Source organism: Oryzias latipes, chromosome 8 (genome assembly GCF_053564925.1).
Source record: "Oryzias latipes strain Hd-rR chromosome 8, Olatipes_Hd-rR_3.1".
NCBI lineage: Eukaryota > Metazoa > Chordata > Actinopteri > Beloniformes > Adrianichthyidae > Oryzias > Oryzias latipes.
In genome coordinates, this window is record NC_136244.1 from 77,632 (window position 1) to 205,782 (window position 128,151).

Here is a 128,151-nt window from a genome sequence, read left to right on the forward strand (position 1 = left end):
GGCAGCCATCCGCCCGGCCCACGGTTGGTCCAGAGAGGAGCAAGGCAGGGGCCCGCTGTGGAGGAACCCCGGGGAAAAAAGAGGGCCCACAAGGGGTGTTATAAATATGGCCCGACCAGGCTCGGCCATGTTGGAAGTTTGGCGGGGCCCAGCGCTCAGGGGCAAGGACCAGGACCCACCCCCCAGGGACACGAACACCCCCGGCTCAGGTGTAATATGAACCCCCCCACCATGCGGAGAGAGCACAGCCGGGCCCAGGGAGCCAGCACCCAAGGGACACGGCCGCCATCGCCAAGGGGCCCACACCCCCCACCAGGGAAGGGGTAGGGGACAGATGGACCCAGGTCCCACCTTCCTTGCAAAATGTGTGTGCGTGTATGTGTGTTTGAAAGGGTGTGTGTGTGCATGTGTGTGTGTTTATGTTGGAATGTATATATTGAAGGGGGAGGGGTGTGTGTACTTAGGGGGGTGCAGTTAAAATTGGCGAGTAGGGCACTAAGGGGACATCTCCTGATTACTCACAGTGATGTCCCCTCACCCTCCCCACCAAGGGGCCCTAAATGTCTAAGGTGCGGTTAAAATTGGCGGGTAGGGTGCTAGGAGGACATCCGCTGCTTGCTGGCAGTGATGTCCAAGCACCCCCCCTACCAAGGACCCTACATGTCTAAGGTGCAAATAAAACCAAAAGAGGGGGGGCCCACTCCATACGGCAACCATAGGAGGGGGGCCACTGCCAAGTAGCCCACCCCCAAGGCGCATCGCAGGCTAGACCCCCCCACCCCCTCACCCTAATATGAGGTTATATGAGGAAGGGGGTAAGTTGGGGACAGCTGGTAGACTGTCCTCCGGTGGTCAAACAGCTGTCCCCCAGCCCCCCCCCCCCCCCCCCCAGCAAAGGGGCCAGGGCCACCCAGCCCAGGGGCCCCACCCCCGGAGGCGCCGACACCCCAGGACCACCAGCACCACCCACCCCACACAGAGAGAGAGGAGCCAAAAAGCGTCGCCCCCCCCCGGAGCCAGCCCAGGCCCCCACCCCCAAACGCCGGCCCTAGAAGAGCTCTGGTCAGGCCTCGACGGGACCGAGGCAGCCAACCGGCCGGGGAAACCGCCGATGGCCTCAGCGGAGACCCCGACCCGTCAACCCCCCCTGCCCCATATACCCCTGACCCGTACCAATAGTGCCCCCCCCCTCCCCCAGAATGCCCCCCCACAGGACAGGGCCGACAAGACCCCCCCCCCACCCCACCCCAGACCCCGCAGCCGAAGCGGATGACACCCAGAGCGACCGGGAGCCCCAAGAGGGCTGTCCCGTCCCGCCCCAGAGCCAGGGAAGGGCCGATCCCAGCCCCAGGTGTAGATGGACAGCCCATCCGGCGCCGCTGGGCCCCCCCCGAGCAGGGCCCCCCGCCAACCCCCCCAGCACAGGCAAAGGGACCACCCCCCCAAGCCAAGCCAGACCACCACCCCACCCCCCCACCACGCACCCCCACACCCAAGCCCAGAGGACAACGCAGCACCCCAGCCCGCCCCACCCAGGCGCCGGACCCGACCCCCCGACCAACAGAGCCCCCACCACCCCCCGCCAGGCACCGGAGGCCCCGACCCCCACCCCAGCCCACGGCAGAAGGGCAAGGAGCAACGACGACCAGGCCCCCCCTCCCCCTAAGTCATGGAGTTAGCTATGGGAGACCAAAGAGACCGAATTCTTTCAAAGTTACTTGAACTTTGGGCTGACATTTTTTCCAAGCTGATATGATCAAGCAGCAGATTTCTGTGTTGACTTATATTTATATTTTTCCTGCTTTTACAATTTATTAAAATAGTTTTTTTTAGCAATGCAAAGAGTTATGAAAATGATAGAGCCTAATCCTCCTTCTACATCGATGGCACTCATGTCACCAAGCACACAAAGTGACGATGAAGCTGTGATTGAAGCCTTAAGCCAGACTGATAGATCGGCACATACCTGCTGCCAGAGAGCCTGGACAGGCGTGCAGAACCATAGTGCATGCATGTAATTGTCGGGCAGATTACCGTCACAGTGCTGACAAATGTCTGTGTTGCTGAGACCCATCTTGTCCAGTGTAGTAAATTCTGTGTAGAGTTTTCAAATGGATTAGCTGCAGATTTGGACTTTTTGTCAGTTTAAAGGTGTTTCGACAAAGTTCTGACCAAAAGCTTTCATCTGTGCTGATGCTCAAATCCGCATCCCATTTTGTTGTCGGAAGTGAAATATTATTATCTAAATTACATAAAAGTTTGTATATTTTGGAGAGAGTTTTATTCATTGAGAAATTGATCAGAGTGGTAACTACATCTGGTAGCTTTAAATCGTTGTCTCTGTATTTAAACTTTTTAGTAATAATTGATTTAAGTTGCTGATATTCCAAGAAGTTATTTATTCCATGTTTGTCTTGAAGTTCCTGGGGAGTTATGAATCTTCTATCAATAATTATGTGCTCTAGTTGTTTTATGCCCCCTGCTTGCCAAGCTGAGAAGTGGATAATTTTTTTGTTTATGAGGATGTCTGGGTTGTTCCAGATGGGTGTCATTTTGCACGGTTGAATTGATAATTTTGATATTTTGAGAAATTCCCACCAGGCTGTTAAAGTGGCATTTATATTAATACTTTTGAAACAATCCTGTTTTTTAACTGTTTGGCTAATAAATGGAAGATCTGACAGGTTGATCTTTCCACATAACGCCTGTTCCAAGTCTAACCATGAGTTGGTTTCTGGATTATTTTTTAACCATTTTAAGATGTATTGTAATCTATTTGCAAGAAAGTAATTGTGGAAGTTAGGTAATTCTAATCCTCCACAGCTTTTTGCAGATTTTAAAGTTTTTAGACTAATTCTTGCAGGTTTATTGTTCCATAAAAAGCTTGATATGGATGAGTCTAATGTTTTGAACCATTTTAATGGCGGTTGTGTGGGAATCATTGAGAAGAGATAATTAACTTTGGGTACGATTTTCATTTTTACCGTGGCTACCTTGCCCATAAGGGACAGAGGCAGGTTGGTCCAGCGTGTTAGATCGTCCTGTATGTTTTTCAGTAATGGGGTGTAGTTTAGCTGCACCAGTTCTGATATTTTGGGGGAAAAATTGATACCTAGATATTTGATATTTCCTGATTTAACTGGTATTGTGAGTCTTTGCTCCGCATTATTGTTCAGTGGTAATAAAACAGACTTATTCCAATTAATGGAATAGTCTGATATAGAGGAGAATTCATTAATGATTGTTGCCGTTTCATTTACAGAATGTAAATTACTTAAAAACAGTAATATGTCATCTGCATAGAGACTAATTTTATGATGGCTGTGTTTGGTTTTAATTCATTTAATGCTCTCATTCTGTCTTATTGCTGCAGCTAGAGGCTCAATAAATATAGCAAAAAGAGAAGGAGAGAGTGGGCAACCCTGTCTGGTTCCTCTTCCAAGAAAAAACCTGTTGGAAGTCTGTTTATTAGTTCTAACTGATGCATTGGGGTTGTGGTATAATATTTTGATCCAATTGATGAATGATTCTCCAAACCCAAACTTATGGAGGGCAGCAATAAGGAACTTCCAATTTACTCTATCAAAGGCTTTTTCAGCATCCAGTGATAGTATAGTCATTTCCTGTTTTTTGATGGTGGCAAAGTCTATTATGTTAACGAGTCTGCGGACATTATCATCCGAGTGTCTGCCTTTGATGAATCCAGTTTGATCAAAGTCAATTATGTGAGGAGTGACTTTTTCTATTCTCTGTGCTAGTGCTTTGCAGATAATTTTTACATCTGCATTAATTAAAGAAATGGGGCGATAGCTTGAAGGACTAGTGGGGTCTTTGTCTGGTTTTAGAAGAAGGATAATGTTGGCGGAGTTCATGTTAGGTGGTAGAGATTGGCTTTCATTGATAAATTTTACCGTTTTATAAAATGTTGGTGCCAGTTGTTCCCAGAATTCCTTATAAAACTCTGCAGGAAAGCCGTCAGGCCCTGGTGCTTTACCATTAGGCATAAGTAACAGAGCTTCATGAAGCTCAGACAACGAGAGCGGAGTGTCTAAATTTGTGATTTGATCTTCGTTTAACCTGGGCAGGCTTACATTGTTGAGAAATGTGTTGATGCTTTGTTCTGATGGATTGATCTGTGGAGTGTATAAGTTTTGATAAAAGTCTTTAAACGCATTATTATTTTTTCCGGGTCATGGGTGACATTCCCTGTTTGGTCCATAATAGAAGTGATTGTTGATTTTTCTTTATTAATTTTAAGCTGATTAGCTAGAAATTTGCCTGATTTATTTGAGTTTTCATATCTTTCCAGTCGAAGCCTTTGTATCTGGAATTGTGTTTGTTTATTGATGATGTCATTTAACTGCAGTAACGCCCAGTATGTGTTCCTGTGCAGAAGTAGCATAAGCAGTCTCCAGGGTTTTGATTTTTTTTTCTAGTTCCAATAAATCTGCTTTCTCTTTGCGTTTTTTATGCGTTGAATAAGAGATGATTTTCCCTCTCATGACTGCTTTTGCTGTTTCCCAAAGAACACTTGGTGATATTTCAGAAGTATTGTTGAATTCTAAGAAGGTTGCCCACTCTTTTTTAAAGAATTCAATAAATTCCTGGTCTTTTAACAGAGATGCATTAAACCTCCAGATTGAATCCGAGGGTGTGGGTACTTCCCTTGAAATAGTAACAGAAACTGGTGCATGGTCACTGATAATAATTGGATGAATGTTGGAACTTTTAATTTCTTTCAAAAGGGAGTTACTGACTAATAAATAATCTAAACGAGAGTGTGAATGGTGAACTGGAGAAAAAAAGGTGAACCCCTTAGCGTTTGGATGACATGAGCGCCAAGCGTCGCAGAGACCCAGATCATTCATGTACTGCTGTAGGATACATGCAGACCGCCATGTACGCTGGTTTGCTGCTGTGCTGAGTCTGTCAAGTTCAGGGTCCAAAACAAGGTTGAAGTCTCCTCCTATAATGATTGTGGAGTCAGAGTGAACTGAGAGTGAGGTGAAGAATCTGTGAAAGAAGGAAGAGTCGTCAACATTCGGGCCATAGATACTGGCTATGCAAAAGTCCTTATTCTGAATGGATATATTAATGATTACAAATCTGCCTTCTGGGTCAGTAACTGTATCCTTATGAGTAAATGTAACATTTTTATTAATCAAAACTGCAACCCCTCTTTGTTTGGAGTTGAAACCGGCAGAATACATAACTGGATACTGGGAACAGCACAGGAGATGACCAGCTGATAAAGATAAATGGGTTTCCTGCAGTAAAGCTATATCTGCTTTAAGATCATCCAGGTGATTTAACACTTTCAATCTCTTTGGCCCAGAACCAAGTCCACGCACATTCCAGCTAACGATGTTAAGACTGTTCATAGCTGTTCTAGCCGGGAGAGTGCAAGGCTAAATAGTGCGTGTGCCCGTCCGTGTGCGCGTGCACGCTGTGCGTTCCTGCTACACTGACAAGCGCTGTGCGTTGTGGGTGAACGTGTCTTGGCTGTGAGTTGCATGTTGCGTGCATCCTGTGTGAGCCCAAGTGAGGTTTTTGCAGTTTATCAACGTATGTGTGCGGGATCGCGTGTGCATGCTCTTATGCGCGCTAGTATGCGCGCTCGTTCCGTGCATAAATAAATACTCACCGTGGTTGCGTTGACTTAACCTGATTCACATATGAGGACATGGGAAGGGGGGGGGACAAGAGAAAAGAGAGAGGAAAAGAGAAAGAAAAAAAAACAAAAACAACGAAACAACAACAGAAACATGAATGTGAGAGAAAGAAAAGACAGTTTTCCTGAGAGGTGTGGATTATTGATGATCTGATTATTTCCTATTCAATTAAAAAAGTTTGCGGGTTTCTTCTGGGCAGCGCAGATGTCAGTGCGCCTCTGAAAGCCTTCAGCACAGCCAGGGTGTTACCTCTGGGTCCCGGAACAGCTTGCCGTTCACAAAAAGTTTATCAACCGCAACCACCGCGCGGGCTCCAGCAGACAGGTGCTTCCTCCTCAGCGGGAAGAGGATTTTCCGCCGGCGGAGGATCTCGCCTGGAAACTGATCATTCACGCTATAATGTGTGCCTTTCAGTTCTCGTCCTCTGCTTTTTACCAGCTCCTTTTCTTTGTAATGTTCAAATTTAGCAACAATAGGACGGGGACGCTGATTGTCCGGCCTTTTTCCTCCGAGCCGGTGAACCCTGTGAAAGGAGATCTTCTGGACCTCTTCCTTGGGGAGCTTCAGGTGGACCTCTATGAAGGACTTAACAATGTTCTCCGGGACTTCTCCTGCCTCTTCTGGAATCCCTGCGATCACAAGATTGTCCCTCATGCTCCTCGCCTGAAGATCCAGGAGGGTTTCTTTGATGGATCGGTTTTCCTCAGAAAGACGGGCGGTGTCGTTACCCAGGGTCTTCACGGTCTCTCTGAGGGCCTGGTTCTCCGCTGCGAGCTCCTGCACCTGATGTTGGCTGAACTCCAGAGACTCTCGCAGACCTTGGAATTCCTTATGGAGGATCTCCAGCAGATTTAAACGACAATCAAGGCTGGAGAGCTTTTTATCAATTGAATCCAGGATATCACTCATGTTGCTGCCTGGGGAGGAGGCAGCCCCCGGGGAGTCTTCGGGACGGTTGCGTTTGGTGGACGGAGTGGCGGTGTTGGATTTCCTCATGAGGCAGGTATTGAAACACTCGTCGATGTAATTCTCCAGATCCTCCAGGTCCTCCAGGTCATCCAGGCTGGCAAATGCTTGACAAACTTTTTCAGATTTTTATTTTTTAACTTTCTGGATTATTTAAATATGGCGGTGTAATGAAATAAATCAAAAATGTTTGTTCACAACTTACGCGCCGCCAAGTAAACTCACCACACTCCTCTCGTCGGCTCTCGCGATACTACAGCATCACGTCCACTACAGCATCACGTCTACTACAGCATCACGTCATTTACTTTTTTCTATTTTATCACGATCATGACAGCTGAGGCTGTGCCTCACTTGCCTTATCTGACCGCACGTCACTGATTGGTACCTAATATGTAAATATAACACAGAACTGATCATTTCCAATACTGGTTAAGCAGTGAGGGGGACAAACAGTTCTACCATCTGGATAGAATTAAAAACGCTGGTGACAGTGTTGAGAGAAGGACAGAGATGCATCTAAATATCTAAGTAGGCCTGCACAATAAATCGCAAATTTATCGTTATCGCAATATCAAGCTGTGCAATATGCATATTGCAAAAGAGGGCAGAATTCGCAATAGATGGTTAGCTTAAATATGCTAAAACAATCTTATGGATGCTTGAAGTATTTCACGAATCAAACAAATCCCTGTATGTATTTGAACAATCGAATGGACTCGGTTATTTCATAGACCAATCGGATGGAGCCCTTTTATGTTAGATGTTTGTCTACTATGTAGATGTCCTTTGGAGTCTAATGTTTAAACTCTTGCATTGAAATGGAAATCATGTCTTTGGTTGTTTTGCTATGTGTTCATATACTACAAGTTATATCGTCATCGCAATATTAATCACTAATAACGCATATCGCAAGTTTTCGTCTTATCGTGCAGCCCTATATCTAAGTAGCAAAAAGTTGTTTGATTGTGAGATATTCATTTTTGTGAAACAATAGCAACCAGCTGTAAAAAATATTAGCAGAACTATTATGACGACTACTGTCGGTTTATGGCAGAGATATAATGCCAGATCGGTACCTCAGCTTTCAGATTGATCAAGAGATTGAGCTGTAACCTCATCTGGTGGAACGTCAATCTCCATCTCCCCATGGCACAAGAAATTGTAGCACCATGTTTTAAGGAAGTTTGGTGCAGGGCCTCCTTGGGCCAAACTCAACTCCACTCAACTCAACTCATTTTTATTTATATAGCACTTTCAATCAACAGCAGCCGATACAAAGTGCTGAACACGAGAAATGAAGAAAACAAACACTAAAACATCTTAAAACAGAAGATTAACAACCCTCTCGGGGCCCCCGGTCGCTCTGGGTGTCACCCGCTTCGGCTGCGGGGTCTGGGGTGGGGTGGGGTGGGGGGCTTGTCGGCCCTGTCCTGTGGGGGGGCGTTCTGGGGGGGAGGGGGGGCCCATTATTAGTACGGGTCGGGGGGGCTAGCGGGTCGGGGTCTCCGCTGAGGCAATCAGTGGTTGCCTCGGCCGGTTGGCCTCCTCGGTCCCGTCGAGGCCTGACCAGAGCTCTTCTAGGGCCGGCGTCTGGGGGTGGGGGCCTGGGCTTGCTCCGGGGGGGGGCGACGCTTTCTGGCTCCTCTCTCTCTGTGTGGGGTGGGTGGTGCCGGGCCTGGGGTGTCGGCGCCTCCGGGGGTGGGCCCCTGGGCTGGGTGGCCCTGGCCCCTTTGCTGGGGGTGGGCTGGGGGACGGCTGTTTGACCACCGGGGGACAGTCTACCAGCTGTCCCCAACTTACCCCCTTCCTTATATAACCTCATATTAGGGTGAGGGGGTGGGGGGTTTAGCCTGCGATGCGCCTTGGGGGGGGGCTACTTGGGAGTGGCCCCCCTCCTATGGTTGCCGTATGGAGTGGGCCCCCCCTCTTTCGGTTTTATTTGCACCTTAGACACGTAGGGTCCTTGGTAGGGGGGGTGCTTGGACATCACTGCCAGCAAGCAGCAGATGTCCTCCTGGCACCCTACCCGCCAATTTTAACCGCACCTTAGACATTTAGGGCCCCTTGGTGTGGAGGGTGAGGGGACATCACTGTGAGTAATCAGGAGATGTCCCCTTAGTGCCCTACTCGCCAATTTTAACTGCACCCCCCTTAGTACACACACCCCTCCCCCTTCAATATATACATTCAAACATAAACACACACACATGCACACAAACACCCTCTCAAACACCCATACACGCACACACAGTTTACAAGGAAGGTGGGACCTGGGTCCATCTGTCCCCTACCCCGTCCCTGGTGGGGGGTGCGGGCCCCTTGGCGATGGCGGCCGTGTCCCTTGGGTGCCGGCTCCCTGGGCCCGGCGGTGCTCTCTCCGCACGGTGGGGGGGTTCATATTACACCTGAGCCGGGGGTGTTCGTGTCCCTGGGGGGTGGGTCCTGGTCCTTGCCCCTGGGCGCTGGGCCCCGCCAAACTTCCAACATGGCCGAGCCTGGTCGGGCCATATTTATAACATCCCTTATGGGCCGCCCTTTTTTCCCCGGGGTTCCCCCCTCCTGGGCGGGGGCGGCGGGCCCCTGCCTTGCTCCTACCTGGACCAACCGTGGGCCGGGTGGGTGGCTGCCTGGAGTGCGGAGCGGGTCTCCCTTGGGGGGTCCTGGCTCGTACCTGGGGTCGGGGCGGGGGGATGCCCGGAACTCCTGGGTGGTGGTGGGGTGCTCGTCTGGGGCTGTGGGCGTCCCTCTCCGGTGGGGCCCTGCGTTGGGCTCTTCCGGCGCGGCGGGGGGCTGCTTTCCTGGCTGGGCTGGGGCGGCGCTCTCTTTCCCTCTGCGCCTCCCTGCTCTCTGGCTCTGGGGGCCTCGCGGCGGTCCTGCTGGCCCTGGCCTGGGTGGCGGTCTTGGTCGCCCGGGGGGCGGTTGTTCCCTGCCTGTTCCCGTGTGGGGCTGGGGGAATTCCGGCTGCCGCTGCTGCTGCGGCGGGGGTATGGGTGTGGGGGTGGCTGGGCGCTCCTCCTCCTTCTTTTCACATTCCACCATCCATTTTAGAAGAACATAAACACTCACCTGAGCACAGGTGTTAGCTCACCTTTGCACTAATAGTTTGCATGATTGAATGAATGAAAGATTTCACACTAGTTGGTTTAAAGGCATAAGTATGCGTTCGTGAACACTATCTGTTTTGTGTGCATGTTGACATGTGGACATTTCTGCGGCTAGCAGGTGTGTTGATAATATTTGAGTGTGTGTGAACAGGCCCCGCCCTTTTTGTACTACATTTGAACCGTACCGTAACGATAAACAACCAGTAAACCTGCCTGCTCTATGCTGCTTCATGGTCTTACCCCCCTTCCCCTCCTATTATCACCCTCCTACCCCCCCCCTCTCTCTAACGTCCCTCTCTCTTGTTCCCCTCTTTCCTTTTCCGTCCGGTCCAACACCAAAGATTTTCAAACATGATTGAAATTAATAAAGTTTGGCCTCAATTACAAAAGGGGTTTATTCAGACATACCTTTGGTTTGTCTGAAGATGAATAACCCCTCTTGTTAGAATAAAATATGTCCAACACAAGAGGCCCTCAGCTCTCATCTGTTTGCCTAGCTGTTGGACAGGACAAGTTAAAAAAAAAAAAAAAAAAAAAAAACAGAAGATTAAATATAGAGAGATAAAAACAATAAAATCAGTACAGCAACACAGCAATAACAGAAGTTTCATGTTGAATTAAAAGCCAGAGCATAAAAATGGGTTTTCAGGCAGGTTTTAAAAATGGGCAGTGATGGAGCTTCTCTTATGGACAGTGGCAGAGAGTTCCAAAGCTTTGGAGCAGCGACAGCAAAAGCTCTGTCCCCTCTGAGCTTCATCTGGACCTCGGTACCTCCAGAAGCAGCTGATCAGCTGATCTGAGGCACCGGGCTGGCGAGTAAGGAGAGAGAAGTTCAGAGAGGTACAGCGGGGCAAGATCATCTAAACATTTAAAAACAAATAAAAGAATCTTAAAGTGAACTCTAAAATGCACAGGCAGCCAGTGGAGCGAAGCTAAAATTGGCGTGATGTGATCTCTCTTACGTCCTTCAACCAGAAGACGGGCAGCAGCACTTTCAACACGTAGACATGAGAGAGACGACTGGCTGAGTCCAACATACAGAGAATTACAGTAATCCAGCCAGGACGTGATGAACACGTGGATCACTGTTTCAAAATGTGCAGCTGTTAAAAAAGGTTTTACCTTAGCAAGTTGGCGAAGATGAAAAAAGCTTGACTTCACCACTGAGCTTATCTGCTGATCCAGTTTAAAATGACTGTCTAGTTTAAAACCCAGATTAGAAAAAAAAATTTTAAAAAGTTAGTCAAGGGACCCAAATCACCTTGGGAAGGTTCACTAAAATCACTTGGTCCAAAAAAATAGAACTTCTGTTTTATTTTCATTAAAACTGAAAAAAGCTAAGGTTAAACCAGTTCTTAATGTCCTGAAGACATGACAGGAGCTGCTTCATGGAGAGATCATCTTTTTTTAACGGCAGATAGATCTGGCTGTCATCTGCGTACAAATAAAAAGAAATGCCGTTACTCAAGATTGACCCTAAGGGTAACAGATACAGAGAGAACAAGAGTGGCCCTAGAACCGATCCTTGTGGAACCCCATAAGAAACCAGAGTTGTGGTAGATTCAAAACCACCCAAGCTGACACACATGGCTCTTTCTGCCAGGTAAGATTTAAACCAGTCCAGTGCTGTACCATGGATCCCCACAGAGTTCTGGAGCCTAGATATTAAAATATTGTGGTCTACAGTGTCAAATGCTGCTGTTAAATCCAGCAGAACCAGGACGACATAGTCTCCATCATCATTTGCCAGTAGAATGTCATTGCTGACTCTTAGTAATGCTGACTCTGTACTGTGCAAGGGCCTAAAATCAGACTGGAAGACTTCAAGAATTTGATGTTGGATTAGGAAGTCCTCTACCTGCGAGTAGACCACTTTCTCCAGGAGTTTAGAGATGTAGGGCATCTTGGAGATGGGTCTAACATTACCCAACACAGTACTATCCAGGCTGGGTTTTTTAAGTAGAGGCTGGACTGTTGCATGTTTAAAAACAGCAGGGACTACACCCGCAGCCAGACTGCTGTTGATGATTGAAAGGACCATCTGTGCTATGGTTGGGAAAACCTCCTTGAAAAAGTTGGGAGAGATGCAATCTAGGGGAGAACCTAATGGTTTTCTTTGACTGACCAACTCATTTAAGAATTGAAGAGACACTGGCTCAAAGTCTTTGAAATAGGCTGAGCAACAAAGATAAGTTGAAGGGTCAGAAGAAGGGAGAATAATGCCAGCCCTTATGTTCGAAACCTTAACATTAAAAAATTCTAGAAACATATTGCACAGGTCGGGTGAAGCTTCAAGAGACTCTGCCTGTGGAACACTCAGAACAGAATCCTTTTTTTTTTTTTTTCATTCATTTTCTGTAATGCTTTGTCCCTTTCGGGGTCACGGGGCTGCCGGAGCCTATCCCGGCTACTTGGGCGTAGGCAGGGGATGCCCTGGACAGGTTGCCAGTCTATCGCAGGGTAGAACATCCACAATCACACACCCATGCACTCTCACACTCACACCTATGGACAATTTAGAGTTGCCAATTAACCTATGAAGCATGTTTTTGGACGGTGGGAGGAAGCCGGAGATCCCGGAGAAAACCCACGCATACACGGGGAGAACATGCAAACTCCACACAGAAAGGTCCCCCATTGATGTATTTTTCATGTCCCCCAGCCGGGACTTGAACCAGGGGCCTTCTTGCTGTGAGGCAAGAGCGCTAACCACTGCGCCACCGTGCAGCCCAGAACAGAATCCATCATTTTAAAAAGCACCTGTGGGTTGTGCTGATTAGAAATAATAATATTGGCCAAGTACCCTTGTTTTAGCCTGTTTTACAGTGTCTTGATAAAAATTCCAAATGTTCTTAAGGATGTGTAGAGAGATCTGTAATTTATCCTTCTTCCAGTGACTTTCCGCTTTTCTACAGGCCCTCGGAGCTGCCCGGGCTCTCTACTTGAACCAGGGTTCAGGTTTAGAACGAGGCTCTAGTATCTTTAGAGGAGCCACAGATTCCAGGATGTCACTGCAGGAGGAATGAAACCAGGAACTGAGCTCCAAAACATCAGCAGCAGAGGAGGGAGCAGTGAGCTGGTTAAAAGCAGAGGAAAATTCACCAGCAGTGGAAGGGTTAAAAATCCTGCGGCGCTGAAGAGGAGCGGTAGATTTAACTGCAGCATGAAAAAGTTCAGCTTCAAACACCACAGGCATGTGGTCTAAAATAGCTAAGTCACAGATCTCCATATTAAAAACAGGCAATCCATAAGTCAAGTCAAGTCAACTTTATTTATAAAGCGCTTTTAAAACAGCAGAAGCTGACCAAAGTGCTGAACAATGCAGAATAAAAACAAAACAACAAACTAAAACAAACAGAATAAAATCAATAAAAATCGATACATTAAATAAAAATAAATAAAACCAATAAAAAAAATAAAAAGAATAAATAAATAAAACCAATAAAAACATCAACTCACACTGAGTTAAAAGCCAGGGAGAAAAGGTGAGTTTTTAACTTGGATTTAAAATCATTCAGAGAACGGGCCCGCCTAACCTGCATAGGGAGTGCATTCCACAAGCTGGGGCCAGCAACGGCAAATGCTCTACCCTCTCTGAGTTTCTGCTGTGTCCTTGGCACATCTAGGAGCAGCTGGTCAGCTGATCTAAGTGAGCGGGAAGGGGAATGCAGATGTAGCAGCTCAGAGAGGTAGGGCGGAGCCAGACCATTTAAAGACTTAAAAACAAATAAAAGAATTTTAAAACAAACTCTAAAATGGACAGGCAGCCAGTGGAGAGAGGCCAGAACTGGTGTGATATGCTCTCTCTTCCACATTCCAGTTAACAAGTGTGCAGCAGCGTTCTGCACCAGCTGGAGACGGGACAAGAATGAGTGAGGGGCACCAAAGTAAAGATAGTTACAGTAATCCAGCAGAGTTGTAACAAAGGCGTGGATTACTGTCTCAAAGTGCTTCTTGATAAGAACGATTTGACTTTAGCCAGCTGCCTTAACTGAAAGAAGCTGGATTTCACCACCGAACTGATCTGCTTGTCCAAATTAAAACCAGTGTCAATCTTCACTCCTAAGTTTGTGACAGTAGATTTCACTGATTGAGTGAGAGAACCCAGAGCTATAGGGTGTGACTCACTGTTGCCACTGGGACCAAAGACAATCACCTCAGTCTTTTCCTCACTGAGGTGGGGAAAATCAAGAGCCATCCAGATTTTCAATTCCTCCAAGCACTCAATTAAAGGGAAGATGGAGGGGGCATCCTTCTTTGTTATTGGCACGTATATCTGGGTATCGTCCGCATAGCAATGAAATCACAGTTATGCTTTCTAAGAAAGGAACCCAGGGGGAGTAAGTAAAGGGAGAAAAGCAGAGGCCCAAGGACTGACCCCTGCGGGACCCCATACAGTAAAGGAGCAGAGGAAGATTGAACATTATTGAGGTTTACACAAAATGTTCTATCTTCTAGATATGACCTGAACCACTGCAGAGCAGTGCCACGGATGCCTACAAGTTGCTGTAACCGGGAGATCAAGATGTTGTGATCCAGTATGTCGAAGGCAGCCGTAACATCTAGTAGTACCAGAATCACATGGTCTCCAGCATCTGTAGCTAAGAGGATGTCGTTAAACAATCTGAGCAGAGCTGACTCGGTGCTGTGTAGAGATTTGAAGCCAGACTGGAAAACCTCAAGGTTGCCATTTTCATCTAAAAAATCCTTCAATTGGACATACACAATTGTTTCCAGAATCTTCGAGAGGAAAGGGAGTTTGGAAATGGGCCTAAAATTGGACAGCACAGAGGGATCCAGGTTAGGCTTCTTGATCAATGGCTGTACTGTAGTATGTTTGCAGTTTCTAGGAAACACACCAGAGGAAATGCTGCCGTTTACAACAGCAAGAACTGCAGGTCCCAGAGTAGTGATAACCTCTTTAAATAATCCGGGTGGAACCGCATCAGAGGGGGAACCTGGGGGCTTCAGGTGTTTCACAGTCTCATATAAAACTGACAGAGTCACTGGTTCAAACTGGTCAAAGGTTACAGGGCAAGACACAACAACTCAAACTCAAACTCAAACTTTATTTATTTATATAACGCCTTTCATTTTGGTTAAAAACACAAAGCGCTTAACATAAAAACAGATAAAACAGTCATAAAAAGTGAAAGTTATTAAAAACAGAAAACAAAGGACAATCACACAAAGAAGGTACCCCTCCCTCACCACCCCCCGCCCCACCCCCACCCCCACCCACCCAGTTACCCCAGTAGAACTGTGAACAGAAAAAGAACTGCAGTTGAAGAAGGTCTGGCTTGGTACTGCTGCGAGGAAACGATATCATGGGGATCCATTCATTCCAAGGCCCAGCCGGACCACAGGGGCCATTACCGCAGCGCCCGCCCAACACAGGGCAGCCCAGGGCCCCATCCATGGCTATTAGACCACAGAGTGGGACCCCAGCCCGTCCAACCAGAACGGGCACCACAGCAACGGAACGCCCTACAGGTCAAGCTGGTGGTGCCCAAGAACGATGGATCCCCCAGAGGAAACACTGGAGTAAAAAACATCAGAATAAAAAATAAAAATGATCATAAAATAACAACAATAAAAATAGAAAAAGATAAAAAATAAAATAAGATATAAGAATGTTAGTAATTAAAAAATAAAAAAAATAAAAACGTCAGTGATTAAAACATAACCTAAGAATCATGTTAGGTTTGGAGTTGCTGGACCCAAAAAGGCAGACGAGGACTTGGTTTGATTTGAGTTTTATTGTAGGATGAAACAGATGAAGTTGGGCGTTGGATTCTTGGTGTTGGTCTTGGTTCTTTTGGGTTTTTGTCCTTTGGAGGAGGATTCAGAGTTTCTTGCGAAATTTTGATCTGGAGGCTTGGGTTCTTGCGGCTTCGGTTCTGGTGGCTTTGGAGTGGACGTTGGCTTTGGCGTTGGCTTGGGCGTCGGCTTGGCTTGGTGTGGGCTGTGGGCGTTAGCTTTGGCTTGACTTGGCTTGGCTTGGCTTTGGATTTGGCTTGGGTTTCGGCGTAGGTTTTAGCGTAGACTTCGGCTTTGGCCTTGGCGAGGGCTTTGGCGTAGGCTTCAGTTTGGCTTTGGCTTGGATCGGCGAGTCCTTCGTTAGGGCAGACGAACCGACAATGGCTGGAGGGCCAGATGGACTAAATAGGGTCCCTGATTGGATGTTGAACAGGTGTGCGAGACCGGATCATCACGCAGGTGTGCGGGGACGACCCCGACGCCTGACAAATCATTGGTAAAATAACAATAAAAAGAATTGCATATTAGAAACAAAGATAATAATAGTCCTTACAAGAAAATAAATAATTAAATATGTAAATAAATACCTCAATTAATAAATAGATGAATAATAAAAGACATAAGGAATGATCAAAGTCATATAAAAGCCAGACTAAAAAGGTGGGTCTTGAGCCTCTTCTTAAAAACCTCTACAGTCTCTGCGGCCCTGAGGTTCTCTGGCAGGCTGTTCCACAGGCGAGGACCATAATGGCAGAACGAAGCCTCACCATGTGTCTTGGTCCTTACCCATGGCCGGCCCTCCCTATACGTGAATTACGCAGCCGCGTAGGGCCCCCGTCACCAGCAGGGCCCCGAAGTGGCGACAAAAATTAAATTAAAAAAGACCCAAATCTGGCAACCCATTTCATAGAACTTCCTTACCAACGTGTGCTCTGAATGTTGTGCAAAAGAAAGTTGCCTGCACTTTAATGATCCCCCCTGTCAGCACACATGAACCAATTTGGCAACCCAAATAATGACGTTACACCATTTAGCAACGATTGGTCAACATAATTGCATCTGAGTCTGGCACGGTGTGCATTTACGAGCGCATTTTGTTTCAATAAAGTTGGGGAAAAGAAAAAAAAACAGCACATTTTGTCACGCTGATCAAAGCGACAACAAGAAAACGTCATGCCTCAGAGACTTTATCCACCACCAGGAGCTAAAAAAAGATAAAGAACTTCAACATCCATAACAAGGTAAGTTTGGAGGATGTTGGGGCTTTATTTTTACATTATCCAGCATTTCTGTGCAGCTGCGCAATTTACGTAAAATACGAAGCGATCTGAGGTGAAGTTTGCACATAAACGACCCCCTTTGTCGTAATTTCCCATGGAAAACTCGAAAATAATTTTGATACCCAAGTTTCCAAGATGAGGTTGGACATGACCTTCTAAAACGGCGGAAAGTAAAGAAAAGTAAATAATGACAACTATATGGTGGCTGAAAAATGTTTTAACTCACGTTATCGTTTTGTTTCATTGTTTTGCTAACACATATTTAGTGCGTTCTGCATTCTCCGGTTTATTACAGCATAAAAACTGCTGTTTATCTGTTATAGACAGGTAGTCAGGTAGTCTGAGTTTTACAACAATGAGTGTGTCATAAATCTTGCATCGGCATGAAATATGGAGAATAAAAACTACCAAATACATAGGAAATAAAGGTTCTCATCTATAAATGACAAACAAAATAAATGTACTAATTTTAAAATTATGAACATACAAAATAATACAAAAAGAAGTGTATAAAAGGCTTATATTTCCACTTATTCTCAAATTAGTGTTCACGTTTTATTATTTATAAGTAGGTACATTTATTTCTTATTTGTATTTTGCAGTTTTGATTCTACATAATGATGATGTTTTGCACAGTTCCGTCTCAGCCGACAGTTTCTTCTGCTCTCAAAAAGCATCAAAAGTATTGGAGGTGGGGATGGCTGGGCACTCTCCCTCCTTCTTTTCACGTTCCACCATCCATTTTAGAAGAACATAAACACTCACCTGAGCACAGGTGTTAGCTCAACAGACTGAATGACTGAAATATTTCACACTAGTTGGTTTTAAGGCATAAGTATGCGTGTGAACACTATCTGTTTTGTGTACATGTCGACAGGTGGACATTTTTGCAACTAACAGGTGTGTTTATAACATTTGAGTGTGTGTGTGGACAGGCTCCGCCCTTTTTTTTTGTTTTTTTTTACATTTGAACCTTACCATAATGATTAACAACCAGTAAACTTGCTGCTTTATGCTGCTTCATGGTCTTATCCCCCTTCCCCTCCTATTATCACCCCCTACCCCCCCTCTCTCTAACGTCCCTCTCTCTTCTTCCCCTCTTTCCTTTTCCGTCCGGTCCAACACCAAAGATTTTCAGACATGTTTGAAATTAATAAAGTTTGGCCTCAATTACAAAAGGGGTTTATTCAGACATACCTTTGGTTTGTCTGAAGATTAATAACCCCTCTTGTTAAAGTAAAATATGTCCAACCCAAGAGGCCCTCAGCTCTCATCTGTCTGCCTAGCTGTTGGACAGGACAAGTTAAAAAAAAAAAAAAAAAAAAAAGTATTGGAGGTGGTGCAGCGTCCACATCCCAAGATGTTCCTGACTTCACTGAAGATTTCATCTCAGGTAATTTTAAAAGCATGTAAAGTAATAAAAAAACAGTGTCTGCATAAACCCTTTTTTTCATAAACAGCAGCTGAAGAGTATGGAGCTCCAAACTGTTCATAATTAAATTAATGAAATATGACCTTATGCAAATATACAATCAAACAATAAACCTCTCATAAATATATCAAAAGATCATGAAATTGTGAAAAACCTGCACACAGATTTTAAATGAGCCACTAAAGTATTATTAGTATTCTGCTAAAGATATTTTATTAGCTTTATCATTGATTATTGTATAATAATAATTCTTGTTTTTTAGCTGCAGAAGAAACTGCTGTCACCACATCTACTGTTGAAAGGGGAAACATTTGACTGTTTGACTTTTCACTGTTTGCTTTTATTGAAGTTCTGTCTTTTATGTTCCAGGGGCTCCAAGAGAGGCGTATATGGAAGAGGAGCCGACTGGATCCAAAATTCCACCTACCTCAAATCCAGTTGGTCCAGCTGAATGTCTAACCACACTCTCTGATCCAGTAAGAATGGATTTGGTGCAAAGAGGTCCTTTTCAGTCTGAGAAAGACTCTGACTTTCCAAACTCCCCCTCATTGAGCTGTTGTTTTCTTTATGTTGTATTGTTTTATTGTCATTTGATTTGCTATTAAGTTGCTGTTTTTAATAAGTTGGAGTTTTGTGAATGTCATTTGTTGACTGCCTAATAATACATTAAAAAATATATATCTATATATCTATATACATTTTTCATTGATTTTTTTTCTTTGCATTTAAAATTTGTTTGGCACCACTTAATGTGCATCCAACATCCAGGCAATATACTGTATTCAATTATTTGGCAGCAACCATAATTCACAAATGTATTAATAGAGATATCTCATTTATATTACAACAACAGTTGCGTATTTTGGTGCTGCTGACCAGTTAGAGGGCCCACAAATTAAATTTCGCTTAGGGCCCCCAGAAGACCAGGGCCGGCCCTGTCCTTACCTTAGGGACAACTAAGAGGCCAGTGCCAGAGGACCTCAGGGTCCGCGAGGGTTCGTATTTTAAAATAATATCATTTAAATAAGAGGGCCCAAGACCATCCACTGCTTCATCCCCCTTTGAAACAGGTTTTCCCTCGTTACCGAGATGTTAAATGTCATGGAAGCATCCACCCTATTTTCAAGTGCGACGAGGATGTCTGATACACTAAAACAGCCACATAAAACCATTTTTTATAACATGGGTTCAATTAAACATCACAGACGGAGATGGATGTCCATCATTTTATCTTCATGTAACAAAGTTCATTCCACTGCATACCTGCTGTATTGTCCATGCATGTCTTTGCAAACTTCAACTTTTTCTGTGATGTTACTGTAAGAAAAATTGAGACAAAAGAAAAAGGGTTACAACTTGTTTTATTAAAAAAAAACTTTTTCCCTGCCTATGAGGAAAATCACTGTTGTTACCTCTCCCCACAAACATTTGCGTGTGCACATATTTCCTCCTTGGTAAAAGGTTGACAACACAGTGAACAAGCAACCTATGAAAATAATGAGTCTAAGTTATAATCACTTAGTACTTAATTGTTGCACTTGTAGCACTTATGTCAAATAAATATAATAATGGTACTTTATAATGTGTACTGTGGTGTGCTCACCTTACTCTCCAAAACTTGTGTCGGCATTTCTAGTGGGATCTGTAACAGTTGTTTGTATAAAACATAATTCAACACTACTTACTAATCAAACTTCCTTGTAATTTAGCTTGTACCATACAAATGTTTGTAATGGACAAATGTAACTTTTTGTTTGGTGTCTATTTTATCTATCTGACAGAGAAAACCCAAAGAGTGGGAGACAAGCACAATTTCAGGTGCTAAAGAAATTAGAGGAAAGCATTTGCAATATCAACTGTGACATCTATTTGCAAGAACCAAAAGAAATGAACAATTCTAGACTTCACGAAATCAACAATTATAATTATATATTTTTTTAATTATTAACTCACCACATCATCATCCTCATCAATATTGGTTTCCTCTGCAGGTACTGTCTGTACAAATTAACATAAGATAGTGGAATAAGACAAAAAGAATTGGACAGTGCCTTAACTTGAATGCACGCCTAATGATTCTAGATGATGTATTAGACAAGGTTCTGCCAAAGCAGCGCGGATTGAATACAATTCAAAAGTAAAAAATATATGGTTTTAAATGAAGGTAGATGCCTTCCTTGTTGACTTAATGGTCACTGGGCCTCACTTCAAGGGTAAGATATTTTGGCCAGGTTCAACAAGAGGAGTAGGGGCTATCTACTGACCCATTACAGAGAACATATCTATTAGCTGGTCCAAAAACCTTTTGGTGTTTCACACAAGGAACTAGAGGAAGGTTTAGGAAAAAAGACATGGAAATCTCTGCTAAGAATGCTGCTCTATTGACTTGAAGTGGGACAATGACTATAACATAGGACATGTTCGTATAGTGATACAAACCAACATCAAAAGAAAGGCTTGATTTCACATTGTATATTTTACCCTGAAAGCCATTCCTCATAATTGCTGTTGATGCTGCAGTCCTTGACATGCAGCCCCAGGAGTTGCAGTGGCACATAGCTCAGACATGGGCAGCGGAGTGGTGTCAAGAGTGTGCTGGATAGGCATAATATACAGCCAAGACTTTCCTGTCTTGGTAATGCTGGTCCCAGAGTACCCCTCATCGTCAGGTGGCACAAGGATAAGTTTCCATTGGCCTAATCCTCCTGTTTCCATCAACATTAAAAATCATCAGCTCTTTGTTCAGAGAAAAATTCTCAAACACACCTTCTTCAGTAACAAAATCAATTCAGACTGAGATACATTTAAAAAGAAACAACAAAGTTTTACCCATGGCTTTGTAAAGCATCCATGCCCTTTCGAGTTCACTCATTTTGGGGTACACCTCACACAGAATGTCTGCGATCCTTGGGTGCCTGTAATAAACATTTTAATCAAACATCCCCCCCCCTGCACCTAAATCCACTTTTTTTAGTAGTTTGATGTGAGGTAACGTACCAGCTTATGGCCAGCATCCTCAGGAATATTAATAGCCCCTTTTCCCAACCCAGCCTGTAAGAGCATGAGCTCCTCTGAGGGTTTAGGACTTTTTTCCGAGGCACTCGGCAGTAGGCAGAACTGGACAGAGGACGTTTTACTGCAGAGCCTTTTATTGGTCATCCTTAACTTGGGTCTTGCATTGGTCCTGTGTTTAAATAACCCGGGGTAACTTCTAAAATAATTTGGGGGTTGGGGGGGGGGGGGGGGATTAAAGATGTGTCATCTGTACAACCAAACTTATCTCTTACTTACCACTTATCTCTCTAACAATAATAATAGTAATAGTAATGTGGCACTGTAATTTAAAGCACAAACCTGATTTACCTTCAGTTACATTTACTCACTCGTTTCGTAATTAATTTATTTTAAGTTTATTTATACAGCACTACTAACAACCTCAGTTGCCTAAAGAGCTGTACAACATATAAACAAGAGAAATAAGCAATAACACAAGCAGATCTATCTTAATGAGAATTAGATAGACATATCTTTTGACTAACAACAACCGAACCTGGCCACGCTTTGCTGCACAGTGCTGCCTGAAGGCCCCTGCGTAGGTACTGTCAAAGACATCTGTTGAGATGGTCTCTCTGATGTCTCAGGCCTGGAGTCCCTAGCTGCCTGTGCTGCCCCTCAACTTAATGAATAATACATTGAGCATTAACATCATCAACTCAGTAATCCAAAAGTCTTGCTGTTAAGTTAATCAGGGATGTTTCTCATCAACAGCTCACCTACAGTCGCATTAATCATTGGTATAAAAAACTTTCAATTGCTTTTGATACTTACTTGATGGTGGATTATTCAAGGATCTTCTAAGCATTTGTAGCAAACTAATTGCAGCGCTGCGCAAGTCATCCTAAAGAAATTCAGTGAAATTAATAAATGCACTGGCAGACAACAGTGACTGAAATGTAGATCTATATTCCTTCATTACGGTTATAACCTTTACCTCTTTCGGGTCTGTCATTTCTGGGAAGATAAGCAGGAAATTAAAAGTTAAGTGAGTCACCAATAACTAACAAGCATATAACAAGCATATAACTGAATAAACATACAAAAAGGGCAAAAATAATAAACAGTGAAATAGGACTGGGCGATATGGTCTAAAAAAAAAAAATCTTTGATTTCCGACCCCCCCGACCCCCCCCCCCCCCCCCCACTTAAGGAAAGCAATAAGTACAAACGGCGGACAACTTAAAGCAAATTTTGCTTTTATTTAATCAAACGCAAGACAAATGTAACCCCCATTTCTGGGATGAATTATAAAGTAATAACACACACTTGGAATCAAAGATTTTTCTTCTTGTTCCCTTTTGGACTTGTCTTGTTTTATATAATTTTGTCTTGTTTTTGTCTTATTGTGTTATTCTACACATCACAAATAAGAAGGCTACTTACTTAATGTCCCAGCTGTGTTTTAAGTCATACTTTGTCGTCTAGACTAAAAGCAGACAAACATTCACTGTGAGAGAAGCACCATTTTCTAAAGGATCATCAATACAGCTCATATCTGGGGTCTAAGGTTTTAAATCAATTAATAAACCCGTCTTCTACACGGGGAAGATGATGAAGCAGTGGGAGTCGCAGTCAGACACCCCCACCCCCCGCCTCCGAACACAAAATACGCGGTACAAGTAATGATTACAACGCAGTATTCTTTATCAACAAATAACAGTAACATCTATCTAAATAATGAACTAACTATATAGGCGTTGTAGAATGAGTATGTGTGTGTAATTTTTAGGCAATGTTGCAGCGTGGGGTCTCTTGCTCCTCGTCTGTGGCAGTAAACCCAGACCAGTTCCAAACAACAGACGATTTTATTCCTTTCTTGGGAACAAACTTCCCACTCTCACTGGTAGCCATGTTGTTGCTTGTTATTTCGTGTGTGCTATAATGTTGTTTGTCGCTTGCGACACCGCCGTGTGAAACCAACGCTACGGAAGCTCTGGGAAGCCATAAATGCAACATTACACAAAAACTTCATTTATTCTTTTTGAAAAAAATTTAGAATTAATTCATTCAATCGATTTATCGCCCAGGCCTACAATGATTTGAAACCAAATTTAAAGCTATTGATTAAAAATCAAGCAGTAAAAAGAAAGATTCGTTTGATACTACATCATGAGATGCTGCTAGATTGTTAGCATTTGTTAATAACATGCTAATACACGCTTCCTGTATGTTGAGTTGCGTAGCAGCTCTGTCTCGGGTTAACTGAAGTGTACATGTATATTTAATAAAGTAATTTCACATGAGAAAAACGTACAGTACAAAAAAAACGCTGGACTTTCTTACCTTGTTCCTTGTTCCTTCCTTATGGCAATTTGTTTACGTTTTCACCCACGTTTTTCTTTCAAAGCCTCAGGAAAATGAAAGTCCCGCCCCGCGTGGCTTGCCGTTTTTGAAATGCAAATTTCGGCCAATCAGATTGACCAGAAAGGTTTCCGCCCCAAGTGACAAAAACGCCCCTTAACACTGAGCATAAATCCAGGTGAAATAGGAACTGACCACGCGGGATCCCCACTCTTTCAGGATTGCAGCCATGCAGTTTAGAATGGCGCCTGCGCGATTATAAGGTTCGCTCACTCAGTTCCTAAATATGCCCGCTCAGTTGTTTTTACGCCCTTTCACTTAATGCCAGAGATGTAATCCCATACGACTCCGTCTCTCTGGCTGAGTGAACACCGTGAGCACATACACACACACACCCACACAGGTTGGTGCATGTGTCCACGTCATAATCAAAACTCTTCTGTTGTGAAACCATAGTTTCTTACAATTCACCCTTCATTTTAGGGCTGCACGATATGAGGAAAACTTGCGATATGAGGGATTAATATTGCGATAACGATATCATTTGCGGTATATAAACAAATAGTGAAACAACCAAAAACATCACTCCCATTTTATTGCAACAGTTTAAGAATTGTACTCCAAATGACCCTCGTTGACATAGGATGGAACATCTAACATAAAAGGGCTCCATCTGATTGGTCAACAACGCTAAAGAATCTATCCGTTTGGTCAAATGCATAAAGGGATTTATTCGATTCGTTAAATTATTTAAGCTGCCATAAGATTGTTTTAGCACATTTAAGGTAACCATTTATTGCAATTTTTGCTGTGTTTTGCGATATGCATATTGCACAGCCTGATCTTGCGATAACGATAAATTTGCGGTATATTGTGCAGGCCTACTTCATTTCTACAGTTTAGTCCTCGGGTGCACATACAAGCATGCACATATAAGCGCTAACTGACGGCAGCCCAGCAGCAGCGGTGTCTTAGCCACGCCCCCTTCACTGACAGCCAACCCGGGGATTTGTTTGTTCTGTTTATATATTGTTGTCAGTCTTTGAAACAGCTGTTCCTAATTTATCTTGTTTTTGTTTCTTGGTTTTTTCTTTGTATAGTTTAAGGGGAATTATTTGTGGTTGAAGTAAATGTGATGAAGGATAATAGTGAAATGTATTGAATTCAATTCAATTTGTTTGTATAGCCCAAAACAGTCGTCTCGATGGGCTTCGAAGTAAACATGAACTCAAAAGGATCATGAATACAAAGAGTTCAATAGGAAAATACTAAAATGAACTAACAAACTGACTAAGCTATACTGGCATCCCTGCCCTTAGACCCCCCTTCGCGGTAAGGAAAAACTCCCAAAAAACCGGATTCCGGAAAAAACGAAGAAACCTCAGGGGTGCCCACATGAAGGAAGGATCCTCCCCCAGGACGGACAGGCGATTTACCAGAACTCTTAGAGAAGAATTAACTTATCTAAATCTACTACTACATATATAAAGTCCAGCAGACGAGCTTCATCCAGCCGTGGTTGGGGGGACAGTCAAAGGCGCGAGTCGAGCCGGAGACAGGAACCACAGCCAGGTGAAGGAGCAGGGGCAAAGGCGAGGTAAACGGTCAGGAACAGGAGCACGGATGAGCCAACTGGAGTCTGGAAGCACTCCCCAGGAGGGGAGAGGGAAAGAGTGACAATACATGAATCGCACTGCACCAAACAGCGGCATGGAAAACTAAATGATGAATTATGATCAAGAATAGAGGAGAGGAAGGGTAGAAGGAAATGTGGAATATTTCATGAGAATAATTTTCTTTATATTTTTTTTCTGAGTAGAGTGCCTAATTAGGTGGGAGTGGCAAAAGAAGTACATAAGAAGGTGCCTCACTCTCACAATGGCAGAGGAAGCCTCACTCTCATCATGGCAGATGGACTGAGAGTTTGAGAGATACATGGGCAGAAGGAGTGCCAGACTGAAGCGAACACAAGGAAGGTGAATTGTTCTGGAACCAGAATAATTTATGTTGTTTTTGCCCTCATCCCTGCTTTAAGTTTTTTTTTCGGAGCCAGATAAGAGGAAGCCAACGCTCCACCCAAAGAGAAGAGAGCCCTCCTCCCATTCAAACCAGCACCTCTATCATTAAGGGCAGAGGGTACCACACAGTCACCCCTGCCACTCTTTCCAAACTGCGATCCAGCGTACAGTCCCGACTAGCTATTGAACCTGCAGAACAGACGACAACTTCTGAAATGCAGGTATGTGCTCCATCGCGACATGGAAACACCACAATTCACGAAATGGCACCTGCACATTAATCAGAAGACTGTCATTGTGGGAGACTCCAACATCAGCCGCCTTCCACCTTGGAAGGTTGGGAAGGGTGGGAACGTACAAATGGACAGTTTCCTGGAGCCAGAGCATCACGATCCTCGTCCCTCACGTCAGCTTTTCACCTCACCTTTCACAGGAGGAAAAATCCTTCCTTATCCATCTCAATCAGCATATCCAGGAACAGATTACATCCCTCCATTTAGTGGCATCTTTGAGACCCAAACTGACAACATCCGCTGGACTGCAGTAACAGCCAAGAGGTTGCTGGAGCACTGGGGTTCCTGGTTAAACTAACACTTCCCCTAAACCTGTCACAGAGGGAGGGGAAAAATGGATTTATTAACCTATGTGATACTTTTGTACTTTCTTTAACACAGCTCTCCCTGCTGAGCAGAGGTCTTACCTTCATCCCATCCAAATGAATCGGTTAGTTCAAAAGGGGCCCAAGTCCAAGAGGTTTGTTTTTCCAGGAAATGCTTTTAAATGCATAGCTTAAAGGGAGGTTGCACCAAATGATTAATACTTTACCCAGATTTAGCACCAGTTCATAGCTTACAAATGCTATAATATAAAGCACCGCACTTTTGTAATTTCAGAGGACTAGCAAACTGAAGTCTCTGGACTTGGGCCCTTCTTGAATTAAACAGGGGTGCTGCCATATTGGATAACTAGTGCTGCCATCTATGGGATAAAGCTAAACCCATGCAACAGAGGCCCAAGTCCAGGAATTTTGCACTTCATGCATTTTAAACGTCAAGCAGTACATTACAACAAGCAATACATTACAACAAGCAATACATTACAACGGACTTGGAACTTTTTTTTCACATCATTAGACAGCTTTTCCCTTGAAGACCATAGAAGATATAATGTGGACTTGGGCCCCTTTTGAACTAACTGATTCAAATGTAACAGTAAGAATTTGATCCTTCTATCCAGACATGACTTAAAGGAATACCACCGTAGGATTAAATTAATCATTCACTATTAGGACAAGGACATCATCCAACCTCAGCCATTCACGCAGAAATCTGATTGGACACCCTCTTCTGCTACTCTTCCCCCACAAATTAACTCCTTAATTGACCAGGATATTTACTATTTTGAAAATGATTTTAAAATTATTCATAACGCACCAAAATTGAGCGGGATGAAGCTAGAGCTTTAAAAGAATTGGCCCAAAATAAAGACATAGTGATTAAACCAGCCGATAAGGGCAGTTTAACAGTAATTATGGATAAAACAGATTATTTACATGAAGGTTACAGACAGTTAAATGATGTGACTTATTATCGTAAACTCAATAAACCCATTTATCTAGACACATTAGTAGATAAAATTATTAATAATTTACTGAAAAATAAATGTATTAATCGAAAAGAAAAAACTTACCTCCAGGGCACTTTGCAACTGAGGCCCAGACGTTTTTACATGTTACCAAAAATGCATGTGGCCCCCGAAATTGACAATTCCATTTAAAATTCCTCCAGGCAGACCCATCGTTTCAGACTGGGAAAGTGAGACTTATTACTCAGCTGAATATTTGGACTTCTTTCTAAACCCACTATCCAACAAACATGACAGTTACCTTAAAGATAAGTATGATTTCATTGAAAAAAATTAAACAGCTAGCAATCCCAACAGATTCCTTACTCTTTACTATGGATATTGATAGTTTATATACAAAGATTGATCACAAAGAGGGAATAGACAGTATTAAGAGAATTTTTCAAAAATATCCTGACAAAGGGTGATCGTATAAAGAACTGTTCGTATTATTACAAATTACTCTGAACAGAAATGATTTTGAATTTAATGGGGAATTTTTTGTTCAAATTAAGGGCACAGCTATGGGTAAAAAAATTGCACCTGCCTGTGCCAAAATATTCATGGCAGAGTGGGAATCCTCTCCATTACAGAAATGTGCTTTTAAGCCGCTCTGTTATTACAGGTACCTCGATGACATCTGGGGCGTGTGGACTCACTCTCAGCAGAAGTTTGGAGTTTTCCTGAGGACTCTCAACAGTCACAACCCTTCCATCAAACTCAAGCAAACATGCCACGCCTCCTCAGTTGATTTTTTAGACACAACCACATTTAAAGGAAGTAATTTCCACATCACACACAAATTAGATATTGAGGTATATTTTAAACCCACTGACACACATGCCCTGCTATACAAGACCAGTTTTCGTCCCAAACACACATTTGCAGGCCTGGTTAAATCCCAGCTGCTCCGATTCCACAGAATCTGCCCCCAACAGTCAGACTTTCAGAAGGCCACCAAAATTCTTTTTTCTTCATTGTACACAAGGGGCTATTCTCACTCCTTTTTACGAAAATGCTTCTTGTCATTTCAACAAATTAAAGCAATAGATTTATCCCCCCTTTTACCTATAATCATAACATATTCTGCAGCCACGTGCAAGATGGTGAGACTCATCAGGAAAATCTCCAGGATCTGGTTCAGAACCAGGGACTGCTCAAGGAGCATAGATTTCTACCAGCCTACAGAAGAAATAAAAATCTCAGGGACATCCTAGTTAGAGCCAAGCTTCCTCCCCTTACACAATTTAAATCTAGAGCACTCAATTCTTTTTTCAAACATTTGGATTGGATATGCAGCCACCACAACAAAAATGTGTTTCCGTCTCTATACAGAGGGAGCCCTCAATCTAACCCTAAACCTTACCTGGTCCAACATTTCATCTCGCATGGATGGGATTCAGTTAGAGCAACAGTCATGCAGACTAATCCCAGATGGTCAACCCCAGAGAGAAGGAGACATGAGAGAATTCAGATTTCTAAATTAGACATTCTATCCTAGAAGTCTGAATGAGAAAAAAACATCATTGTTCTCATGATTGATGCTTAAGCGTTCTTCCTCCCTTCGTCCAGCAGAGGGAGATGCTAGACATTCCTTCTGCAACACCATATTGTCTAACCCTCTCTAATTTCTTTGTCCAGCAGAGGGAGACTAAGAATTGCCATAATCCATCTCAATATGGCCTTACCCTAAAGGTTTCTGGCCCTGACCCTAACCGTCTTTAACTTGAGGGCCCTAACCCTAATTAGATTGTGAGAACCTGGGGTCAACACAAAGAAATAAAATGACTGGTTCTATATTGCTCGGAGGGGAGAGCGAGATCTGGGTGGGGACAGAAATGGCCTGTGCACATGAGGGCTCCAGGCATACAGCGTGGAGCTCTCGCCCTAACCCTAACACCTAACCCCTAACCCTTCAACCGACATCCTACCACAACCCCTAACCCTAACCATTTTGACCGTTTAAAAAAAATGTATTTTACGTTTTTGAGTGTTCAACCCGCGTTGCAGATACAATATGGTCCTTGCAGTCAGTGACTGCTGCTGCGGACCATAATAAACCATTCACATTGGTTCCTGAAGTGCTGGCATGATACCACACATATTGAGCACAAAGGTTGGCATGCCCAGGTGAGTTAGAAAAATAACTGTACACTGTAAACACGAAAAGTCCATTGAGCTCAAAAGTTTTATAATCTCTGAACTCAAAAGTAACAAACAAGTTGAGTCAGCTTAAAACCTATAAGCCGATTCAAATTTGCCACAGTTATATCTTTATTGGACTAAAACATTTTGAGTAAATGAAACCTTGGAGTCAAAACTTATGAGTAATGAGACGTGTTGACGTCATAACGTACGCCCATGAACGTGAACTCAGCCACAGAAGTCTTCAAGATGGCGGAGGTCTGATGCGAGTGGCAGCTGGAACAAGTTGATAACTCACATACGTCTAGGTAAGTCGTATTATTTTATTTTTTATTTATGACTTTCGCCTCTGTATGATATATTTGTTGCTTCTTTTGATGTTCCTTCTAGTATATCCTTTTTATTCATGACGTGCTCCACGAGTTTGTATCTTCGAATATTTGTTCTGAATTAAACAATTGTGTATGTTTTGCAGTATCATGTCATCAGAGAATTATTGCTTGTGGTTAAAAGAAGTTATTAGGGCAAAATTTCAAGTTTTATGTTTACCGAGTTGGTTGGCGCACATTTTAAATTATCTAACCGTTACTCCTTGCTAACCGTTACTACAAGCTAACCGCTAGCTCTGGCAGAGCGGCTGCCACAGCCAGATATACGAGTCAGTGGGAATTGCCTTTTTTTCTACTACTTTTTACCACAGGCTCTGTGATTTGGTAATCGTTATGTTTTTGTGTAACTTGTATTTCACGTAGTAACCTAATAAATGCAAATGTGGGCTAAGCTAGCTGCCTCACGCTAACGTGTTCTCGTATCTTCTTTCAGTGAACCAGCGGTGCGTTTGAAAAATAAGAGCGGAGGTAAGTTTTGATTGTAATTAACATGGTTGCAATATTTAAGACACGAGCAGCTCCCAGTCCAATGAATCCTCTGGCTATGGAGAACATTTGACCTTATTGACAAATTAAATTAATTATAAATAAGTAAAAATGTTCAAGCTACCTTAATGCTATGTAGCAGTTATAACTTTGTCCTGAATTGGGCTCGAGTTAAAGTACTAAATGTATCATATAGTTTGCTTAATACTCAAAAACTGTATTTTGGCCCATGGTTTGGTTGTGATTTGTGTTTCACAATGTCAAATATTTTAATATAACTGTTTTGTCTCTTCCTAAAACATCCTCTGAAATATTCTAGCTAATGCACAAACATTAATATGCATCCTAGATTACATATTGTGGACAGAGTACTGAGGCTATTGTAAAATGCAGCAGTTTTTTCAAGCTACCACTAGCTTGAAAAAGCTTTAAATTGTGTTTAACATTTTAATTTTTTTTTGTAGATGTGAGCTGAGTTTCATCGCATCACAAATGTCAACCTGTGAAAATAGCTTTATTTTGACCTGGACAGACAGACGCCACGGATGCTGATCTTGTTGAGACAGAAGGCAGCACGAACCGGAAGGCTCTATGCGACATTCTTCACCTCTATGATAAACAGGTGAGGTGTAACTGCATGGCATAATCCAGATTATGCATTAGTATAGCTAAAAGAAGGGGCTGACTTGGATCGGTTCATATTAATCATTGAGTGTTTCTAATTCAGTGACTGACTGTAAATGTTTACTTCACTGGAGAAACAAACATCAACGTTGATCCCAATGCATTTGTAAATATGAATGTAATGTCATCTTATGTTTATTGTATTTTTTGAAATAACTGTACAATTTTAAGATAATTAAAAAGACTAGATGAACTGAACTGAGCCAGACCAAAGGGTGCAGTCATTTGAAATATGTTTGCCATATTAATTTGTATTTGTCTCTGTGCAGCAAGAACAGACTGCTGATGTCAAAGGTACTCCTGTCCTGTACTGGCTTCCCATATACAAACGTGAGGAGGACCCACAGTTCTTCAAAGTTTGGAATGTAAGTACTTTATGATGGATAATGTTTTATTCACTAAATAGTACCAGTGACAGTGTGCTGGTTAATACTCCAGCGGTGTGGGTAATACAACTTAACCAGAAAGTCATGCCAAAGCAATGTTATGTGACAAAGCACATACTCTCCTAAAATATTGCACTCCAGCTCATCTGTGCTCCTGTACCTGACCGTGGACCTCGCCTCTGACTCGTCTGGGGCCCACAGCCGTCCCCTATTTCATCTGGATGACGCCAATCTGCTGGAATTTAAAAATGCAGTTGTTGAACTAGAAAATGTAATTCTTCTCTAATAGTTCTGGTACATCGCCTGTCCGTCCTGGGGGAGGAGTCTTTGTTTGTTTTTTTTAAGGAGTTTTTCCTAACTCTGTAAGAGGGTCTAACGGCAGGGATGCCCAGTTTAGTTTAGTCTGTTTAATTTAGTTTAGCCAATGCCTAATGTATTATGATTTCATTTTCTTGTACAATTGCCGGTATGAAGCCCATGGAGACGACTTTTGTTGTGACATTGGACTATATAAATAAAATTGAACTGAATCTCTGCTCTTAAGTTGCATTGGCAAGAAGGTGACATTCTTTCCAGCAGTTTGTGTCATTTTTATGGAGATGTTCTGAGCTGTAGTTGAAAAACTGCCCCATAACAAAGACACAACCTGGTGGAGAGTAACGAGTGCTAACTGTGAGAGCATGACATCAGGAAAGAGTTCCAGAGGGTGAATAGTAGGTAAGAACCTGGGGCGGATGGAATTCCTGGACGTGTCCTGAAAGGTACTGACCATCTAGCACAAGCTGAGAGTTATGTTGGTGAAACTGGTTAGGTGGAGGGAGGGGTTGGGTTTGGGTGAATAAATGTGATCCTGTTTTCAGGTTGTCATGTTAAAAAAGCTTTTTATTTTTTTGTGTACAGTGCCTTATGGAATGATGAAGACTCTTATACAAATAGTCTTATTTTGATTTCATTTGATTTCGTATTATATAAGCTCTGTTCTTCCTAGTCCTTTCCAAGCAATAAATCAAGCTCTACATGACTTTAGTTAATGATCACTGTATTTAATTAAGGAAATGTGATTTAAGTGGCTTTTATGTTTTGTTTTATTTTCTGTCTTTTTAATCCATGCATTTAATCATTTCTGTAATGAGTTTGATAAATATCTGTAAATTATTTATTGCTTTGACTACAATCCTTGAAATCATTAATTTAAATCAACTTTAATAATTTTCCTGATGTGTAATTTCTTTCTTCTCTTAAAATGTCAATTTCAGGTTGTAGTTTTTGCATAAAGTTTTCTTCCCTCAAACGATCAAGTGTCTTTAATACTACACTGTTTTTTTTTCTATGCAGATTAAAGAGTCACCAGAGGCAGACATCAGCAACACCTCTGTTGGCATTCTGACCGTCAGCAACAACAATACAAGTTCAGTGCATTTCTGTCCGCTCAGTACAGCAGTTGTGGTGGAAGATGAGCTTGTGGTAGGCGACATTCCTAAATGGGTATTTTTTTTAGCGCTAATGTTTGTAGGGAAAGGGCAGCCTAAGAAAATGCAGTTTTATGTGGGAAAAGTGTAAAAAAAAATGCTGATACACAATTTTTGCTTTTCTTGAAATGTAAGAATGCTCTTTTTTATAAAGTTGTATAAGGAAATGGTGTAAAAAAGATTGGTGCTCATTTTTTTGCTTCACGTGAAGACTGATGTATTTTTTTATGGCTTTTGCACTTTTTTTTTACACAAATTGTGCAGTGTTTTACATTTTCTAGTACCACAAGTTGTTATAATGTACTTGTGTAAGGTGGTTTAAAAATAAACTTGCAATTACAATTCTGCCTCAGTTTTTCTTTTGTAAGAATGGCCCTGACTAAGAAGGACAAATAAGACTAGTTTAGACTGATTAATTTTGAGATGAGATATATTAAAGTTTTTTAGTTAATTAGCTAATGTATTAAGGTTCAATAAAATCAAAATATTCTAGTTCAGTAAAGTAAGAATCTTTATGTTAGTTAAATAAAAAGTTATAGTTTATTTTTAGTTAAATTGTTTTATTTTATTCAACTCAAAGATTTTAAGTTCAAATAACTTATACTTTTTAACTAAGATAACTGAAAAATTATTATGTAATCTGTTTCCTCAAAAATTTTGAGTTCACTGAACTTATTCGGGTTTACAGTGTAGAATGAATGTTAATAAAAGATTGTTATTATACACAATTTTAGAAATTATGTTTTTTTTATTAACATTAAAAATGCTGGTAAGAACATGTTTTTCTGTTGCAAGGCATTATTATTAATAATGTGAACGCAGCATGAGAATAACGATCATTTTTGTAAAACTGAAGAAGAAATTGCAGCAGTGTGATAAAGGAGCCAATAGCATCATATTCTTCAGCCTTTTATGGCAAATAACATCCTTGTATATGATAATATACTACCTTGGGTACACAAAAGAATGATATTTTATGAAATATGAGTTCTTTTCAAGGCCAATTTTCCTACCCAAAAGTAAAACGACTAGATCTCTGAGGCTCCGCCTTTCACTCCTTGTGGGTCGTCCATTTCATGACATCATCCTAGAGTCGGCCTCAGCAGCGTGTCTGCGTTTCTCCCACGAAACAAACATCATCTGAACTTTTACTAAGATGGATGTGCAGATTGTTTATTGAAAATTAAATCGTTTAGCCGCTAGCTCCATAGAGAAAGTGGGAGTGTCTGATAGCCTGGGGCGGGGCTGGCAGCACAGACTCTTCGTGGAAAGGGCGGTTCTCACTTGTCTACATCAGTGTTTTTCAATCTTTTTGAGCCAAAGCACACTTTATCCTTGACAAAACTCCCGAGGCACACCAGCATCCAAAAATTGAAAAAAGGAGAAACACTATAGTCTGTATTGATGTACAGCCCCTCCACAATCTCACATGCTTTTATGTGATAATTGTGGCAGAAAAAGCTGGAAGTTGCAGCTGTTTTTTCTAAAAGTTGTAATAAAAGTTAAGTAAGTTTTTAGTAATAATTTTCAACTAAATTATTTGAAATTTTACCCTGCTAGTTATTTTTCCTTCATTTTATTAACATGCAATTTTATGTAACCTAACAAAAAACAAATCCATTATTTCTGAATAATGACACATATTTTTTTAGATTTATTTCAATGTTAGTGTAAAGACAACTGTAATTTTTGAAAAATATGATCACAATGTTTGATAAATTTTACACAAAAAAACTAACATCATATTTATGTTTATTGTAGCTGCACAAAAAGTGAACATGTTGAAGTTTTATTCGTTTTTCTTTTGTCTTAATCAGAGATGATAGAACAATTTTTTTTTATTTCTTTTTAGATGATTAAATTGTTTCAATTTAGTTCAATTGTGTCTGTTGGCCACTTCACCTTAATCCTGTTTCTTAAATGTTGTTCTTACTTCTTCTTAAGTTTAACATCTAAAATAACCCAGACGTTATTAGAAAAGTGTTTCAGTTAGAAAGATGACTTGGACCAAACTCTGGAATTTTTGGCTGTTGATAAACACAAACCTTGAAGGAGAACTAAACTGTTGACCTCTGAACTCTGATTTCATCAAGAAGATTGAAAAACTGACTCATTGTGCGCTGAGATGCTGTCACTTTAACCCAATGCATCATGGGAGATGTAGTGATGTCAGACAGACTCTCTTCTCTGAGCTTCATTGTTTTGTTCACTTGTTCCACGGTCTGACACCGGATTCTGTGGAAAGCTACACAGCTAAAGACGAGCTTTAGCTGGTATTTTTGTTTGAACTGAGCGACTTTATCAGCAGAATTAAGAACAAGGAAGTGAAGACTTTAACCACTTATGATTGGTCAGACTGATGACGTGTGATTAGGGGTCCAAGAATGATTGGTGGAGACAGTTAAAGGGGGGGGACTTTGCCGAAAACATTGCTGTAGCTGCGGCTAACTCGCGGTACTGTCAATGTATCAAAACTGTCTTTTTTTTTTTTTTTTTTTTTTTTTTTTTTTAACTTGTCCTGTCCAACAGCTAGGCAAACAGATGAGAGCTGAGGGCCTCTTGTGTTGGACATATTTTATTTTAACAAGAGGGGTTATTCATCTTCAGACAAACCAAAGGTATGTCTGAATAAACCCCTTTTGTAATTGAGGCCAAACTTTATTAATTTCAATCATGTTTGAAAATCTTTGGTGTTGGACCGGACGGAAAAGGAAAGAGGGGAAGAAGAGAGAGGGACGTTAGAGAGAGGGGGGGGTAGGAGGGTGATAATAGGAGGGGAAGGGGGGTAAGACCATGAAGCAGCATAGAGCAGGCAGGTTTACTGGTTGTTTATCGTTACGGTACGGTTCAAATGTAGTACAAAAAGGGCGGGGCCTGTTCACACACACTCAAATATTATCAACACACCTGCTAGCCGCAAAAATGTCCACATGTCAACATGCACACAAAACAGATAGTGTTCACAAACGCATACCTATGCCTTTAAACCAACTAGTGTGAAATCTTTCATTCAATCATGCAAACTATTAGTGCAAAGGTGAGCTAACACCTGTGCTCAGGTGAGTGTTTATGTTCTTCTAAAATGGATGGTGGAATGTGAAAAGAAGGAGGAGGAGCGCCCAGCCACCCCCACACCCATACCCCCGCCGCAGCAGCAGCGGCAGCCGGAGCCCCCCCAACGCCACACGGGAACAGGCAGGGAACAACCGCCCCCCGGGCGACCAAGACCGCCACCCAGGCCAGGGCCAGCAGGACCGCCGCGAGGCCCCCAGAGCCAGAGAGCAGGGAGGCGCAGAGGGAAAGAGAGCGCCGCCCCAGCCCAGCCAGGAAAGCAGCCCCCCGCCGCGCCGGAAGAGCCCAACGCAGGGCCCCACCGGAGAGGGACGCCCACAGCCCCAGACGAGCACCCCACCACCACCCAGGAGTTCCGGGCATCCCCCCGCCCCGACCCCAGGTACGAGCCAGGACCCCCCAAGGGAGACCCGCTCCGCACTCCAGGCAGCCACCCACCCGGCCCACGGTTGGTCCAGGTAGGAGCAAGGCAGGGGCCCGCCGCCCCCGCCCAGGAGGGGGGAACCCCGGGGAAAAAAGGGCGGCCCACAAGGGATGTTATAAATATGGCCCGACCAGGCTCGGCCATGTTGGAAGTTTGGCGGGGCCCAGCGTCCAGGGGCAAGGACCAGGACCCACCCCCCAGGGACACGAACACCCCCGGCTCAGGTGTAATATGAACCCCCCCACCGTGCGGAGAGAGCACCGCCGGGCCCAGGGAGCCGGCACCCAAGGGACACGGCCGCCATCGCCAAGAGGCCCGCACCCCCCACCAGGGAAGGGGTAGGGGACAGATGGACCCAGGTCCCACCTTCCTTGTAAAATGTGTGTGCGTGTATGGGTGTTTGAGAGGGTGTTTGTGTGCATGTGTGTGTGTTTATGTTTGAATGTATATATTGAAGGGGGAGGGGTGTGTGTACTAAGGGGGGTGCAGTTAAAATTGGCGAGTAGGGCACTAAGGGGACATCTCCTGATTACTCACAGTGATGTCCCCTCACCCTCCACACCAAGGGGCCCTAAATGTCTAAGGTGCGGTTAAAATTGGCGGGTAGGGTGCCAGGAGGACATCTGCTGCTTGCTTGCAGTGATGTCCAAGCACCCCCCCTACCAAGGACCCTACATGTCTAAGGTGCAAATAAAACCGAAAGAGGGGGGGCCCACTCCATACGGCAACCATAGGAGGGGGGCCACTCCCAAGTAGCCCCCCCCCCAAGGCGCATCGCAGGCTAGACCCCCCACCCCCTCACCCTAATATGAGGTTATATAAGGAAGGGGGTAAGTTGGGGACAGCTGGTAGACTGTCCCCCGGTGGTCAAACAGCCGTCCCCCAGCCCACCCCCAGCAAAGGGGCCAGGGCCACCCAGCCCAGGGGCCCACCCCCGGAGGCGCCGACACCCCAGGCCCGGCACCACCCACCCCACACAGAGAGAGAGGAGCCAGAAAGCGTTGCCCCCCCCCGGAGCAAGCCCAGGCCCCCACCCCCAGACGCCGGCCCTAGAAGAGCTCTGGTCAGGCCTCGACGGGACCGAGGAGGCCAACCGGCCGAGGCAACCACTGATTGCCTCAGCGGAGACCCCGACCCGCTAGCCCCCCCCGACCCGTACTAATAATGGGCCCCCCCTCCCCCCCAGAACGCCCCCCCACAGGACAGGGCCGACAAGCCCCCCACCCCACCCCACCCCAGACCCCGCAGCCGAAGCGGGTGACACCCAGAGCGACCGGGGGCCCCGAGAGGGTTGTCCCGTCCCGTCCCAGAGCCAGGGAAGGGCTGATCCCAGCCCCAGGTGCAGATGGGCAGCCCATCCGGCGCCGCTGGGCCCCCCCCACCCGAGCAGGGCCCCCCGCCAACCCCCCCCAGCACAGGCAAAGGGACCACCCCCCCAAGCCAAGCCAGACCACCACCCCACCCCCCCACCACGCACCCCCACACCCAAGCCCAGAGGACCACGCAGCGCCACAGCCCGCCCCACCCAGGCACCGGACCCGACCCCCCGACCAACGGAGCCCCCCACCGCCCCCGCCAGGCACCGGAAGCCCCGACCCCCACCCCAAACCACGGCAGAAGGGCAAGGAGCAGCGACGACCAAACCCTCCACCCCCTAAGTCATGGAGTCAACCACAGGAGACCAGAGAGACTGAATTCTTTCAAAGTTACTTGAGCTTTGGGCTGACATTTTTTCCAAGCTGATATGATCAAACAGCAGATTTCTGTGTTGACTTATGTTTATATTTTTCTTGTTTTTCCAATTTATTAAAATAGTTTTTTTGGCAATACAAAGAGTTATGAAAATGATAGATGCTAATCCTTCTTCTATATCGATGGCACTCATGTCACCAAGCACACAAAGTGACGATGAAGCTGTGATTGAAACCTTAAGCCAGACTGATAAATCGGCACATACCTGCTGCCAGAGAGCCTGGACAGGCGTGCAGAACCACAGTGCGTGCATGTAGCTGTCGGGTAGATTATTATCACAGTGCTCGCAAATGTCTGAGTTACTGAGACCCATCTTGAACATCCTCTGTCCAGTGTAGTAAATTCTGTGAAGAGTTTTGAGATGGATTAGCTGCAGATTTGGACTTTTTGTCAGTTTAAAGGTGTTTAGACAAAGTTCTGACCAGAAGCTTTCATCTGTGCTGATGCTCAAGTCTGCATCCCATTTTTTTGTTGGAAGGGCAATATTGTTATCTAAATTACATAAAAGTTTGTAAATTTTGGAGAGAGTTCTATTCATTGAAAAATTAATCAGAGTGGTAACTACATCTGGTAGCTTTAAATCGTCGTCTTTAATTTTATACTTTTTAGTAATACTTGATTTAAGTTGCTGATATTCCAAGAAGTTATTTATTCCATGTTTGTCTTGAAGTTCCTGGGGGGTTATGAATCTTCTATCAATAATTACGTGCTCTAGTTGTTTTATGCCCCCTGCTTGCCAAGCTGGGAAGTGAATCATTTTTTTGTTAATAAGGATGTCCGGGTTGTTCCAGATGGGTGTCATTTTGCACGGTTGAATTGATGATTTTGATATTTTGAGAAATTCCCACCAGGCTGTTAAGGTGGCATTTATATTAATGCTTTTGAAACAATCCTGTTTTTTAACTGTTTGGCTAATAAATGGTAGCTGTGACAGGTTGATCTTTCCACATAACACCTGTTCCAAGTCTAACCATGAGTTGGTTTCTGGATTATTTTTTAACCATTTTAAGATATATTGTAATCTATTTGCAAGAAAGTATTTGTGGAAATTAGGTAGTTCTAATCCTCCACAGCTTTTTGCAGATTTTAAAGTTTTTAGACTAATTCTTGCAGGTTTGTTGTTCCATAAAAAGCTTGATATGGATGAGTCTAATGTTTTGAACCATTTTAATGGCGGTTGTGTGGGAATCATTGAGAAGAGATAATTAACTTTGGGTAAGATTTTCATTTTAACCGTGGCTACCTTGCCCATAAGTGACAAAGGCAGGTTGGTCCAGCGTGTTAGATCGTCCTGTATGCTTTTCAGTAATGGGGTGTGGTTTAGCTGCACCAGTTCTGATAGTTTGGGGGAAAAGTAGATACCCAGATATTTGATATTTCCTGTTTTAACTGGAATTGTGAGTCTTTGTTCCATATTCCTGTTGAGTGGTAATAAAACAGACTTATTCCAATTAATGGAATAGTCTGATATGGAGGAGAATTCATTTATGATCATTGCTGTTTCATTTACAGAATGTAAATTCCTTAAAAACAGTAATATGTCATCCGCATAAAGACTAATTTTATGATGGCTGTGTTTGGTTTTTATTCCTATAATGCTCTCATTCTGTCTTATTGCTGCAGCTAAAGGCTCAATGAATATAGCAAAAAGAGAAGGAGAGAGTGGGCAGCCCTGTCTGGTTCCTCTTCCAAGAAAAAAACTGTTTGAAGTCTGTTTATTAGTTCTAACTGATGCATTGGGGTTGTGATATAATATTTTGATCCAATTGATGAATGCTTCTCCAAAACCAAACTTATGGAGGGCAGCAATAAGGAACTTCCAATTAACTCTGTCAAAGGCTTTTTCAGCATCCAGCGATAGTACCGTCATTTCCTGGTTTTTAATGGTGGCAAAGTCTATTATATTAACTAGTCTACGGACATTATCATCCGAGTGTCTGCCTTTGATGAATCCAGTCTGGTCGAAGTGAATTATGTGAGGAGTGATTTTTTCTATTCTCTGTGCTAGTGCTTTGCAGATAATTTTTACATCTGCATTGATTAGAGAAATAGGGCGATAGCTTGAAGGACTAGTGGGATCTTTGTCTGGTTTTAGAAGAAGAATTATGTTGGCTGAGTTCATGTTAGGTGGCATTGATTGGCTCTCATTAATAGATGTGACAGTTTTATAAAATGTTGGTGCCAGTTGTTCCCAGAATTCTTTATAAAACTCAGCAGGAAAGCCGTCAGGCCCTGGTGCTTTACTATTAGGCATAAGTAACAGAGCTTCATGAAGTTCAGACGGCGAGAGCGGAGAGTCTAAGTTTGTGATTTGATCCTCATTTAGCCTGGGTAGGTTTACATTATTAAGAAATGAGTCAATACTTTGCTCTGACGGATTGATCTGCGGTGTGTACAGGTTTTTATAAAAGTTTTCAAATTCGTTATTAATTTTGACCGGGTCATGGGTGACATTTCCTGTTTGGTCCATAATAGAGGTGATTGATGATTTTTCTCTGTTAATTTTAAGCTGATTAGCCAGAAATTTGCCAGATTTATTAGAGTTTTCAAATCTTTCAAGTCGTATCAAAACTGTCTTTAATAGAATCAAATAAACACAAAGAAAATAGTATTTTATGATTTCATATTCCTAACTACTCAGTGTTTTATCATGGCCTGTTTGGATGAACACAGATATCCTGGTAAACGTTTTAAGATCACTGAATGGGTTATTTCCTACAGCACACCTGACCATCTCCCACGACACACTAGTGTGCGGCAGTACACCGATTGAAAAACCCTGGGCTACATCATCTCTTGAGCACCACTCGTTTTGGTGGGTTGGGAGGGGCTGGTGCTCAGAGAGCAGGTTTTTAGAGTAATACTCAGATGTGTGGATGGATCAGAAAAACGCTTTGGGGTTTCTTTTGGTGAAGAATGAACATTATAATGTACAACTGAGCAGGGGCGAACCTACCCAATTTCATAGGGGGATGCGGCCACAGTGATACCAACAGACTGAACAAGCTGATCAGAAAGGTGGGTTCTGTCATTTTTTGCAAATGGGAAACTTTTGAAGCAGTGATGGAGAGCTGAACAAGCTCTTGTCCATCATGGACAATCCAAACCCTCCTCTCCACCCTGTTCTGGACAAACAGTGGAGCTCCTTCTCTAGGAGACTCAGACAGCTCCTCTCCAAAACTGTCCGATACCAGAAAGCCTTCCTACTAACACTGTACAATAATTCACAGGGCAGCGGATAACCTTTGCACATTTTCTCTTTTGCACATTTTTCTTTTTTGCTCATCTTTGCTGGTACTGTCTGTAAATAGCTCTTTAAATTATACCACCTTATTTGTTTACATTCATGTTACATTTTTTGTTTTTTACATTCTATTTTCTCTTATGTCTACTATTCTTCTTTTACTGCAACAGTGACAAACAAATTTCCCACGTGTGGGATCAATAAAGTCTTTCTGATTCTGCAGTTTTATTTTTACCTACCTCTCTGTGGAAAGTAAAACCTACACAGCAAAAAAAAGTGTCTGCACTGAACAGTGAGAGGCTCTCATTTCACTCTATGCGCGTGTGATGCGAATTGTACATGTGTATACTGACAATAAATGCATTCTATTCTATTTTATTTGTTTGATTTATGATTTAAATCCAACAAAGGAGCTTAGAATTTATGTTAAGTCCTTGCTGTGTTCCCTTTTGTACTGATGCTGCACTTTGGTTATTTATTTATTGGGTATTTTTTGGTGAATTGAACTGAGTGCCTGTTGTTGATGCTCCAAATGTATTTTCGTTGTTCCACTGACAATGACAAATAAATCTCTTGAACTATGTGGCTGCATGGTGGGGCAGTGGGTAGTGCTCTTGCCTCTCAGCAAGAAGGTCCCTGGTTCAAGTCCTGGCTGGGGGACCTGAACCCCCTCTCTGGGGACTCTGGCTTCCTCCCACTGCCCAAAAATATGCTTCATAGGTTCAGTGGTGACTCTAAATTGTCCCTAGGTGTTTATGTGATTGTGGTCCCGTGACAGACAGATCTGGATGTCCCTTGCCTTTGACCACAAGTGGCTAGGATAGGCTCCAGCAGCCCCATGACCCCAGAAAGGAACAAACAGATTTAGAAAATGAATAATGATTTATTTATTGATGGGGGACTTGCAGGATCTCTGCAGCCCGTTGATGAAGACATCGGTGTCCCTGAAGCTGTCAACTTCAATCCTTTCTTCCTCCATGAAACCAAGATCTCTAAGTCTGTGTGACGCTTCTCTCAGAGGAGGAGCATTTTTTGGCATTTTCAACGTTCTAATGCTAATATAACAGACTATTTTTATTCCTTGTTGTTTTGTGTGGAAACGAGATGTTTCATCTGGAGGAGGCAGCGCAGGTAACACTGTTTTAAATACCCTTTGGTGATCCGTGTGACAAATGGACTTCTGGGTATGTGAATGATCAGGATAGAATTAAGTAGCAGTCCTCTTCACCCAAATGTGTCTCTGAGCTCCTTATTTTACATATGGAACTCTGCATTAGCCAGACTAAGAATAATTTGGTTTTAAGGTTGCCAAAAAGTTCAGAATTTCTTTGTTTTTTAAACCTATCCAGTAACTGGAGTAACTGGAGCCTGGTCCAATTACCAGGTATACAGTCAAGTTAGTCTCCTTTGACTTCAATGTAAGAAATATGTAACTTTACATCAGAAATAAACAAACTTGGTAGAGCAGGGCGATATGGCCAAAAAATGAAATCTCAGATTTTTTCAATCCACATTAGATTCCATTTTAATCAAACTTTTTCTACTTTTTTTTATTAAGCTTCACAAAACGCTCCACATCTTTTATCTATGGGCATGGCTCTGGTAAACAGACATCTTTGGTGTTTTTTCTTAGTAATTCATGACTTTTTTCTCATAAATGTGTGTTTAAAGTTGTAAATTTATTAATTTTTAACACGTAAATTTACAGGAAAAAAGACATCTATTTAGCTTATGACTTTTCAAGTCATAAATATTGAACTTTATTTGTCTAATTTAACAGTTATGACTTTTTCTTGTGAATTAGGACTTTAAATAAATGTTTTGTTTGTAAACTGGCTCTAAATCTCCGTCGTTATAATACACAGCTCCAAAAATGGATATAGCGTTGTCCAGGCCCTTGAAGCCTAAATGAACGCAGCCGGAGCAGAAACAGGAGTAACAGTCAGACTGTCCACCTGTAGAGGAGGCGTGGCCTCAGCCTGACAACAACCACCTCTTTGTTAGCAACAGAACATCTCTGTCTGACATGACAGAGGGGTTTGTGTGTACGAGACAGGTGAGGGGTGTTGGGGCTCCAGGTACCTTACTTGGCCCCACCCCCTGCAGCTACAGGCTCCGCGGGGAGGGGAGTGGCCAGTCAGAGCCGCGCGCGCACCAACACCTCACAGTCCTTCGTGGTCATCTTGACAAAAGTTGAGCGTTTCTCTGAGGGAACTAGTCTGTTTCCAGACGTTTTCCCAGCATTCGTCCGTTCTCCAGAGAGTGGTAAAGCTCTTCCTACAGCTCACTGAGGCGAAGGAGCGGCGCAGGCAGCATGTCGGACACCCCGAACGAGCACCTCGCAGGGATTTTGTCCGATTTTGAAGGTATGACTGTCTGCGGTGAAGCCGCAAAAAAGTGTTGACTACAAATCTGTAAAGAGCTCCACTAGAGAAACTGGAAACGTTCTTTCATTATTTTCAACCTCTTTAATTATTGGGGGGAAAGGAGCCCACCAGTCCCAAAACAAGCGATTCCGTAAAATGAAGTTTTTTTTATCTGGGATTATTAATTATACAATCGGTTAACACTGAATTCATTATATCTTTTTATTTTTGAAACCATCGTGAAAACATGCGCTTGTGTGCGCTCTTGTGTGTGTTTCCATGTGCTAGCGTGCATGTTTGCGTGTGCATTTGTGTGTGTTAGTGTGAACTAGTGTGTGCATTGGTGTGTGTAATGGGTTGACTGCATCTGCGGGGACAGTAAACTGACCTTCATGAGTCTCATCTGGCCCCATTGACTGTAAATGAGACCTGGACAGAGTGGCCCCGCCCCCTGGCGTTCCAAACCGGAAGTACCTGCTGGCTCCAAGAAGTAATTCTATTGTTCAGAATAATTAGAATTGTTCAGATTTACTGAAAATTCATTTTTTTGTATTGACCCGACTCGTCTTAACAAGTCCGTTCTGTCTGACATTGGTCAATGGTCGTAAACGGGTAATACGCGGAACAGCTTAGCGTAGCATCATAGCATGATGGCATAAGTGTCTAACAACACCGCTACCTCCAAATCAACACTTTTTAGTAAACATTGTGTCGCTGCTGTGAGTCCAACAGGTTCATCCTCCAGCTCTGATTGGATCTTGGTAAAAATCGTCACGTTGCACTGATTCAACGCTACACAGAAGAAAACTAACAAAAGTGACGGGCGATGTGTTGCGTTTAAGTGTTGTTTCTGCTTGTGAACCACATGTGTGCACAGTGGAGGAGGAGGAACAAAACCAGCCCGTTAGCGGATACTTCTGATGTAGGGGAATGTAAAAGCTCACCTGAACTGCTGTTCACCTCAGGCAAAAACTGCTGTGTCTCTGCAGCCCAGCAACCACCACTAAAGGCCTTTCAGCTGAATCAACTCTTTCCATTTCCTATAATGAACCCACACAGCAAGCAAAGGTGAACAGGAAGTTTCCATTCGTTTCTGTAATGTATATTCAAACTCAGGAGAAACTTCTATGGAAGCATTTGTGTAGCATAATTAAAAATAAAAGTCAAAACCAGAAATGCTTTTTCATTTTCAAAATGAAGCTGCACTTTTGACTCAAAATCAAAATTAAAAAGCAATCCTTCAGAAAAGCTTTTTCATTTCGACTTAAAAATCGCTTATTCTGTATCATAATTAAAAGGAAATGCAAAAAGAGGGGATTGCATTTTCTTTTTCACATCCACCCTGCGAAAACTGTCGCATAATTCAATTCGACTTAGCATTTCCAGACGGGAGGCGGGGCGATGACGTCAGTGCTATCTCCGTGTGTCCGGTTGATCAGAGACACATGCTAGGAGCAGTGCGGCCAGGCTAGTAGCCTTGTGTTAGCGGCAGAGGAGAGGGCTTTGCGACGGTTGTGCTGTCCTGATGATTGTACACAGCTTCTCGGGACTATGTAGCAGCACTTCCGCCTTCGCGATCATCGAAACTTTCCCCGGGACTAGCCTCTAGACCAGGGATGGGCAAACTGTGGCTCGTGGCCTGGATCCGGCCCGCGTCCATGTTTGGTCTGTCCCGCTGAACAATATCAGAGACCCTTTTTTTTTTTTATTATCACACAGAATAAGCGATTTTTAAGTATAAAATGAAAAAGCATTTTGGCGGATTGCTTTTTCATTTTAATTTTGAGTCAAAAAATGCAGCTTCACTTTGAAAATGAAAAAGCATTCCTGGTTTTGACTTTTATTTTTAACTATACTACACAAATGCTTCCATAAACTTCAGCTTCAGACTCATTCAAAAATACATTTTGGCCCCAAACACATACATTTTTATAAGAATCTTGTCAAATTGGCTCCACACTGTACTTCAGGTGTTTTTGTTTTTTTTTATCAGTAAAATTGTTCCAGTGTTTCAGCATAGTTGTTACCATTGACTCTATATAGAAGTATGAAAGATGGCATTTCATGACTATTTTTTTTTTGTATTGTTTTATCATGTCAAAGAGCACAGTGGTCAGAAATAAAACTAGCCGTAGAGTTTCTATGGCTGTGGTGCAGAGGTAGAGCAGTCAACCTCTGATTAGAAGGTGACAGTTTCAATTTCCACCATGCCTGCCCATATTTCAAGACAAACTGGCCTACGTTGGTTCTGTTGGTCGGCCACCATCAGTCTGTATATGTTTACACAGTGGAATCAGACTTTTGACTGTAAGTAGCTTCTGGCTTTATTGAGGTTAGAAAAGTCCTAAATAACCATATAACATTCTTCAAATGAAAGATGATTTTTTTTTTACTTTTATCTAGTGTAGTGCATCAGTTAGTTATGTAGTGGAATGCTGAGATTATTAAAAGAAACAAGGAGCAACATTTTTAACAGGGACTTCAGTTGAGGCTCCTTTAACCTGCAGACACATTTAAACACCAATGGAGTTGGATGAAGACTGATGAAGACTCTGTTTAAGCTGTTCAACTTTATTTTTTTTCCATTAACAAGGCACTTTTTTTTGTTTAGTACTAAGAGAGTGTCATTGTTCTTGGTATGTCTTCAGGTTGTAATGTTTTCACCCGAGTACTAGTTTACAACTAAAAGCTCATTCATGTAAACTGTATTGTCTTTGATCAGTACCATACATTTTTTAAACATTATTTGGGACAGCTAAGCCTGCCTTATCTTTTGTTAAAGAATAAACAAACAAATGCACATTTTACATTAAGGGAAATGATTTGCACATTGGGACATGTATATTACAAAAAAGTTATTGACACACAAATAGCCAACAGCAAAAGAAAAGAGAACTTATAGACAAAAACCTAAATAACTGTAGTCATAGTTCAACTCTAAAATGTCTGTTGTGGTTATTTAAAATGACACTGCTTATTGGATAAGTTCTGAAAGAAATGACATTAGAAGTATTTTGTTAACAAAGTGAAAACATTCCCTTTTTTAAACTAAATTTAGATTTGAAATCAATGACTCGCGTAAGAATTGTTTAATTGAAAGCCACTAAACCTAAGCTGTTGTGAAGTGTCCTAAATCCATTCATCTGTGTATTTTGGTTACTTATCTGGGGGACAAAGATTCTCAGACATTCCTCTCTTGAGCCACTTTCTCCTGCTCATCTAAGGGGACAGTGAGCCATCCCAGGGCAGAATAGAGATATGATCTCATCATGGAGTCTAGGTCTTCCCCAAGGCCTCCCCTTTGTGAAGCATGTCCAGAGAAGCTGCTCTGAAAGGCCAGCAGACACATTCAACCATACCACCTGTAGATGGTCCTTCCAGAGCTCATCACCATCAGTGGACATTCAAACAAAATCAGCTAGTAAATTACAGGTTTCCTTTTTTGTAAAAGCTTTATTTATTTACTTCTTCACTTGGAGCTTGTGTTTTTTCTATCTGCTGTACAACTGGACTACTAGATTCACTAGCCTATTTGAAAATAGAACAAAATAAAATACAAATATACATAAGGTGAATAAAGTTTTGTATAAATGACAAGAGGGGTTATTTCAAATACACACATTGTGTGTCAAATGTTTCATAACCCCTGTTGTAACAGTAAAACATGTCCAACACCAGAGATTTTCAGCTCTCATCTGTTTGCTCAGCTGTTGGACAGGACAAGTAAAAAAAATGAAAATAGGAGTAACTGGAGCCTGGTCCAATTACCAGGTATACAGTCAAGTTAGTCTCCTTTGACTTCAATGTAAAAAATATGTAACTTTACATCAGAAATAAACAAACTTGGTAGAGCGGGGCGATATGGCCAAAAAATGAAATCTCGGATTTTTTCAATCCACATTAGATTATCCATTTTAATCAAACTTTTTCTACCTGCTTTTACTTTCTTTAACCCAAATTATAAATAATGGAATATATTTAACAAAAGCTATTTTATTTTAACATCTTCTTTGGATTATGTGATTAGCTGTCCGTTGGTCCGATGACGTGTCAGATAGTGATTGGTCTGGACAAATTACTATACCACGATAGAAGAAAATATTATGCGGTCCGTTGTACACAAACAGAGCTCAGACACAGAGCGAGATTATCTTCTAAATGTGCTTTTTATTACTGTTGTGATTATTATTAAGTGCATTGCAGCTGAACGGACTGAGGTCAGAACCCTTCTCCGGACCGAACACAATAACAAAGCGCCTTCCCTGCCTGCAAACACGTAGCTACGAGACTCCAGCTGTTCTGCTCAGAGACCTGTTAGCTCGTGTGGAGCAGCAGGTTCATTCTAACAGCCACAGATCTTTTTACAAAGTGGGTTGTGGAAAAATCTCTAGAAACACTACAAAGAATAATGTCAGACACACTTATGAGGGGAAAGAACTTTGGGTTACAGAAGGAAATGTGAAATGAAAATATGTAGAGCCCGAGCAGATCTCCACGCTACGTAGTTTGTCCAAGTAGGGCCACCGTAGTGTGACGTCATCCTCAGTGGAAAGGACCCCGAACAGTATTGCAGGCCGAATTGTTATGGTACCTACATTGGCTCTGTAATGTTACAAAGGCACTTTTAATAAAGTTCCATATAAAGTGCCTCTTATTATATTTATAAAATACAGTTTTTAAAAACGTTCTATGAATTCAATTTGTTGCATTTATCCGCCACGTCGTAAAGGTCCGCTTCTTGAAAATATAGTCTGACTTTTAACTGTGATCCATGTAGGCGACACATGGAACAGCCCATTAGCATAGCATAAAAGCATTTAGCATCGAAGCATCCATGTCTAAGGATACTGCCATCCAACCGATTTATCCTTCAGTTCTTTCTGAATACCTGTTAAAAATCCTCACATGTTCCGCTGCTTCAGCAGCTGAAACTGAAGCTGCAGGGAGGGAACTGGCACAGGTTGCTGGGGTGGAAGACACTTCTTGCGGCGCTTGCGATAGTTTTTTTTTTTCCTTAGCCTCGCTGAAGTAGCTAGTGTTAGCTCGCTGCTGTTTTCACATCTGTGCTTTTTGAGAGACTGGCAGACTGACTTGACTCCGAACAACGGAAACCAAACTTGATGGGTCTCGATTACTGCCACACAGTTAAACTCACAGCTTCTATCAGGAAGTGCTTTGAAATGGTAGTTAGGGATTACATCATGTCCACTCTCCATCATTAGTCTGGTTCCAGCTGGCATACCATGCTAAACGGTCTACTGCAATTCTATTTCCACTGCTGTCCACCTGAGCTTGGAACACCTGGAGAAATGAAACACACAGGTGGAAATCCTTTTCATGGAATTTAGCTCAGCTTTTAATGCAATAATTCCCTTTGACCTGGTGTCAAATTGGGCCACCTGTGTCTAAACTGGGGCTTAACACCCCCTTGTGTAAGGCTGCTAGACCTCCTCACCAACAAAACGCAACATTTCTCAGTTGGTCACAACATTTCTAGTCTTTTCACTCACCACATTGGTTCACCGTAGGGTTGAGGCTTGAGCCCCTTGCTGTTTATAGTTTACATGGATGACCCATGACTGCTGCCCCAGGTTTACCTTTAACCACATCCTGCAGACAATACAACAGTAGTATACCTCATTTACAACAACAATCAACTGGCTTATAGGGAGGAGGTGCAGCAGCTGACGGACTGTGGTAAAGTGAACAACCTGGTCTCTACACTTGGAAAAATGGCGCCGACACAGGAGCATGGCAGCCGGTCAGCTGCTGAATGGAATGAATGCAATGGACGCAGGAAGTACGTAAATAATGACATTAACCTCCAGAGACTGGTTTATTCAAGAACTGAACTTCTGGCTCTAAAGAAAAACGGTGCTGGATTGAAACGTAACATTCCTCCTGAAGTAAAAAAGCGGGACAGGGGCACCCGTGCCGGAGCAAAACTAAAAGTGAGAGCTAAAGCCAAATGGGAACGTCAGCGAAAATACAAGCCTCCGATTCCATCAGTGATCATGGGGAATGTAAATTCACTGTCCAACAAGTCTGATGAACTCTTTGCACTGGTGAGGAGCCAACAAACCTACCGGGAGAGCTGCCTAATCATGCTAACGGAGACTTGGCTAACAGCAAACATACCAGACTACACTGTGGATTTACCCGGCTTCTCCACGGTGCGTGCGGACAGAAACACTGCAGCGTGTGGCAAGAGCAAAGGTGGTGGCCTCATATTGTACATAAACAATAGGTGGTGCAACCCCAGACACTTCACAGTAAGGACAACAATCTGCTCCAAAGATTGTGAGCTGCTAGCTGTTAGCATCCGGCCTTATTACCTACCCCGGGAGTTTACGCATGTCCTGGCCCTCTGTGTTTACATCCCACCAGGAGCGCACGTGGAGACGGCGCTGGAGACTGTGGTCACGGCAGTAACGGACCTCCAATCCCGACATCCCCAGGCAGTCGTGGTGATTTCAGGGTACTTTAATCACATCAATCTGGACTCATCACTGCCATCCATGTGTCAATACGTGGATTGTGCTACACGCGGAAACAACACAATAGACCTACTCTATGCCAACATCGAGGAGGCATACAAAGCCACGCCCCTTCCCCCTCTCGGCAAATCGGATCACATACTGATCGCTCTACAACCCAGGTACACACCCCTGGTGAAGAGAGAGCCTCCATCAACCAGAATAGTAAGGAGGTGGACACCAGGGGCCTCATCTATCAAACTTTGCGTAGGATTTGCGTCAGAAGTGGCGTACGGATGAAACATAGGATGTGCGTACGCACAGAAATATTCGGAGTTATAAAACCGTGCGCACGCACATCCTACGCATCTTTCCCTTAATAAATCACAACCAATTCTAAATGCTGCGCAGCTTTTGCGGCCTCATGACACGCCTATAGTTGCCCATAAATAGTCCGTGAAATGCCCACAAATGAATATTCATTGATTGCGAAACCATGCCAAACACGGAGAGAAAATCAAAAAAACGTAACTTCACTCAATGTGAAGTAGAAGTTATCGTTGGCGAGGTGGAAAAGAGGAGAAAAGTGTTGTTTGGAGGGCACAGTGTGGGCATTACTAATGCCAAAAAGGCACGTGAGCGGCAGACGGCGGCAGACGCTGTAAATGCTGCAGCCTCACAACCTCGGACCGTGGCCGAAATAAAAAAGAAAAGGTCGGACATCAAAATCAAGGCAAAAAAACGTCTAGCGCTGACACCCCCCCCCCCCCCCCCCACACACACACACACACACCCGTGTCTGCCACGGGTGTGTGTGTGGGGGGGAGGAGGAGGACACCGGAGCTGACCCCTCCTGATGAGAGACTGGCGGCAATAATTGGGGAATCTCTTTTAAGTGGAGTGGTGACTGAGGCGCAGGGGGACACCAACGCGCCAGATGCACCGGGTGACCCCCCCCCAAAAGCCCGCAGAGGAAGTCGGAACCGGCTCATAAGCCACTCGTCCTCGTTTGCCAACAAGTCTCCTTGCTGTCTAAAGATGCGTTCACTCCGAATTCTTCCATTTGCCACATCTTCTAAGAGCACAAGATCAGCCATTGTGCGTCATTACGCATTGTGATGGGGCATTTTATTTCCCTCCATTTAATTACATCTGACAAGCTACAGATGTCGGTAATAATCGACGTGGAAATGGGAAATTGATCAGCGCAAATTTAATTTCTTGTTGCTTTCTGAATGGTCGAGACATACGCCATACATTGTTTCATCAAAAATTAAACAAACTAAAGGCATATGCATGAATACCATAATTCTGTAGCTTATGAAGAAATGTTTTAATATGAAAACAACTTTCCCTAGTGGACAATTAATGCATCTCTCTCTATCTATCCATCTGTCTGTCTAATTGCACCTATATCTGCTCCGCCAGACGGACACATTGACGGGAATGTCAGTTTTGTACATTATTTCGTTCTGTTAAATATATTATTTATGAGGATGAATTGCACAACATGCCAATATTGCAGAAAATATTTCACTTTTCTTTTTGCAAATATGTGTTCATTTGAATTTCTGTTGTAATTTTCGTTTGATTTTTTTTTTTGTTTGTTTCACTGCTGATCGGTCCAACGGGTGTTCGTGTAGGCTGTTAATTGTAAGACTTGCTTTGTGAAGTCTTCATGTTATTTCTGAGAGGCAGTATTGTCATTTTCACTTTCACGTGTTTCTTCCATCTGCCGACGGCGTCGCCGTTTCTCATTTCACCCGTTTTTGTGCGTACGCCTGGGTTAGAGCTTGCGTGAAGGACCGCACATTTTCCCGTCAAGTTTGCTTTTTATAAATCTCAACTAGGGTTGTGCCGATGGACGATATCATCGTCCATCGTGATGAGTGACTGACATCCCGATGGAGAGACCACCATCGTGATGCCACGCCCCCGCCACGTTGCGCGTCGACACCATAAGCCGCGGTTACATGTACAAAATATCTTGATGGGATCAATGGTCAGATTAGAATCCAACCGTGTAAATGGGCCCAGAAAAATGTTTTCAGAATATAAAAACGGTCACTAAGGTCACACTTTCGGTCGGAATAAATCATTCGCACATGCGCAGTAGGGTTTGAAAAACGGAAGGATATAAACTCCGCCGAGCGGCTTTTTTTTTTTCAAACTTTATTGTATGTAACAATTCAATACAAAACATTGTTAAACAGCGCCGAGCGGCTATATACATTGACATGTCAGCTCGGTAATATATGAGACGATCTTCTAAACGTGCCTTTAATAATGTTACGGTTATTATGAAACACCTGTTCGCTCATCATTTGAATTTTAATCCGTGTGGTCAGTGCTTTTTCTGAACGAAGCCAGGATTAGCAGTATGCTAACACGGGCTAACAACATTAGCTTTGGGTGGCCCTGCATCCTGTGAATAACATCAGCCTTTATTTAGTCGGGACACGACTGGAAACACAAATCCACGTGATTGTTTGAATGTTTTCTAAGGACTGAGCGACATTTCTGCTTTGAAGCTCAAACCGCTGTGTGTGCTGACGATCCGAGCTGTGCTCAGACACACACTTTTAGACCCGGTTCTGAGTTCGGTAGGTAGTACCCCTAGAGCTGCGGGACGGATCGCAGTCTTAAATCTCCCACACATACCGCTCATGTACCCCCCCCCCCCCTTCCCATCAAAAACAAAGCTGTAAGTCCGCACTCCCCCGGAAGTGCGGGAGCGGACTACTTCTTTTCTAATTTGTTTGTTACTTTTTTTGTTAAAGTCACTTCCCTCAGTTTATACTGGATCATCGCGGATTAGTCATTAGTTGGGAAATAAAATGAAAAAAGCAAAAAAAACAAATAGCAGTTATATAAGAACGAAAAATGTAAAAATACCCCCCCCCCCCCCCCCCAACGGCCAATTTAAGGGACATCGCCCAACCCTAATCTCAACTATTGCGTAGAGAGTGGCGTACGCCTTCTTTTGTGCGTACGCAACGTTTATAAATGAGGCCCCAGAGGCGGAGGAGGAGCTTAGAGACTGTTTTGACAGCACAGACTGGAGCGTGCTACTGGACCACCACGGTGAGGACATCGAGCAGGCGTCACAGTGTCTGACAGACTATATCCATTTCTGTTTGGATATTGTGATGCCCACAAAGACAGTGCGCTGTTATGCTAACAACAAGCCTTGGATCACCAGAGAGACGAAGGAGGTCCTCAACAGGAAAAAGAGAGCCTACAAAGAAAAGAATCTGGAAAAGAAAAAAGCTGTGCAAGCTGAGTTGAGGTGCTGTCTGAGAAGCTCTAGAGAAAACTACAAAGCTAAGATAGAGGGGAAACTGAGAGCAAACAACATAAAAGAAGTGTGGGATGGAATGAAAACAATCACAGGGTGTAAAAAGGGGCTGCATCTGGAGGAGACAGTGTGGAGCGAACCAATGATCTAAATGATCATTTTAATAGGTTTAATTCATCCGCACAACCCACACCTACCTCATCCTGTGCCCCACTATTCCCTCCTCATCCTACAAATGAACCTGCACTGGTGGAATCAGCTCTCCCTCATTACACCTCACTTACTGAACATCAGGTAAGAAGAGAGCTGAAGAAACTGAAGACCAGGAAAGCAGCAGGCCCAGATGGGTTGTGCCCCAGGCTCCTGAAGACATGCGCAGATGAGCTGGGAGGTCCTCTCCAGCATCTCTTTAACCTGAGCCTGCGCCTAGGTAAAATACCGACACTCTGGAAGACCTCATGCATCGTTCCTCTGCCCAAGGTCAAGCAGCCGAGGGACAATAAAGACTACAGACCAATGGCACTGACCTCTCACATAATGAAAACCATGGAGAGGTTAGTGCTGCAGATGCTGAAGCCCCAGGTGCAACATGCCCAGGATCCATTGCAGTTTGCGTATCGGGAGAAGGTGGGAGTGGAGGATGCCGTTCTGTGTCTCCTCCACCGCACGTTGTCTTACCTTGATGAAGGGGGGTGTGCAGTGAGAATGTTGTTTTTTGATTTCTCCAGTGCATTTGACACAATCCAACCCCCAATCCTGCAGGAAAAACTTAGGAGTATGTCAGTGGAGCCATACTTAATATCCTGGATCATGGACTACCTCATGAACAGACCCCAGTTTGTCAGGATGGGGGCCAGCCATTCAAGAACACTCTGCAGCAGTGTGGGAGTACCTCAAGGCACAGTTCTTTCTCCGATGTTGTTTGCTCTGTACACGACCGACTTCCAACACAACACGGAGGCTTGCCACATCCAAAAATTCTCGGATGATACCGTCATTGTGGCCTGCATTAGGGAGGACAAGGAGGTGGAGTACAGGCAGCTGGTGCAGGATTTTGTTCTTTGGTCCAAGCAGAACCAGCTCCAGCTGAACATCAGGAAAACCAAAGAACTCATTCTGGACTTCAGAAGACAACCCCCTCTCTCCCAGCCAATATGCATAGACGGTGACCTGGTGGAGACAGTCACGTCTTATAAATACCTGGGAGTGGTGCTGGACAGGAAACTGGACTGGAACGAGAACACCACCCAGCTCAACAAAAAATGTCAATCCAGGATGTACTTCCTGCGAAGGCTGGCCTCTTTTAACGTCTCCACCAAGCTTCTCAGTATGTTTTATCAAACAGTGATTGAAAGTGCTCTGCTGTACGCTGTAGTGTGCTGGTGCGGCACAAGCAAGAGAAACCTGACCAGACTTAACAAGATCATCAGGAGGGCTAGCTCTGTTGTGGGACTGAAGCTGGCCACAGTGGAGGAGGTGGCTGAACAACGAACACTGTCCAGACTTCAGGCAATTATGGACAATGTTACACACCCTCTGCATGAGGCCTTCAGTGAAAGGAAGAGCAGCTTCAGCAGCAGACTTTTATCACAACGCTGCACCACAGACAGACTTAGAAAGTCCTTTGTCCCACGAGCCATCAGACTGCACAACACTCTGTGTTGAGAGCTTTTACTCTTGCTTCTGATTTTGATTAAGCTGAATTTCTTGGAAACTTGACATTTTTTTAGGAATTGTTCATACTTGCTTTTACTCTTTTTATCTTTTTATATTTTTATCTATTTATTGTGTTTTTATCTGTTTTAGGAATGATTGGGCTTTTAAGAATGGGCAGCTGGCCACTTAAAATTTCCTTCGGGATTATTGAAGTCTATCTATCTATCTATCTATCTATCTTGACACCACCTTCCTGGTGAAGAAGACCCAACAGCACCTGCACTTCCTGTACCGACTGAAAATGGCTTCATTTCCCCCCACCAACCCTCTGCACGTTCTATAGAGACCATCAAGAACCTGCTTATACGTTTCATCCCCATCTGGTCTGGTAGCTGCAGGGCCTCAGACTGAAAGTTGCTGCAGAGAAGAGTGAAGGTCACATATCCAGGACATAGCACACAAGAGCTGTTTGCCCATGGTCCAACAGATCATGTCAGACCCTCCCCCCAATCATGGACTGTTCACCTGGCTGAAATCTAGAAAAAAGTTCAGTAACTTTTGGTGATGAACGATCAGATTTAGAAAGGGCCACTTCCTCTGGGCCATCAGACTGCTTAACAACAAAATGTTATAAATCTCTGCAACATTAACACAATTTTACATGAATGTGTACTATTTCAATGCAGAGTATATACATGTGTTTGGGGTAGCGATTCTATAGGTTATTTATATAAATTATACACTTTGTACCAACTCCTACTACTCATGGAGCCAAGCAATGACATTTCATTGCCAAATTCTTTGCTGTTTTTTTACTTGCTGCTCAGTTTGTGTGCTATGACAATAAAATAGGTCTAAGAAACCCAAACATAACTGTACTTTATGGATTATAAATCGCAGTTTTTGTTTTCATAGTTTGCTGGGAGTATGACTTGCACTATACTCAGGCGCGACACATAAGTGATTTTTTTTTTTTTTAATAAACAGGGTCAGAAATTGTTGAACTCCCACTAACAACTACTAGAGGGTTCTGTGGGCTACTGACAGAAATGCAGAAGAAGAATTCTGATTAGTGAGTTGGTTCAAAACAAGTACAGAGGAGAATCAGATTGTTCTCCTGAACTGTAAGAATATTTTTCCCTCATTTTATTGTTTCTATTTTTTCCCTCCTTGTACTAATGAGGGACAGCAAGTCATTTAAATGGATTGCAGAGAGATGGAAGTACTGCTGAAACGCAGCATTATGCTGGGCTTGGCTGAGTTTTTTCTTTGGCTACGAAATTGCAACTTATATTCCAGTGCAACTCACATGATGTTTTTCTGTGTTATCCTTTTTTTTGCTGTTGGGACTTAATAAAATTAGCTTATAGTTTTAAAAGATATATGTTTTTTGGCACTGCAGGAACCCCGTCTCCTCCAAATATGGAGCTATTAGGGTCATTGTAACCCATCTAAGGCTTTAGTCAGCACATTTCCTTTCTGAAGTGGATAAACCTTGTTAATGGTTTGAAAACTCATCTGACTTTGGATAAACTCGAACATTTTAAGCATATTTTGATATTTGAAACAGGACTTTAATGTATGACTGACAGTTAAGAACAAAAAAAGAAAATGATCAAAGCTAAAAACATAAATGAACTTTTACATCAATTTTTTTGGGTGAAAAAGTATGTTTTTGTAAAGAGGGAAAAGGTTATGTAGTGGTATAAAAAGAAGAAAATGTAAGATGTTGATGCTTTTTCTCAAAATGATCCATTCACAAGTTTGGTGTGTGTACAGCCTCTGAGCTCACTGAGTCACAACTGTGCTGAAAATGAAATCTGCAGCTGTGATACTTTTGCTTGCTACCAGTAGATTTTGGTTCTCCAGAGGTTCAAGCACAGGAAAACAGACAAGTTGCTGGAAAAACTAATGAGGATTCTCTCTTGTCCTTTAAATGCTTACACGGGTACAAGTTCTATTAAAAATCAGAACCTAAACGACTGTTTTCTGAAGTTTGGATGAACTTTTGCTCTAGTCAGTTCATTCCTCATTTCCTCTGATCTGCTGAAGACTCTGCTTGGTCTTTTCTGTGGAGGCTTACTTTCTTACATGTTGGCCAGCGCCTTTAATAGCTCTTATAAATGTGTTTCAGTATCTTTATTCTGCCTTTTATACGAAGAGATGAAATCTTCCTAAGTTGAACTCCTGTAGAGATAAACCATGATAATTCACTCATGATGATCTTGATGTCCTCTTGGAAACAACAAGCCTTTGCATGATTGAAAGGTGCTGCAGTCATGAATCTGCATCAGCTGACAAGAAATGACTGAGCCCGCGGAAACAGAGATAGCAGTGTTTCCTTTCTCCGACCAGATGATCTGAAAACTTCAGAGGGAAACAAAATATCTGAGGAGACTGATGATAATTTTAGACGAAGAACTCTTCTGAATGATCTATATCTGGACAAATGGTAGGAACTGTAATTGTAAATAGGGATAGTCAAACCATCTATAAACTCAGGTTTAGGGAAAACATATGTGTTTGGTTTAATCTGGTTGGACTAACACCTGTGCATCTTAAGGAAACCTGTTATCACTATGTCAAGATGGAACATGGCTCTAGGCAGCTCAAAGATTGAACTTTGGATTAATGGAAAGAGGGTCATCAGCCTCACCCTGTCCCAGAGCGATGTGAACATTAGTTTATGAGTAATGGGTAAGGCCGCGCTCCCAAAATCCAGTGCAGGTTGTGCTGCTGCCTATCTGCGTCTCCCAGTACCTTGAAAATACAGGGTTGTAGTCAGGAAAAACTCTGCCAAACCACCTGTGCGAATAACTGAGCTGTTGTAACCCCCAACGCGTTAAGCCGAAAGGTGAAAAACATTAAATATAAATATGGATCATAATTCATCTGAAAGGTCAATAGATACTAGAAAATACTTTCTCACATAACTTACTGTGATAAATTTCCAAATTTATTTTAAAATGAACATTTTGTAACTTGTACCTTTTTTTAAACGGTCTCTTTATTAAATGCTAACCTTTTACTTTTACTTTGTCAATCAATAAAAGCAGGTGGAGCCTTAATGCTTATCTATTGATCTTTTGAGATTGACTGTCTGGCATATTTACTCTCGACTGTTTTAGCAGAATTTATCATTAAGAATGTTTGTGAAATGACTGAAAAGAGCCCTTGTAAGAGTTTCTTCCAGTGTGCAAAACTCAGCAGTAATGACAGATCTTGTTTTATGAAACTTTGAACTAGTATGTTTAGGGATTCACCTTTTGCTCTTTCTGAAGTCAGTCAACCTCACTCTTAAAATGTAATGCATGAAAATGCTGTTTCATCGGCGTACGTGATCATCTTCAGAGACATGTTATTTTCAGTATTACAACATGAAACATGGATGTCTGGAATGTCTCTTCCAGATGTGTTCTCCAGATGTGCTGACTTATATATACACACTTTAATAATCAGAGTTTAAACATAAAAGACTTTTGATGGATGCAGAACAAGGAACGATCTGTAGCTGCTTCTAAATGTTTGACAATCTGCATGTTGTAGAAATCAGTGTATGTGGGGGTCGATGTGTTGAACCATGAAACCTAATGGCATGTGGGGGGGACAAGCCCAGACTCAGCAACCCTTTAGGCTGGGCCCTCTGGGGTCTTACTGTTAACCAGTTCACCGGTCACTAATGTCACAATGGTTATCCAATTAGTGAAAGCAATAAGGCCAGTATTTAAGCTGCTGCTGTTCCTGCTGTGTGAACGTTGTGGGTAACACATACACACACGCGTCAAAAAACAACAAAAACTAACCAGCTTCTTCTTCTTTTTTCCATCTGCTGCTCTAATATCTAATGCATCTAATAATGCATTTAATAAAGAAAAACCCTAACCTTCTCCTCTGCATCCTCCTCATTCACCGTCTTGTCCTCATTTACCACATCCATGAACCTCCACTCTGGTTTTCCTCATGGCCAGAGGTGTCCAAACTTTTTCCAAAGAGTTACAGACTTGAGGTTGAAGCATAAGGGCATGTATGTAGGGGTAACCAGGTGAGAAGCATGAACTTGATTGTGCCGTTGGTGGACAGGGGGGAAAAAAGGACAAAAAGGATGAGTAGGAGCTGCATGGTGGAGGAACATGGCAGGGTTTGCCCCAGTCCTCTGTCAGCTAGATTCAGTTTTCAGGCCATGAAGGTGGCTGCAAGTGTTACAGGTGACCAGCAGGGAAAACCACACCCTGCTGATTTATTCAGTCAGGAGACGTCTTTCTGGGGCATTTGTCACAACTCAAAAACTAAAGACTGATTTTATTCATTGTGGAAGATATTTCACTGAAGCTCTTGTTTTAATTTCCTGATGCTGTTAAAGCTCAAGTTCTGGCAAACTACCGTTTTAGTCTTTAAACCATTCATTCAGTAGAAAATTTAACCTTTACTATGCTCACTACGTGTCTTTTAAGATCGTCTTGCATTACAAAAAAAATGTAGATCACTGTTGTGCTATTATGGACTATCGTAGAAGACAGATCAGAATGTTATTTTCAAAAAAATCTTCGTAGAGGAAATGGTTGTTGATTTGTGTGATTAAACACACAGCAGTCCAAATACCCTCTCATTTTAGCAAGTACTTAGTTAAAGCCCCACTTTGATCATCTTCTGATCTGTTTCCAGTGTTCCAAGTGGTCTTTTAATGATAATGCTGTTTTTAGTCAAAATCCCAAAATCTCTGTCGTTTTCTAGGACATAGTTTCTGCGGAGCAGCTAAAGTTCATTAGAAATTCACCTCTGAGTTGTGGGCGTGACTGTTTACACTCTCTCCAGCTAGCTTACAGCCCCTCAACCCCCCAACCTAACATTAGTGTAGCAACTAAAACAGCAGCAACATCAGATCCATCCATCCGTCCGGTTCTGATCCAGATTCCAGCTTAGACCAGGAAAACAGAGACGTTCTGTTGGTCTGCAGGTGGAGGATCAGGAAGGGGCGGAGCTTGGAGACTTTGGCCCCGCCCACTGTGGCACTTACGTGACTGATCCAAGCTTTTTCCAGTGTCACTTTTTTCCTCTGTTCCTGATTCACAATGATTTGAACAAAGAAATACTCAGAAACATAATTTTGAACCTGGTTATGTCTCAAACCTGGCTTCAGTGTAAAAGTGGGAAACCATGTTAACTAGCTAGAATATGTCATCAGCTCTTAGCTCTTTAGCTCCCACAGTACAACACTATTGACCTGTCCTTATCCAAAGCCTAAATAACTTTCTAAGCTTTTGTGTGGATCTGTTTTCCGGATTAAATCTATGTGTTCCTTTTTAACAAGTTTAAAATATGGGTTTTCACGTTAGTCTTTGTTTTATTGTAAAATAATTGTCAAATCTACTAGTCCCTTAATGTATTTTATTTTAACAGTGCTACAATGGAGAAAACAAAAGCTAAATTTATTGTCTTTCTTTAAACCTGTCATGTCCAGCACCTGAGCTAACAGACCAGAGCTGAAGGCCTGGTGTGTTGGACAGATGTTACTGTTTCAATAAGAGTTATGAATCTCCTGACGCATTAGGTTAATATTTGAATAAACTCATTTTGGATTTAAGGCGGAATTTATTTTTATCTCACTCTTGAAGTCCTTCCAATGCAGATGCTTTTTTTCTCTTTATCTCTTGTTTATGAAGATAAAATTTCATCATGTTGTAAATTTGTATGGGGTTGTTTACAAACACCTGAAACTCTAATCACATTGTGTGTGTGTGTGGGGGGGGGTTATTTCACATGGAGCATTAGATATGTAAAACGATAATAAAAATCATAAAATCTTAAAAAACAATAATATAACCGCTTGTGTTTTGCTGTAGGTCTGTGTGCATAAGAACATGCTCAAGCTCGACAGTACTCGTAAAACATATTAACTTTAGCTACGTGTGTTAAAAGGGAAAACTAATACTGGTACTTGAAATTCATTTTGAGTGATGGCTTCACACAAATATGCCATATAGTCATTTCTGGTAGACTGTGCAAAAACTCAGCTATTTAGCAAATGAGGTGTGGCTTATAGAACACCATATGTATTTGCAGTTGTATAATTTGCAGGTTTTAAATCAGGTGCCGACTAACACGACTTTACACAGAAATGTCCATTGATGTTGTTTCAGGGAGAAGACAACAAAAAATCGCACAGCAAATTCTTCTTGCAAAGATTGTTGAGGCTTCACATATCGTTAATCCAGCATTGCAATGTCTTGAGCTGCTAAATGAAATAAGTGCTGAGGGGAAATTGCTCATGCTAATGAAAGGTGACTTTAATTCTGAGTCTCTATTTTCACCTTTTTATCCATTGTCAGGTTTTGGATGGTTGTTTTTATGCAGTCTGTTCCTCTCTTTCATCTCCTTTGCCCTATTTCAACCCTCCAGACTGCTGGCTGCTGTTTTCTGGGACATCTGATATTGAGAGTCATGACCTCCACCTGTACTCCATCTTTGACTCGTCCTGTGTCTGCATTATTGTCCATCATCAGCGTAGAGGCAGACTGCACTGCAGTTAATTTGTCATTTTAATACAAATTTTCATTAAACAACTTCAATTTTCCACTATGGTCTGTGTTAACAGCACATTTTTGTTGGCAGTTTGGTTTATGCTGTTTGATGCAGAAACATTTGTTGTACAGTATAACTGACGCCACAGGTTCGTAGAATGGCTACCTGGCATGTTTTGGGATCCCAGCACCTCGGCAAGCTGGCCTGACGTAGCGTTTTCAGAAAACATGTTAAAGGAAAAAAGGTTTTCAAAGTCCTTAGTCTTGGTTAGTAATTTGTATTTCCCCCCTAAATATATAAAAATATGAATGCACCCCAACCATTCCTCCACTCACAACCCTGCAGGTGAGACGAGGTGCAGCAGTGTCATAATTACTTTGCCAGCAATTGACAGATTTTCCGCAATTACCTGATACCACGGCTCCTTGTCTTTTGCAAGAGGGCAGGTTCCTACCTGCAGTACCACCCCCCCCCCCACCCACCCCCCAGCACACAGACATTTTTTCAGACTGCCTGGAGCCAAGAGAAGCTATTGGCCAATAGTTGTGCAGTTATGTGTGTGATTTAAAGCTCACCTGCCACCATTCATTACTGTTGTTAACATAACCCTCATGAGTCTGACATTAAGTAACTTCCCCAGCATTGAGCACTGGATTCTCAGTACACCTGGAAAGCAGCACTTTCTCATGAAACTGTCTGAGTTACATTTCTCTTTGCAAAAGGGCAGTGACGTACTCAGTGGTAAAAGCTGTTCAGATTTTTAATAATAATAAAAACCTTTATTTATATAGCACCTTTCAAGATAAAAATCCCAAAGTGCTTCACAGTGAAACACAGAATAAAAAAGAATTATGAAAAAGCTATTTTAAAAAGATATGTTTTATGCTGCTTTTTAAAAGAAAACACTGGGTCTACAGATCTGAGGCTAAGAGGAAGGGAGTTCCAGAGGGATGGAGCCACTGCTGCAAAGACTCTGTCTCCATATATAGACTTCTGATCAAAATCTTAAAAGCAGTTAATAAATTAAATGAATTTGCATTTGAATCAGGTTCTAAACAGAGCTCAAAGAAAGAAGAAATGGGATCAAGAAGCCACACATTTTGAGCAGACTGTTCAAATAAAATACCTGTTACATCCTCAAAACAGAAGGGTCCAAACAGAACGTTCAGTAATGAGTAGCTCTCAGATTCTTGTTGATCACCTCAAAAACTCGTTCTGACATGCTTGATGTGAGTGTTTCTAAAAGGCTAATGGGAAGGTTGTGCTAAGTAGTGAAGATAGCTTCATGAAAGACATCTACTGTCTGGAATTGATGTCCATTTTTATAAGTTTCCCATACCATCCATCCTCAAATGCTCTCAATTGGATTTAAATAAGGAGATTGTGAAGAAACTGGATTCTCTAGAAAGGACTGTATTAAATTTTAGGTTCGTACCCCGTCAGTTTCTTGCACACAGAAATAAATGAATAACGACTCAGAGATAGTTACTTATCTTTTGTGGAGGTTTTACTTCGTACAAATACGAAGGGGACAGACAGATGAACATGGTGCATTCAAAGTCCAAACCAACGAGCTCAGAGATGGGATTGGTATATAAACCCTGCATTTGCATATTCAGAAGATCGTCCGATAGACCCTGTGTGAAAATCACGCCCACAGGTTACTGCTGGAGAGAAGCTCCAAGGCTAAAGTAAAGATAACTCTGAGGCCTCCTCAGCAGATCACACATGCACAGAAAAAAGGAGTATGAGAATAAACTGTGAGGAAAATAGCTTGGCTGTGCTGTCTTCAAATGTTTCAAATGAAATTTTGAGATGACAATACATGCTCAGTGAATTAAGTTTAAACCATTAGTGTAATAAAAGTTAAAGGCAGTTTCTAACTATTCTTCACAGAGATCATGCAGGATGTTCCAAAAGAGTGACGTTTTCCCCTGAAAAAAGTCCTATGTCAAGCGGGTGTCGCCTGCAGCATTGTCCTGTTGAAAAACCCTGTCATCACCACACAGGCGGGGCCCTCTGTCATGAGAGAGGCCCCTCCAACATCTCCACATAGCCAGCTGCGGTTTGACGCTCCTGCACAACCTGAAGCTCAATTGTTTTATTGAAGGAAACAGTACCCCAGACCATGATGGCTCCTCCTCCTTTTTGCTGTGTAGAAAACATTTCAGGTGGGATCTCTTTGTCATACCAGTAACGTTGAAAGCCAGTAGAACCATCATGGTTACTTTTTTCTCATCAGAGAAGATCCTAGTATTAGGTTTTGGGGGTGTCATCTGGGCTTAGTTCTTAAAGTTAAAAGACGTTTCACCTCTTATCCGAGAGGCTTTGTCAATTTTGCCTTTTGCCGTTCCAGTACTCACCTATGGTCATGAGCTCTGGGTCGTGACCCAAAGAACGAGGTCCTGAATACAAGCGGCTGAAATGAGCTTCCTCCGTAGGGTGGCTGAGCGCTCCCTTAGAGATAGGGTGAGAAGCTCGGTCACCGTAGAGAGCTCGGAGTAGAACCGCTTCTCCTCCACATCGAAAGGAGCCAGTTGAGGTGGCTCGGGCATCTGATATGGATGCCTCCTGGATGTCTTCCTGGGGTTACGGGCATGTCCCACTGGGCGGAGCTCCCGGAGAAGACCCAGGACACGCTGGAGAGACGATGTCTCTTGGCTGGCTTAGGAACACCTCATTGTTCCCGCAGAAGAGCTAGAGGAAGTGGCTGAGGCAAAGGGAGTCTGGTCATCTTTGCTTAGACTGCTGCCCCCACGACCAGGTCCTAGATGAGCAGAAGATGGATGGATGGATGGATGGATGGTCTTTTTGATTTTGACCAGCAGTGTATATATTCAAAATATGTTTTTAGCAAGTATGTTACAGCTGCTAAATCTAAGAATTAAATTTTCTTCATTGGCACATATTTTTTAACAAATCTTGACCGCTTACTAATAGTAAGTTGTAGTAAGAGAAAAAGGAAAAATCAAAACACAAAGAATAGCATTTTTACTTAAATAACACAATTTAGAATCCTAAAAAAGAGTTCATTAGATGCATTTCCATCAAACATATGCGCAGAACTTTATCAAAATTCTAGAAATGTTGAAACAACACAATTTGGCAATTACACTATTTTCATGAAATCATATTTATGTGAATAAACGCACACCAACTCTCGTGATGTCATTTGAAAAAGATTGTGACATATGTGACCAATACTTTGATTGAAAGCGGATACATTCACATTTCCGCCGTCAAAGGAGACGTCAGCGTCTTCTTCAGGCTGTGGAATGGCGAGCTCCTTACACGTGGGTGGGGCTATAGATGAAACTGTTTTAGGAATGCTGGTTGGTGATTTTACAGGGGAGCTGTGAATCCAACAATACCACATGACACACTCAACTTTGGTAAATGGTAAATGGCGTATACTTACAGTCACAGACCCATTCACCCAGTCACACACACATTCACACAAACATTCACACACTGGTGGCCACTACGCTGCCAAACACAGGTGCCCGCCTACCACCAGAGGCAAGGTGGGGTTCAGTGTCTTGCCCAAGAACACTTCGACTCATGGGCGTGCATGGTGGGAATCGAACCTGCAACCTTACGATCATGGGTCGACCGCCCTACCGCTGCACCACGGCCGCTCTCAACTTTGATGAGCTGTGTGACACTGTGAGACCTCTGGTGGCTCCAAAGGCCACCAGTTCCGCACATCCCCATCCGGTTGTTGGTCACAGGACTCATTTAATTTGAAAAAAAGTGTTTCCACTGCAGTTTTGCATAATATGACCAAACGCGTCTAAAACCACCTCCTCCAAGTGCTAAAACTTTTATTGATAGATGTCTTTTTTGAAATTGTTGTTTCCATTGGGCAAATTTCTTATCCCAAATTCAATTTGTGCAATTTCATAGTTAATGGAGACCCAACTACAGACAGCAATGTGTAGTTTTTTCCTTTTTACAGAGTTTAAGTTGGTAACAGAAATGACATAAGCTACACATGTAAGGAGGAGAAATATAACCAGTCACTGTTTGAATTAGAAAGTTGGGAACTGAAAACTGTTCTAAAATATTTGCTGGGTGAGCATGGCATCGTGTGTTGTGAGGAACTGCATTGCTTAATCATAAATGACGCTCAATGGACAAGCCAATTTTCTTCTTCTTCTGGATTGTGTTCAGTCCTCAGAGCTTTTTATGGGCAAAAGAACCTCCAAAATAAGCACACCTCCACAGGTAGAGTTGCTCGAACTGTGGACATTTTCAAGGCGGTTTGGTTCCCTTCAGTGTGGTTCTCTCCTGAGGACTGTGTGTGAAAGCAAACCGGTGTGATCATCCTAAACACTGCTACTGAAAGATTTGCTGCTTGAGCTTTTAATAGACTAAGCCAATGCTTTTTTAATGCAGTGCCTGTTTTAGAACTGTGCCAGAGTACGCTTGCTACTACTACTAATTGATATTCATTCTTTTTTGTTTACACAGCATTAAAGAGATCCTTTGATGATGAAGTAGTGGAGGACACACAGTACATCTCTACACCTTCTCCTGCCTCTTCCCCCAAATCTTCCTCTTCCTGCAATTTCTTCCTTCATCACAACAAAGTCGGTGAAGAAAAATGCCATTCTACTCCTTTTTCCCTCAACAACAACATCATGACTCCTGCTCCCCACTCCCACATCCGCCTGGGTTACAGTTCCAGCTCTGTGCTCAAAACTTGCAGTGTTGGTGGCAGTTTTTCCTTCAATCGAGGTACCATGGCCAAGCCAGTCATTCTGAACAACGGCTCTTCTGTGACCAGAGCCGCTTCGTTTCAAAACAAGCTAAACCCAACTACATGCTCACGGGAGGGCAGTGACAATGACGACCTTCACAGCTCTTCGTCCAGTCTGGAGTACTTTTGTGAGGGAAGGCCTGTCAACCGACCGGTGTTTTACCAGTGCCCCTCATCTCAAAGGGAGTCCCATGGACCCCATCAACTCCAACAACACCTTGAATCAAATAAATTGAAGATTTCCTCCCATGGAAGTGTTTTAAAGTTTGACCCACAAGGTGGTATTTTGAATGTTAAGGAGAATCTGGACAAGAGCCTTGGGTTTGCATCATTCCAAGACTTCCAAAGTGCAAAGGAAGGAGTAGGATTGTTGCGAATGCACACAGATGTTAATGGAACAAGGCATGTTGATGATAGTGCCAACTGGAGTGGTCATCTGAGTAACGCCAATGCCTTTGGAGAAGGTGGTTTTAAAAAAACTGGTCAACATGTTACCCAGGTACTTAAGTCTTCACTGCCAAAGCCCAAAGAAATTCCACGGCTCAACAAGTTCCCATTGGATTTGGACAAGTTAGTTAGCAGCAAACCAACAGCTTCTCCACCCACTGAATCGGAAAACATGAACTTAAGTACCTCAGCAAGTCCACCACAAAGGCTCTGTGCCCCCCAGAACCACCCTTGTGACTCCTCTACAGCAACCAGGCCTGCAGCCTCTCTCAGTAGTCTGGACTGTTCCCTTTACAGACAACACAGCCTTTTGTCTCTATCCTCCCAGTGTTCTCCAATTCCTTGGCAGGGAGCTTCACCTGTCCCAGAGATGAGGGGCTCTACTGAACCCCTTTTTTCACCTCATTGCTTTCAAATGGGTTTTCCATCAGCTTTTCAGGCTGCCCCCAGTATGCATAGTCCTTCAAACTCTTCCGTCACCTCCAGCCCCACAGTTGCTGGCTCTTTGGAAGAAGGTGGCAGTGAAGCAACAAATGGTGTTGACTTGATCTTACAGAGGATTGCTTCTTTTTCCTGGCCTGTCATCACTGATAGCATGGTTAAAACACAGACACCTGCCCAAAGCAATGGGGATTTACCTTCTCAATTTCTGGGTTCCACTGGAAACAAACCTATGGCTACATACCCATGGAAGGAGGGAAAATTCAACTGTAGAGGTAAGATCTATGTCCTCATTTTAGACAGTGCTGGTCAGCATCACATCCTTGCAGGTTATTGAATAATACAAACATATTGGGGGGAAAATCAAACCTTTGTGGAAAAAAAGCTTTCTCCCATCCTCCTTGATGAAGTTCGAGACAGACTCCATTATGTTGTATTTATGGCTACTCTCTACACACACAGCAGTTCTTAATGAACAGTGTTTTGCTGCATCATGCATTTGGTGTCAACAACAGCTTTCCTGCATGCTGTACAAATATTTACCCCTGTTTCTCCAGCACAAAGCTCTTAACTATGATTTCTTTTCTCCATTGTTATCTGCTGACACTTGTTATGTTTCACATTCTCCAATTTTCTTAATCATTCATTTACTGTAACTGGACAGACATACCAAGTGTCCACAAGCTCCATTACAGAAGCTGATGCAGATTCAAAGATAAACACTGAATTTGATTTGTGGATCTTTTGTAAACTGTAAAAAAAGGTTTCTTCTAATAAAAAATTTAAGGGTGCTATGAATATTTAATTTAAAGGGATATGATGTTAAAAAAAATTATGTTTTCAGGTTTAACTCTGGAACACTTTTACTATTAAAAGTTACACCATCACTTTTGCCGGGCAATTTTTCCCCAACATAATTTACCCAACAAAAAGTACTTGTCATAAAAAATTGATCAAAACATGACAAAACGTGATAAATTAGAGTGTTTTGTATTTTCAACTGTGGTATGTGTAACAAAATCAACAAGAAAAACATAGGAAATTCCTAAAAACATGCTGAAAATTAAGAATTTGAGAATAAAAAGTTCCTAAAAAAATAACCAAATGATCCTAGAAACTTGGTCTGTGGTCCACCCATTCCTGAGACATGTGAAACTTCCCTGGTAAGGCCACATATTGAAATTCATGTAAATAGTTTTGTTCGGGTGAAAATCACCTGGCTATAGTGCTCTAGGGTTAGAAATAATGAATGGCAGCTTTCTTCACTAAAGAACGTATTTGATATAGGCTCAAATGGTTGAAATTGAAAGCACAAACAATAATTAAAGTGCTTTGATGGATGTTCATGTTAGAGAAAAAAAGCATGCTCTGCTGTTGAAGTCAAGCTGCCGGATTCTTGTTTTTTGTTCAGCAGCTTTTTAGTTGGTGCTGCAAATTACAGGCTGTTATGGAGTAATTGATGTTTATACTTTGATTATCGTCGTGCTATATCCTGTGCTTTGCTCTAATTGTTTGCTTCCCATTAAACATTCGCCTCCGGTTCTAACGCTCTCCTCACCCTTATGCAAGTCAGATGTTATGCATGTCAAAAAAACAGCAGTTTGGACAGAAATATCTTGTCCTATTTTGAAATGAATCAGGTTCGGTAATTTATGACTTGGAAATATTCAAAAATGTTCGCTGACTTCTTGCTGTTTAACAGTTTCTTAGTCCTCACTTTTTTCCTTCTATGAGAAGTTTACTTTTGATTGATTGATTTGGTTATTTTTAGCATTAATTGTAGACGATACAAGAAGAAGTCAAACAAATGTATCAAACTTATTACAGAAATAATGAAATGCATTAATTAAACAAGAAAACAAACAATTCAGAGACATTGCGTATTTAATTTGTTTTTTTCAGACACTGGGTCGTCATCAGGTGGTGGTGTGTGACGTCTTTAAAAAACAGCTGATTGTGACCATGAACAGGGATGAGGGAGCCTTCCTGCTCCCCCACACCTGGAGCAACATCCTCCAGCAAAAAACGGACATTAAGGGGCGGAGTCACTTGTCAAAGTTTGACAGGTGACTCCGCCTCAGTCACAATCAGCTGTTTTTTAAAGACGTCACACACCACCACCTGATGACGACCCTGATGAAGGTGGAAGACATTCCACCGAAACATGTCGGTACGTGTTACATTACAAAACAAACCAGTGTCTGATAAAAGACAAACTAAATACGCAGTATAATTTTATAGACACAATGAACCTCTTTGAATCATTAATTCAGAGACACACTTGATCCCAAAAAATATAGTGATCATAAACTAAAGTCATGTAGAGCTTCATTTATTGCTTGAAAAGGTGTGGGAAGAAGTACATTTATATACCGTAATTTCCGGATTATAAGACGCTGCTGTTGTCACACGCTTTCAACCCTGCGGCTTATTCAATGATGCGGCTAATTTATGCATTTTTTCTAACGGCCGCTAGAGGTGCTCGAGCAGAAATGGTAAGCATGAGACTGGGAGACTACAGTATGTGTGAGACGCAAGTTCAATGTGATTTCCCACTCAATTGGCCGTGCTAAAAAGCTGTCCCACTGTCTCAGAGAGGAGGAGGCAAATTGGGAGGCTGAATATGTAATCGTATTTTCGGCATCAAGCCTAATCATTTTGTCACACCCACGAGCAGCCAAACAGCATGGATGTCACTTCTGCTCTAAGACCTCTCACTCATGGTGCAACAAAAAGAAAGACCCATGCTCAGCCCTATTTTGGCCGCATCCCACAATCCCTTGCTGCCTACAGACCCAACATGCACGTGACCACCACTACAATATGACGCAGCTTTCAGGTTAAAAGCAATCGTTAAAAGCAGTGTGAAACAATCCACCGTCACCAAAGGGTTTGGAAAAGCCAGTCTGCTGCGTGATAGAGAGGACGGCGCTAGCTCAGGAATGAATTTGCCTCAGGATAAGATTGACACTGACAACAAAGGAGATCCTGAGAGAATGTGCTGAAAAATATCTTGCGCTATTCCAATCCCGCACTGAGGAGGAAGACTTCCATGGTTTCAGTGCACAGGAGGAAGATGAAGAAAGCTCTGTGACTTTTACGTTCATGTTTTTTTAACCAGCCTGTTAGTGCTGTGTTACGGTGTGTCACTGTTGTGGAAGATAAACTCCCGGCGCTTGCACCGGCAGCGCTTTCCTCTGTGCGGCACGCCTATAAGTTACTGCTGGACTGCTGGAAAATTTTGAAAACCCTGTCTGTGTACCGTATTTTTTTGTTATTATCTCATGTGTTGAACTTTTCCTGCGATTACTTTTTTTTCTTTCTTTCCTCTCCGCTGAAGGCGGATCTTCCTTCGGTTGTTCACTTCCCCATTCAGACCCTCAGAGCCTCCAGAGTGGGTTAATAAAGAATCATTCATCTTCTTCTGGGGGAAACCTTCTTTTATTACAGTTCTCTTTCACTCTGTATGACAAACATAAACACATATGAGGTGCCGTGTAGGACATTATTCAGAATTAGCATTCATAAACACATATGAAATCTCTCACACACACTAGTGAAATGCTTGTATACATACAACTGAAAATATATTCATTCACATACACATGTGAAATCTCTCACATACACGTGAAAATGCTCTCACATACACATGTGAAAATGCTCTCACACACACTATCGAAAATGCTCTCACACACATTACTGAAAATGCTCTCACACACACTACTGAAAATGCTCTCACACACACAACTGAAAATGCTCTCACACACAGTACCAAAATCCTCTCACACATACTACTGAAAATTTCGATAGAAACGGAAGGCATTTCAGTAGAAACGGAAGTTGGTTGATTATCGCGAGATTTAACGGCAGTCAAAAGCGTTGCTATGGTGATGTGTATCGGCAGCCTGCACTAGAAATTTCCCAGAAGTCTCTACGAAAAACCAGTGTGGATCGATGTAGAGGGCTGCATTGGGCGTGATTGGGCGGTTCGAATTGTGCTGCGGGCGGGAGCGGGCGGCAGAAAAAAAACCCCGCGGGAATCATCATGAATCATGAATATATATTAGCGGACCACGTTAGGCTTTGCGGCTTTTGGAGTCTTATGTACTGAAGCTCCGTGAAAGCACCAGGTAGAGACGCCTAATGGCCACTGTCATCTAACCTGTTGTTGGGGGTGTGCAACGCCCCGCCCCGCCTCATAGAAATTGTGTTCTTTAAAGCCTGATACCGCGGTCGCGTGTGGGCGGAGCTACCAGCTAGAGGTTATGGTCTGATCGCTGCATGGAGTGATGTCTGCATCAATGCATGGTAGACACTGAGAATAGGGAGATCAGGTTTATTATTTTGAAGAGTTCTACTTGGTAATCATGTTTCCATGTTTGAGTTCATAAAATCATCCCACGGAAAGTCTCTGCTTCAACTCCCGCAGGGAAAGCTGCGTCTGAATCTGACGCCCGCGTTTTCATCTCTCTGACAGGGTTTGAAGCCAAAGCCCCTCCCCCGCCTCTTTACCTGCTTCTCCTCTCTACCTGTTCACCTGTTCACATCCTCTGCAGCTGAGAGTTATTTTTCCCCGCACTCCCAGTGTATTCCACAGAGAGATAGTTGGGGCAGCAGAAGGATGAAAGAGCTGTGACTCTATCTGGCAACACTGCGCTGGATGAGGAAGGAAGGAGAAGTTTTCCTGGCAGGGACATGATGTCAATTGATAAAGCAGAAAAGAACCTCAAACGAGCTTCATCGTGAGACACGCATGGTGTTCAGATCTGCGTGCCGATGCCCAACTGAGGCCAGGACAGCAAAAACGGGAAATGGCTGAAGCTAAAAAAAAAAGTATTTTTCCATCAGGAAAAAAATAATTCATAGATTTTCAGCTCTGTTGAACCATTACAATGTTTTTTTTTACTTTGACCTGCATCTTTACCAGCTGGTTTAGCGCGCTTCAGGCCGTCTGTCTGCGCGCGGACACACGCACACTTTTAACCGAACAGGATTTGTGAAAATATATTTAATAATTAAGTTGCACATTACACAAAGGAGGAATGCATGAAAAGATGAGGCTGGAGGAGGGACATGAATCTCTTTAATAATATCAATACCAATACCTGTTTTTTTTTCCTGCGGGGCGAGGGACGATACAAAATGATTTCACGAAAAATGGTTGAATTATTGCCATGAACACGGACAGATTCATATTCAAAGCCATTTTTAGTAAGGTGTGAGAAAACTACAGAAGAAAATGCCTCCTCGCAAGAGCCAGTTAATCGTTCAGCGGCATAAAAACAAAAAATAAATATTGCCATGAATAAATAACTTGGGGGTTTATTTATGAACAAATACATTAAATCAACACCAAAGTGTTTGTAATTTAATTATTTATAAATCAGCCACGTTTTCCATGATCAGAACAGAGCAGTCTTTGTAAAATGTCCATATTTATTGTGTTTTTACTCTGACAAATAGGTGTCATTCTCTGCGTTAAATAGGAGTAGTTCGCCTCCAGACCAGGTGGTGGCGGTAATGCGCCAATTTGTTTTCGTGTCAAGCACCTTATGAACAACACCAGAAAGAAAAAAGTAGTAAGCATGGGTGTCCAAATTGCTTTTAAAATTCAGAGAACTATATAGAGAACTATATAGTGCTGCACTATATAGGGTTTTTGTAATTAGGGATTAGGGCAGGAATTCGGACACAGGTTCGTTTCCACTGAAATGCCTTCCGTCGACCAACTTCGTTTCTAATAAAGTTTAAAAAAAACTGTCTCTACTGAAATGCCTTCCGTCGTTTCTATTGAAAATTTCAGTAGTATGTGCTGTGTAAGTATTTTGGTAGTGTGTGTGAGAGCATTTTCAGTAGTGTGTGTGAGAGCATTTTCACATGTGTATGTGAGAGCATTTTCAGTAGTGTGTGTGAGAGCATTTTCACATGTGTGTGTGAGAGCATTTTCACATGTGTGTGTGAGAGCATTTTCAGTAGTGTGTGTGAGAGCATTTTCGATAGTGTGTGTGAGAGCATTTTCGATAGTGTGTGTGAGAGCATTTTCACATGTGTATGTGAGAGATTTCACACGTGTATGTGAATGAATATATTTTCAGTTGTATGTATACAAGCATTTCACTAGTGTGTGTGAGAGATTTCACATGTGTTTATGAATTCTAATTCTGAATAATGTCCTACACGGCACCTCATAAACACACCCCCAACACACTTTCGCTGCTCTCCCTCTCCCTCACTCCCTCTCGTGCTGCAGCGCGCTCTCCCCTCCTCCGTCTTACACACGCGCGCGGTTTCAGCACATACACATCCTCATTTTACAACACGTTTAAATGTGTCACGTGCGGCTTATGTATGTACTAAAGGGTTTATCCTTTAAAAATTTAATGGGTGAGGCTTGTAATCAGGTGCGCTCCATAGCCCGGAAATTACGGTAATCCCACCCCTACCGTGTTCATTTATTTTATAGTTTTACATAGTTTCCATAATCCGGTTCTGATCCTATCTTTTCAAGTAACAGAATCCAGTGCTTATTGATGATTGATTATCCTCAGAAAAACATTCATTCAGGATTTCATTAAACTGTAACATGAATCACACACCATGTAACAGACATGTAATACTCACTGACTGTAATCAGAATACATTTTCATATTAATCCAGATATCATTGCTACACATTGCAGATCACGTTTTCAAGTAACAAAATCAAGTAATTATCCTCAAAAATAATTCCTACATCTTTTCAATAAACATTAAGATTCATACTTTTAGGAATGGATATCTAATTAATATTACAACAGTTACAAAAATAGTAATATTTTGAGTAAAGAAATAGTGGGGCGGGGGGTGGTCACAGCTCATGAAGTAAATGAAGGAAACACCCATTTTTAACTTTTTAACCTCCACTCTGCTCACTTTCCTTCCTGTTGGACAAGACTGAAAGCGTTTCCTGCCCAGTTGTTTATTTCAAGGCCCTCAAATGTGTTTCCTGTCCCAGATAACAACTGTCGGTTTCAGTCTGAACACTCACAGAACAGACAGAAGAACAGCTGACATACTGCATATCCACAGAAGATCAGTACATACGTATCTCATGGTATGCCCCGCTCACAGAGCAATACAGGGGGCCCAAATCCAAAACTCACTTCAGGTCGCGTGATAAGATAAACATTTATTGAACACAGTAAACCTAAACTATAAAACTTTAAATCATAACTCTTTTGAACACACATTTGAATAAGAACAGTATATTTTTTCGGGATAAACCAACTTAAACCTTAAATAATTTATACTATTTTTCTCTCCATAAAAATATAACCTGTCAAAATTATACAAGTTAGAAATAAAGTAAACATAAAAACATTTACATTTCTTTACACTTATGTCATTTTATATCAAATTTTTTTTTTTTTTTTACATTTCCCAGTAGATTTGGTTCTACATAAGAATATCCTGTCAGAATTATACAAATTCAAAATATGAACCGCAGAATAAGGTAACAAAAAAGCCTGGAAAAATGTATTGTTTTCAGAAAAATCAAATCATTCCATTTTCTTTGCCCTCGTGTCATTTGATCAGAGCTGGATGCCTGGCATCAGTTTTTGGCATCAAATTGGTTTGTGTTTGGTGTGAGGTTCTGTGCTGTGGACATTGTCAGGATGGACTGCAGGTGATCATCAGTGAGACGACTCCTGTCTGCTGTTTTGTCAGTCTTCATCACCGAGAAGAGCTTCTCACACAGAGATATGCAACCGAACATCCACAAGGTTGGAGCTGCATGTAAACAGAGATGGAGCATTTCTGCAGGAATGGAGAGAATAAACTGTTCAGGTCATGCAGTGTCTGACTTTGCATGCAGTGTCGTACTTTAATAGCGCTGTCTTAGATTAAATTCTTTAATAACAGCCACCTCAGCACACCACAAATGAGACACGTGGGTTTGACAGTAATGTCAGTAAACATATGCTCCCATCTACCTCCCATGTTTTCTGAATCAACGTTTCTCTTCAGCATCATGAGGGCTAGCTCCACAAGAACTTTCAGCATCACAAACTAGACTTGATTGATGCGGGAGGTGTTTGGCAAGGCAGCAGAAGTGCTGCATTATGGGATTTGCAGTTAATGTGTTACCAGCACTGCATACCCCTGGGCCATAAATTAAAATAACAAAATGATCTCACGGGCCGGATATCATAACATGCCGGGCTGGATGTGGCCCGTGGGCCTTGCGTTTGACACGTGTGTTCTAGACTGTTGATCCTGTAGGAAATATGTTAAGAAACATCAAGAACTGCTAATGTGTTGTGTAGTTTGGACACTTTTCGAAATGCTTGAGCACTTTTAAACACCCTTTTCTTTAATAAAATGCTTCTGTGATACATTTATCTTCTTCCGTTCTGTCCCTTACGGGGTCACGGGGCTATCCACTTACAGGCGAGGGCAGGGGACACCCTGGACAGGTCGCCAGTCTGTCGCATATCACACACCCATTCATTCTCACACTCACACCTATGGACAATTTAATAGAAAATTGCACAATTTGAAACTTAGTTTTCTTCTCTTGGGGGTGTTTAGGGGTCTGAAACAATCTATTTAAAGTTGATGTGATGGCTGTGGTGTAGAATTAAAACTGTCAACATTGATGGTTACAGGTTGGCTCCTGTGTTAAGCAGTGAAGCTGCAATCATTTTGTGAATGTGTGTGTGTGAATGGGGCTGTGGTTAGGGGTTAACCCTAACCAAGGGACAGGAGTGAAGTATGCACTATTTGCCACGTGCTTCAGTTTGGGATCCCAGGCCTTCTGGATGTGCTTGAGCTCTTAGGCTGCATTTTGATGTGAAGAATATTCTTTTGAAAAAGTATCTTGAAGGTTACAGGACTGCTATGTGGTTATTGTATCGCTCTGTTGTGGTGAAGAGAGGGCTGAGCCAGAAAGCAAAGCTCTCAATTTAACAGTCGCCTCAGTCACCTGGAGAGATCTCGGAGCAGAGCCACTGCTCCTCCACATCCAGGGGAGCCAGTTGAGGTGGCTCAGGTATCTGAATCGGATCCCTGATGGACGCCTCCCTGGGGAGGTGTTCCGGACATGTCCCACTGGATGGAGGCTCCGGGGAAGACCCAGGACACACTGGAGAGACTATGTCTCTCAGCTGGTCTGGGAATGTCTCAGGGTCCCCCCAGAGGAGCTGGAGGAAGCGGCGGGAGACAGGAAAGTCTGAGCACCTTTGCTTAGGCTGCTGCCCCCGTGACCCGGTCCCGGATGAGCAGAAGAGGATGGATGGATGGATGGATGGATGGATGGATGGATGGATGGATGGATGGATGGATGGATGGATTGAAGGATGGAAGTTTTAGTTTTAGGTTTTAAAGCAATCAGGTTAGATGTCAGGGGAAGAGCTTTTGCTGGGGACCAAAGTTTGCTTACCGACCTGAGCACATCCAGTACATTTCAGATCATACTCACTTTCAGATATTAAGAGAATAGAGCAACTGTAATGACTAAGCTGGGCCGTACCACAAAAAGATCTACAAACGCCTCCAAATCAAGCCTGAAGACATGGAGCATGTCAGCGCATGGGAACTGGAAAAACCACAGTTCAATCTGCTGGTCATTTTTCCAACTGAGAAACTCACTGGTGTTCCTGATCGATAGGTATGGTTCTGCTGCCCCCTCATGCCCTCCCTTCACAGATAGACATAACCTGATTATGTTTTGTCATTTTGTGTTTTGTTAACTAATATTTGATTTAGCTGACTATGACGGTTTGTTTGTGATCTTCAGACTGAAACTGTGGGGAATTTAGCAGGAACCAACTAAAAAAGCATTTCCTCCACAAAACAGGAAGTGCATGATAGCTTGAGACAGCCTTCACATAGACTTCCTGCTCTGGGGTGCATATGTGCAGACAGCTGCATCTTCTCCTTAGGTAAAGATCCCCTCTCTTCTTCCTCACCGTGTTTGTGTTTCCTTGTGTCTGGTTGGTTTTGTCTCCTCGCTATGTCAGACCTGTGGACCTCCGGCCTTCTCTCTGTCCATTATGCTTCGTGGATCATGCTTGTGCTTTTTCTGTTGCTACAGGAGTCATTCCGACCGAACACAACGGTGTTGTCTTTATCATCGAGCTATTTCATCTGCTTTTTTACAACTTTCTTCATTCTTGCTCAAGGCCGTCATCAAGAGACAAAAGCAATGCAGTTCTGCAGAAAACATTTGAACTCTGCTGTGTTTTGGTTTGACTGCAGCTGGTTAGGCTCCAGAGAGCTGAGCAGACAAAACGGGGTTAGAAAATAGATGCATTGCTTTGACGCATCAAAATTGATTCAATTTTTGTTTCAGATCAAATTCTGAAGACATCCATCCTTCCATATTCCAAACCAGCCTTAACCCTTTTCAGGGTCATTGGGTTGCTGGAGCCTATCCCAGCTACTGTTGGGTGGAGGGTTCACTCTGGACAGCTCACATGTTCATTGCAGGTCATTCTAACGGGAATAATAAGAAATGCCACGCTGGAATAGTTGCTGTAGTTTGTTAAATAATGAATGAAAGGACTTGCTGTACTTCATGTACATGTAAAAGTGTTAAGATGTGTTTTAATTAGCCATAATTAGCTGAATTTTGTTTTAAAATTCAACATTTAAATTCAGAAATACTTTCAGAGAATCTAATTCAATACGAACAGCTTTATCCCCCAAGGGCAATTCTTTTTAAGGTGCAGACAATAGCTTTGAAAAAATGTACATCATGTAGATGCATTAAAAAAAATATAACACTGTAATACATGGAGTAGAGGTTAGTAAAGCTGTAGAAGATAAAAAATAGTCATATTGATGTTTTACATTTAGAGATGAGATGAAAAAGCCTCAGATAATAGAGGATGGTCCATCTGGGTTCAGATACAGTTTGACGCTTAAACAAAAAATGTTAATTCAGGTAAAGAAGCCTTTAACAACTAAAGTTACTGTAATTATAACACATTACTAAAATGTTGTCAATCCTAAATCCTTTAGCCTGCTAATGTTTACCATCACACCTTTATGTACTGTGTAATGGACCATGCAGAGCACGCCACTTTTCTTTTAAAAATGCCAAGAAAAGTTATAGTAATAACGTTACATCAATCTAACATTGTGTTCATTTATTTTGATTTTGTGTGCTTTAGTTTGATGTATTTGAAAGTTTGTGTTGTTTTTTTTAATTTGAGTTTTTAATTTGAGTTGCTTTTGTTCTAAATTTTCCTTTTATTTGCACGGTTTCAGTTGGTTTTGTTTAGTACGGTACCTAGAAAGTGCAACACATTTAAGAAAACTTGCCTGTTATTTTGCAAAGACTTGATGAAGCCGCGCCTGCAGGACTGATGGTCTCTACTGCATCCTGGTGTTCGGAGTCGGTACTGGTTCACATTTCCATCATAAGGAAATCAAACCTTACCCTGAACTTCATGGACAACACCAGTGCTGCAGGGAGAACATTGTACGGTATAAACAGACAACAGTCTGAAGAGCTGAGGTGACGGCATCTCTGCTACAGGAGTCAAACAGGAAGATTTAAATCATCACTGACAGGTTTACAGTAAACCCTTGTTTTTCGCGGGGGTTACGTTCCAAAAAGAACCCGTGATAGGCAAAATCTGTGAAGTAGAAACCTTGATTTTTTTTTTTTACAATAATAATTGTTTTATATCTATTAAATACTCTTTATACATTGAAAAGAAAGAACAAACCATTTTACAGGCTCAAGCATTTGTTTCACAAATAAAAGTACTTTAGAAACGTTTTTTTCTACAAATAACTTCTGTACTGTCAAATAATAATTTGAATCATCAATATGAAGGCTTCAAATCGCGGAGATTAGCCCCGCCCACCACCACCCGAGTATTGGATTAAACGGGAGAAAATTTAAAAAACAATTATGAAAAAAATAAAAAGTACAGTGGGAAAAATAGTGACTCAGCTGTATTTCACTGCTCTACAGACTGAGCCGCTGCATCCTGACTCCGCTCTGCAGTGTTTTCTTCTTGAAGCCCGCGGTGCAGCTGTGTTTGTTCAGGACAAGAACATAGTGATTGACAGCTGTTGTCGCTCTTTTTTCTATGGGTTTTAGAGAAACTCCAAATTGCAAGATGATTTGCACATATGTAATGTACTTATTAAACTGCAACGTTATTGACGCACAGGAAGAAGCGGAGTGACTTTTCAGCCAATCAAAATGCAGAACACAATGCACGATGCAAATCCGTGAAGTAGCGAAACCGTGAAAAGTAATCCGCGTTTTAGCGAGGGATCACTGTACCTGGTTTCTTTTGAGGAAACACGTTTAATGTTTGGAACCGTCTGACACTGTTTTAAAGCTGAACTTCTGTACAAACTTCTGTACGGTTTTTTAAGTTCTGTAAGTCTCCGTTGATGTTTTGGATGAAGAGATGTTTGCAGCATGAGCTGTGTCGGTTACAGAGTAAAGCTGGGGTGTTGAGCACCTCGCTGTGATTTAGATCCGCCCTCAGCCGCCATGTGACCTAACCAGGAAGCATGTCTGAGGTTTGGGTCACGCGTGTCTTCCTGTCACATTAATCTGTCTCACTTGACGGCTTTTTTCTTTACACGTCTGCATCTTCAAACTTCACCATTCATACTTCCAGTTTCTTTTGTGTTTTAGAAATGAAGCTGGTGTATTCAGACTTTCTCAGGGTCGTTGTTGTTTCTCTGATTAGCTTAACACTCGTCCCAGGGCTTAACCACAGCACATTACTTCTGCGGTGAAAAAGAGCAGTATTCTGTTAAACAGGTGAGATAAGAGAGAAGGTCATAATGTCAGGATACCAGTTTGATCTGTTTTTCATAAATACACAACAGAAAATATGTGAGATGATGACAAAATGTTCATTAAGTCCAAAAAAAAGGAGCCAAAGTAAAGTGCTGGTAATTTGAATCAACAACAGAATCCCCCCCTCATTCTGCGTTCACACTGAATGCGGTTCGTGCATGAAATCCGTATCACCCCTGTTTCACTGTGCGGCAAATTTTTCTACATGCCGCCAGTCCAAAAAGGTGTTCATAGCTTGACACCCTGGCTGCTTGTGGGAGGAGCCACTACCAGATGTTTCTGGCCTGATCGCTACATGGAGCGGTGTCTGTGTTTGACCCGGATGATGTTTAGAGATTATTGTTAGAGTTATTGTCTCAATGAGAAAAAAAAAACATAAAGTTCAGGAGACCCGAGCAGGCTGCTTACGCCATGCCACAGCGGCTCTCTGTCTGCTTGCCAGGTAGCCTGTGGAGGGCCGGCATAGCGAGCACGGTCGCTTTCACAGACTGTCCAGGCTGTACCGGCCTAAGCCCAACAGTAGCGGGGACGGGCTCCAGCAACACCACTGCCCAAATACAGCGCTTTAAAAAAAATGGATGGAAGTTCAGGAGAACTGTTGGATCGATCCACCATGTTGGATTGGATATGTCTACCTACTGATCGAGTCACTGAAAATGTCCCAAAGCTGAGTCCCTGATTGGTTGACGCGACGCAGCGACCTCCCCAATGTTCAAATATTTGAACTCTGGCCGCGCCGCTCAAATTGCGCTTTCACCAGACCTTCGTGGCGCACCTGTGGCTCAAATTGCACCGCAGGACCTCAGAATGCATCCGTACCATTGTCTTGACATTGAAAGTGCCTCTGCCGCGTGAATGGGGTTCAGTGTGAACACAGCTTTATCAAAAAAACACAATGACTTGCAGATAAACTCCAAAATCCACAGCATTTATCAGTTGGCGCATAGGAGGGGATTTTTGTACATAGTCAATATTCAAAGCATTTATGTTGCTTTCTTTAGCACATCTTTATTAGCACATCCTTTTTACATTAGAGTAATAAGGAATAATAATTGTAATAAAAATCTCCAACTCTTTTAGTTATTAATCCCTTAGCAACTACAGCTTCTCCATCACTGCTGCTTAACAAACAAACAGCAGAATTATTGTCCATCTCTGAGATTTTAAACACAGTGTCACAACAGCACTGTTCATCACCTTTTATGCAAATATCTGCCAGTGGAGACAGCCTTTAGACTGAAAGGACTGAAGGCCGGTGGCAAAGCAGCTTAGAGGGTGTGGGACTGCAGCTTGTCCTGTGGGGGCGCTCTCTCTCTCTTTCTCGGGGATTAGTAGAAGCTCCTTGGGTTCATCTGCATGTGAATAGATCCCACCACCCCCCGACCCTCCTTGTGCCTCAGCCTTTCTTCCCTTTGCCGCTGCCATCAGGGTGAAGCGCATAGAGGGAGATAGACGAACAGGGGGGGTTCTACTGTGCAGGTGGGTGTGTTTAGCGTTCAGGTCGTCCTAACAGGAGTTTCTCTGCTGCTTGGGGGATAACAACAGGTAGGAACTTTTCTCTGGCTTTAATTTATTTCCTTTTTAAGGATTTTATTGGGGGGGGGACTTGGGTCAAACCAATGAAAGGCTAAGACTGGCTCACTGTTTCAGCCGGGATGGGGGTGGGGAAACTGTGAGGCCTCCAAACTTTAATCAAATGACCCCCACTGAGTCAATGCAGTCTGTTGTGCTTGAAGCGATGCTTTAGTTTTTGCCATTTGTTAAGTAGATGAGGGCCTGGCAGTCATTACTGGATTCTGGAACTTTCTGCTCCTCATTCCCATTCTCATCCAAAACTTTTATCCGTAAGAGTTTGGCTTCTTCCTCAGAGTCAAACCAAACATTAGAAATGCAGTCCTTCAAAGAATGAGAGCAGCTCAATGTAAAGAAAAGACTTCCAAGGACCCCAGGTGGATTCAGGCCTAACCTGTCTGCTGTTCTTTCAAATTAAAAGGTTTTGATCCTGAACACGCGGCGAGGAGAGCCGACCTGTGCTGCAGTCACTTGCTCTGGTGAAGTCATCTGACCCCGCCCCCATTATTTTAGTCTGCCAAAAAGATTCCACCCTCAGCGTGAAAATATGCAGAGAAGCTCACACATCAGAGCTTTGATATTTAGGTCAATCACACGCTGAACTTCACTTGCATCTGGACATGTTGGAAAATATATACATTTCATGTGAATTTTTTCATTCTGTAGGTTTTAATGTACAACAAGGTAAACTGAGTCAAGCTAACGAAATAACATTGGATTTTTTTACAACTTTACGCCTCCTTCTTTCTGTGAAGATTTTCTATTTGACTAAAAGCAGCAGATATTCATAGATGAGATTGTCATTTCATAACTGAATTTCCATCAAACAAAAGAAAAACAAAAGTGAGATAATAAATGGAGGAAAGCAGATTTGCAGTAAAAATAACTTCTATTTATAAATAGAAGTTATTTGTAATATTATCTTTTCTCCATATGAGTATTTATACTCGTATGGAGACAAGATAATATTAATATGAAGCTCATTGAGTAAAGGCCCTACACACTGGGACGAATATTCGCCAGCCGTTTTTCGCCACGTTTTTTGTGTTCACACACAGGCGATTTTCGCTGACGATGAGCCGAGCGAACATGCAATTTCATTCCCTGACATTAGATGGCGCTTAATGTAAACAGAAATACTCCTGTACACAAGGTGGCGCTGCGCAACTTTATGCTTCTTAAAGTCGCTTTTCACTCAGAAGAAGAGAGCAAGTATTTACGCGCTTGTCAGAATCAAACAAAGAAAACATGAATATTTCAAGCACCAGTAGCTCCAACTGGTTCTTGGTTCGGGGATATTTTAGAATGTCCGTCATTATTTCTTCGCGGCAGTGTAGACGCTACTCGGCGTCTATCTTCTTCGCTGGTATGTGTGCTCAGCAAGGCAGTTTTGTGTTTGAGCGCCCCCAAGTTGTGTTTTACTGTAACTTCAGAAGCTCCAGACACGTGTGCAAAAGCGCCATTCTCATTGGTCGAATAGATTTCGACGCGACGCGTCGAAAAAAAAAAAACGAACCCGAGGCGTTTTTTTTTTTTGACGCTTTGACGCGTGGCGTTTTTTCGCGTTGGTGTGCACACTCTCATTGGTGCCCTTTGTTTAGTCACGAGGCGTTAAACTTCAATTCGTCCCGGTGTGTACGGGCCTTAAGTCTGTCTCCACTTTCTGCCATCCATCTGTTTACACTCTCTCCCTCTAGCTTACAGCCCCTCACAACCCCAACCTAACATTAGCAGTGCAACCAAAATGGTATTAACATCAGATCTGTCCAGTCGTACAGTTTAGATCCAGATTCCAGCTCAGACCAGGAAAACAAAGACGTTCATAGATCGATTGGTCTACAAGGTGGATGATCACAAAGGGGCGGAGCTGGGAGCTGGTGACCCGCTGTCTGTAGTTTTTACTTAACAACCACCAGCTTTTTTTTCCCATTTGCTCCTGATTTACAACAATTTGGAGAGAAAAAATGCAATATTGATTTTAATTCTTTTAGATATCCTTATAGAAATGCCACAAGAACATGTTAAAAATGCCCAAAACACCATAATTATTGGAGTGGGTCTTAAACATGTGCAGAACGGCATTAGAGTGCACGTTAATGGCGTGCACGGATTAAGGTTAAACAGCAGAGTCACTTCTAGCTAATCCTTTTACAGCATTCACATTAACACACATGCACGCCTTATTCCTGCTTTAGAAAAGGAACAAAACACACAGCGACACACAAGTTCCAGTTTTACAACAGACACAAAAATACAACCAATTTCCCTTTGAGTCACTGGTTATACACATTATCAAATCAATAAAAATGTAAAAATATATCCCTTAAATCGATCTGCATAAAATACAAACAACATGTGCACATAAAATTAAAACACAAATCTAGTTTTAGAAACAAAAAGAAAAATTCTGAGAAATGAATTAAGATAATCCTGAGAGGAAACACTAGGAAATACAGAATATATATTTATATAAAAAAAGTTTGATATAAGATTAGAAATTTACAATGAAATGCAAATGTAACTAAATGCAAATGTAAACTAATAGTGTCAACTGAATAATTGAAACGTAAAACTATGTTAACATTAATTTCTAATATTAAGATTTAGTCTGACTTTTAAATACTAATTTTACGGTTAAAAGTTAAGTCAATAATTCAATTCACTTTGTGAAAAAAATAAGAAAAGATTATCCTGAAAGTGGCCTTTAGATTTGACCAACAAATGAGGATCTGAGACTAGTGCTCAGTGTAGAAAGAATGTTTTTGAAATGTGGTTATTTTTATATCCTTGAAACAGCTTTGCCTCCACCACAATGCTTGCTGAAAAAAACTGATGTATGACCGCAGTTGGTAAACTTTTGTCAGTATGAACATGCTAGCTTTAACACGATGTGTCATACACGCCTTACAGTTCTGCAGTTATTATTACTGGCTTTTCATAGGAAAAGCAGGTAAAACCATATAACAATAATAATAATAATGAATTTTATTTATATGGCGCCTTTCTAGACACCCAAGGTCGCCTTACAGATAGAGAACAATAAAATACAGTTAAAAGAAAGACACATTAGTTAAAAACAAACAAGACATTGTAATCATAAAATTAATTAGGGTGGGTATGCTTTTCTGAAGAGGGGGGTTTTCAGATTTTTAGCAAACTGTGGGAGTGAGTTCATGTTCCGCAGACCTGGGGGAAGTGAGTTCCAGAGCTGGGGGGCAGAGCGGCTGAATGCTCTGCCCCCCATAGTGACGAGCCGAGCGGTGGGTGTAGCAAGCTGGAGTGAAGAGGCAGACCTAAGGGAGCGGGTGGGAATGGCAACATGGATAAGGTCAGACAGATATGGGGGGGCGAGGTTATGGAAGGCTTTGTAGGTCAAGATAAGGATTTTATAGTTAATCCGGAAAGACACTGGTAGCCAGTGGAGTTTTTGTAGAACAGGTGCGATATGCATAGTTGAGGGGGTTTGTGTTATGATCCGGGCAGCAGAGTTTTGGAGCAGTTGTAGTTTGTGAATAGTTTTGTAAGGGAGTCCGGATAAAAGGGAGTTGCAGTAGTCCAGACGAGAGGTGATGAGACTGTGGACTAGAATGGCCGTGGAGTGAGGACTGAGAGAGGGGCGGAGACGGCGGATGTTTCGGAGGTGGAAACAGGCCGTCCGGGTGATGCTATTTATGTGGGCAGTAAAGGAGAGAGTGCTGTCAAGGATGACACCCAGACTCTTAACCTGTGGGGAGGGAAGGATGGAGCAGTTATCGAAGGAAATGGAGAAGTTAGGGAGTTTATTTAGGGTGGTCTTTGTTCCTACGATGAGGAGTTCAGTTATATATATAAAACAAGATAGATATGACTCACATGATTGGATGTGACATTCATGTCAGAACTGCAGTTTAATCGCAGCTCTTGTTATTTTTATAAAGCAGCAATTTAGGGTTTTCACCAGAACCTGAGTCACAGCTTCAGCTCTGTGATGACTGACGGAATTGGCTGTACTTGTTTGTTGCAGTTGGAGCTACTGTAGCATCTGTTTACACAGCAGATCTAGAAATGCTTACACTGATGTCACTGCGTCAGTGTGATTCCTGTGAAGCTCTGAGCTCAGTAATCTGCAGCTTTTCTGCCAGGAAGCGACTCCTCCCCTCCACCCACTGCCAGACTTCAGAAGTTAGACAGCTTTATTAGTGCAGCAGCTTTCACAAACAAGCAATTCAGAAAGCTTTACAACATAAAGAGCTTTTGATGCAAATAAAACTACCCTAAAATAATACAAGAAGAAATAAAAAGAGAAATATAACTAGAAAGTTGGATCAGGGTGGCTGTGATGGAGCGGTCGGTCAACCTCTTATTGGAATATTGCAGGTTCAATCCCCACCCTGCCCGCCCATGTGTCCATGTGTCCTTGGGCAAGACACTGAACCCCGACTTGGCGCCAGTGTTCGGCAGCGGAGCCGCCATCAGTGTGTGAATGAGTGAATGGGACTGTGACTGTTAAGCACTTTGGGCCTTTGAGGAAGGTAGAAAAATGCTATACAAGTACACGCTATTTACCTGCAAAAATTCTAGTGTGAATACTTTATGCTGAATCTGGTCGTTGAAGCTGTTTGCCTAATCTTCTGAAGGGATTTCTCTGAAATGCGATAGCTAATTCCATAATGCTAAAGTTGCAGAAGGATCTGCATTCTTCTTTTTATTTATTTATTTATTTATTTATTTTAACTTGTCCTGTCCAACAGTTAGGCAGACAGATGAGAGCTGAGGGCCTCTTGTGTTGGACATATTTTACTTTAAAAAGAGGGGTTATTAATCTTCAGACAAACCAAAGGTATGTCTGAACAAACCCCTTTTGTAATTGAGGCCAAACTTCATTCATTTAAATCATATTTGAAAATCTTTTGTGTTGGACCGGACGGAAAAGGAAAGAAGGGAAGAAGAGAGAGGGATGTCAGAGAGAGGGGGGATAGGAGGGTGATTATAGAAAGAGGGGGTAAAACCATGAAGCAGCATAAAGCAACAAGGTTCTGGATGGTTATAATCATTACAGTGAGGTTCAGATGTAATACAGGTCTATAAGGGCGGGGCCTGTCCACACACACTCAAATGTTACAAACATACCTGCTAGCTCCAAAAATGTTCACATGTCTACATGTACACAATACAAATATCGTTCACACACGCATACTTATGCCTTCAAACCAACTAGAGTGAAATATTTCATTCAGTCATGCAAACTATTACTGCAAAGGTGAGCTAACACCTGTGCTCAAATGAGTGTTTATGTTCTTCTAAAATGGATGGTGGAATGTAAAATGAAGGAGGGAGAGTGACCAGCCACCCCCACACCCAGACCCCCGCCGCAGCAGCAGCGGCAGCCAGAACCCCCCAACACCTGCACCGCAGCAGATAGAGAACAACCGCCCCCCCGGCGATCACATCCGCCACCCGGGCCAGGGTCAGCAGGACCGCCATGGGGGCCCCCAGAGCCAGAGAGCAGGGAGGCATGGGGGGACAGAGAGTGCAGCTCTAGCCCAACCAGGAGAGCAGCCCCCCCTGAATTTTTCCTAAGAAGCTACATTAGATGGACTGCTGAAGCTCTTAGCATAAAGTGCTGAAAGATAAATTATTGAAGGTGTTTGCTTCAAATGTTAAAGAGGTCTACTTAAAATATTGAACCTTTTGCTGAAAGTCCTGAAGCTATATTAGAATTCAGAGGTCCAGATTTTGTTTGGATGGATGGAATTAAAGTGGTGCAAGGGGGTGGCAGGTTCACCAGTACTTCACTTATTTACTCTTTATTTTTAAACCAGGGGTTACATGGTAGTACATAAATGATAGTCATGGAGGGAAATCAAAGTGAAGAGTTGTTTATAATTGGGAAAAATTGAGGAAGATCTGATGAGAATGAAGGGACTTAGAGCCGCTCAGCAGAATAAAGAAGGTTCCACTTTCACCCACATGGAAATGTTAGATTGCCAAATAAGAAAACCAACAATCCTGTCGTCCTGAAAAAAACACAACATAAATTTTGAGAGTTCAGAATTATTTGATTCCCTCAGACACAGTAGCATTTCATGGACCTTTGTGCCACTTTGTCCGGCTCCCTCCTCCTGTCAGAGAGCATATCAGTGCGGATGCTTCTTCCGTGTTGGTGGTGAGTTTTTGCTAGGGATGTAGGAAAAAAATTGATTCTGCAATATACCGCAATATTTCATTTGATGATACTTGTATCGATTCATAATGCTGTCAGGATGATATTTAGGTAATTATTTCTGAGTGTCCGTCAGAGACAGACTCTTGTTTTCCACTTAAACCTCCGACCGCTAGTTTGCAGCCACGCCCACTGAGCCTCTTTGAGCAGCTCTACACGCACAAATAAAACTACATGGTGTCAGCGAGAAGCAGCTTGTTCTGCTGTTCTGACACATGAACTACTTAGTTTTTACTTGGGATGGGGGCCGAACAGAAACTCTGTGCCATGTTGCTGCCAGTTGTGCCAATTTGTGTTTTTTTTTAAATTTATTGTTGAATCACCATTCAGTCTCCTGAACCGTTTAGAAGTACTGTCGCTACATTAAGCAATTTTGAAAATAAACCGCACTTTATTTCCTTAATCATACTTTTAGAAGATTATTGGTTAAGGCACATTCATTCCATTTTTTTCTTATACTGAAAAATATTTTGTTGTGGAAATCAGACAATGTTCAATGTTCCCTTTAGATATGTTAAGTTACCAAAATAAAAGCACAATGAATTTTCTTGGGTAAAATAAACTTGCAAATGAGATACAGTTGCAGTGCTTAACATTGTGATGATTAAATAAAATGAATTTTACCATTTTATTACAATGAAAGACATCCAAATGATGGACTACACCCCATCATTTGGACTACACCCCATCATGTGTGACTGGCCACTGGACTTTCTGACTGGCAGGCCTCAGTCTGTCAGAATAGGGAACAGGACCTCAGCCAGCATCATCACACCACAGTGCTGTGTTCTCAGCCCCATCCTCTACACCCTGTTGACCCACGACTGTGTGGCCTCTCATAAGGACACAATCATCCTGAAGTTTGCTGATGACACCGCCGTGTTAGGATGCATCACTGGAGGGGACAAAGGAGCCTACAGAAGGGAGGTGGCCAGTCTGTTGGCATGGTATGAGGACATCAACCTCACCCTCAACAAAGACAAGACAAAGGAGATGATAGTGGACACGAGGAAGGAGAGGAGGAACCCTCATAAGCCGCTGCTTATCAGGGTGGATGTGGAGAGGGTGAGCAGCCTCAAATATCTGGGGGTCCACCTCAGCCAGGACCTCACCTGGACACTAAACACGTCACAGCTGGTGAAGAAAGCTCATCAGCGGCTGTGCTTCCTGAGGAGGTTCTGCATGTCCCCAAAGATCCTCAGCAACTTCTACAGCTGCATGGTTGAGTCAATCCTGACCAGCTGCATCACAGTGTGGTACGGCATCTCTACTGCCATGGACCGCAAACGCCTGCAGAGAGCGGTGAAGACTGCGTCCAAAATCACCAGTACTCCTCTACCCTCACGGCAGAGCACCTACAAGCGTAGGATCCGTAGGAGAGCTGCCTCCATCATCAAGGGTTTGTTCTCTCTCCTCCCCTCGGGACGGAGGTACAGGAGTGTGAAGTGCAGCACCACCAGACTCAGGAACTCTTTCTTCCTCTCTGCCATCAGACTTCTTAACAGCTGACAGGAGTCTGAAACAACTGCACCTTTGCACATCCTCATTGTTTATAATTATTGTTCTTGCACATTTACCTCATGTAAGTCTCTGTGCACAATTAAACTCAGCTTTATTTGCACAACATCTGTTTTGTATATATTTTTAGCCATTTACTGATGCATAGTTATATTTTATTTAGGTTGTATGTGAATTTCCGTTATCCTGTATATATCTTACTCCTATCATAGTGATAAATGTAGGTATATATGCGTTCCCCCATGAGTGCTTATATACCAGCTCTTTTACCAGCTAATTCAGAATTGACAAAGCCGTTTGGATAAGAGGTGAAACGTCTTCTAACTTTAAAAACTAAGTCCAGATGACAGCCCCTAAACCTACTACTATAATGGAATCAACCTGGATGAATGACAGTCTTCATAGACATCCTACTCCTATTTTTATTTTATTTTATTTTATTTTAATTAACCTTGGCATTAAGAGCAGACAGCAATGTAAGAATTTCATTGTACAGAGAAACCCGTTTCTTCACTGTGAATATGACAATAAACCCTTTGAATCTTGAATCTTTGAATCTGTATTAATGTTCAGGTAGAGTTTTTTCTAAGTCATACTCTTAAAAAAGAAAGGAAAATGTGTTCCAGTACTACATTGGGATACATATCGTATCGTGGGACGCGTTTCGTATCGCCTGACCCTTGCAGATACACACTCCTACTTTTTAGCGCTATCATCTACAGAGGAGAGTTTGCCTGTGATTGCCTATTAAAATTATACAAATCTAAAGAGAATGGAGGCTTGTTGAAGTTCACAGACCTGCCTGCTCTCCATGAACCCTCAACCTAATTAGTGGATGGTTACCCTGAATCACCAACTAGCCAAGTAGCCTCTGTGTTAGGAAAGAGCTGACACAGTAGGTTCATTTATCAAAGCATTGATGCTGTTTGAAAAGCAGGTTTTACCAGATGCAACATCTAGCTGAAGCACAGAAATCAGGCAGCTGAGCAGAAAACATGAAATTCCACATCTTCAAGAACACAACATGCATAAACCATTATCACAACACAAGGGTGGGTTTCTTCTGGTTCTATCAGTCTTTTGCTGAAAATCATTTTAAAGGCAATAGAAATTTAAATTCACAAATGAGTTACATTTATACCAAAATAAGTTGTCATGTTTGGTATATGGTTTATAGACATGACAGAAAAGAGTACAGGTTGATGGATAAAACGAGGACAGTTAAACCTGCTGACATTTCCAAGCTTGTTTGTTTTTTCCTGTGTTAGTCTCTAGTCTTATTCCTGTGCTTTTAGACAAAAGCAGAAACATCCAATTTGTCTGAAAAGAGCTGGATGACTCTTCTGTTCAAACAGCTTTTGTTTTTCTGTTTCATCTATAGTCAGTTGTGTTGTGTTGTGTTGTGTTGTGTTGTGTTGTGTTGTGTGGGTGTTTGTGAAAGTAGTTTGTTGGTGGTTTGCTTTTAGCGACGTTCAATAAACCTCGTCTTTTCACAGGAACGGCTGCAGGGTTGGAGACAGACTCGTTCACCTCAATGGAGGACAGAGAGGAGGAGGATGCTGGCATCATGACAGAAAACATAAAAGAGGAGAGCAAAGCAGACCAAAGCTTGCAGGAGGACAGATTGGAGGCTCATGCCAAGACAGAAGAGAATGAAAGCAAAGAGGAGGCCGAACAGGTGGAGGCAGACTTGAAGGTGCAGCTTTGCGAGTCTTTCCCAGGCCTTCAGACGGGCCTCATCCGGAGCGCCGACCTGTTCGGTTATGTGGGCATCGAGTCAGTCCTGGACCAGATGAGGCGCAAGACCGTAAAGGCTGGTTTTGAGTTCAACATCATGGTGGTTGGTGAGTAACACTCAAACATGAAGAAAGAGAAATTCTGAAGGGATCCAGAGGTCATCCACTCCTGAAGCCTGTCCTCAGTCTCCTGCGGGAATCTGCCTTCCCTCAAAGTTTCCCCTAAAACACCATCATTTAAACGGAAAACCTTTTTCAGAAACTTTCAACTCTGCTTTCCAAGTGACATGTCTCCTGCACAGAGGTGTACAGTAACAAGTCTGTTTACTCTGTTACATTTACTGGAGTAAATTTTGTAAAGATTGTTCCTCTCAGAATACTTTCACAACTCTATTCTTTTTTAATGGGAAGACATTCTTCATCACAAATTTATGCTAAAGTCCACTGAAAGCCTACTTCTTACGAAAAAGACAAGGAGTTGTTATTTTTCACACAAAAAATGTAAGCTTTCATTTCAACATCTGAAAGACCTGAACGTATACCAGTGGGGATTTCTTTAAGACTGCAAGGGAAGCTCGTCTTCCCTTATAATGTCACAAAATTATTGGTCAAATATGTACTATTGTATTGACATTTTATTGACTAAAAATGCGTTAGAAAACGTTCATTTGAAAGACAAGTTCGTTCAGAATCAGTTACATATAGCAGGTCGACTAACTCCATTTCCTTCTCATACATTCCTGCAGCGTCAGTGCATTTCCCTATGGAAGCCCGGCGTCCATTGACTTCAATGGGGCTGCTTTGAACGTTTTTTTTCAGCACTTTGAAACTAGACGGTCATTGGATAAACGCTGCGATTATGTCCCACGGACGCTCAGCGTCGCTGGGGGTGAATGGGGAGTGGGCTGGCCCAGACTCCGAGCTTCTGCGTGATGATTGGAGGGTCTGTAGAAAGACTGCATCTCCTTTTGACTGACAGCGATTCTGTACTTTAAGGAATCACTGAAGCTATTCTCAGTCCCATCGCGGATTTCTCAAGTTCAGTCAAAATAAAAACTGCTGCAACCTATTTCTTTGAAATTTGCTTGGCGAAATTGCTTGATTTTCATCATACATTTCACACAATTATACACCACATTCCTTGTTTCAGTTTTACGGAGTTTAATATATTTTTTTAGATCGTTCATTCTTCATTCATTCCTTCATTCATTCATTTATATAACATTAGTAGGCTAGGCTAGCATCGTGGTTGAAACTGCAGACAGTGCTAATTTTCTTGACCTGATTTTGGATTACCATTTGAAAGTGTTCCTTACGAGGAAAAACTTAGAATTAAACAGCAGGGCAGATCAACACCTAAGATTGATTTAGTGCAAAAGATAGGGAAAAATAACAGGTCCCTTCAGGTCTCCTGGTATGACAAAGTTAGCTGGCTGACTGGAAGTGCTGTGACATAAATGTACTGCTGGCCATGCCTCTTGATGAATCCATCTCACAGATGTGTTGTTTGGTCAAAGGTGGGATTTGGAGATCTGTCTAACTTTGACAGGGCATATAAAAGACACGAAAAGAGCAATGAACATGTGAGTGCATGTGCAGGATTAAGTTGCATGGGCAGGATCAGAGCTTCCCCTCTCTGACAGACCAGTAGCCGCCAATGATGTATACACTGACAAATAAAAAATGATAATAATAATCTTTATTAGAAGGTGTACTTTTTGCCTATGCTATAATATATTTTTATAATATTATTATTTAAAAAAAGCTACTCTTACTTTAGTACATTTTTGGAAACTCTACCCAGCTGCAGAAACACATCTGCCCAGTCAAGATAATACCTCCATATATTCTTATCACCCAACATAAAAAGAAAGAAAGAAAGCCAGCTCTGGGTACATGTAGGCTAAAATACTTGTGTGCATGGGACCTTGGCTCAGGCTAGGACAAACATGACTGTTGTGTATCAATACACATGAATTGTTGATCATGTTTGACTTTTATAGCCATCTGATCAGGGTTTCCACTGTTTTTAAATGATGGGTCACCAGGGATCTAAGTGAAAGTAGTTGTGGGATGGAAGACTTCAAAGTGGATTCTGTTGTGGAGTCAGAGTCCTGAAGTGAATGTGGACTGAAGTTCTGTTTTCTGGAGAAGAGGAGCAGCGTTTCACAGCATTTAGTTACACTACAGGTTAAGGGCGAAAGTGTCTTTGTAGTGTTTGAAGAACAAATAAGATTCTGGGAGGAAGTGGTTATGAAAGCTGAATCTGCATGTTCCTTCCTGTGCATGCATGAGAGCATAAACACTTCTCTGTTATTTAACTGACAAGGTTTCTTAAAGCTGGTTTACTTCAAACAACAGTATTTTCATTTGTTATGGAAAACACATTTGATTGCTTTGTTGCAGAAAAAAAATCTTGCTGCTTTTTGCCAAAATTAACTAAACAAACAGCAGTAATGCAACAATTCTCATTCTTTTTTTTAAAACAAAATTAATAGATTTTTTTGGATACATGAATCATATTTACAAAATGTAGATGTAAGGAGGAGACCTGAGGAGACTCAGGTCCTTCAATGTTTGCAGCAGGATGCTCTACATGTTCTACCAGTCTGTCATGGCAAGCACCATCTTCTTTGCTGCAGTGTGCTGGGGTGCTGGCTTAAAAGCAAAGGACGCCAACAGACTGAACAAACTCATTAGGAAAGCAGGGTCTGTCATTGGCCTCAAGCCTGCCAAGCTGGAAGAGGTGGTTGGGGACAGACTACTGGCTAAACTGGGGACCATCATGGACAATCCCTCCCATCCCCTCTTCAGGGAGGTGGACAACCTGAGAAGCAGTTTCAGTGGCAGGATCATACACCCTCGCTGTGCCAGAGAACGATACAGGAAGTCATTCCTGCCATCAGCCATTAGACTCCACAACTCATCTGGCAGACTCGGATGTACATAAAAATTCTAGTCACAGACTACACTTTTCAAATTGTATTTTACTCAATTTTTGTCCTGTTCTACTCTCTTTATTTTTTGTGTCTGTGTTTGTCTTTACCCCCCCCCCCCCTTTTCCTTAGTGCTGCTACTGCAACTAAATTTCCCTTCGGGGATTAATAAAGTTCTTCTTGAATCTTGAATCTTGAATGTAAAGCCCCATCATATCAGAGATAAGCTGCATGGACATTTCAATGTTTAAAATTAGCTGGAGATGGGCTTAGCAAACAGTTGAAGTGATGGGTCAGTTGTTAGTGATGATTGCAGCTGTAGCCGCAGTGAGGGCGGCCGCGGTGCAGCGGTAGGGCGTGTGACCCATGATCATAAGATTGCAGGTTCGATTCCCACCTCGCACGCCCATGTGGTGAAGTGTCTTTGGGCAAGACACTGAACTCCACCTTGCCTCTGGTGGGAGGTTGGCGCCAGTGTTCAGCAGCAGAACCGCCACCAGTGTGTGAGTGTGTGTGTGCATGGGTGAATGGGACTGTGACTGTAAAGCGCTTTGGGCCTTCGAAAGAGGGTAGAAAGCGCTATATGTGTAAACACCATTTACCATGTCACCACGGCAACGCTGCATCCAGGTAAAAGTGTGCATGCAGATCTTTCTCCTTTAACAATGACCTGTGGTTAAAAGCACCTGCGTGTGTCCTAGTCATTAACCAGCATCCACATGGTTCTGCAGGTCAGAGCGGTCTGGGAAAGTCTACACTGGTCAACACTTTGTTCAAGTCCAAAGTCAGCCGAAAGTCCTGCACCCCCAACTACGAAGAGAAGATCTCCAAAACAGTCCGGCTCCATGCTGTCAGTCATGGTGAGGACACACCTTCACACACACCTGGGTTTTAGCCACTGAGAGTGACGGGGTCTCTTCAAAACCTCGCCTTAGTGTGAACCCCCCCTTCACCGGCAGTGAGCTGAGGATATTTTCAGACACAGCTTACACTTCCTGTTTTCATGTCAGTTTCCCTTCATTACTCGTCTCATGACAGGAATCAGATCAAACAGGTCATCTTTGGAAAACCAGACTGCATGCTTTTAGAGAACCTCTTCTGTCAGACAGTAACGTCTTTCTCCTAATACATGGATAGAACCTTCTGTCACATGAAAGGAGTAAATCTGCTCTGCTTTAGTTTAGAATCAAATTTGCTAGTTTAAAAAAAGCTATGAAATGAAATATGATGATGGAATCCATCAGCTGTGAACTGTGTTTCATGATTGTGATTATCCTGAGGATAATGGAGGATTCATCTACAGACGATGTGAATCTAGGACAGCTACAGGTTTTAGGAATCCTAAGCTGCAGACAGGGCTGTGGTTTTTATGTTTCAGTTATCCCACAGAAAAACTGGCTATGCACTTATGGAAAGATAGATATTTATGCTATAATGCTTTTGCTTCAAAATTAAGTTACTACATTCGCTTAGATTCATGTAAAATGTCAGAAAATCTAAAAATGTTATTTTAAAACAAATTCATTCATTCATTCATTCATTTTCTGTACCGCTTTGTCCCTTTCGGGGTCACGGGGCTGCCGGAGCCTATCCCGGCTACTTGGGCGTAGGCAGGGGATGCCCTGGACAGGTCGCCAGTCTGTAAAACAAATATTTTTTGTAATTACTGGCTCAGAAATATGAGGTTGGATTGCCAGCCCTCATTCATTGTACCTTTTACATTTGACTCTCTGCTAAACATCAGTGCTGGTGGACTTTACACATCCTTAAAAATCTGGTTAATCCTTTTTTCGCATGAATGCATGCCTGATGAAAGAGATGCAACTGCTTCATGGGTGAAAAGTTCTTGCATCCTGCGTTTTTCTCTTGGCTCATCATGGGGAATATTTTGTGTAGCTGTTTGTTAGCGTGCTGCACAGTGTCGCAGTGGTTAGAGTTCTTGCCTCATAGCAAGAAGGCCCCCTAGTTCAAGTCCCGGCTGAGGGACCTGAAACAGAACATCAATGGAGGACCTTTCTGTATGGAGTTAGCATGTTCTCCCCGTGCATGCGTGGGTTTTCTCCGGGGTCTCCGGCTTCCTCCCACTGTCCAAAAACATGCTTCACAGGTTAATTGGCAACTCTAAATTGTCCCAAGGTGTGAGTGTGAGAGTGAATGGGTGTGTGATTGTGGCCCTGCGACAGACTGGCGAACTGGCCAAGGTGTACCCTGCCTTCACCCACAAGTGGCCGGGATAGGCTCCAGCAGCCCCGTGACCCCGGAAGGGATAAAACGGAAGAAGATGAATGAATGAATGAATGAATGAACGTTTGTTAGCGTTCCGCTCAGCTCACACACATGCCTTCCTTTCAACTTCTGCTCATCCTTAACTCACCTCCAGATTCTGCCACGCCCAACAGGAAACACTAAGCAGCAGTAGCTCCAAGGGCTTCATGAAATTAACATCCTTCACTACAAAAAGCACTGCATTTCCCATGACTCCCATGACTACAATACACCCTGGAAAATCCCAAGTTCCCTTTCAAAGTCAAACCTGTGGCCTCTTTCCCTGCTGTAAACCTGCATCACACTTGTCATCCCGTCTTTTTATACAACATTAACCCTAACCCAGCTGCAGGGACAGGAGAGCAGAGGGTCCGACCTTCACATGTTACCTTCCAATATTTTAGATGATGGCAACAAAAACGAAAACGGAGAGCTCAGCGAAAGGTTCAATAAGGAGCGCCCAGCATGCACACAGACAGGTTCCTGGAGTTGATGTCAGAAGTGCTGAGCACATCGACCGTTTATATAAGGATGTGAACTTGTAACCCGCTGGTCACCAGACGGACCCACTGACTTACAGCCCTCGTCTCAAACATACCACCCTTTGTCTGTTTTGGAGGGGTATGACACGCCCATGCTGGTAGGTTTTAGGGTCCTGCTCATCAATGAAACAAAGAGTGTTAGAGCGAAAGGACAGATTTAGTTTGATTTAGTTATTTATGTCTAACTCTGAAAGCCTGCATCTATGTGCTCTGCCCCGCAGTGATAGAAGAGAAGGGCGTGAAGATGAAGCTGACTGTGATTGACACACCAGGATTTGGAGACCAGATCAACAACCAGAACTGGTGGGTTTAACAGGACTCTTTTGAGGCCCTTTAATTGGAATGAGTACACGTTAAATCGTTTACCGAGGATCTTTTGGAGGGCAAGTTTGGTGCCAGCAGCCACGGTAATTCCAGCTCCAATTGCTGCAGTTAAAAAGCTTGTTGGATCTCTGGATCGAGCTGGTGGTCCGCCAAAAGGGGAGCTACCGCCTGTCCCCTGCCTCTTGGCGCCCCCTTGATGATCTTAGCCGAGTGTCCCGCGGGGTCCGAAGCGTGAGCCCTGATGAAAAACATTTGACGCTCCATTAGGAGAGCAGCTGGTTTCAGTTCAGGTCTAAGTTAATGCTTGGATGGTCACTATGCACTCTAATGTCTAGAGTTGAACTCTTTAACTCAACAATGTTCCCCTCAGATTATAATGGGGGTATTGAAGGTATAATGGGGTATTGAAAGTATCATTTGAGAAAAGACAAAAAAGTCAAAGAGAGCTGCTGCAGGCTAACTTTAGATGAGGTCCAAAAGTCTTTGGTTGACAGAGAGGATCCAGACTGAGCTTTATTTCTGATCTGCTTGTGTCATGAAGCCATGGCCAGACTGTTGACGTTTTATTAATGGATGTCTTGAAGCATCACTCAAGATGTAGGCAAGAGACCGGACTTTGTCCCCTATTAAGGTTTATGCATTTAAAGCATGTCTTCATGAAATTTGAGAAATAATGACAAAATTATGCTTTAAAAAATACTAATAATTCTGACACTTGGAATGTTTTTGACTGCAAAGCAGTGAATGACTGTCTGTTTCTTGTCTCCAGCTGGGAGCCCATAGTGAAGTATGTGAACGAGCAGTATGAAAAGTACCTGAGAGAGGAGCTGAATGTCAACCGCAAGAGGAGAATACCAGACAGCAGAGTCCACTGCTGCATTTATTTCCTCCCTGCTAGCGGGCACAGGTGAGCACCTTCAAAACTTCCACAACAGTCCGCGCTCGACGGTGAAGGCAGCTGCAGCGCTCAGACCGGTCCAATGCAGCTTGAGTTGTGTTCTCATGCCTGTACCTGCTGATTTAAACATGTTACAGCCCTGAAATCTCACTCTTATCTACATGTTGAATGACCTTCATTTGTATGTAGAAAAGCATCATTCCTCTATGCACAAAAAGGAAAACAGGAGTTACAAAACAAATATCTCTCCCACAAACCCAGATTGACTGGGGCACAAAGGCCTTCTAGTTAGACATGACTTTACTGTAACACTCGACCTTCTTTATGTATAATATACACTTGATGTTTTTCCTCCGATCTTAGTTCTTCAGTGCTGTTTCTGTCAAAGCTGTTAATTTTTTTTTTTTTTACTCATTCTTTTTAAATCCTTTCCCGTTTATTCGGGTGAAAGTAGATTTTTGTTTATACCGGTACTATATCAAATTACGTTAACGTCAATTCTTTTAAAACCAGTAAATACTGATTAGGGGTGTAACAATTAAACAATAAATTGATTTATTTAACCAAACCAATCTGTCTGAGGCAAGCTGTTAATAGAATCAAGTTTATTAAACTAAGGTAAAACCGACCAATCACAGCGGACATCACACATGTGATGTCATGAACACGGATCAGTCCATCATTCCAGTCCAATGTGTGGACAGACTTTGAATAAAGTCATGTGACCATCCAGTGTCTAGAATGTTCTAAGAATGTTCCCTTTGGATTCTTTGGATGTGGAAAAACAACAGAGGTGAACTTTAGGAAACTAACATGTGAATGGATTTGACATTCATTCTAGTTTACTTGTTGGTTTGGACACAGATTTCATTAACTTGATGATCTGGAAGAAATCCAAGAATCTGGAAAACTGTTCAGGAGCAGGAATTTCTGTCTGGAAGTTTGGATGAAGAGGATCTGGATCCACTTTAGGACAGAGGATCTGGATCAACTTTAGGGCAGAGGATCTGGATCCACTTTAGGTTCAGAGATCCAGATCCAATCGGATCGTTCAAAATGAACCAAAATTAACTATGGATTGGATCATCAGCCACAAATTATGATATGAATTATGTTCAAATGAATGGTTACAGCAGTTATACAGTTAAATGCTGTTGAGAATAAATCTTGACTGTATATAAAAATGTAGACAAGTCTTTGTGGGAAAAATATTTGAATTGATTATTGTTCTAAAGAACTTGATAAATGCAGAAAATGCACCTCCTCCTTTCTCATTTTCTTCTTCTCTACTAATTCCAGCTTGCTCATCTTCATCCTCACCTGCAATCTTCTTCCTGAAAAATCTTCCTTGCATTGTTCTTTTTTCAATGACTTTTTCCAAATATACATTTTTTTTTTTTGCTGCATGTTTCACTTCTACCATTGCATTGGGTTTTATCTTGAACTGTCAATCACAATTGTGTTCAGAAAACTTTAGGAATCATTTATTGTGTTGCCTACTTGACTATGAATTGAGTGAACAAATCAAACGTATCCTGCATTACAGATTTAGAGGATAACATAAAAGGAGAGAGGGATGTAAATCACAATGTCACAATACATAGTGATGATAAGACACTAAAAACCCCAGAGATGCTAAAATGAGGAGATAAAGTGCTGCCATGTTCACAGTAGCTGCTTTTGGATGTGTGTAAAACCAGCAAAGACCAAAGACACAGCTGATCTCCTTCCAGCTGACACAGCGTACCACACCCATATCTTATATTGGTACCAGGAACAGGGCCATACCGGCTTACTTTCAGCTCTGGATATGCTATAATTGTGTGTGAGTTCAGAGGATGACACTCATGGCTCAGTTGCATCACAGATGAGTGGGGGGGGTGGGGGGGGGGGGGGGGGGGGGGGGGCTTGACCGAGGTTGCGTGCATCATGTGTTCTGGGGTTAGATGATGTCAACAGGCCACACTTTCACTTTTGGTGTGGGTGTCAGTGTCGGTAGAAACGACTGAAGTCCTGGCTGACGTGTAGTCAGTGGTTTACCAAAGAAAACTGCAGATGAAGCATGCTGTGATTAAACATGCTCAATAAGTGTAAGTCGTTTTCTACTTCAAGTTTTATCCAGGTAACTTTGGCTGTATTCAGACTGGAGACTCTGGTTCTCTTTTAGTGAACCAGAACACATTTTCAGTCTGAATGCACCCATCCGGATGCTGGTCCAGGACCAGGAACCGCTGTTTGACCCATCTTTCGAGGTGGTGTGGGTTCGTTTCAAATTGGACTGAGCTTCAGCTCGCTCTAAGTTTCTTTAGTCTGAATACAATCCGTCCTTGGAGCGGAACAACTGAAACAAAATGGCCACTGTAGCCAGGAATTATGGGATGTAAACAGAGTAGCGGAGCAACAATAAGACACAGCAACTCATTGAAATTTAATCGGATGGATGAAGGCTCATTAAAACAACTTTTTCATCCACATTGCTTCTCACTGTTTACCCGACAATCTATACATCATAAACACTCATCGCTGTACCTTCTTAGCTGTCGTCTCCTCTGTAACCGTCCTGCAGCGCGTCTCCACCGTACTAAAGTAAAATGTATTGAACTTGATGTTGATACAGACGTTCAGAATTGATCAGTTAAATATAAAGTTTGAATCGGTGATCTATCCCGACAAGGACTGCAAAGACCAGGTCTTCCATAATTTCTGCCTGTAGTTGCTTTGCCCCACCATCGTAATTCCTGACCAGTGAGTGAAGAGATCTTTAGTCATGTGGTTTTCTTTAAAAGCTATGGTTCAAAACAGAAATGTCTGCAGGTGACGCAAGGTTCAGGACTTGATCCGGACCAATTAAGCAGACTCTGTCTGGACCAACATACTTTTCCAGTCTCAATACACTCTCAAATAACCTCAAGGGAAACTAGAAGCTGAATGAACCCAATTTTCAGATTCTTCAAAGTTTCTCTAAGTCAGGGTTGTGCAACCTAGGGCCGTAGAGGGAGTTTCAACAATACACACTTGATATGTCGTCCGTTTGTATCCTTTGAATCTGAAAAAAAAATCTTGTTTGAGTGATCATCTCTTCACGCAATGATCCTTTTTCCCCTATGGCATTATTACCCCGCCCACCTATACCTTATAAATACTGCCACTTTTCTACATCTGCCTACATCAACGGGCGATTTAAATTAATTAGCACTGTAGGAAAAAAAAGGTTTGCCATAGTGACATGAAAACGTTGTAATATTGATTCTGTATTTTTGAAACTGCTGCCAGTAAAATGGCAGGTGGTGGGAAGTTAGTGTCTGTGGATGTAACATGAGCGTGTGTGGGAAAAGCCATACGGGATCCATGAGCTGCAGACATTTATGACTTCACAGCTGTCTTGTTGGTCAATTTCTGGCCTTGCAGCGGCTGATATTTATGAAGTTCAGTTTGTTAAATATATGAGATGGTGAGCTGGTTCTGGACTTCAGGAGGTCCCCCATATCACACTCACCGGTGAACATCCAGTGTTCAGACATTGAGATTGTGGACACTTTTTGATACTTGGATGTTCACCTCAACAACAGACTAGACTAGTCCAACAACACCCTTGAAGTCTGAACACAGGACTGGCAGAAAAAGTAAATTATCAGCAAAGATGAATGTGTTTATTATAGTTCCATATGCAGAACTTAAAAAAAAAAAAAAACGTTCAAAAAAAAAAAAGTGCAGTGATGAGGCCACCACCATGGTGATGCGGTTATCGTCACACCCCTAAATGTACATTAATATCATTAAACAAACAAAAAAAAGTAAAAACATTTCATATTACATACATATTACATACAACAAAAGCACCATCACACAATGAGCTTATGAAGCTCCCAGGTTCTGTCTCATAATGTAACAAAACAGGAAAAAACCAAACTATACTTTTTTCATGTTAATGGTTGTGAAGTTCTTAGAAATATTGATGGTATTTTGTATTGCTGTAGGTATGACATACCTTAAATGCAGTACTTTTGGTTTCAAACAAACATAGGTGCAATACTATTTCAGTCAGACAACTCTTGCAGAAGAATATTTATTTCACAACATCTTTAGATTTTCACATCTTTTGGTTGGCATTCACAATTAGATTCACAACTTCGGTTTGGCATAAGGCTCCGTTCAATTTCTTGAGATAATTCTTTTTCCTTACACTTTCGGGTAACAAAAACCCCCGTAACGGAGCCCACAGGTGGAAGCCGGGGAGGAGGGAGGGGCAAAGAATGAACGCTGAAGGTAAGTGAGAATGAACAATTGTACACCTGACTTAAATAGGACGCTAAGCAGGTGAGTTAATTGACTGACCCGCCCTAGGGGAGTAACCTGTAATTCTGCAGAGTATCTGCCCGAAATGCGACAAGTCGCTATTTCAACTTTTTCCTGGTGCAATATTGTTCTAAAAGTATTTTTTTTTGTTAATGCCCAAATCTGTTTTGAAAAGCTATTTGACCTGCTGTTAGTGACTAAAATGTTATTTCAGATCTATTTGAAAATGTTTTTAATGTTTTTTTGTATTAGAGTTCACAGTATACTGTAGTTGGTGATGGCACAGTTTTTAAGGAGAACATTTAGAATCGCTCTTTACTATAAACTCTTTTCTATACTCTTTTCTATAAACAGTCCCGACCCCTGCTCTAGGTGGTTGTAGCTGTGGTCAGAGGAGATCTCCTGCAGAAGGATGAAAGTTTCTTCATGAAATTTAATCTGATTCATTCCATCTTACAAAATAGTATCTTCGTTGTGTCTTTAGTTCAGTCTGTGGTCCAGGGTAACATAAAGGTGTTTCTTACTCCTCCACTATGTATCTTCTTCTCTCCTTTGAAAATAGGGTTTGACTGCACCTCCTAAAAACCACAATCATCTCCGTTTCTGCACACAAAGTGGTCGTCCATTTCTCTGTTCTCAGTCCTTTGTCCATCTCTGATAAATCCATCATCTGTAATCTGAGTCTTTCTGGAGATTTTATTGTCTGACTTGACTGAAAGTCGGAGATGATCATTGTGAAAAAGAAGGGTCAGAGTACAGTCCCCTATGGTACTCCAATGCTGCTGATCACACAAACAAATGATGGTCTGTTTGTCAGATAGTTCTTAAGGCACTGATCTGTACCTTATATTACCCTATATTATTCATTTATTAATATTAATGTTAAGCATTTATGCACTAAAAAAGTTCAAAGACAATTCACAGAAACACAAACACACCTACGCAAACACACACACACACACACACACCAGATCTACCTGAGGCTGCAGGTTGGTAAGCCAAAGTTCCGGAAAGATTGAATGAAAAATGTTGTGTACTACATCTGCAAGGCCGATTTTCACATTTGCACATATACTGCATGTCCTAAAAATTGTTTTGTTTAAAATATTATAGAAAATTAATTAAGTGGAATTTATGAGAGGTTGTTTCATCATGCACGATAGAGTTTAGATTTGAAATTCAATCAGGTTGCTTATGTCAGGGCTTTGTTGTGGTGGGAAACTTTTGACCCCCTGGACAAGGGGGGCTGAAAGTATGAAACAAAGGTTTTGTAGAAACCTAAATAACAAAAGCTTACATTTATAACCATAGGTGTCTCCCAGACCTCACGAGCACATCTAGGACATGTATCCATGTTAACCTTCTAGGTTTTATTGACCAACCTGAGCCTGAAAAAGGTTTTCATTTTTTACAAGGCGTTTTTGTGTAACTTACTAATCAGTTGCTACTTTGCTGTTTCCAGTTTACGCCCCATCGACGTTGAATTCATGAAAAGGCTGGGTAAAATTGTGAGCATCGTGCCAGTCATCGCCAAAGCAGACACCCTGACTTTGGAGGAGCGGCAGGAGTTCAAAGAGAGGGTTAGCATCATAGCTGCAATGCTGAGGATGAAGAAGAAAGAGCTAAATGGCATCAGTGTGTTCAGCACTGAGACAGAAAACAACGGCAGGGATGTTTATGGTGCAGCATCTGTCCCAGATGCAAAGTTGGTAAAGTTGGCCTTGAAAATGATAGACTGTCACAATGACCCTCTGTATTTACAGTGTGACAAAAAAGTATTCAGTCAGCCAACAATTGTGCAAGTTCTCCCTCTTAAAAAGATGAGAGACCTGTAATTTTCATCATAAGTAAACCTCAACTATTAGAGACAAAATAATTTACAAAGAAATTCTTTAAAAATCACACAATGTGATTTTCTGAATTGTTTTTCTCATTTTGTCCTTCATAGTTGAGTTATACCTATGATGAAAATTACAGGCCTCCCTCATCTTTTTAAGAAGGAGAACTTGCACAATTGGTGGCTAACGGAATTCTTTTTTGCCTCATTGGATAACGTAGACCAAAGATCACGTGGTTTGTACCTGCTGATGATGTGGAATATGTGTAAAACGTTTTTCAGCACTTTCTTTCTTGGAGAAATCAGAAATGAAAAACCTTCTCCAATCAATCTTTCAGATAAGACAGGATCTGGAAGCCAATGGCATCCATGTTTACCCCCAGAGAGAGCTGGATGAGGATCCAGAGGACCGCATCCTCAATGACCGAATCAGGGTATGAAATGTGACTTATGCTGAGCGACCCCCATCCAGCTCACAGGGGGAAGCCCATCCACAGAATGGTTAAGTTCAGTCAGACCTGCTCTTTTCTCTATGCAGGACAGCATTCCCTTCGCTGTGGTGGGAACTGACAAAGAGCACCAGGTGAATGGACACAAGGTGCTTGGCCGGAAGACAAAGTGGGGGATCATTGAAGGTGAGCTCTGCTCTGAGCATTCAGCTGAAATAGTAAGTCCGAAGGGTATTCCCGAATTCTGGGGGAAAAACATCAACCTTTTCAATAAAAGCTACATTTCCTTCTATAGAAACATGATTTTTCCTGAACTGATGTACTCTTGACTGTCACAGACCACATAGATTCAGAGAATTCTTCCATATTCTGCAGTCGCACACTTTGTATTGTCTGAACAAAAAGTTCTGTTTGTTTCATCGTATAAAAGCTTTTTTTTCTGTCTGCAGTGGAAAACGTGGCCCACTGTGAGTTTGCCAACCTGAGGGATTTGCTCATCAGGTGAGATCTTCAAATGGGAGCAGGACTTTCTGCTCCATTCTGCAGTCACTCAGCTGGATTCTGCCTCAGTTCCTGCAGATCTTATGAAAATGGAAACTTTTGTCGATTTACGTCTCTTTTTTGCACCCCTAGACCTGTAGGTGACAGTCTGCCAGCGATTAGGCTTTTTGGATGCTTCTCCCTAGTTTCTGATTTCTCCACTGTGAAGCTAATCTCAGGAATAGCTTTAAGCATCATGATTGTCAGAGTTGAACTTTGTACCTTTGACAGTTAACTGATTGAATGACATCATAATACAAACAGAGAAACATCCACTCACTTTTTAAACCCACTCAGAGTTTTCCTTGTTTTGACCCCTTGAACCTTGTGCACTGCACTGGAAGTCCGTTAGCCCTGTTCAAGTGAAATATGCTCCTTGCATGTCCCTTGCGTGCAGCCTTATGCATGAAACATCTCATGGATGCGCTGGGACGCATCATCAGTGATGTATCCTGAGATCATGGGGTGTTTCGGGTCTCACAACATCATACACCCTCACCCAGGCGACCCAGCTGGGGTTGATTAGACCCCAACTTGCGTCCCAGTAGCTGACCACAGATCAGCCCTCTTAATCCACAGCCACCTCGTAGCCTTCTCTGTGGCTTCGCTTTGAATGGCCCTCTTCAATTTTCAATTCAATTCAATTTTATTTGTATAGCCCAAAATCACAACAACAGTCGTCTCGATGGGCTTCGAAGTGAAACATGAACTCAAAAGGATCATGAATACAAAGAGTTCAATAGGAAAATACTAAAATGAACTAACAAACTGACTAAGCTATACTGGACATCCCTGCCCTTAGACCCCCCTTGCGGTAAGGAAAAACGCCCAAAAAAACGGATTCCGGAAAAACGAAGAAACCTCAGGGGTGCCCACATGAAGGAGGGATCCTCCCCCAGGACGGACAGCCGATTTACCAGAACTCAAAGAGAAGAATTTACTTATCTAAATCTACAACTACACATTTAAAGTCCAGCAGATGAGCTTCATCCAGCCGTGGTTGGGGGGACAGTCAGGGGCGCGAGTCGAGCCGGAGACAGGAACCACAGCCAGGTGTAGGAGCAGGAGCAGAGACGAGGTACTCGGTCAGGTACAGAGCAGAGACGAGCCAGAGATGAGCCAGAGGCAGGATCCACAGCCAGGTGTAGGAGCGCGAGCAAAGGCGAGGTAAACGGTCAGGAACTGGAGCACGGATGAACCAACTGGAGTCTGGAAGCACTCCCACTCCCCAGGAGGGGAGAGGAAAAGAGGGAATATACATGAATCGCACTGTACCAGGCAGAGGCATGGAGAACTAAATGATGAATTATGGTCAAGAATAGAGGAGAGGAAGGGTAGAAGTAAAAAAGGAAAGAGGACAGAACCCCAGAGCACCATAGTTACCCCAGCTTCAACTTCTAGCAGCCTTTTAAAAGAAATAGTTATTAAGTTTAATTTAAACACGTTAACATTAAGTTAAATAATCTCTGAATACTAACTAGTCTGACAATAATCCTGTCCACAGAGGAATGTTTTAAGTCTAACTTTGAATGTAGAAACTGAGTCGGCCTCTCTTACATGAGCTGGGAGTTTATTCCATCAAACAGGGGCTTGGTGGCTAAACGCTCTACCTCCAACCGTACTTTTACTAATTCTAGGAACCACAAGCAGTCCTGCATTTAGTGAGTGAAGTGTTCTGATTGGATGGTAAGGGACTATGAGGTCCTTAATATAGGACGGGGCCAGTCCATGTAAGGCCTTATAGGTTAACAGGAGGATCTTGAACTGGATTCTATAATCAACTGGGATCCAGTGAAGTGAAACTAACACAGGAGTGATGTGGTCTCTTCTGCTAGTTCCAGCTAACAATCTAGCTGCTGCGTTCTGAACAAGCTGGAGACTTCTTAAGGAACTCTTAGGACACGCTGCTAACAAGGAGTTACAGTAATCCAGCCTCGACGGAACAAATGCATGGATGAGTTTTTCAGCATCACTCTTAGAAAGTATATTTCTGATCTTAGCAATATTCCGCAGGTGAAAAAAGGCAGTTCTACACGCCTGAGATATGTGAGCCTTAAATGATAAATCCTGGTCAAATAAAACCCCAAGGTTTCTAACTGTGGAAATGGGGGCTATACTTATGCCATCCAGGGAGACTATCTGAGCAGACAGAGCATCTCTGAGGTTTTTAGGACCTAGTATAATGACCTCAGTTTTTTCTGGGTTCAAGAGGAGGTCATTAATTGTCATCCAGGTCTTGATGTCTCTGATGCAGGCGTTCAGTTTCTCTATATTGTCATTCTGGTCAGGTTTCATGGATAAATACAACTGCGTATCGTCGGCATAACAATGAAAATTAATGCTGTTTTTCCTGATTATGTTTCCTAGGGGTAGCATATAAAGCATAAACAGGATGGGTCCTAAGACTGAGCCCTGTGGGTCTCCATAGTTGACTCGAGTGCACTGAGAGGAATGTCCATTTACATTAACGAACTGATACCTATCGGACAGATAGGATTTAAACCACTGGAGAGCAGATCCTCTGATCCCTGTTTCCTGCTCTAGTCTATGGAGTAAAATACCGTGGTCGATAGTGTCAAAGGCTGCACTGAGGTCCAATAGGACCAGAATAGAAAGTAGTCCCTTTTCTGAGGCCAATAACAAGTCATTAGAGACTCTAACTAGTGCAGTTTCCGTACTGTGGTGGGGTCTAAACCCCGACTGAAAGTCTTCAAAGTGGCTGTTGTCCTGTAGGTGGCAGTAAAGCTGCTTAACTACAACTCTTTCTAGGATTTTAGAAATAAAGGGCAGGTTTGATATCGGTCTATAGTTGGCCAAGATGCTAGGATCCAAACTGGGCTTTTTCATAAGAGGTTTAAAAACTGCATATTTAAAAGACTGTGGCACGTAACCCGTTTCCAGAGAGGCATTTATCATTGTTAATATGGGATCATTAATTAGGGGAAAAGTTTCTTTAAAAAGTCTAGTGGGAATTGGGTCTAACAGACAAGTTGAGGATTTGGTGGACGTAATAATTGATGTTATTTCCGCTTCATCCACAGCAGTGAAGCAGTCTAATGTTACAGAGGTTTCTATGGATGCCTCCATTTCTACCGCTTCAGCCTGTTCTGGGCTGATAGTAGGAATAACTTGATTTAACTTATGTCTAATATTTGAGATTTTACTATCGAAAAATGTAAGAAAATCATCAGAGCTGAGAGAAACAGGAACATGTGGTTCTACTGAGCTCTGACTGCGAGTTAATTTAGCAATAGTGCTAAAAAGAAATCTTGGATTATTTCCATTCTCTGATATTAAGGTTGAATAGTACTGGCTTCTAGCTCTACGCAGAGCTTTTTTATAATTTAATAGGCTATGTTTCCAGATATCCAGAGACTGCTCTGAACCGGAGCGGCGCCATTCTCTTCCCAACTTACGGGTTTCTTGTTTAAGAGAACGAGTTTCAGCGTTAAACCACGGTGCTACTCGGTTTTGTCTGACGAACTTAGGTTTCAAGGGGGCAACAACATGGAGTGTACTCCTGAGGGCTTGTAAGGCATCATTAACAAAGTGGTCATTTATACTAGGACTGATACTATGGGAGCTGGTCTCAGAGTATTTTCTCAGAATATCACTAAGTACTGGCTGAACTGTGTGTTTAAACTCAGACACAGAACGGTCAGTTAAGGTTCTTCTAAGCTGTTTCTTATTCACTGGTGCAGAAGGATGTTCCAGTGTAAACTGGAAGGTAATCATAGAGTGATCAGAAATGATGGGGTTAAGAGGAAGGACACTCAGCTGGTTGATCTCTATCCCATGGGTTAGAACAAGGTCCAGGGTGTGCTTATGACAGTGAGTGGGTTCATTCACACTTTGGGTGAAACCAACATCATCTAATAAAGCTGCAAAAGCCTTTCCTAGGCAGTCACTGGGGTCATCAACATGAATATTAAAATCCCCTAATATTATAATTTGATCAGAATGTAAGACAATAGTCGATAGGAAGTCAGAAAACTCAGTTAAAAATTCTGAATATGGGCCGGGGGGGCGATAAATAATTATGAGTAACACAGGTTTTCGAGTTTTCCTGTTTGGGTGACTTAAAGACAATATGATGCTTTCAAATGAATTATAAGCATTTTTAACTTTAGGGCTGAGAAGTAAGCTAGACTGTGATATTACTGCCAAACCACCTCCTTTCCCTGAAATCCTGGATGTCTGATAGTTAGCATAAGTGGGGGGGGGTTGCTTCATTCAATCTAACAAAGTCATCCTGTTGGAGCCAAGTTTCTGTTAAGGCTAAAAGACTGAGGTTGTTATCAGTAATTAACTCGTTGACTAAGAGGGACTTGGAGGAAATGGATCGAATGTTTAATAAACTGCATTTAATTACATCATAATTCTGCTTGTGAGAACTGCTGTCTGTCACTTTAAGGTTTCTATGACGCGCTCCTTTCATTTGTCTTTCAGCACATAAGCTAAAGCTCGGACCTGCTTGACTTTCCCTGCATGGGTTTTGCACCGGCACTAACCCTAAGGGAGGCTCAGAGGAGCGTTTTACACTGCTGCTCTGCGCCCGGGTCTCGTCTCTGGATTGTCAGGTTGACAGACTAAGGCTAGCAGAAATGTTTCTAGAAAGAAGAGCGGCACCGTCCCGAGTGGGATGGACGCCGTCTCTCCGCATGAGACCGGGCTTCCCCCAAAACGCACTCCAGTTATCCACAAAACCAACGCCGTTTTCTGGGCACCATCTAGAAAGCCAGCGGTTAAATGATGAAAAGCGGCTGTACATTTCATCACTGACTAAGTTTGGCAGGGGACCAGAGAAAATTACAGTGTCGGACATCGTCTTAGCCAGTTTACACACCGAAGCTAAGTTTAACTTAACCACCTCTGATTGTCTCCGTCGGGCATCATTACCGCCTGCGTGAATCACGACTCGACGGAACCTGGACTTCCTCTGAGCTAACATCCTAAGGTTCCCCTCGATGTCACTAACTCTGGCCCCCGGATAACACCTGACTGTAGCCGCTGGGAGCTCCACGTTTCTAACTTCAGAAGAGCCTATAACCAGAGTTGAGTGTTCAGCGGGTGTGTCGTTGAGGGGGGAGAACCTATTACTAACGTGGAGTCTAGGGTGCTCTAAGTTTTTGCGTTTAGCACTATGTTTCCTCCCAACCGGTGCAAACCCCTGACTGTCTCCCGGCTGTTGGGAGGGCGCTGGGGTGCTAACTAAGTTAGCCCTGGTAGCGCGGCCCGCGCTACGAGTAACGACCTGGCTAGCCGGCTTAGCTTCCACTGTGCGGAGCCGCGCTTCTAACTGCTCCAGCCTGGCCTCCAAGTCTTACACAAGACTACACTTAACACACCTACCGCTATCTTCACTAAAGGAGGCAGGATCATCACTAAACATATGGCACATGGGGCAGGAGAGAGGAGGAGAGGCGGAAAGAGTGGTGGCCATGCTAGGTTCTAAGCTAAGGCTAGCGGTGTTTAGGTAAAGAGAAGTGGTTTATTTAGCAAAAATAGAAAGTGAACAGCAAGCGGTTTAACAGTGGTGTATTCGCTAATAAAAGGTACTAGATGTGAATATCAACCCAGATAACCCTTAGAGTAAGAAATAGTAGTCAGGCTAATGCCAAACAAGAGGACAGCAGTCAGACACGACTAGTACTGGGAATAGCTCACCCTCATCTCTTCTTGGCCTCCCTCGTAATGCCTAATCGGCAGAGGACTTTGCAAAGCGAACGTCCCGCAAAGCCTCTACAGCCAACTTTTACAGGCTCATAGAAGATTTTCCAGCCTCTCTCCCTGCACCCCTCAACCAGTTCCTGGTACTTAGCATGTTTCCTCTCATGTGCTTCCTCCATACGCTCTCCCCAGGGCACTGTAAGTTCCAGCATGATCAGATGTTTTGAAACCTCAGAGATTACTATCATGTCTGGGCGGAGATTTGTACTTACAATGTGCTGAAGGAACCTTAGCTGTTTTCTTAGGTCGACCTGCAGCTGCCAGTCCGAAGCTTTGTGGAGGAGGCCTGTTGTTAATTGTGGCTGCGCCTGAGGTTTCTCTCCAGCTTTGATGAAGGAGACTGCCTGCTTTGGAGCACGATGATTTTTCCTGGTTTTAATGGCTGAGGCTGAACTCTTAGCAAGTGCTCTAAGCACCTGGTCGTGGCGCCAGCGGTAGCGGCCATCAGCCAAAGCCCTAGGGCGGCTGCTAAGGAGATGTTCTGAAGAGCCTCTTCCAGAGCAAAGAAGGCAGGATGGTGTTTTGCTCTTCCCCCAGACATGGAGGTTTGCTGGGCTTGGCAGGGCATCATAGACAGCTTGTACCAGCAGACTGACCCGATGGAAGTCTGCCTGCAAGATGTCTGCCCAGGTAATCCTGCACTGCAGTGTACTCTCCCACCTAGTCCATGCTCCCTGCTGCCGAAATCCCGTTGCCCTGCTTACTCGCTCTTCCTCCACGACTTCACGGACCTCTTCCTGGAGTAGACGGTGTCTGTCCTTGCCATGGGCCTGGCTGACCAGAGTCTTTGGGAAGTAGCCCAAACCCGCTCTGCCTGTCGCCACAGTGCCGACCAGTGCCTTTTGTCTCAGGCGTGATTCTGCCTCCTCCACTGCTTTTCCAGCATTCCATTTTCTTCCTGTCCTCTCTTCAGTACCGGCTACTGAAACCTTGCCATCTCTGGAGTCCTTATACTGTAGGACTTCCCTGGTGCATACCACCATAAATTCTTCTGTGAGGCCACTGAAGGGCAATTGTAGGACATTACTTTTCATATACAACGCCGCATTGGTAAGACTATGCGGAAGGCCCAGCCACCTCCGAAGAAAGCCACTGATATTCCTTTCTAGGGACTCTGCTGTTGTCACTGGGACTGCATAGAACAGCAAGGGCTACAAGACTCTGGGCAGGATGGAATGCTGGTAGATCCAAGCTTTAAATCTACCCGGCAGACCAGACTTGTCAGCCTTAGTGAGCCATACTCCAAGTTCTTTGTTGGACTTTTGGATGGCAGCAGAGTTTTTCCGGCTGGAGTCGAAAAACGTCCCCAAACTCTTAACCGGTTGTTCTGTGACGGTTGGGATGACCGTCCCTGAGATGGAAAAACAGAATTTGTAAACCACTTTCCCCCTCTTCAGCACCATGGACCTTGGCTTTGAAGGCTTAAATCTCATCCTTGTCCAGGTGATGAGTCTCTCAAGTCCTTGTAAGATCCACCTGCTCCCTGGGACCAATGACGTTGTGATGTTAAGGTCATCCATATAGGCTCTTTTAGGGGGCTGTCGTACACCTGTCTTGGTTAGGGGCCCTCTGTATTCCACCTCAGCTGCCTTAACCATCATGTTCATGGCAAGAGTGAAAAGGATAACAGAGATAGTACAGCCTGTAATTATTCCTTTCCCAATGCGATGCCAGTCTGATGTCCCTGACCCAGAAGTGACCCGCATCCTGAAATTATTGTAGTAATCCAAGATCAGGTCCTTGATCTTACTGGGAACATTATGGAGGTGTAAGGAGAGCTCGACCAGCTTGTGTGGAATAGACCCATAGGCGTTAGCGAGGTCCAACCACAAAACAGCTAGGTCACCTTTGTTCTCATGGGCCTCTCTGATGAGTTGTGTAACTACACTAGTGTAGCATAGCTGAAAATAATGGTAGTCATCGTTTGGAGTCGGCTCTCAGCATCTCCTTTGGCTGCGGCTTGGATGATGTTGAACACGTCCTTATCAAACTGCAGCCACTCACTCCGTTTACTGGATTGGGGGCACCTTAATCTACTGCTGCGGAACTACTCTGCGGGGTTTGGGAGGCTTGGTACATGGAAGGACTGGGCTCTGTGTGTTGCTTCCTGGCCAGGCTCCTCCTGCGTCTCACCAGGTTCAAGACCTGTGCGTTGCACCTCGCTTTCCCGCTCCAAGCATTTCATTCTGGCCTTAAGGCCATGATGATTCTTGCACAGCTTTCCGCAAATACAGTCCCTAACAAAAGTCTTGTCCCTTATCCATTTTGTAGAAACAAAAGCGTATAACCTCACTTTTAATGAATCCATTGGTTTTAGAAATGTCTCATATGAAAGCTAAAACCCTCCCAAATTATGTTCAATATACTAAAATAAAATTGCTTCACTGAAGAAAGATTGATCATTTAATGAACACAGAAAGGTCACAATTTGGCAAGACAAAAGTTTTGTCGCCTACAGAGTAATGAGAAAATTTAACAAATAATTTACTTCAAAAACAAAAATATGTTGCATAACATCAGTGAATTAAGTAGTGCTACTGTGAGATCCATATTTAATATCTTGCAGACTTCCATGAGCTTCAAGGACAGCATCCATGCGGTTTGACAAAGATTCATACAATTTATCGATGAAGTCATCAGGAATAGCAAAGAAAGCAGTCTTCCATGCCTCATCAAGATTCTTTGGTTTCAGTTCATCAAGATTCTTTGGTTTGGTCTTCCATGCTTCCTCTTTCATTCTACCCCAGACATGCTCAATGATGTTCATGTCTGGTGACTGGTCTGGCCAGTCCTGGAGCACCTTGATCTTCTTTGCCTTGAGGAACTTTGAGGTCGAGATGGAAGTATGCGATGGAGCACCATCCTGCTGCAGAATTTGACCACTTTTATGGTTGGGAATGTAAGAGGTAGCTAATACTTCTTGATATTTTAGGCTATTGATATTGCCTTCCACCCTGCAAATGTTTGGCACACCCCCATACTGGATGTAACCCCAGACCATGATTTTTCCGCCACCAAACTTAACTGTTTTCTGGGTGAATCTTGGGTCCATGCGGGCTCCATTTGGTCTCCTGCAATATTTGCGGCGGCTGTGATGTAATACAACTGAAGACTCATCTGAGAAATCCACCTTCTGCTACTTTTCCAGCTTCCATCCTTTTAGCAGGCTGTGGGCCTTGGCAAATGCCACACGTTTTGTCAATTGCCTTTTGTTTATTGCTGGTTTCTGGGCACTGATTCGACCATGGAGGCCATTTTGAGACAGAATTCTACAAACTGTTCTGGTTGACACAGGGACTTGAGGTGACCAGGCCTGGTGGAGCTCTGCTGCAGTGGAAAAGGGGCTGGCCTTGGATTTTCCAACCAACAAACGGTCCTCCCGAGCATGTGTCTTGCGGGGTCTGCCGGACCTGGGCTTGTCAAAAACCTCAAAAATCTCCAGTCTCTTCAAATCTTTTTCTTATTCTTTGTACTTGACGCAGAGACACATTGAAGGTGTCAGCCACCTCAGCAGTGGATCTGGTCTTCAGCCTCTTGATAATCAACGCTTTGGTCTCAGGGTGAATTACACACCCACTAATTGATTGATCAGTAATTGATCACAGGTGAGGCTGTAATCTAGGATTGGGTGCATCAGATGACAATGCGAGAAAACTTTTGTATTGCCAAAATGTGACCTTTCTATGTTCATTAAATGATCAATCTTTCTTCAGTGAAGCAATTTTATTTTAGTATATTGAATATAATTTGGGAGGGTTTTAGCTTTCATATGAGACATTTCTAAAACCAACGGATTCATTAAAAGTGAGGTTATACGCTTTTGTTTCTACAAAATGGATGAGCGACAAGACTTTTGTCAGGGACTGTACAAATCACGTTCATCCTTTGTCCGTTTGCATGAGTTTTTAACCTTAGGTTCATCTGAATGGAGATCTCATCCTCCCCCCCTCTCGGGATCTCCTGGGGGTATCACTCTATAGGGCTTTCAGTAGCTTGTTTGGGTTCTCTCTCACGAAAGACCACAGGCTGGGGTGCTAACCCATACTGTCTTGGATGCTGTCCTTCCGAGCTGTCAACTGTCTCTCGAGTAGTCCACCAAACTGTTCTTGGTTGTCAACTAGTCTATTCCGCTGGGGTGCTAACTGGGTTAGCCCTGGCAGCGCGGTACGAGTAACGACCTGGCTAGTCGGCTTAGCTTCCACTGTGCGGAGCTTCTAACTGCTCTAGCCTAGCCTAGCCTCCAAGTCTAACACAAGACTACACTTAACACATCTACCACTATCTTCACTAAAGGAGGCAGGATCCTCACTAAACATATGGCACATGGGGCAGGAAAGGGGGGTGAAAGCAGAAGAAGTGGAAGCCATGCTAAGTCCTGAGCTAAGGCTAGTGGTGTTTTAGCTGAGAAGAAGCGGTTTACTTTGCAAACTAAGAAAAATGGACAGCAAGCAGTTGACACAGTAGTGCAGGGGTGGCCAACCCTGGTCCTCAAAAGCCTTAACCCTGCCCGTTTTCCAGCTCTCCCTGGACTGCTTGATGCTGATAACCTAAATCAGGTGTGTTCTGTCAATCAGGATGTGAAATCACTTGAGTCAGCTACTCAACAGCAAGCTGGTGAGGGAGAGCTGGAAAACAGGCAGGGTTGAGGCTTTTGAGGACCAGGTTTAGCCACCCCTGCAGTAGTGTATTCACTAGTATACTAAAGATGCTAAATGTGAATATTAAACCAGATAACAATTAAGTTAAGTTATAGTAATCAGGCTGATGCCAAACAAGAGCAAACAGTCAAGCAACGATCAGTACTGGATTACACTCACCTGCAAATGACATTACAGGATGTCACTGACTGTGTGCCAGTAAGGAGCCAGTGCGCACATCTCACTAATGACTGGAGTTCTGTATAAAGGGTGCCATGCAACGGCCTCCCCCTAACTTCCATTATCCTTACAAATACTTCACCATACACTTACTTCACCATACAATTACTGCACGCATAACTGCACGCATAACTGCACGCATAACAATGCTCCTCATAAGATAAAGCCCCTCCTCTCTACGACCCTCTATGGGCCTGGACAACCCAAACACCCGCAGAACCTGTATGGGTGTTTGTCGCTTAAGCCGCCAATGACAAATGGATGGACACACAAAACACAGAAAACATCTGTACTGATCAAAAGAATGTCACATGTTCTTGTCTGCATGTTGCTCTTTCAGAACAGAAACCAAAGTTACACTGAGCAAAGACCTGTCTGAAATCTGAGCCTGATGCTGAACCTTTAGCAGAACTTTTCCCTGATCAAGTCTTGTAGTCAGCTGTGGGGTTGAAGCTGATGAACCAGTGAAGCTGTTTGTGTTCTGAAAGCTGCATGTGTTGATGTTTCTGCTTCATTTGAAGGTCTCACCTGCAGGACCTGAAGGATGTGGCTCACAATGTGCACTACGAGACTTACAGAGTGCGTCGCCTCAACGAGAGCAACATGAACCTCAGTGAACTGGTTCTGTCCAGCTGGCCTCTCCAAAACAAAATGGATAAATGTGAAACTGAAAGCCACCTCTGACTTTTTCCACCATTACCGCCTCCCAAGGCGTCTGAAGTTCTGGTCGTAAAGAGAAGCACGCTAAAGACTTGAGATAAGATTTTCCAGTATGGGAGCAGTTAGTGGATCCATCATTCTGTCAGTTTTCCTCAAGGTATAAAAGTGTTTAATCGTAGTATGGGGGCTGTCACGTGTTTGCACATGTGTTCTCTGTGGACATGTTAAAATGGTTCCTGCAGCAGAGTTACACCCCCAGGTGACACATTTTTTATGCCAAAAATGTTGATGCTAAAAGCAATGTGACCTAATCTGTGGAATTATCATTTATGAAGTTTGCTGTCATGTTTTTACTTTGAAATCTATAAAACAAGGAAAAAGCCCAACTCATGTTCAGCTGCAACCTGCTTAGCATTCTTTTTTACCTCTTAATAAATGGTATTGTCTGTATTTTACTGATTGCAGAAAATGTCACTGCAGTGATTTTATTGTGGAAATTTGGTGAACTTTTGCATTTTTTCTTCCATTTAACTTTTTTAGCCCCATTTCTAGTCAGACTGCAGGTCTGCACAGATGCTGTTGATGTACTGAACGTGTTTGGTCTCACAATCCTGTTTCTAGCTGTTGAAGTCAACATTAAAGTGCCAAAACAAAAGAGAAATCCTTGTTTTCTCACTTTTGTTTCATTCATGTTTTGAAAAATTGTTTTAAAATGTTTCTGGAAATGCATCCATGTATTTTTGTATTTGAAAAATGCCAAATCTCGATGGAGGCTTTCTGCTCTTTCTTTGCTCTCTTCCAGTTTACCTTTGAGAAGTAGAAACCAGGCATCATCATGGCTGCCCCCAGATCCTTTAGTGATAAGTTAATTTAGTTATTGATCTGTGGAACCTCATTTCTTTTTCTGATCAAGAAAAGCTGCACAGAAAACGAATGAAGAGAGGCGGTGCTCTAATCAGTTTTTAAAGGGTAACATGTCAATGAGCTTCTATCAAAAATTAAATAAGTAGGACCTGCTTCTTGATTTGTTTGTCTCTGTAACATTTAGGAGGTTTTGAAATGAAAAAAAAGAGGACTTTCACAAAAATGTTATAAATTTGTTAAATGAAGAACAGATTTTAACTTATGAATAAGGGAAGACAACATTTTTTCCTAATGTTATTAAATAATTAGGTTACCCTCAGTAAAGATGAAGTACCTGAAAGCTAAAGTTTGACCTTGAGTATGTTTTTATTATTCATTCATGATCAATGAATTAATGTTTTTCTTGTTTCCCTGAAAAAATATCTTTAAACTCGATAAAAGCTTTAGCATTTGACATTTAGAGAACAAAAAACCAAGACTTCACAATCCAAAGTAAAGTGTTTTACAGCGCTATGCACTGTAAAACACTTTGTGATGGTTCTTTATGTAAAGCTGAAATCCTTCAAGCGTTCCTAACATTTGAAATACTAGGAACATGTGAAGGATTTCACACTTTGTTTTCTTTTTTCTGTTAAGAAACGCCATTCTTGACCAAGCCTCTGTGTGTGTGTGTGGGGGGGGGGCTGTACAGTTTTGTCGCCACTAGAAGTCAGTATTGAATTAGAAACCCCAGCCCCAACACACACAACTAACCACAGTATGTTGGTTTTTGTTGATTTTGGGGTCCACAGGACATTTTACCAACAGTCGTTTCATTGAATTTAGTCTTAAGTTAGTTTTATAGCCATTATAGTGTGAGCATGCAGACAGGGAATCAGAGATCTCTCAGTAATCAGTTGTCTCAATGTTTCAAATGGACTGCAGCACATAGAAGGTTCAGCTGTGTGTCAGACCTGTTCAGAACCATCTTCTTCCCATTTGTGCCATATTGATTTTGTCCAGACGTGTCTTTAAAAAGTGATACAGACCTACCTGAAAGGCCAACCTCTCTCTTTCAAAAACAGAAAATCATTTTGTGCTTTATTGTCCAGATTGCCGCTACATGCCAGGTGCCAGTTTTCAGGGAACAGTCTGGGTAGAACTGGAGGACGTTTCTGTGGACAGAGGAGTCTCTCCACCGAAACCTTCAGTCTGACAAACTGATTATAATTGATTTTACTCATAATTGGACATATTTTCACCTGTACAATACCTACATATAATCACATTAAATTAATCGAATGATTGTCATATTGTTTGATTAGTTGAAAGGGAATAGGAATCCTACCCCTATAGAAGTCAAGTAATCAGGTCACTGATGGTTATGTGATACTCTGACATTGTTGCCAAATCACTAAAATGAAAACAGGAAGGATCTGACTGAACTTCTAACTTACCGATGCCCACTTGGAAAACATCAAACCAGACTATATTGATGTGGGCTTAGTTCAGTTTTTCCTCTTTCGGAAATGTTTTGAATACCTTCAGGATTCACAAAATATTGTTGAGCTATTGTGTTTGACACATTTACTAATGTGCAGGTTAAGCTCAGAGAACACGTTTCTTTTTCTTAGTGTTTGAGTGTATTTTTTCTTGTTCTAAATATTTCATTGTCTTTTGTTTCCCTCAACGCCAGCGGGTTAAGAAGTAACATCAAACGAAAAGCTATATTTTTATTTCTTAAGCAGCTGAATGCAGATCTTTGATTTTGTCAGGAATATCATTCTGTTTGTTCTGATCTAAATTTATGGAAACACAGTGGGGGGGGGGGGTGATATATGGTTTTCTCATTACTCTGAAAAATCAGCAGGTATCTTAACCCTGAAACGTAAATATAACGGGAATATTCTGCATACAGAATCTGATGCTAAAGGGTACTTTGTCGGGCAAGTTATCGATTACAATAATAATATAATTATTTTCAATATATACGGCTACAACTTGAACACAGAAAATAAACAACTATTTCTTATAATTGAGAGTACATTGAAAAAATGGCTTCAAAAATATCCTAACTCCGCAATTATTGTGGGGGGAGATATTAACATTACTTAAATTTTTTTTTTAACTTGTCCTGTCCAACAGTTAGGCAGACAGATGAGAGCTGAGGGCCTCTTGTGTTGGACATATTTTACTTTAACAAGAGGGGTTATGAATCTTCAGACAAACCAGAGGTATGTCTGAATAAACCCCTATTGTAATCGAGGCCAAACTGTATTCATTCTGATTGTTTTTGAAAATCTTTTGTGTTGGACCGGACGGAAAAGGAAAGGAGGGGAGAAGAGAGAGGGAGGTTAGAGAGGGGGGAATAGGAGGGTGATCGTAGGAGGGGGGGGGGGGGGTAAAACCATGAAGCGGCATAGAGCAACAAGCTGCTGGGTGTTTATCATTACGGTAAGGTTCAGATGTAATACAAATCTCAAAAGAGCTGGGGCTGTCCACACACACTCAAATGTTATAAACACACCTGTTAGCTGCACAAATGTCCACAAGTCAACATGTCAGCAATACAGATAATGTTCACACATGCACACTTGTGACTTTAAACCAACTAATGTGAAATATTTCATTCAATCACGCAAACTGTTAGTGCAAGCTAACTCCTGTGCTCAGGTGAGTGTTCATGTTCTTCTAAAATGGATGGTGAAATGTGAAAAGAAGGAGGGAGAGTGACCAGCCACCCCCACACCAAGACCCCCACCGCAGCGGCAGCCAGAAGCCCCCAACGCCACACGGCAGCAGGTAGAGAAAAACCGCCCCCCGGGCGATCGCATCCGCCACCCAGGCCAGGGCCAGCAGGACCGCCGCGAGCCCTCCAGAGCCAGAGAGCAGGGAGGCATGGGGGGAAAGAGAGTGCCGCTCCAGCCTAACCAGGAGAGCAGCCCCCCCGCAGCGCCTGGAGGACCCAACGCCGGGCCCCACCCTAGAGGGGCGCCCACAGCCCCAGACGAGCACCCCGTCACCACCCAGGAGTTCTGGGCATCCCCCCGCCCCAACCCCAGGTACGAGCCAGGACCCCCCAAGGGAGACCTGCTCCGCGCTCCAGGCAGCCACCCACCAGGCCAATGGTTGGTCCAGAAAGGTGCAAGACAGGGGCCAGCCACCCCAGGGAGAAGGGGGCCCACAAGGGTTGTTGTAAACGTGGCCCGACCAGGCTCGGCCACTGTTGGAAATTTGGGGAGGCCCAGCACCTGGGGGCAAGGACCAGAACCCACCCCACAGGGACACAGACACCCCCGGCTCAGGTGTGATCCCCGGCTTCTGGCCTTGCCAGAGAGCTCAGGGATCCCCCTCCCCGCGTGAAGAGAGCACCGCCGGGCCCAGGAAACCGGCACCCGGGGGACACGGCCGCCGTTGCCAAGGGCCCCGTGTCCCCTACCAGGGATGGGGTAGGAGACTGATGGTCCAAGGTCCCACCTTCCTTGCGAAATGAGTGTGTGTTTGTGAGGGTGTGTGTGTGTGTCTTTATCTTGGAATGTATTTTTCGAAGGGGGAGGGGTGTGTGTACTGAGGGGGTGCATTTAAAATTGGCGGGTAGGGCACTAAGAGGACATCTGCTGCTTGCTGGCAGTGATGTCCAAGCACCCCCCTAAAAAGGACCCTACATGTCTAAGGTGCAAATAAAAACCAAGAGAGGGGGGTCCCATTCCATGCGGCAACCATGGGAGGGGGACCACTGCCAAGTAGCCCCCCCCCCCCCCCCCCCCCCCAAGGCGCATCGCAGGCTAAACCCCCCACCCCCTCACCCTAATATGAGATAATATGAGAAAGGGGGTAAATTGGGGACAGCTGGTAGACTGTCCCCAATTTACCCTCCTTTCTCATATCATGGCCCACTTGACCAAGAAAAACTCAGAAATTGCTTTGACATGTCGTATCCTGAAAAAGCAACATAAAATACAAGCCACCTGGACCAGGAATGGAAAAGTGTTCAAAAAACTGAATGGATCACCAGAGCAAGCTAAAGTGGTGGCAGTGAGACAAGTGAAAGACCTGGATCAGTATAAATGAAAAACTCTAAAGTTCTATTTTGTTTAGACTCTACTGACAGAATCAGACTGTGGACTATTCTGTAGAGAGCAGGACTTCATTTTCAGCACAAATGACTGACTCAGTGGTGAGTGAAAACACTTCTAAGTTTGATTATACAGAGCATGGACTTTATGATTTTGATAATGATGTGGATCCAGAGACTCATGTGTTTAAAAAGTTCAAGGATACCTGCAGATATTACTGTGAGGAACAACTCAGTGAAGTTAAAACTGAGGGAAAATTTTCTGTTATTCATTTCAATTGTAGAAGTCTACCAAGAAATTTCGATAAATTTAAAAAAATTTTGGACAAATTTAAAGGAAAATTTAAAGTAATTGCTCTGTCAGAGACATGGATAATTAAAAGGAAGGAAAATAATTTGAAAGTTGAAGGTTATGATTTGTATTTCAATAGCAGAACAAATAGAAACTTTTAAGGAAAATTTAGAAGATATGTTAAGTAATCTAAACCATCATAAACAATTAATAATTTGTGGAGACTTCAACATAGATCTCATAAAACTTGGTTCACATTTACAAACATCTGATTTTTTCGATCCATTAAGGACTGAATCTTTTGATTAAAAAGCCTAGCAGAATAACAACAACTAGTGCAACTTTATTAGACAATATTTTTACCAATATTTTGGAAAGTCAAAGAAATTGTGGGTTAGTAATTAATGACATAAGCGATCACTTGCCTATATTTGCTATATTTGACTTTAAATTGCCAAAAAAGTAAGCAGAAATCCACCAAATATACAAAAGAATAAGGAATGATGAAACTGTGAACGCTTTCAGAAACGATCTCATGAATCAGGACTGGAATGTATACAGATGATGTAAATGGTGCATATGAGGTTTTTCTAAAACGTTATTTAGATCTTTACAATAGACACTGTCCAGAAGTTCTTAGTAGAACTAAATCTAAAAATAACAGAAAACCCGGGATAACAAAGGGCTTAAAGAATGCATGTAAAAAGAAAAAATAACTCTATAAGGACTTTTTAAACTTAAGAACAACAGCAGCTGAAAAAAGTTATAAGATTTATAAAAACAAGTTACAAATGTATTGAGACAAGCTGAGAAGAAATATTATCATAGCATTCTGTATGAAAATAAACATAACACAAAGGCTACGTGGAATATTCTAAATAAAGTCATAGGAAATAAGTCAGGATCAATAGAACTACCTCACTTCTTCCTTAAAGACAATGTGGTCATTAAAAAGCAAGAGGACATGGCAAATGAATTCAATTCATTTTTTGTAAATATAGAACCCAACCAAGCAGAAAAGATGACATACAATATTCAATCAAAAGATGGTAGTAAAACAGAAATTGGATTTCCCAATCTATGTATTTATCTAATGTGACTGAAAATGAAATTTTGACTAAAGCAAACTGAAAAACATGACCTCAAAGGATAGTGATGGGATTGAAATGAAAATAATAAAAATGACAATAGATTGTATTGTAAACCCACTGCATCATATATTTAATCTTTCACTTAAATTGGGAATTTTTCCTGAGAAGATGAAAATAGCTAGTTATTCCTTTTTTTTTAAATGGAGACAGACATACTTTTAATAATTACAGACCAGTAGCATTACTTTCCCAATTTTCAAAAGTTTTGGAAAAGTTGTTTGTTAACAAACTAGACAGCTTTATTGAAAAAAATGAATTACTAAGTGAGAATCAGTTTGGGTTTTGTTCTAATAGGTCTACAGGTTTGGCTATAATGAAAATAGTAGAAGAAATTTCAACAGAAATTGACAAAAAGAAATACACAATAGGAGTTTTCATTGATTTACAGAAGGCTTTTGGCACCAAAGATCATTCTATCCTGATTTCTAAATTATATGAAATATGTTATTATATGTTGTATGATTATATGTTAGAGGAATCGCCCTGAGCTGGATCACCAGTTATTTACAAAACAGACAACAATATGTGCAGTTTGGAGGAAATAATTCTGATCTCATGAATATTATTTGTGGACTTCCACAAGGCTCAAATATAGGACCTAAACTTTTTATTTTAGATATAAATGATATTTGTGATATTTCTAAGTTGTTACAGTTTCTTTTATTTGCTGATGATACTAACTTTTTCTGTTCTGGGAATAATCTGAAAACCTTAGCTAAAAGTATTGAAATGGAAATGATAAAACTCACACTACAATAAACTACAAGAAACTATTTTTGAATCTGACAAAAACAAAGTTTATGGTGTTTGGTAATAAAGATAGACAGAAGTGATTTTGTCCATTGACAACAGAAACATAAAACAGCTGTCTGAATTTAAAATTTTAGGGATTATGTTGGATGACAAATTAACATGGAAATCTCATATATTTTATGTTAAAAATAAAATAGCCAGGAGCCTTTTGCTCTGAACAAATCTAAATATGTTTTACCATGTCATATAATGCACATGTTATATGGCTCTTTGGTTTTACCTTATTTTACATATTGTATTGAAGTGTGGGGAAATACATATGAAACTAATATAAGGCCCTTAATTCTATTACAGAAGAGAGCTATTCGAATTATTCACAAAGCTAATTTTAAAGATCACACAAATGAACTTTTTATTAAGTCAGGCTTATTAAAACTTAAAAATTGAATTGAATTGCAGACCTTATTAGTTATGTTTAAAGCCAGAAACAGAGATTTACCAGAAGACCTACAAAAGCTTTTAACTTTTACCTCAGGAGTTGAAAATCATAGGAGAAAATTTGATTTCAAACAACAGATTGTTGGAACAACACAAAAGCAAAAGTGTTTGTCTATAGCAGGGGTAAAAATGTGGAATTCTCAGGAGAATCAGGTAAAAAGTTGTCAAAATATAATTCAATTGAAACGGATGTATAAAGCTAAACTAATTAGATTGTACAAACTTGATTCTTGAATGGAATGTTTGGAATGTTTGTACTAAATGAATGGACTGTATTTACTGTGTAGTGGAACTGTATATTGTGAAATCTGAGCACAGGTGATGGTGTGAGAAATGTAAATGTGATGTTTAAAAGGGAGCAGACAATTATAAGAATTGTATTCTTCAATTCTGCTCCCTTCTAATCATGAACATGTTCAATATGTAAGAGAAACATGTAAACATTTGAACATCAATTTTCATGAAAGGAACAAATAAATAAATGAAAAATGAAAAATGAAATGAAATGGTCAAACAGCTGTCCCCCAGCCCCCCCCCAGCATAGGGCCCAGGTCCCCCAGCCCCGGGGTCCCATCCCCTGAGGCACAGACACCCCAGGCCCAGCACCACCCACCCCACACAGAGAGAGAGGAGCCAGAAAGCGCCGTCCCCCCCTACTACTTCTGCAAAGTCATTAAAACTCTTTACAACAATGCCCCCTGCTCTATTAAACTTAAACATCACCTGGTTTGATATAAAACGTGGGAATAGACAGGGTTGTCCCATATCTCCATATCTGTTTCTTCTTGGAGCTCAGCTTCTCTGTGACCACATTAAATCCAGTCCATTACGAGGGATCTCCATCGCTGGTAGATCTATTGTCGTAAGTCAGCTCCCGATGATACGACTCTCTTTCTCAAAGACAGCTCACAAATTCCATTAGCAATAAATATAATTAAGTCATTTTCCAAAGCATCTGGTCTTTCATTAAATCTGAAAAAATGTGAACTTCTCCCAATTAAATCTTGTGATTCGGATTCACTCTTTAATATTCCTATAGAGACATCAGTCACATATCTTGGTATAATAATATCAAAAACTGAAAATGATAGAGGTTATACTAACTTTTTTCCAATTATTGATAAAATGAAAAAGAGGTTTAACCTCTGGCTCTTCCATGACCTTTCCATTAAAGGTCATCTCCTCTCCAGAGTCATTTATGCTGCTTAGTCTCTTTATGTCAGCAACATCATTAGCAAAAATGTTGATAAACTGCTATGCGACTTTGTCTGGAAAAGCTGAACTCATCACATAAGGAAATCTGTTCTAATGAATGATTATACTAGTGGGGGTCTGAACTTCCTGGATTTCAAGACCTTAAATATGACTTTTTAAATTAATTGGATAAGAAAGTTTCTGAAAAATCCAAATTGTCTGTGGAACTTCATTCCCAATTGTATTTTCTCCCAGGTTAGTGGCCTCGACTTTTTACTGCTCTGCTCATACAAGCCCATCAAACTGTCTTCATTTCATAAACAGATGTTGCTTGATTAGTCCATGATTAATAAACATAACTTTTCTCCTTTTACTTTTGGAACAATAGATATATTCTTTACAAAAACAAAACTATCTTTATCCAACAGTGGTTTTATAGTAATATCAGACTAGTAAGTCAATTATTTAATCAACAAGGTCAACTTTACACTTACGCCGAATTCCTTCAATTCTACCAGATCCCTGTTTCTATGAAGGACTTTTCAGTTGTTTTTGATGCCGTTTCCCTCAACCTCGCCTATCTTTATAAAGGAACTCCATCTGCTCCCCAACCACAGCTTCACGTGACGGACACTGTTGTCGGAAAACTCTGCTTCTCTGCTTTGACAAATCAAAACAAAACCATCCGAAGACGGTTCCAGCAGGAGCTAAAAACGGAATCCCCGGCTGTGACTTTCTGGACTTCACTTCATGGTCAAATGTGTTGGGAAAAGGTTTGGCTTCTGCCAAACAAATATCTTCTAAACAACAAAGTGAAAGAGGTTTCATTCAAGATCATTCATAGGTTTTATCCAACAAATCAGTATATGCAAAGGCTAAAAAGGGATATTGATAAAAACTGTTCTTTCTGTTCTCAGTCTGAGGAAACGTTGGTGCATTTCTTTTGGACCTGCAAGTCCACTGAAAAAATATGGGACAAATTAACAAACTTGATAAAAGCTCAAATTTATCCACATTTTACTTTAACCTGGAAAAACATCTTATTTGGTTACGTTAATTATGATAAGACATTTTTATCTGAATTTTATTTAATACATTTTCTGATTTTATTAACCAAGTATTATATTCACAAATCTAAATTCAGCAATAAAGCTCCTAATTTTCTTGATTTACTAGCCCAAATTAAATGTTACTTACATTCCATTTCCCCCAGTACAAACAAAAAAGCAATTAAAACTTATCACCTTGCTCAGCTTTATAAATTAATATAAGTTTATTTTTTTGCTTGTATATCCCCTGGCGTTTACTTTGAACATTTGATGTACAGTTTACTGTTCCTTGTTCTTTTGCTGTATGTCACCTTTGTTCTGAATCAATTAAAAAAAAAGAAAAAAAACACCCTCTTCTTTCATTTCTGCGAGCTCTGCGTTCGTCACCCCACCCTCCTCCCGGGTTTCCACTTGTGAGCTCCGTTAGGGGTAGTTTAATACCCAAAGTTTTCTATGGAGATCTTTGTTTTATGTATCTGAACGGAGCTTCATGCCAAACTAAAAGAAATATGGAAATAAATCTTTTTTACTGCAAGAGTTGTCTGACTGAAAATGATATAAAGGTTTCAAATGAAGAACAGATTTTAACTTCCCTGCCCTTGTAGACGCTCCTTCATATGACTTGTAGTGTCATCCCATTCCTAACCCATAGAGTTCAGTCTGATGTGGGTCCACCTTTAGCAGCTCCAACTCTTCTAGAAAGGCTGTCCTCAAGGTTCAGGAGTGTTTCTAGGAATTCTGGACCGTTCCTCCAGAAGGTCATTGGTGAGGTCACACACTGATGTTGGTGGAAAAGGCCTGGATCAGTCTCTGCTCTAATTCCTCCCAAAGGTCTTCTATGGGGTTCAGGTCAGGACTCTGTCCAGTTCATCATCAGACTCTGTCCTCCATGTCTTCATGGACCTTTGACCTTTGGTCACTGCTGCTCAGTCATGGTGGAAGAGGAAGGGGCCGCTCCAAACTGTTCCCTCCAGGTTGGGATCATGGAATTGTCCAGAATGTTTTGGTATCCTGAAGCATTCAGAGTTCCTTTCACTGGAAATAAGGGGCCAGGCCCAAAAAACAAGCCCACACCATAATAGCTCCTCCACCAAACTTTACACTCTGCACAATGGCGTCTCAAATGTACCGTTGTCCTGGCAACCTCCAAACCCAGACTGGTCCATCAGATTTCCAGATGGAAAAGATGCTTTTGATCTCTTCACATAAGAAATGTTCTACATCCATCCATGACTGGGCTGTTGGGTTGTTATTATACCATTTTTAGACATACTGTAGTCTATTAGCAACAAAGTAGTTGTGGAAGTTTGGAAACTCTAAACCACCAAGGTTTTAAACCAATTCTTGGTGGTTTATTTTTCCATTAAAACTTGGATATGGATGTATCTAATTATTTAACCCTTGGCTATCTTAGATGACCCCCCCCCCCCCTTCCATTGACGTGTTCTCCCTACCATGACAAATGTGGATAAAGGTGGAAAGATTTCATGTAATCCATGGACACCAGTGAAGATCACAAATCATTGAAGAAAAAAGGTTCAGTGAGTCTAAATGACCCAACTCCCAACGTTAGTGACTAGGATAGAACAAGGGTTAAAAAATGTTGCAGGTGGTTGCATAGGTCTGTGTTTCCCAATCCTGGTCCTCGGGGCACGCTGTCCTCGTTTTTTCAATCCAACCCTCCTCAAACACACCTGCCTTTGAATACTGCCATCGTCAGGCTTCTGCAGAGCCTGATGATGAGCTGAATCAGGTATGCATAAGCAGAGCAACATGGAAAACATGCAGGACAGTGTTCCTTGAGGACCAGGGTTGGGAAACGTTGACAAGGGTATCATAGAAAACAAGTAGTTAATTTTTAATAGT

At 42.3% G+C, this 128,151-nt stretch overlaps 1 protein-coding gene and 2 long non-coding RNA genes across 5 annotated transcripts; all 3 read left to right on the top strand.

Moving 5' to 3' along the window:
- The first annotated feature begins 16,841 nt into the window (after positions 1–16,841).
- LOC111947717 (uncharacterized) lies at positions 16,842–18,724 on the top strand. Its single transcript, XR_002873611.2, has 3 exons — positions 16,842–17,476; positions 18,122–18,178; positions 18,587–18,724. It is a non-coding gene; the product is annotated as an uncharacterized LOC111947717 (long non-coding RNA).
- An 11,999-nt stretch (positions 18,725–30,723) lies between these two features.
- On the top strand, positions 30,724–32,789 carry LOC111947716 (uncharacterized). Its single transcript, XR_002873610.2, has 3 exons — positions 30,724–30,858; positions 31,190–31,285; positions 32,642–32,789. It is a non-coding gene; the product is annotated as an uncharacterized LOC111947716 (long non-coding RNA).
- A 10,437-nt stretch (positions 32,790–43,226) lies between these two features.
- septin12 (septin 12) lies at positions 43,227–117,091 on the top strand. Of its 3 annotated transcripts, XM_011473071.4 has the most exons (11): positions 43,227–43,633; positions 66,056–67,507; positions 90,837–91,184; positions 94,744–94,872; positions 97,041–97,122; positions 97,913–98,050; positions 103,800–103,917; positions 104,513–104,608; positions 104,713–104,809; positions 105,073–105,124; positions 116,292–117,091. In XM_011473071.4, the coding sequence occupies exons 1-11, from the start codon at positions 43,582–43,584 to the stop codon at positions 116,452–116,454; spliced, it is 2,727 nt and encodes a 908-aa protein (XP_011471373.1). In that variant the 5' UTR covers positions 43,227–43,581; the 3' UTR covers positions 116,455–117,091. The 3 variants fall into 3 exon arrangements, with proteins under 3 accessions (XP_011471373.1, XP_011471374.1, XP_004086483.2); XM_011473072.4 differs by lacking the exons at positions 43,227–43,633; positions 66,056–67,507 and adding an exon at positions 77,028–77,154; XM_004086435.5 differs by lacking the exons at positions 43,227–43,633; positions 66,056–67,507 and adding an exon at positions 81,440–81,593.
- Positions 117,092–128,151: the final 11,060 nt, after the last annotated feature.

Excerpts from the sequence above, each read along its gene's own strand:
- septin12 (XM_011473071.4), top strand. The coding sequence starts at position 43,582 with ATGTCGGACACCCCGAACGAGCACCTCGCAGGGATTTTGTCCGATTTT. Across the intron at positions 43,634-66,055 it reads GATTTTGTCCGATTTTGAAG|CATTAAAGAGATCCTTTGAT; the intron begins GTATGACTGTCT and ends TTGTTTACACAG. Across the intron at positions 104,609-104,712 it reads TCCTCAATGACCGAATCAGG|GACAGCATTCCCTTCGCTGT; the intron begins GTATGAAATGTG and ends TTCTCTATGCAG.